The sequence below is a fragment of the Rhinatrema bivittatum genome, chromosome 11, assembly GCF_901001135.1.
Source record: "Rhinatrema bivittatum chromosome 11, aRhiBiv1.1, whole genome shotgun sequence".
Classification (NCBI taxonomy): Eukaryota; Metazoa; Chordata; class Amphibia; order Gymnophiona; family Rhinatrematidae; genus Rhinatrema; species Rhinatrema bivittatum.
In genome coordinates, this window is record NC_042625.1 from 78,876,294 (window position 1) to 79,020,472 (window position 144,179).

Consider the following 144,179-nt stretch of genomic DNA (forward strand, 5'->3'; position numbering starts at 1 on the left):
AGTGCGCAGTAATAGTTGGTGAGTTGGAGATGATTCTCCGTGTTTCATCAAAAAAAATGTCTTTCCTTCTCAATCTTCTTTCCTCTTCTCCCCCATTTCTTCCTTCTAAAAAGATCCCCTCTCTTGCCTTCTTCCCTCCTCCAGAATAAGCCATATTGTTCTGCTGAGTGCAGGGAAAGTGAAACTGCAATATATTTCCAAAGGCGCTTTTGTTGATTTGGGGAGTGCAAGGAACATCAATTTCTGCTCTTCTGACACTTCTATTGTGGCAGTGGCACTGCAGCTGAACGATAAGCGAGCCATTGAGGGGTCAGCTTTCCAATCAGCAGTAAGAGAGCTTGGGGGAAGGGACAGTTAAATGTGAAGTTTGCCTTTATATATATATAATCACATGCACCCAATCCTAAAAGTCAAAGAATGCATCAGCTTCTTTATACACAGCAAACACCATCACATATGCAAATCTTCCATAGATTATCCATAGACATTAGCACAATTATATGTGTAGCTTCTCTGCAAATAAGAACCCTTGTGTTGATGGGGGAATGTTTCTATATGCGCATATACACTTGCACAGTCATGTGTGTGCACACATTTAGATGTGGCTATGTTTTTGGTGGTGGTGGTGGTGGTGCGTGTATATGTGATAGAGAGGAAAGCAAGCAAGGCTGGTGCTTCCATTAGGTGAACTAGGCAGTCACTTAGAGAGCCATATGTTGGGGGGGGGGGGGTGGCAAAATTCAGCCAAAGAGCAAATAAATGCCAAGATGTGAGGCTGCCAGCAGAGCCAAGCCAGCCGGCGGCCAAAGAATGCAGAGCTGCAACCAGTAGGCAGGTTATGGGGAAGGGGAGGGAAGAATGTGTGCTATCTAGGATGCCAATATCTTGCACCTGTCCGGAGATCTCGGCACCCTTTCTTATCTGGAGCAAGTCACCGCACTTAAAGATCCCATCTCTGTTTACATCTTTCTGGTTATATCATTGCATCACAAGACAGCTAATTTTATGAGCATGTAAAGATGTTAAACAGAACAAAATGTATTCCTCTCTGTGGTAACTTTCCCATTCATGCAACATTCCTAAAAATTAAAAAAAAAACTGGTGTAGAAGATGGAAGATGTATACTTTCTAAATCATCATTAAAAATGCTTGAAAATAAAGCTTCAAACCGCGGCAGTTCTCCTTATGGTAGCTTTCTCTGCTTGCTGTCATTTTTTTTTTAATCAGAGTTTCTATAACACTGGAATACACATTTTTAAATGTTTTCTGCTTCAGCGATAAATTATGGCATTTATTATTGATATTGATGTGCTGAATTCAAATATGACAATTAAATCAGCGGATTGGCTACTGCTTCCATGCTATTTAAGTTTTTACATCTTTACGTCTATGTCTCAACCTTTTTTCTGTCAGGATGATGCTCACATGTGTGACACATTGACTGTCACGGGGCTGAATGTAAACATGCATCCACAGGACTCCCCTTTGACTCCCAACAATGGGTGCAGAGCAGAACTAGGGCATTACCCCCACAACTCACCATACAAAAAAGATATTCTGGATCTGGTATCATCTCAGTAACAGTAATGCAAACTCCCTCTACTACCGGGCGCATTGTAAAATACAAAACCTGAAAAACTAACCACTTAGCACATGTGTAGCAAACCTGTCCTACCACAGCAGCACTACCTGCAAGGACTCACATGGCAATAGCTTTACCTATGAATAAAGAGCAGTGCACCACCGATGTATGTCCTATTGAGAAAATACAACAAATAAGACCGATCCAAATCCCTACATGCTAGTAAAATCCCTCACCTCGTTCACACGCATGCACGCACACAGACACACACACACACACGACTTTCACAAATACAGACTACAAGATCACAAATGTGGAGACAAAAACTGGAATGGAAACCCCAAGAAAGCCCCTCTGCATGCAGTGCAAACCTGGAGAAATGGAAACAGAAATACATTTCCTCCTACTCTAAGCAAAGCGAGAAGAAGCACACATTCCCAAAACTGACATATTAAGGCTCTTGTACCCCGTCACTCCCCTTTCATGCCAGCACCACCCCTCTCTTCTCCCAATTACTCATTTTCCATCATCCCCTCACATTCCTGACTCCCCCCCATCCTCTCCCTGTGCTCCCTCTCTCCCCTGCTCGATTCTCCCTGCCTATGAAAAGACAGCACTGCAAGTATTACACCAGACCCTAAAATACTAATACACCTCATTAATAGGAAAACAGAACAAGCCAAGCTTCTATATATCCCTACACAGAAAAGTACAGTCACACATGCAGAACATAGACAGATCCTCACCAAATATAGAATAAAGAGACCACAAAAGCTAAATAGAAACTGGAAACCAAAGAAGCCAGATCCCATATGCAATGCAACAATGAAAAACAGAATAAAACATCAAACAACAAAATCAAGAAATATAAATCATCAATAACTGTAAAACTATACTAGAAATAAATAGAATAAATGTTTCAAAACTGCTGATGAATAGGCTAACAACCAATACTTAAAAATGCATAAAAATTATTTAAAAATCTCCAAACACCAATAATCTATTTCAAAACAGCAGATACATCACGTGGCAGTCAATCAAGAAAAATAACTTAGCCACTTTTACTTGCCCTCTCCAGTAACTCTTCAACTCCTCCCCCTTGCACACACCAGAAGCAGCAGTGGTCGCTGAAGCTCTGTCCTCATGGTCTTCTTCCTTAGGTCCTATATCAGGCCTTGTCCCTCGAACCTGAAGGGTGGGAACAGTTGAAAGTGACTACTATGGAGACCATGCATGCAAATTGATCTCATGCATATTCATTATGTCTATCCTGAAAACCTGACTGCCTGAGGGACCTCTAGGACAGGTTTGGAAACTACTGGTTTAGTCCTTATTCAGTGGCTCCTCGACTCTTCTTGGCTTGACTCTTGTATCTAGATGGATAGATCTCTACCCCACCCTGCGGTATATAAAAGCTTTTAAATAAATAATAAATAAATAAATGGAACATCTCTTGTCACTGTCCAGCAATAGTCTGCAAGCATTAATGTGCCCCATTTGCCCTGATACCGATTTTCCAATGTTGCAATGTCCTGGTGAAATCACTTGCCATGCTCATTGCTTACTGCTCCGCAGTTTGGTGGAAAACAATCTAGATGGCTGCAAAAAATGTATTTATGGTTATAGTGACTGTTGCATCCAAGGCTTTTGTGCACCTTTAGGAGGTTTTCCACCAGTTCCTTGAAGTTATCTGCCTCGTTGTTTCTGAGAAAATTTGTTACCACTAAGTAGAAGGCTTTCCATGGGGTCTTTTCCTTACAACACAATGCACGGATAAATACATCAGTCAAAGATATATATTAGCCATTTCTGGTTTAATTTGAGATCTTTCCCTTCTTAACTCACATATCCTTTGTAATTCCCAAGATAAAGGTCGTATATACTGACCCAGTAGCATATCTTGAAAACTAAAGCTAATCAACAGTTTTAAGCATCATTTCCATTCTCAGTGACCCAGATTTCGTAAAGTTTGACTACGTTTATTTCAAAAGTATTTTGGCTGTAGACAAGTATAATTGACTCTTGACAAGGTTTTGAAAAATAGTTTACTGTCGATATTAAGGCGTTAAACCAGAACTTGAAGGGAAGACAAGCTGTTAGTCATTATGCTTCTGTTTCATAGAAATTCTGAAAGAAATTGTTTATTGCAATGGGTTTTTTTTAGTCTATATTAAGAATTCTCTCTCACTGTCTGTTTCTCTCTATTTCTTTTTTTCATTCACACTTCTCTTTCCCTTAGAATTACCACTCCCATAGCAACAAGCTGCCCTGTCAAGGCAGAACCCCCCCCCCCCCCCCCAAAAAAAAACAACTAAAAAAAAAAACCCTTCCAGTCGATGCTAAATCTTCTAAAAGAAAGACTGTGATAACATACAAACAATCCTCGGTTTGCCAGAGGACAAAGTATTCCGGCTTCCAACCTTTTCTCCACAGAATTAGCTTTATTTACAATATAACAGAAAAAGCAGGCAGAAAAGGTTTGCTTACCTTAACAGTGTTAAATAAAAAGGTTACAGCAATAGGTCAGTCATAGTAGGAGCTGCCTTCTCCTCATCCCCGGGGCCTACTTTCTTAATCCCTTGCTTAGGGAAATGCCCTGGGACCAGAATTACCTTCTGGGTTGTCTTAAGGTGGACCAGGCTAAATGCCCGGTCCTGGTCTTTTAAGGGGGTCCTGATATATACTCCTTAACATACCCTCCTTCTCAGCTTGACTGTCTGCTCCTATCCAGTTTGCCACCCAGAGAGTGAATCGCCGTTCCTATTTTCCTTTCACGCCCAGTCCTGAGATTGTCCATTTCTTTTTCTAATGGAAAATAGGGTCGGGGTGCGGGTTCTCTAATCCAGAGAGTACCTTCCCCTCTAAAACCTGTAGTGCCCCTATCCAAACTTAAGCGAACCAACCTTAAGTGAGACTCGTATAACTTCTCCAGGCTTACCCTCCCCAACGCTTTCTGGGGGCCTAGTTAAGGGTCCTGTCCATTATTTCTCCTTCATATATTGCTCCCTCTGATCCATACCAGCATGCACCTTTCCAGTTAACCAGCCAACTTTTCCCCTTGTATTAGGAGAACAATAGCCTGTACAAGGATCAACATCTCATACAAATCACAGACTATATGAGTTCCAGTTCTTTCTCTTCACATTGAAGAGATGCTTGCTACTCTCAAGGGTCAACTTTTCCTTTTCCAGCAGAATAAATTCTGGACTTCCCCAAGGGTAAATCTCTAACAAAGTCACTTCTTCATAAGAACATAAGAATTTGCTATACTGGGTCAGACCAAGGGTCCATCAAGCCCAGCATCCTGTCTCCAACAGTGGCCCATCCAGGCTACAAGTACCTGGCAAGAACCCAAACATGAATTAGATCCCATGGTATTAATGCCAGTAATTGCAGTGGATATTCCCTAAGTCAACTTGATTAATAACGGTTTATGGACTTCACTTCCAGGAACTTGTCAAAACCTTTTTTAAACCCAGCTACACTAACTGCTCTAACCACATCCTCTGGCAACAAATTCATATAGAAACATAGAAACATAGAAATGACGGCAGAAGAAGACCAAACGGCCCATCCAGTCTGCCCAGCAAGCTTCACACATTTTTTTTCTCTCATACTTATCATTTTCACTTAACTCTTGGTTCTATTTCCCTTCCACCCCCACCATTAATGTAGAGAGCAGTGATGGAGCTGCATCCAAGTGAAATACCTAGCTTGATTAGTTAGGGGTAGTAGGGGTAGTAACTGCTGCAATAAGCAAGCTACACCCATGTTTATTCCCTTTACCCAGACTATGTCATACAGCCCCTATTGGTTGTTTTTCTTCTCTCCTGCCGTTGAAGCGGAGAGCCATGCTGGTTATGCATTGAAAGTGAAGTATCAGGCCCTTTTGGTTTAGGGTAGTAACCGCCGTAACAAGCCAGCTACTCCCTGCTTTGTGAGTGCGAATCCTTTTTTTTTTTTCTTCTCCCCTGCAGTTGAAGCTATTCTGGATATGCGTGAAGCCTCAGCTTTTCTTATTCCCCTGCTGTTGAAGCAGAGAGCTATGCTGGAAATGTTTGATGTATCAGCCTCTCCCATGCCATGAAGCAGAGAGCCATGCTGGATATGCATCGAAAGCGAAGTATCAGGCACATTTGGTTTGGGGTAGTAACCGCCGTAATAAGCCAGCTACTCCCCGCTTTGTGAGTGCGAACCCTCTTTACTTCTCCCCTGTCGTTGAAGCAGAGAACTATGCTGTATATGCTTGGAAAGTGAAGTATTAGGCTTATTTGGTTTGGGGTAGTAACCGCCGTAACAAGCCAGCTACTCCCCTCTTTGTGATAGCAAATCCTTTTTTCCACATTTCCTCTTGCCGTTGAAGCTTAGAGCGATGTTGGAGTCACAGTAAGCATCTGTATGTTTATTTAATAAGGGTATTGTCTCCGGGCAGTAGCCATCTTTCTGGTGAGCCACCCACTCTACATTGGCGGTCTCTTGACTTTATGGATCCACAGTGTTTATCCCACGCCCCTTTGAAGTCCCTCACAGTTCTGGTCTTCACCACTTCCTCCGGAAGGGCATTCCAGGCATCCACCACCCTCTCCGTGAAGAAATACTTCCTGACATTGGTTCTGAATCTTCCTCCCTGGAGCTTCAAATCGTGACCCCTGGTTCTGCTGATTTTCTTCCTACGGAAAAGGTTTGTCGTTGTCTTTGGATCATTAAAACCTTTCAAGTATCTGAAAGTCTGTATCATATCACCTCTGCTCCTCCTCTCCTCCAGGGTGTACATATTTAGATTCTTCAATCTCTCCTCGTACGTCATCCGATGAAGATCCTCCACCTTCCTGGTCGCCCTTCTCTGTACCGCTTCCATCTTGTCTTTGTCTTTTTGAAGATACGGTCTCCAGAACTGAACACAGTACTCCAGGTGAGGCCTCACCAAGGACCTGTACAGGGGAATAATCACTTCCCTTTTCTTACTCGATATTCCTCTCTCTATGCAGCCCAGCATTCTTCTGGCTTTTGCTATCGCCTTGTCGCATTGTTTCGCAGACTTCATATCATTAGATACTATCACCCCAAGGTCCCTCTCCTGCTCTGTGCACATCAGCCTTCCCCCCCCCATCGAATACATTTCATTCGGATTTCCACTCCCCATATGCATGACTTTGCATTTCTTTGCATTGAATCTCAGCTTCCAGAGCTTAATTGTGCATTGAGTAAAATAATTCTCTCCAATTTGTTTTAAATGTGCTACTTGCTAATTTCTGGAGTGCCCCCTAGTCCTTCTATTATCTAAAAGAATAAACAACTGATTCATATTTATCCATTGTTATGGTTAGAGGTGTTTGAGTGGATTCTCGGGGGACTGTGGAGATGACCATGCCCATGGGGAGGAGTCCTGTGGGGAGCCACAGTACCAGGCTAGATTCAGGATGCACAAACACAGAGATTTGTCTTTTATTAAACAGCTGATGAGTTCCACCGAAGGTGGCAGTAGTGAGGCAATCCAGAGGTAGCAGTCCAGGGATCCTCGGCAGAGGAGACCCGTCTCACTGAGATGATATAGGGAAGTCCGGTTGCAGGTTCCCAGAGCAGTAGAGCTGTAGATGAGACAGAATGACAGAGTTAGATTACTCACTAGATGGTAGCTGTGTGGTGGCGATTCCAGCAGGCAGAAGTAGTTGGTTACAGGCACTGAGGCAGGGAGAGCAGGCCCTCAAGGACCGAGTACCTGATCCCAGTAAGGCACCTGAAAGAAAGTAAAGGGCCCCCGAGGAGCGGGTACCCAGGTTAGAGAATTACCTTGCAGGGCAGAGAGAGCTTCCAGCGGCAGCACAGAAGCGGCAGAGTAGCTCAGACCGGAGGCAATCCAATCCTTGCTAACTCGATGAGCTAGCAAACAAGGGCAGGCTAAATACCCGGATGGCGTGATGTCACGTGCTCAAGAACACAGCAGAAAAAAAACCTCTCCACTTTTTCTTTTTTTTGGAACTGAAAAAATATCATAGCCTGTCCAGCAATGTCCTTCACTATCCGGGTGGAACTAGCCCCCTTGGCCCGCTGAATGTACTTTTAGGGCGGCTGCTACAGCCAGGCCCCAGGCCTCATTTTTGTGCCCCCAAACTCTCACCTTCCCCAACATTAACCCGTCTTGCAGCCTTCCAAGCATTCACCTCCTCTTTACCTTCCCCAGCATTTATCCCCTCTCCTACCACCACCCCTCCTGCACCACCAGCACACACCCTCTCTTCACCTCTCTCCCTTTCAGCATTTACCTCCTCTTCCTTCCCATAAATCACTCACAGCTCCCTGAATTATGCTCCGGGGTGCCTCTTTCCTCTTCTCCCACTCTGCCCTCAGTTGAATCCCCGGTCCTGGGATCACAGGTTTTATCTGTATCTGCTCCAGCCCCTCCCTTCCTGCTTTCTGCCTTGCTGCCTGTTGAAATAAGGGGATATTTATTTGTTTAAAAATTCTTATTGACCGCATCCCCAATACAAAGATCTCCCAAAGCGGTATGCAGAATAAAACATGCATAATCCAGAACATCAAATATCATGATGAAACATATTTCATAATAAAACAAGAGCTAAAGCTAAGCCAAGTTTGTGGGTTGGAAATTCCATTAACAAAATCAACTCAAAATCTTTCAAAAAAAGAAACAAAACCTTGAGCACAATTCCAAATTGCTTCATAATGGAGGTTAAAATCTCCAACCGCTAAGAAAACTTCGAAGCAATATATGAGATAAAATCCAGAAGGGAGCTCAGTTTAGCCTGATTAATACCTGGAGGCCAGTAAACGAATAATAGCCCAATCGTTAAACCTACATTTAATTGCAAAAGTAGACTATTACAATCATCAAGGGGCTCAATCTTAATTTGAGAAACAGCCCATTTAGATTTACAAATAAGAGTGACTCCTACCTCCTCTCTTCCCCACTCCTCTACCAGCATCCAGGTCTCAGTAAGAAACAAGAACACCATTCGTTCCTTCAAAATTAGATCATGCATTTCCATAGTCTTATTTTGCGCAGAACAAGCATTCAGCAAAAGCAAAAGAGAAAAGCAAATTCCTCACCCACAAACTGTTATCCAGTGGAATATCCACCAAATCTTGACTATGAGCCCCAGTGTAAGCCTTTATAGGGCCAGAAAAGTGAGCTGCATATCGGTCCTACCCCATTATCGACAAAATAACATCAGTCATGTAAAAAAAAGAGACCGACTTTTAAAATCTATTCCCCAGTCCTCTGCCCTCCTTGGCCTTACAAGAAGCCCACAATCAGGCCGATGCAATATCGGGTGCTCAGGCTAGTGCACAGGTTGATGCGCGCCTACAACCCTTGATGCAATAATGGGATCAGCGCATCCAAAACGCGCCTCCAAGTCAGTGCATAGCTAATAGCACTCATCACATGTAAATGCCACAGTACTAAGCAGGAGGAACCATAGAAAGCAGCAACATGGAAAAAAAAAAAGTCTTGATGGTGGTCAGGTTAGGAAAACGGATGCTCAATTTACGAGCGCCCGTTTTCCTAACCTGTGGCTGTGCACGAGTTAGGAAAATGGACACTTGTAAAATTCAGCATCTGTTTTACTAATCCAATCACAGCCATGTCTCCTGGGCACCCGATGCCATGGACGCCCTAGGGACGCACAATTTATCCCTAGCGCATCCTTTTTAGCGCGGAAGCTCATTTGCCTATTGCATTGGGCGCCCAAGAGAGGTGAATGTGTGCATGATAAAAAAAAATAACGAGCACCCAGTTTGGAAGCACATTTTTTAAGCGCACTTTATTGCATCAGCTTATAAGAGGTATGAGGCTTTGGCTCGAGTCTTAGGCAAGCCACCCACAGCAAACTGCCTAACAGAAGAAGAGGCAGAATTTGAGGACCGCGAGTGATGTCAGCAGTCAGGTCTGTAGGCGGGGTCTTCAACATCACTGCAAAGGGCAGATTTTGAGCATCTGGTTGCTGGTTCACTTCAGACGAACAGATTGTACTCGCCCAAAATGGCCGCCAAAGGTAAGGGCAGCCTCTTGTACTCCACAGCCTCCTCGGGTATAGCACAGCAGCAAACACTGGGAGGGAATGAGACAGTAGGAATCACCGTGAAACAGAAAACAATTGATCTGCTCCCTTCCCCAGCCCCTCCCCTCCTATTTCTCCTCTGCTGCTGACTGAGGTGACTGCTCTAGCCTTATCCCTTCCTTCCTGTGGGGACAGGAGGGGAGAGATGAGGCTGGCGCTGATTCTTCATAGAAGAAAACTTTGCTTCCTTCTCTGGCATCCTCCCCTCCTGTTCCCAGCAGGGGCTGGACTAATAAGCAGAACGGCTGTTTTCTCCTATGTGACATTCAGGGTACTGGCCAGTAGATTTGGGACACAAGACCTTTGTTCCCATGGCTAGAGATACCCTTGAGAGCCAGAACATTTCTCCTTTTCACTTGATTTAAATGGAAAATATCTGTGGAAAGCCTAATTTTACACCCCATAAAGCTTATTGTAATATTACAAAAGAGCAATCCTATTATCCATTCTTTATCTTTAACCAAAGAGTTATGCCACTTGAAACAGTCTCTAGTGATAATTCCAGCTCTTGGGTCAAACACAGTGACTACTCCTGATCAGAAGCCATCACTGAAGAAAGATGAAAGGCTATGGAAATTGGAGGTAAGGTTTCCTGAAATATCTGTGAGGGGTCCATAAAGTAGTTCTTGAAAAAATCCAATCCAGAAATAGCATGAACACTTGAAAAATTAGTAACACAAATGTTCCTAACACAAAGAGCATTTGTATTGATTCAAGTCTTCTGGTAGCAGTCAAGCAATCCATAGCCTTTGCAGCTTTGAATGACTGAAAATCTCCCAGTGGCTCCTGTAACTTAATAACAGTATGAGACATTATTTGAACAGAACTTTGATGGAAGCCTACTTTACCCACCAGGGCGTCCATTTTTCCCTTTACAACAGTAGTATCAGGCAGTAGGGCCTTTTTTTTTTTTTTAAATCAAGAATTGCATGCTACAGTGTCTCTAAAGTAATCTGTGTAGGTAATTCACCAGCGTTTTGAGCAGCAACTCCTATGGTGGTGTAGTCTTCTGGAGCCTGTCTTATCCTGAGTTTCATCCTCAGGGAAAGCTCCGCAGCTAGCCCCTTGGCACTGATCTTCCCCTTACTTGCCCTGTGCAACACAGATAGCAATGCCTGATAGCCAAAAAGTCTTTGGCAATGGGAAATGCTTCTGGATCCACCGAGCCCTAGAATTTCTTCATGGCTCCAGCTCCCCCAACATAGGTCTCCAAGGTTCTGACTCCTGTAGTGGTCTCAAGTAGTGCAAGTTGAAGTATTGTATCTCTCAACCACCAAGGCCCCAACCTTCTCATTGTGTCCCATAATCAAAGGCTCACTGCGAGCCTTCCCAGTTATAATCATGGGAGAGACAAAACTGTCCATTGGACACCCTTGGATGGCACCTTTAGAGGAAAAGGCCGGAAGTCCCTGCTTAAGCTTATTCATGCCATCCACAGCCAAATTCAAAGAAACTTCCAGAAAGGAAGCTTTTAAAATCTACCCCATAATATCCATTTTTTTGCGTGTACTAGAAAGTTGGCAAGGTACGCCCGTACTGCTGAAATGAAAGAAATGAACGTACAGCCCTACACAGGCCTGGTTTTCAGGATATCCACAGTGAATATGCTTGAGGTAGATTTGCTTGCACTGCCTCCACTGTATGCAAATCTATCTCATGCATATTCATTGTGGATATCCTGTTTGTGGCTCTCGAGGCCCGGAGTTGGCCACCCCTGCACAAGTAAATCCCAGTCGGGTGCATGTCCCCTAAAAGTGGAGGATAAGCTTGTAACCCCCACAAAGTCTCTTCTGAAAATCTCAAAGTATTGTCCCATGCCAGGTCACCTCAAATATAGCCACCAAGCACTGATAAGAGAAGCATTTTTATCCAAAAAATAATCAATGCAAGAAGTGAAAATGGTAGGAAAATACTTTGTGTTTGCATATCTGAATTGTATTTTATTTTTCCCTTTTTGTTTCTTACCTTGGGTGCTTTCCGTGGAAAGAAAAGTGGATTATAAATTTTACCCCTCCATGAGCGCCCGTTTTCACCACGTCGATATTGCATCGGTCTGATAGTCACTTGGTAAATTTGGATTAAAGTCCGAAAGCCTCCTTAAAAAGTCACGTCTTCATCTGCTTCTTGAAAGTAGTAAATCTTGGCTCCTTCCGAAGGAGCTCAGGTAATGCATTCCAGAGCTGGGGGTGGGGGGTGGCTACCACGAACGTTTTCTCATGGAAATCAGAAAGTCTGATTAAACACATAGAAGGAACATCGAGCAGGCATCGACCCACTGGCGTCAAGTTCCCTGGTCACTCTATAGCTGTTCAGAAGTGAGTCGATGCATGGTGGCGTGTCATGGCTAAGTGCCTCTTGAATCAAGGTTGAAATCCAAGATAGATTGAATCACACTAATCAAGTTTATATGTAGTTGCGAAATCATCCTAGAGTCTGACAAACTGAGATTAGGTTCTAGTTTGTGCAAAATTCTCGATTTAAAGAAGGCAGTTTTTACAACAGAATGTTTTAACTTAGGTCAACAATAATTTGCTCTGGATAGAGAGCATTTGCTGATAGTTAATGCCCTGTTTATGTTAAAGGCCCTCGGGTATTGCTTCCAGACAGGGCATTACAGCTACCAGTAAACATCCTTTTTCATGCGGGTAATTATGACTTAAGAACAAATACTAAGAGTAAACCATAGATTAGAAGGCAAATATTCAAGCTGGAGTCAGGGGACATTATAAGCTAAGCAGCTTGGTCATGTGCTGGTCATTTGCCTGAAGTATTTGATGTATGCATTGAAAAGAGAGAGTCACTGTCACCTGGTGCAGAGAGATTATCAACTGCTGTGCAGAGAAGCAAGGGACCCTTTCTCTCAATGAGTGCACGGGCTCCAGTTCTTCACTGAACTGGTTTTGCTATTTCAAGGTGTCTGCAGGCTTGGGTTGATTGGTTGTGGCCTTGTCAGTCTGTTGGTTAAATCTGGGCCTCGGAGATTTAGAGATGGAATTAATGGCATTACAACTAAGGATGCCTTTGCCAGAGGGTCAGGATTGCCAACTGTCTCCATGTTTTTGAGACAGGCTGATCCGGTCCTGGGTCTACCCCATACATGCATGGACTAAATTTGCTGCTTTTCTTAGGAAATTAGATCTGTTTTAGACTGCCCTGATTAGAGCCACCATGTGGTGGGAGCAGTCATTTTCAACAATTTTAATTCCAGAAAAGGAACTAAAAAAAAAAAGAAAGAAAACCAGTCTAAACTAAGTGATCAGTGATTATATGAAGTTTTATTTTATTCTTTTATTATTTTTTGACTGATGTATTTTATGTGGCTGTTTATTTGATTGTTTGATTGCTTTATCTTTGTTGTAAATTGCTTTGAAAGATTTGATCTGGAAAACAATTAATAAATTATCTTAAACAAATAAATATCACAAAATGAAAAAAAAACCCCTAGTAATAACATGAATGTAAATAAAAAAAGTTAATACAGTGCATGGGGAAATTAGACATTCAGCAGTAAAACATAATCCAGGCAGAGCAGAGCACACCATTCAGTGCCCACTAGCGAGTGAAGACATCTACTGAGCCGATAGACACAGCAACACAATGCTCTGCTTGGATATGGGAGGAAACCATTGCCCGGAACAAGGCTCTACTATTCCTAGGGGTCTCCCTGGTCCTATAGATGGCCATCTTTGCCAGGGTGGAATTTTGACGGGCTTGGGTCCAATGAGCAGGTCCAATTCTTTTTTTTTTTTTTAACTCTTTATTTCTTAGATTTTCCAGCACATACAAATACAGAAGGAAAAAAAGGTAGCAAATACAATACACATTGTAAAGACTGCAACACTGCTAATTAGACACACTTAGGCAGTAGAGCCTAACAGTGAGAGTACTAATAATCGAGTGGCAGAATTTTCAAGGTACAAAAGATAAGGACCCCAAATGATTTTATATTGAAATTGCTCATGGAGAAGCGCATCTCGAAGATTTTCCATCTTGTTTCTGCCAATGCTCAAAGCAAGGGCTTCTTTTCCAAAACATAGCCATGGAAAGTCTAGCCACTAAGAGCAGGTGACTCACCAGACGTCTGGATTTTCTGGGAACCAGAGACCTGTCCCATCTACCAAGGAGGGCCATAAGGGGTGCAAGGTAGATAGTAACTGCAATCACATCAGCAATGACACCCACCGCCTTATGCCAGCATTGTCTGACACCCTCCCAATGCCACCACATATGTATGTATATAGGAGCCCCTCTCCCCGCACCCCCACCAACAACAAGGACTGGCATCAGAGTAAATCTTGGAATAGCTGATTGGAGTTTTGTATGTTCGATGTAACAGATGGATCATTAATTCGACCCGTTGCTGACAGAGGGAGCTACGGTGCGCATCGGTCCAAACATCCTTCCATTGTGGCATAGTGAGGGAGGTACCCAGATCATCATTCCACTGGTGAATCAGGCTGCAGGGAGTGTCAGTACCAAATTTCCCTTAAAGTATCCCCCAATATATGAGAGTCGTACCCTTAGCAAAAGCTTCCGGGTCCGAGAAATAATGCTGCATGCCACTGGGCTCTGGGAGAGAGACCGAAAGGTCAAACAGCTAAGAAAGAGCAGTTCGCAATTGTAAATAATTAGCATTTGTGCGTGGGAAGATCAAACTCAGAACTCAAGGATGTAAAAGGTAAAAACCGCCCGCCCTCCCAAAGATGTGCTAAGCTCACCAGGCCACATTCTCACCATTCTTTCAATTCCGAGGCATAAGTAAGGCCCAAGATTGTAGAGTTACCATATATAGAGCCCATTAATAGTACCACTTCTCTAGTCAGCCATAAGTAACTCACATCATCTTGATCCCATACTTGCAGCGTATGGGCCAAGATGGGACTATTTCTAGTCACCCTCCTGAAATCGCTGGCTCAGTGTGCTGCGGCAGTCAAAAAAGCAAACAGAATGTTGGGAATTATTAGAAAAGGAATGGTGAATAAAATGGTAAATATCATAATGCCTCTGTATCGCTCCATGGTGAGACCACACCTTGAATACTGTGTACAATTCTGGTCGCCGCATCTCAAAAAAGATATAATTGAAATGGAGAAGGTACAGAGAAGGGCAACCAAAATGATAAAGGGGATGGAACAGCTCCCCTATGAGGAAAGGCTAAAGAGGTTAGGGCTGTTCAGCTTGGAGAAGAGAGGGCTGAGGGGGGATATGATAGAGGTCTTTAAAACCATGAGAAGTCTAGAACAGGTAAATGTGAATTGGTTATTTACTCTTTCAGATAATAGAAGGACTAGGGGGCACTCCATGTAGTTAGCATGTGGCACATTTAAAACTAATCAGAGAAAATTATTTTTCACTCAACACACAAACTCTGGAATTTGTTGCCAGGGGATGTGGTTAGTGCAGTTAGTGTAGCTGGGTTTAAAAAAGGTTTGGATAAGTTCTTGGAGGAGAAGTCCATTAACGGCTATTAATCAAGTTTACTTAGGGAATAGCCACTGCTATTAATTGTATCAGTAGCATGGGATCTTCTTAGTGTTTGGGTATTTGCCAGGTTCTTATGGCCTGGTTTGGCCTCTGTTGGAAACAGGATGCTGGGCTTGATGGACCCTTGGTCTGACCCAACATGGCAATTTCTTATGCTCTTATTCTATTAATCAAGTTGACTTATTTATTTATTTATTTGCTTTTATATACCGACATTTGTTGGGGGTACATCACATCGGTTCACATTATAACAGAGGAAATAGTGTGACTGGGGGGTCGTACTATTTATACATTGTAACATTATTTTTAAATTTAAACCTTGTAACATTTATACTTTATGCATAGAAACACTTTATACTTTATTTATACTTTATGCATAGAAACACATAAATACTTTATGCATAGACTTAGAAAATAGTCACTGCTATTACTAGCATCAGTAGCGTAGGATATACTTAGTTGTTGGGTCCTTGCAGCCTGGATTGGCCACTGTTAGAAACAGGATGCTGGGCTTGATGGACCCTTGGTCTGTCCGAGTATGGCAATTTCTTATGTTCTTAAGCGTCCACCTCCTCCGTTCCCTGAGGCAGCTTCATGGTTTCCTATAGCCTGTAGGACAGGACATGGCAAATAGTTCTGTCCTGAAGCCCAGGGCTATCACAGTGATGGGAGAGCAGACTTCCTCCAGGGTGTGCAAGTTTCCTATCAGGTAACTTGCCTCAGGTATATAGGATGGTATGTTGCATAGCACCATCCAAGTACCAAGGACCTCCCGAGGATTTATTGGTATGAAGACTCCCTCCACAAACATGCCACTCATAATTGCCACATGCACAGTGGCCAGCATACACAGGGAAAATACTATTTCTCCATATATCCTGATGGCTACTACAATGGCAACAGGAGCCACCATTTCACCCAGTGCCATTATGTGGGCCTTGACAGTTTCCCCTCCCATGGCTGAGCACCTGGTCCCATGCCTCCGGGTTAGTCTGTGGAAGGGGTAGGTCACAATACTTTATCCTGGCTGGTTCTGCTCTTCATTCCTCCCCAGCAGAGCCACTGACTGCTTGCACATGAGATCTTGCAGGTGGCTGTTTGACGGCAGCAGAAGTGGATGTGAGAACAGGGGAGAAACTGGGGCCCCGACGCTTATCTGTTCTGTGCCCTGCTGTGGCCTGTGGTGTATTGATTGTAATAGCAGCAGTAGGGTTACCGGTTGCTTCTCTGGCTGGTGATGCAGCCACCTCCGAGGTGGCAAAAGGGATTTTGCCAGCCTGAGTGGCTGCCTCGGCAGTGGATGGAGCTGAGACAGGAATGGTGTTTATAGTGGCTGGCGATGTAGTGCCAGCCATGGAAGAATCCCTCAAAAAAGGGGTTTCTGCCCCAGCAGTAGCAGTGGTGATTTTATTATGCCCCACTGCTGGGGTGAATACTGCACTTTTAGAGGGTGCAGTAATTGGGGGTGCCAGGGGGTAGCTTTAGCTGTTTTGTTGCTGCAGTTTTGGGGGTAACAGCCAGAAGTTGCAAGATGGTGCGTTTTGGGGCAACATTCCAGCTGGCACTTTTCTTCCCCCTCCAGCTTTGGTGGTGCTTGTCTGCTTCTTCCCCATTGCCCCAGCTGATGTTTTTTCCTCTGAAATGTCAGCAATGGGGAGTGAGATCAAAGATCCCTTATAAAATAAAAAAGGGGGGATGAGGTGGCTCTTTTAAGATGTGCAACCTAAAATATATATATATATATATATATATATATATATATATATATATATATATATATATATATATATATCTTATAACAACAGATAAATGCACAGAGTGTTAAAAAACTGAAAATGAAACTCACTTAAAGAATACACTTGGCTCGTTCGCTGTACTGGGAAGGGTTGTTGCAGGTGTCTTATTAGCTCAGCTGGGCTTCAGAGCTTGTGGCCCAGCTGAGTAAGGTCCCACCCACCCTGGAGCTCCAGTAGCCTCAGTACTCAAAGAAAATAAAAGGTAAGCGATTGCTCTCTTTTGTTTCAAAACTGAAATAAAATTTAATAAAGGCAATTATGGGGGAAGGGTGAAATGAAGTAACTAAATCAAACAAAGAATAGAGATAGAGTTCTGCCCTTCATCTCCTATGAGATACCGAAGAGCAAACCACATATAAATATGATCTCTAAAATAAACAAAAGGAAGAAAATGTGCCCTAAAACTGACCCTTCCTAAAAAAAAAAACCAAACAAAGAAAACAAAAAAACTTACCCTGAAATTAAAACCTGGAATATGATTATGATTAGAAATAATGTGAAAAAGTGCCTTAAAAAGCAACTGACCCTTCCTAAATAAACCTCACCTTGAAAACTAAAACCCTACAAATGTCTGTGTGTATAAATAGAAATAAAAAGTGAACTAACTAAATGTGGGGGAAGGGATACATAGGGGAAGGCAGAGCATGGCCTTCACCCAAACAAAATAAAAGTCAAAATAAATGAAATAAACTCTAAATAAAAGTGAGGACTGATGCCACAGAAGAAACTTAACTGAAATTATAAAGAAAAGTAAATAAAAAATGAGTGAAAAAAGGTGTTTAAATTACTGCTGCAGGCTTATTTTAGGTCGGTCACAAGCTGATGCCACCTGGTGGTGACATCAGCCCATTACATCCAATCTTGGGTCTTAAGAGGGGACTCAAGAAAAAGAGGTCGATGTAAACTAATATAAAAAGAAAACCAGTTAACGTGCCTGTAAATAAAAAATGGAGTACAATGCACAGGGAAAAATCAAATTTTTAGCTGCAAAACATAATGCAGGGGGACTGGGGGTGAGCAGAGCACATTATTTAGTGCCCATTGGCTGGCGAATGAGTTCACCAGGCGCAGGAGCGCACCAATGGCCAGAACCCAGGACCTCGCCGTCCATGGGAATCTCCCCGTCCAGTTGTTGCCTCCTGGTCTTGTAGATGGCCATTTTTGCAAGGGGCAGGAGGAGGTTGACGAGAAGGTCCCTTGCTCTATGAGCTGGGGTCCGGGACATGGTGCGTCCAAAAATAAACATGTGGGGGGAGAAATGAAGCCAGAACTGCAGAAGCAGGTTTTCTGGAAAATAAAAAGGGGTTGCAGTCTGGCACAAAAGAGAAAAATATGAAACAGGGAATCCGATATCCCAGAAAAGGGACAGGAAGGTGAGGAATCCATGAAACAGGCTAAAAACTCACCCGCGCTGAGAGCACCATGCAGGATCCTCCAGCGGGCCTTGGAATGTGCTGGGAATAGAAGGATGTCCATTGGGGGTTCTCGCCCTCAGATGATAGAAAAACAATCCTGCTAGATGGTGCTGAGCAAGTGCATGGTGTGCAGCACGAGCAGGAAGACCTTATGCCTCGGCCCAATGCAGAAACATTCCGGGATGAAGGCAGAAAACCTGGATGGGCTGTCTGGGTGGGGAGGCTGAGGGGGTTTGCGGGGCATGGGACTGATAAGCAGAACCGGATGCACGGGGCTCTGAGTCTGGTGGGGGCATCTAGTCTGCAGAACCCCCTTGAGGAAGGAGCGCTGCTTGAGTGTTGCGGTTAGGGGTGTGCATTCGTTTCCTACGTATTTGTAATCAGCAAAGTATAGGGCCATATTCGTTGTATTTATGGGGAAGCGAAATGTATTGCGATTCCCCACGAATACAATGAATCTTCGCCAAATTATTCAGCCATCTAAAGGAGCTAATTTAAACAAACCCTCCACCCTCCTGACCCCCCCAAGACTTACCAAAACTCCCTGGTGGTACAGTGGGGGGTCCGGGAGCCATCTCCTTCACTCACACCCTCGGCTGCCGGTATTCAAAATGGCGCCGATAGTCTTTGCCCTCACTGTGTCACAGGGGCTACCAGTGTCATTAGTCAGCCCCTGTTACATGGTAGGAGCACAAGATGGCACCGGCCATCCATTGCTCCTACCATGTGACAGGGGTTGATCAATGGCACTGGTAGCCCCTGTAACATAGAATGTCAAAGGCTATCGGCGCCATTTTGAATATCAGCAGCCGAGGGTGTGAGTGCAGGAGATGGCTCCCGGACCCCCAGCTGGACCACCAGGGAGTTTTGGTAAGTCTTGGGGGGGGGGGGGGTCAGGAGGGTGGGGGGTTGTACTTAATTCAATTTTAGCTAGGAAATGAATAAGAATTAATGCATGTATGTATCAGGGGCCCCCCTTGCCGAATGCAACGTATCTGCCCCCCAACGAATACGAATCCCAAATGCAATGTATGGCGTCCCTCTGCACAACCCTAGTTGCAGTGTTCCTGATCACCTGGAGCAGATGACTGGTGATACGAGGGGTTGCAAGACTCATGAGATGGGCTAGGATATCTGGGGTAACCCAATCATGTCTGTTGTAGTACAGGAGATCCCTAACCTTTATGATCCCAGCCACATTAGCCGACGGTGAACCAGGGGGGACTCGAGCATGCTCGCATCCAGGAAATGGTTTGAAGAGCAGAGGCTCGGCTAGAAATTCCATGCTCATGACCACTAGGGCTTCTCTGGTCATTGAGATCAAGTTCCAGGCTTTAATCAGGTCTTGATAGAAGACTGGCAGACCAAAGAGGGTCCTGCTGTATCCTCTCAGACAAGTACAAAAAAGCTACCGGTCATATTGTAGGTTGCACAACTGGTGAAGAGAGTAACAGGCCAGTGTGCACCACTGTGGAAGTGGTTCTGCGTAAAGGAGCCTCTGCAGGGTCTGGAAGCAGAAAGTTCGGACCTTGCTTTGGATATATACCTGGCCCTGACTGCCCTCTCCTAATGGGAGGCTCAGGACTCCTGCAGAGACCCAGTGCTTCCAGCAACCTCCTCTGGGTCTGGGCCAGGAACTCAGGGGTCAGACTCAGGGCAATCAGTAGGTGCCAGAACATGCTTGCTGCTAGCTGGTTTATCACCAAGGCCCTTCCCCTGAGGGATAGCAACTTGAGCAGACCCATCCATGAGGCTCTCCCTCTCCTTCTCAGCCGCCTGGGACTCAGAAGTCTGCGGGCTGGCTGGTGGTGGTTGGAGAGAGGGGCGAGAGGGGCGAGAGGTTTCCCGAACGATTCCGCCAGGAGGAGGATTTTCTGCCCTCCTGAGCCAAGATGGCGGAGGGGGGATCTCACCAAAGGAGATCTGCTTGGAGGTGTTCCGGGGATCAGACCTCTGATGATGTAACTGCTTGGGATCTGCTGTTTCAGGCCCCTGCTCCAGATCCTTGCTGATAGTTGGACCTGGATCTTCTGAGTCTGATCCCGAGTCCCCTGGCCCATAAGGGACCAGCATCCTCCTCCTGGCTTTGGGAGTAGGCTTTTCCTCTCCTGTGCACTTGCTCCAGTTCACCCCTGGCTCCTCCTTTTCTCCCTTTCCAGGATTGATTTCTCCTTCTCCCTCAGCAGGTATTGTGAAGGGGAGAGGTGACATGGGATTGACTCAGGTGTGGGCATTGACTGGAAGGCAGTTGTTCTCCCTCCTTATCCTGCTCCATTGCCTCATTGGCAGCAGCCGGATCTCCAGAGACTTTCACTTTCCCCACCATCTCTGCTGAAATGGGAGGGGGGCGGGGTTGTTGAGGTCTCTGCTGTTGGTGGCAGCATTGGGGTGGCAGCCACATTCTTATTAGATGCAGTCCCCTGAAAGATGGAATTCAAAGGGGTGGCTAACCACATTCCCATCAGTCCCCTGCAAGATGGATTTCGCAGGAGTTTCTGCCACAATCTCATAGGAGACAATCCCCTTTGAAGTGGATTTTGCAGGGGTGGTTGCCTCGTGCTTATTCAAGGCAGTGAGGTGTTATGTGCAGGGGTATCTGCCTCAGCGGTACTGGGGTGAGGGGCAATTCTCTTTGGGAAGGTGAATGGAGACACTGCATCCTCACCATCACTCTGGCATGCCCTGTTGGTTTTGTTTATTGCTTTCTTTGGCACACCAGATGAAATTGGCACTTTATTGCTAGGTTTGGAGGTAGGGGTTCTGTCAGTGATGTTCTTGGAGACCTCTGATATAGGAGAAAAGTTCTCCCCATTGAGGCCTGGTGTTCTCAGCAGTGGCTGTTATGTTGGGGTGGTAGGATCTGCAATTTTGGTGGTGGAGGGGGAGGTCCAAGTAATGTCAACTGGCTGGGTCCTAGCAGCAGTGGTAGGGACCTTGACCCCCAGAGGCACAGATGGAGTTTGGGGGAAGAGGACTTTGCATCTGCCAAGGTGTTGTAGCAGCTGAAGATGAGGAGGGTGGCAGACTTGTCTTTTTTTGCCTTGGGACGTACTTTGTGGATATGCCCCATCTCCCTGCACAAGGAAGCACCTCACCTCCTCTGTGCTGTAATAATGTGCAGGGCCCACTCATATGGGATAATATAAGATTTCTCCACCTCCTCCCTTCCCTGAGATAGCTTCATGGTCCCCTGCAGTCTATAGGACAGGATGTGGCAGAAGGTCCTGTTCCTGCACCCTAGAGGCATCACAGTGATGGGTGAGCGAACCTCCCCCAGGGTGTGCAGGTAACCCATTATTACTGCCACAGGTTTATAGGGTGGCACACGTGATAGTATCACCCTGGTTCTGGGGATCTCCAGAGGCTCAACTGGTACAAAGACCCCCTCCACCACTATGCCCATTACAATTGCCATATGTGTGGCTGCCAGCATATGGGGGAAAAATACTATTTTTCCATACAATAGCTGCGGGACCCACCATAATGGCCAGTGCCATAATGTGGTTTCAATAGTTGCCCCTCCATGGAAAGGGTAGGTTACATATCGTATTGGGTACGGGGTCCCTCTACTGCCTGATCTTGGCTGTTGTGCCCACCCTCTGTTCCCCCCTGGCAGAGTCACCAGCTGCTGTGTCTGGTAATATCGCCGCTTAGGTTCTTATTTGTGGCCGTTTAACTGCAGCAGAGGTGAATACGATGACAGAGGAGGAACCTGGGCCCTGATCTTAGCCCTTACTGTGCCCTGCTGCTGCCTGAGGTGTTTTATTAATATTTGCAGCAGCAGCAGGGACCCTGCTTATATCTCTGGCCAGTGATGCAGCCACCTCTGAGATGGAAGGAGGGGAGCCGCTGTTCAGAGTGGCTGCCTCAGCATTGGATGGAGCTGAGGCAGAAGTGGTGTTTCGCCAGCCACTAAAGGATCCCTAAAAAAAAAAGGGGGTCTCTGCCCCAGTGCCTGGACAGGGTTATTGTGTCCAGCAGCAGCAGAGATGTCATGTTTAGCTGTTGCTGGGTTAGGTGCTGCATTTTGGGGGGATGCAGTGATAGGAGGTGCTGGGGCAGGGGAGGCAGCTGGTGGTGTTTCTGCAGCTTTTGGGGTGACGGATGTTCTGCTTTGGCATTGACTCCCCCCCCAAGTTTCTTGGGACCTGCTTGAGACTGTATCTTCACCATTGCCCAGGAGATGAAGGGTTACTTAAAGAGTGATTTGTTTTTAATTAAATGTGTAAAAATAAGTGAAATGACTGTGAAGATTTATGAAAACAAGTGAACCTGTCTTCCAAAATTAAAAAGCGATTGCACAGGGGAGTGAGAAGTACAAAAAACTAGAAATGATACTTAGAAAATGAGGCTCCTTGGCTGCTCCGGGAAGGCCTGCAGCAGGTGTCTGATTAGAGCTCAGCCGGGCTTCAGAGCTTGTGGTCCAGCTGAGTAGCTGAGCCCTCCCCCTCCCAGAGCCTCAGTGATTAAACAAAGAAAATAAAAAGGTAAGAGCTTGTTGCTCTTTTAAATTATAAAACTAAAATAAAATCAAAAAAGGCAATTATGGGGGAAGGGTTAAAATTAAATAACTAAATCAAACAAAACAGTAGAAATAAAGCTTTCCCTTCAGCTCCAATGGAAGGCTAAAGGAAAGAGCTCAACAGAACTTAAAACTATAAAGCAAATAAGAAAGGAAATGTGCCTTGAAATTTTAACCCTGCCTAAAACAAAACTCACCCTAAAACTAAAGTCCTGGAAAATTGTCCCTACCTAAATAAAACTTCACCCTGAGATTAAGAAAAGTGTGTGTGAGTGAATGGGGGAAGGGGAGAGAGGCTGCAGTGGGAATTCAGGAGAAGGCAAATCAAACAAATCAAATAAAAATCTAAATAAATAAAAAAAACCTCTAACTAAAAGTGAGGACTGATGCCTCAACACAAACTTAACTAAAATATATCAGCATTAGAAGGCTAAATAAAGGAAATTATATGAAAAATAAAGGTTTATAATCTCTGCTTCAGGAGCACGATGTGCACACAGCCTCACCAAGCTGCAAGTCCCTACAAAAAGTGGGATAAAGCCAAGACTGGATCTGATCTACTCCTGAAAGAAAATGTCTGAACATTTCATGATGCCTAATTTTCTTCTTTTATGCAGAAATTTGCACATTTCTTATTGCAAATTTCTGTGTAATAAGATCTAGAGTTGTTTTTTCCTTATAGGAAAGTAGGCAAGAAATAGAGTGGTCATAAGCTTTAACTAATGCTAGAGCAGCTTTAGAAATGCTCTGTGTCAACCAATGGCAGGGCAGCTTTAAAAATGCTCAGTGACAGCACAACGTGCATTGACCTCTTTGAGATCAGAACTGAACTGTGCTGTTTCCCTATAGCAGGGGTAGGCAACTGTTGACCTGGTCTGGTTTTCAGGATATCTGCAGTGAATACGCACACCTTCATTTATATGCAAATATATGAGAAAGTCTTGTTTTAAATGTAGCTTCCTTATTAAGGAATGTGATACTCCTAGAAGCAAGATCAGAGAAAAGTTATTTAAAATTCATGAAGCTTGTGAAGACATGGCTTTTTACTCAGGTTTTTAGTTGATCTTATAAAGCTGATTTAATAGTTGGGGCATTTACAGGATGTAGGTTTGAATAGTTTATTTTCCCTTTTTTTGTTCTGGAGGGTGTTTTTTACGTTTTATATGTTGAATTTGTTGTAAGGTATTCTGACCTTCTGAACTTTGTTGTGTTAATGATTTGTAATGAACACCATTTTGATTTTATGGAAAAATGATAATCAGTCTATTAAATAAAATCATATTTTCCTCTGCTCTATGGGAAATAAAAGGAAGAGATAGGGAGGGCACAGGAAACGTGTGAGTTGAGGGTTACTGGGCAGTTCTACTGTATATACAACAGATGAGAATGAAATTGAATGAATGGCTCCAGAGGGTAGGAGACAGACAGACAAATTATTTTATAAGGCTAGATTCCCTGTAGAAAACGAGTATAAAAATAGTGCCACTTCTTAGCCCTACATGGAAATAGTTTAGCTTGTCCAGTTTTAATGATTTACGAATGCACACCAGGTCATATCATTAGTTCACAATCAGTGCACAAGCAACACAAAAAATAATACCATACCAAGACCTGCTCACCCTCCAAACACACCATTCCTCTTTATCCTGCCAGACCAGTAACCTGTGGTATTCTCCCTCCCACCAGCAGATGGGGGCAGAGTGCAAAAGCTTCCTCTCTGAGGTCACTACCATAAAGGCTGGCCCAGCAGAGGGGAATTCAATAGCCTCTGCCTCCAGCAGATGGGATGGAGCAGAGATGTTGCTGGTCCAGCAGTGTAAGAAGGGCCCTAGGGCAACGGCCTTCCCTAAGGTCTCCTTCCCTAGGAGCCTGAGCCAGGGTGGGGACTCTGCGGGGTGACAGCCTCCATAGGTCTGAGCTTCTCTCCCCAGGGTAACCAGCTGTTTTGGTCTTCTGGTTTCCTGATGAAATCACCTGCCTGTGTAAAAAAAAAAAAAAAAGGCAGAGAAGCAGCCCAGCCCGATCCATTGCTGCCTGCCCCAGATATGGACAAGGGGAAGGAAGTGTGCCAGGTGGTCCCTAGTATTGCTGGCTCTTTCTGCAGTAATTGTGACGGCGAAAAACAGACCCTGGTGGAGGAAGGGGGCAGGGCTGGGTCACTTGAACAGCGCAAGCCAGGGAGCAACATCCTTTCCTCCACCTCTGGAACAAGTTTCAGGGTGGTCAAGGCATCCGCAGCTTCGGAGGGTGGGGCAGCTCCAGGCAAGCAGCATCAGTGCCTAAAGCCCCCGGGGGAGGAGGAGTCCAGATGAAAAATAAGCAGAATAAGGCTGCTTCTTCAGGGGAAAAGCCCAAGTCACTTTCAGGCTGGGAAGATTGGTGAAGGAGGGCTCTTCCCAGGAAGAGACTTTAGGTGAGGAAGAACCGGAGGTTAGGGACTCAGCTGTGCATTTGTTTAGGGCAGATGAGCTGGGGGCCCTAATTACAAAAGTTTTGCAGGTCCTAAGTCTGAAAGAGGAAATGCTCAAAGTTAGAATGAAGGGAAACCCCATTCTGACAGGGATTAAGATCTTTCAGAGCCTTTCCTATCCATTCAGCGATCTGGGATATGCTGACAGCGGAGTGGGAAATCCCGGAGTCTAGGCTTAGAGGCCATGTCTAATAGGATGGGCTTCTAGATCTGCCTAGAGTAGATGCGGCTATCTCAGCAAGAACAAAGAAGACTACGCTACTATTAGAAAGTGGAACAGCCCCGAAAGACCTTCAGGCCAGGGAAGTGGGAACCTTACTAAAGAGAGGTTTGGAGCTTTCATCCCTGGCCCTCCAGGCAGTTATCTGTGGAGGGAGGAAACGAGGTTTGGTTTTGGGGTCTTGGAAGCAGCACTAAGGGATCCCTCCAGGGGCAAGTAGAGCTTAGGGACATCCCACGGGTCTGGCAGGAGGGAGAAGGAGGTTCCTTTAGGTCTTCCTTGAGTCCTAATTGAACCTTGCTCATATTGGCAGCTTGGTTGGCATTGCCCTTGTGTTTGTGACACCAAGGCTCCCCCCTCCCCTGCCCCCTGATCTGTACACCTTTTACTTGTGTTGGGAGCTGGCTTGCCTGGCACTACCCTGCTGCTCCCCTTCCCATACATCCTGGCTGGCGTTGGTAACTACCTGCCCGTGCTGCCTTTATGTTATACTGACATTAAGAGAGCGCGCAGACTCCTCCCACGGGGACCTGCTGTACCACGAGGGACATTCATTATCATGCAGGGGCTGGAATTCAGCAAACACCTGTCTTATTGGAATTATTCGTTAGGATGAGCCTTCTTTCTTTCCTCCCTCTCCTTTCCTTTTTCTCCTTCTTCTCAGCTTTCTCTCAAGTCTGCTATGCAGACTGAAAGAAGTTTTTGATCTTGAGCACAGAAGGATAACCACGTGTGGGGCGTGAATGCAGGTGCACACCCGGTTAACAAGGATCACAGCAAGACTAGAAAGGAGAAACATGAAAATGCTGGGGGGGGGGGGGGACCCCTTGAGGAAGTGGAACTGGTGAAAGATGGAGGTGTGCGTCACGAACGCATCAAATGTAATTGTACAGAAGGAAGGACTCTGGTTTTGAATTTAAGTGGAGAAAAGAAAACCGGATTTTAACTGGAGTCATCCATTTTTCTGCTATTTTGTTTATTCAGATGAAATGTAGCCCAGTGAAAAAATGATAGCTCAGTGGCATCCTTAGCATGGGAAGATAGAGAGTGTGAAACGGGTCCCTGCGACCTTGTGAGATATATTTCAAGGACAGAGTCTAGTGACAGGATTCAATAATGTCTGAGACCACAGAAAGCCATGCAGCGATGCAGGGACGGCGAGACAATGGCCCACCAACCCTTTATCAGAAGGCAACTAGCAGCTTATCATGAATGCCCACTCCTCCGTCTGCTCAGCAGGGGCATTAATATGTTTTTCACGAATAATCCATCACCTAATGCTGTTAAGGAGATACTCCATTCAGGCTGTTGTGGAAAGAAATAGCCAATGTGCTGTGATTGGAAAGAAGGGGAATACAGGACTCAGTGACAGGGAACAAGATTGGAGCAATTGATAGCACTTAACAGACACACGAAAGAAAATGGCCGCTAACTCCACAGTGGGAGAGAAGGGGCTTCCTTAGCTCCTTCGGTAGGCTTTCCAGGTGCCTGCGGGGGAAATGTTAAGTTTATTTGGATGAGAGAAAAAAAAATACAGTGCAATGTGATTTATGATTGCGGGTGCTAGGTGGCTTTTATTCTTTCATTTTATTGAGCAATTAAGAGGCCTCAGGCTTTTGTTCATATGCGAGGCCTTTGTTAACTTTTCAATAAATCCCTTCTTTAATGGCGTCTAATGTATTCTTCTGCATGCGCCGGAGGAAAGACAATGTGTTGGCACCTCAGAGCGAGAAGACGATTTTGTGTCAGCGCTTAGTGATCATGCAGTGAGTAGTGTACAGGTACATGTCTCATTTAAGTTTAATGCATTTCACGCTGATCTGGCACTCGTATCTCCTGAATAAGAGGTATTTGGTTTTCTGTCATCTTATCTCACCTTATTCCACATCTCTCTTCAACAGCACTAAAACTGTGTTGCAAGCATAGTAAAATAAATAATAATAATAATGCTAATACAGAGCGTAGCCAGGATGGCACCTTCTCAGGATTCTGTGCACAGAATGTAGACTGGTGCTAGGATTGTCACTTAGATCGGCCTCCGGAGACGCCGGGATCAATACTGATACTAGATTGGTTGGTACCTTGTTACCAGGTCTGATGGACACCTGATTGGATATGGCTGATAGACGCATGCCCTGCTTACATCAGGAGTTCATTATCACAAGTCCTTTATCACCTGGCTCTGAGAAGTCAAAGTTATTTTTATTTCTGATCTGCTTTTGTGCTTTAATGTTTGTTCAGACGTCTTCTCGTGATGGTTGACTCATGTATAAAAGTTTTGTCTGAGACCACTGTACGATCATAGACGCTTCAGCTCCTCTCTCCAGAGTTTCACACTTGTCTGCAAAAAGTATCTATGTAGGAAAATGATGTGCAGGAGACCAGTCAAGGCCTGAAACATCCGTAATCTGCTCAAAAGAAAAGGGGACGCTAACTCAGATTTATGAAAAACTGAGATACTTTTCATCCAATCATACCTTGTAAGATGGCTAGTCTTTGTTTCAAAAAGAAAAATATATGAACAATATAAGAAAATTAATTCTGTACGACCACTAGGTTTTCCTTATAGCTTCAAATCCATTGGAAAGGAAACTGTAGAACTAGTGGGAGAGTCACAATATGAGACTTCAGGGGGGTCGACTGAGAACCAACATCAGGAGATATTTCTTCATAGAGAGGGTGGTGGATGCCTGGAATGCCCTCCCAAAAGAGATGGTGAAGACAAGAACAGTACTGAAATTCAAAAGGGCATGGGATAAACACTGTGAATTCTTAGAGGAGAGGAATGAAGATTTAGTGTAAACTCTGTAAAGTTTAGGTGTAGCCCTTCTGCAGTGGGGGGTGCAGGGGGTAACATGCAAGGAGCAGCAGTTACTACCCTTAGCAGAAGGCACAGGGGTAACCTGCTCAAGTGGCAGTTACTACCATAAGCAACTTGCCAAGTGAATGGGATGGACCATTAGGGTCTTTATCTGCTGTCAATTACTTTTATTGTGTTAAAGTTCAGAACACCTCTCTCTCTCCACCCCCCCCCCCCCACCCCACATATCAGTTTTCATACTATGATTGGCCAAATTACTTGCCTTCTCTCCCTTACATAACATTTCCCTGGTTCTTTCCATCAGTGGAGGCTGTGTTTTCGAGACAGACTATTAAGAACATAAGAACATGCCATACTGGGTCAGACCCAAGGGTCCATCAAGCCCAGCATCCTGTTTCCAACAGTGGCCAATACAGGTTATAAGAACTGTTGTGTCCGTCGGTCCTAGATGGCTTCGCCCCGTTTGCCTCACCTTATTCACGGCTCCTCCCGCTTACCTGGGAAAGATGGCTACCGCCGCGTCTACAAGCCGACCTCTCTGGCGTCCCCGGCATGGCTATGGTGAGCCTTCCGCCATTGCTCCTCCCAGGTACCTACTAGGATGCACGCGTGCATGCAACCCACGTATTTGTACCACTCTTGGCGCGAACCTCAAGGGCGTTCCCTCATGCTGACGTCACGCCATCCGGGTATATTACCTTCACAGATTTTCTAGCTCATTGAGTTAGCAAGGATGCAAAACCGTTCCTATCTATGCTACTCTGCCGCTTCCGTGCTGCCGCAGGAAGCTCTCTCTCTATGCCCTTCGGGGTAACTACTAACCCGGGTACCCGCTTCTCGGGGGCCCTCTGCTTTATTTCAGGTGCCTTACAGGGAACAGGTACTCGCTCCTCGAGGGCCTGCTCTCCCTGCCTCTGTGCCTGTACCTTCTACAACAGACCTGGTGGAATCGCATACCAACAGCTAACACCTAGTGAGTAACTCTCAGTCTATCTCATCCACAGTATCTCCTCGCTGGGAGACCTGCTGTGGAACCTCCTGACGTCATCAAGGAGAGAAGGGCTCCTTCTGCCGAGGTCCCTGAGATTGCAACTACGGACTGCCTCACTACTGCCACCTCTGGTGGCTCTCTTCAAGCTGTTCAATAAAGAACTATTTGGTGTTTTCTGTAGTACGAGTCTAGCCCAGTGCTGTGGCTCTTCACGGGGTTCCTCCCCATGGGCGTGGTCATCTCCACAGCACCCAAGGATCCACAAAACACACGTAACCACAGCAAGAACCTGGCAAGTACCCAAACACAAAGTCTATCCCACGCTACTGATGCTAGTAATAGCAGTGGCTACTTTCTAAATCAACTTGATTATTAGCAGGTAATGGACTTCTCCTCCAAGAATTTATCCAAACCTTTTTTTAAACCCAGCTATACTAACTGCCTTAACTACATCCTCTGGCAACAGAGGGCCAAATGTGGTTTTCTTCAAAAAAGAAACAGTAAACATGTTGTGAAGGGACCAACCTATTTTCCCTTGATTATTATTCATTGCCAGCTTCAGACTTTATACCAGAGGTCTATGGACATAGGAATCGGTTGCAAACAATCCTGGGACTCTACCGTTGGTACTGGATTTCAGGTTGCGTACCTGTTATAGGTGGAAATGGTACTGGAGTAGTAGCTTGGGTCACTGTACATCAGGGGTTTCTGTTTTATAGCCCTGGGGCTATGGGGTTGGTAGTATTGCAGCTGATGGTTGGGTACATGGAGTCTCTGCATAATGGAGTCTGTCTGATATGCATTCCTGGGACTGTGGGGGGCTATTGCAGCTGCTGGTAGGGAACCTGACATCTTTGGGTAGAGGGTTTAGGTTATATGCATTGCTGGGACTCTGGGTTTGATAACAAATCTGGGAATCTGGAATTTCTTTCTTGGGCTCTCTGGGTACATGGTCTGGGTTATATGCAGTCCTGGGAATCTGGGGTTTGTACTTGGGGTCTCTGGGTACATGGTCTGGGTTATATGCAGTCCTGGGAATCTGGGGTTTGTACTTGGGCTCTCTGGGTACATGGTCTGGGTTATATGCAGTCCTGGGAATCTGGGGTTTGTACTTGGGGTCTCTGAATACAGAAGCTCTAGGTTACCTACAGTCCTGAGATTTGGTGATTTGTTACCTGGTATTCTGTCTGTGTAATATATGCAGGAGCTGTCATTTTTTGCTTTTCCCTGCAGATCTTTTCTAGGTGGTGATAGTGGAAAATGTTCAGTGAGCGTTAGTATCACTGCAGCTCCATTAAATCGCTGCTTCTCCAATCCAGTCCTCCCAGCCCCCAAGCGCAGCTCCCTGCATCAAACAGAAGAAATAGAAACCTGAGGGCTGTAACTATGAATGGAAAGTTGAAATTGAAAAGCCCAGATTCTGATTGGCTAGTTTTGACAACTCTTACCATAGACAGATCTAAACATAACCCTGGCTGGTTTCCCACCAATATAAGCTGAGACCTCCGACCTGGGTTACAGGTAGATGCCCCCTTAATAATTGTAAACAATGCTGCCAATCAAACACTGCATCCCTCCAAAATATTGAGAGCCACCGGAAGCAGACCAGAGGGATCCTGGACTACATTTCCCTCCGTGCCAACTAACAGCAGATTCTCTGCCCCCGGTATATAAATATTGCAGATGCCAGAGTCACTTGGCTTCGTTTAAGTAATAAAGCCAGGGCTTGGTCGGAAGACTTGATTGGGATGTTTGACGGGAACAGTGTTTCAGGTACTTTGTAACATTTTTGAAACTGTTATGTCTTGGTACACTGATGATTGGGAACAGCATTATTCAAGCCCTGCAGCTGCACCATCTCTCCAGAGCTGTCAGGGGCCCAGGCATGAGCTGCTGGAACATGAACATGGGAGAGGGAAGGACAGAGTGACATTCAGGGGACAAGGTCCTATGAAAGGAGAGAGATGATGGGGGGAGAGAGGCTTTGTGTATGTGGGGGCGGGACACAGAGATGGTGCATTTTTAGGGGTGGGAGCCGGAAAGGATGTACAAAAGTGGCTGATGCCACACGACTGCGAACTGATGACTCCGTAGCTCTTCGTGGCAGTGGCTGCGGGAGCCGGAGCCGTGCCACTGGGGTGTCGGAGAATGCAGCTACTGAGAAGCAGTGTCCATGCGTGTGCGAGAGGCACACGCAGTCAGAGCTGTGCCACGGTGGGGAGCGTGTGTCCGTGCCCGCCACCCTCAGCTCTGGAAACAGCGAACCAGCCCAATGCTGGAGGAGCCTTGGCCTGTGCTGGACTCGGGGGGGCGGGCGATCCATCCAATCCAGCAGGCTTTCGGATCGGAAGGGGGAGATATAAAATGTGGTACAAGCATGGCTTCTTAGAGCGCTTCGCCGCTGTGTGCACGCTGCCCCCCTCAGGAAGAAAAGCCCCGGGGGGAGGTCAGAGAAGGAGTGACGGCCGGCACCCCGCAGGAGGCAGCCAGATCAGGAGGCCGCAGCGGCTGCTGCTCTCATAGCCGACGGACGCTCCAGAGCAAGAAAGCGAGCACGAGCAGAGGGCTCTGAAGGGGGGGGGGGGGGTCTTCTCAGCCTGACAACTCTGCCCAAATAAGAGAGCCATCGTGCACTAGAACGGTGCAGAGGCTCCTTTTTTTTTTTCACTATCTTTATTTAAAATGAAATAAATAACCAACAAATAAAATGTTATAAATGAAGAAAAACAGAAAAGAAAAAAATAACCCTCCAGGGCCCCGCCTCCCCCCCCCTCCTCGGGACCCTCTTACCGTATTTTTCTTTTGCTTCAGGGGATGGGCGGGATCCCAGCTGGGTCCTCCCCCACTGGAGGTGCCTTGAGAAATGACGCCAGCCAGGAGAGAGTGCAGGGCCCAGTGGGACCCTGGAAGGCCCCCATGGATAGGATTTCTGTGGATATTTATTTCTTAAAAAAAAAAAAAGTATTCCCTCTGTAACCAACATTCATAGCGGGGTACAACAAAAAACAGACCTAATCTGAAAAACGCAGTGCAGCTACAGTTAGACCATATCAACAATAACCACAACCTGCGTTGTAAACAGCACCTGAAAAATGTGAGGTTCTCTATCCGTATCCTCCAGTTGGCTGTTGGCTGTGGCAGCTCAGGGTAGATTCTGTGGCAAGAGTTAAAAAAAATTCTGTGAGGTGAGGTTTTGCAGTTCTACAGCATATTTGCATACATATGAATAATTTTGCATATCAAATAATGGAATATGTTTTGCAAAATAAAAATAAAGTCATTTTTTGCAAACTTGCTCGAGTGTCTCTATAATTTATTTTGTTCTTTTGGGAATTTTATGATTAAGAAATCTTGGGTATTATTGATGTGAGGGAGGAGAGGAAAAGGAGGTCTTTGTGATAAAGAGAGGGGAGGAGAGGGCTGGGAAGAGGAAAGAGTAGCAGAATCAGGATGGGGAGGATAAGGAGGGAGAATTGGGGATGGCAAAAAGAGGAGGAGTGAAATGGTAATTGAGAAGAGGAAAGGCTCTGGGATCTTGGGAGGGGATAAGAAGGTATCCCTGCCCCACCTCTAGTTCAGTTTCTCTTCATGATCTAACCACTTTCTTCCCCCTTGCTACCCAAATCCCCCCCCCCCCCCCATTCTTCCACATTTCACCCCAGTCCTCTTTTTCTCTCACTTCCTCCCTTCTCCCTATCCCAGGTGCCTTCTCTTTCATCTCCCCCGGTGAAAATATATTCACAAATACTGCCCTGATCCCTCCCAGCCCCTCTTTTATACCACTCCTCTGCCGATCGCTCAAGCCCTTTGTTAGCCCTCTGATTCCCCCACTCACTCTCACCCTCCTGAGTAGAAAGAGGTGAGCTGTAATTTATGTATTTCAAATGTATAGACTGTCCATCTGAACTAGGCCGCTTACAATTTTACACTCACAAATGAAATGACACAATATATAAAACAATACAACAAAACACCACCATAAAATAAAACAATAAAACATAAATAGAAACTCCATATTTATGCCACAGAAACCATTTTTAAAGCCTCATAGGCTTTATACTGTCTTATATTTTCTCAGGACTCACTGAAGTTTTCTAGTCAGGCAAATCAAAAGCTTTTTTGAACAAAAATGCTTTTAATAGTTTCCTGAACTTCAATAGGGAGCTCTCTTCCTTTAAGCCTAGAGGGAGAGCATTCCACCATATTGGGCCTTGCACAAAGAAAGGTTGCTCCCAAGACTCCGCCAGCCTAATCTGTTTGAAAGAAGGGACATTAAGAAGTTCAAGTGAATCTGATCTTAAAGATCTAGTAGGTTGATAAAGCTTCAGTACAGCATTAAAATAAGGGGTCATCAATCCATGGACTCTTTTAAAGACCAATAGTAGGACTTTAAACTGTATAAAATAGGCAGTAGGGAGAGGTGAGCTGTAATTTAATTTAATAATTTCCTATCTACCTTTTCAATTCTCACAAACTCTTCAAAGTAGCATGCAATAAAAGATGCGGCAAAAACAAACAGAAAAACAGAAACAGTAGTACACTGGCTGGCCGCATCCTCTTCCTCTGCCATCTGGGATTCAACTCTGACATTGAACGGCACGGCAATATGGGTGTTCCACATGGTTCAAAACTGCAGTCGGGCCCCTTGATGCAAAGGCAAGGGATGTGTCCTAAGGCCCTGCTGCTTACCTCCTCCTACCGCTAGCTCAATCAGTGGCAGCAAGAAGGGCAATTGATCTACTATGTGGTCAGAGAGAGTTGCAAATATGTTCTCTAGCTAGCCGCTGCCTCCCCAAACCAGCTTGGCTCCTGGTCTCCATCCTTGATTTCAAGGAGACTGGCCAATCCTGTGGTAAGGGGTGGTCCCTTGCTGTCACTATGGAACTGCAGAAGAGATAGGGACCCTGTTCATAATATCACTACTGAATAGTGACTAGAAGATGCTAGCCAAGATCCTACTGAATTGCCTGACTGCAATGATGCCATCCCTCATGTGTTCGGAACAGGTCTGTGCCGTAAAAAGCAGGCAGATTGCCAACATCTTGGTCTGTGTCCAGGAGCTACTGGCACTGAGAAAGAGGAGAGGAATCCCCTTATACTTATACCTGCTGAGCCTGGATTAGGAAAAGGCCTTCAGCTAAGTTGAACAACATAGCTACCTTTTCTAGACTCTTAGCCATTTTGACATTCCTGGGCCATTTGTTAAATGGCTGACTTGTCTCTGCCTCTCTGCATATGGCGTCCCTGTCATTAACAGGTGGTGTAGAGAGGGTTTCAGCTCTAGGATTCAGTCAGGTGTCAGACAAGGATTCCCCTCTTTGTGCTCTGCTTCGTCTCTTTTTCATAGACCTTCTGTTATGATCCCTAAGATCTCCCTCCAGCCTCCACCCAAGAGGGAAGGCGTCATTAGGAGTCATTACGATGACGGCATATGGCGATGATTCTACCTACTTTGTTCCTGGCACCAGGTCAGAACAGTGGGCTGAGAGCCATGGGAGGCAGTGTTCAAATCCCACTGGTGTTCCTTGGGACCTTAGGCTCCATTGCCTCAGGTACAAACTTAAGGGCCTGATTTACTAAGGCTTTTCTCCCTTTCTGTGCCTATGGGGAAAATGCTTAGTAATGAGGACAGACTGTAAGCCCTCTGGGGCAGGGAAATGCCTACTGTGCTCCAGATATGCAACCCCTCGAGAACACTTTGCTCACCGCAAAGAGCGTTGCAGATAATAGCAAGCGTTCGCCGGGCCAGGCTTGCTGACACACGGGAATGCGCTTTCTCGGTGGCCGCGTCTGCAGTCTGCATCTCTTTCCCTCAGAGCGTGCAGAATCATTGAAAGGTCTGCTTACAACTTTTTTTTTGCTCAAGACGAACATTTGCCTAAGCGGAGTCTGATGGCAGATTGTTTGCAGCAGGCAGAATTTTGGTTCCGTATCCATTTCCTTCTTTTGCTTTCTTGTTTTAATGATGATGCACCATGCACTGAGTTATTGTGAGCCAGCTGGGGTCTAGGTATGAGAGGCATACAGATACAAATAAATAAATACTAGGAACATGTACTCACACGCTTTGTTCTGTTTGTTTTTTCATTTCATTTATTTTATTTGAAACAAAACAAACCGGACCTCCCTCCCCTTGCCAAAAAACCCCAATGTCTCAAACATTAAAAAATTCAAGTTCCCACCAGACCTCCCCAATGCCTCCTACTCCATCATTGGTCTTTATTCACTTTGAAGGAATATAGCAAACTGTAAAGCCTTCTGGGCAGGTCTTCATGAAACTAGGTTCCCAGTTAGAGATGGGATTCAGGTATCTTCAGAAATCCCTGAGTTAGTGGTCTATAGGAATTAGGAATCAAAAAATAGACAGAGGGGAACAGTAAGTATCTCAGTGGGAAAAAAAACCCTCAAATAATGTGTGTAAAAATCTGGATTAAGACATTTATTTTACCCTTTTGGGGGGCATTTTTGACCTCTGTGGCCCCAGAGCCAGGTGATGAGGTTGAATGGCCTGTTCTATGAAGTGCTCTGGGAATGCAAGATCCAAAGTGTTGGAAGAACACCAAAATAAGATTTCCCTGTACATCCCTAATATATATATCCATTTTAACCTAAATCAATGCTTTAGTTTTGGCTTGTATTATTAGTAATGTATCTTGTCCCTAATTCCAGGATAGTATCTGTGAGATTACAAGGCTACTGCCCACCTGATATCCAGAATCTGATAAGATATCTAACATTCTAGCACATCCTGGTGGACAACAAGATCTCACTATCCAGGAGAGAACTGTATGATGCCATTCTTAGAGCATCATTCTGCAATGACCTTGTTCAGCATTGGTTCCCTTTAGAAGATTATGCAGAAGTCACTCAGCAGTGCACGGTTCGGAGAAATGTATCCTTGAAGGATACTAATGAAACAGAAGAGTTAAGGCATCCCAACAGAGAGGTTCCATTAAAAGCAAACATAGTCCATGTGCCTATATGTAAAAAATCACCGAAGCTAATGATTTCCAAATTATCCCTAACAACTGAAAAGCAGGTTGTTAATACAAACAAAAAACACACTTTGAAATGTCTGTATGCCAATGCCAGAAGTCTAAGAAACAAGTTCAGAATAAGATTGGTGCAGGGTATTAGATGCACTAAGCAAAACATCAGTCATCATGTGCCCCACCCTACCCCCACATGCTGGAGGAAAAGTGCCAGAGCTGACTGCAACTGCTGATGCATTTTTTGTGAAGTAATAAATAAGTTCTGAGTCCACCAGGTAACACACTACACACACACCGTGGATCACCACACCTAGCAACTGTATACTAAAACCATCAACACTCAAAACATTACAACTCTGATACTCATCAGGTCATCACTGTCGCACACAACTACATAGGCAACACCCTCTTTGACATGCAACATACATTCACCAGCCTCACCACCACACTGTCTCACCACACATGTTCATCCTTCCCATTAGGCTATATCAATCATCAGCTGACACAACCCACGTCTCTCCTTCCAGCCTGTCTGCCATGCAAACATGCTGACTCACTGAGATAATTCTAACAGACTCATGCGGAAACAACGCACACCATCAGCAAATCAACTCCAAAAGACTACCAAACACTTCCCTCACACTCACCATCACCTTCACAGACGAACCAATCCCAAATAAATCTACAAGTCCTCCAAGTTTCACAAAAAAGCTCTTGCTCCTCTAGTTATGTTTTTATCATCTTTTCCACTAGTACTCAATCATATCACAATACAATAACGCTTTGAAAAACAAAACATATAACCCCCCCAGCAAACAGGGAATGCACACAAAACTTGACAGAAGGGCCAGGCAGTGACTCTGGAATATCACTTTTTTCCTTTGGCAGTAACAGTTCAATCATAGCATCTCTCTCTCCCCCAACCTTCATCTCTCTCTCTCTCTCCTGGCATCCAGATACATCCTTTTCCCCACTCCCCACCATAGTAGCATATCACCCGCTCTATTTCCAAACCTGAACTCCAGCAAACCCTCCCCCCCCCCACCCACTCTTCCCCTCCCCACTAGTACCAGCAGCCCCCTCCTTCTTAGTCGTTAGCCCTGGCCCAGCTCTCCTCACCAAAACACCCCAGCCCCCACCCCCCTTCATGGTCCAGTTCATAACCCTTGCCCTTATCCTATCCATGGGTGTCACTGAAGTCCAAATGGGGAAGGAGCAATCCCCAAACACTCTTGCCTCACCAGGCCCTACTTCAAAATGGAACCAGCTAGAGATACAACAAAATTGTGCCAGCCTCAGCGCTGGTAGATGCCATTTTGAAATAGGGACTGGGCAGGGCAGGAGCAACTGGGGATCACTCCTACCCCATTTGGACTTTGGTCACCCCCCCCCCCCCAGATGGATTAAGATGTCTCCAAGAGGGAAACAGGTATCCCTTTCACTCTGCTATCTTCCTTTTCTTAAGGTCCCAGGTGGCACTTGGAATGATGCAGCATGCTTACTGTTATCATCCTTTTGTACTGCCAACATCCAAAACTGTGCCTGTCTAGACAGTTGCTAGTTCACTTAGTGCCTGGGCCAGCCCTTGCTTACAAGGTAGGAAGAAAATTCCAATCAGGCAAGGTCAGAAACCAGCAATCAAGGTAAGCAAGGCACAGGCACAGAGTAGCACAGAAGCATTCAGGAGGCTGGCGCAGAGGTTCCAGAGCACGGGTGCTATCGCTAACGGTGACACAAAACAATGAAATCAGTGAGGAGCACAACCAGAGGCAGAGATGAAATCCTCCAGTCAATCTGGGCCAGCTCCTGCTCTGGCAGTCACTGAAAAGCATCCTAGGCAGAGCACACATGTTAACAAACAGTAGGGATGTGTAGCCCCAAAGGTTTGGGTGTTCCTTTCAATTTGGTTTGTTAAATACTTTTTCTGGTTCGGTTCAGTTCATTTGCCAAACTGAAAAAAAAAACAAAAAACATTAAACAAAAAAAAAAAGCCCCCTCATAAAAAAAACAAAACAAACAACCTAACTGATAGAAAAAAAAGGGACTCTGAAAATCCTGGCTGGCCTTCCTTGGACAAAAAACTGACACGAGCTCGGCCCAGTGCCAAGGACTTCTCCTGGCACTGAGGCCTAGCTCCAGTGCCAAGGCCTAGCCTCGGACCAGTCCTGGCGCCTACCCCAGACTGAGTAGCCCTGGCCAGGACCAGTGCCAAAACCTCGCCCATTAACTGATGCCCAGGCCCAGGGCTGTAGCCTGGGCTCCGGCCTAGGCCTAGCTACAGGGTCCACCCAGACCAGGCTGGGTCAGGTCCTTGAAAAGTGCAGTAGCTGGGAAGTTTCCCACCTTGACTCTTCTTACTCCATTCGGGCTCCAGAATTGGAGGCATAAGCAACTCCCAGGCACTCTTGCCCCTGTCCCGGAGCCTGAAAAACAGCATTATCTGCCTGGGGATAGCACTTCTGCTATATGTTCTATGTTTAAATCTATGCATGGACAACCTGTGCATTTTCACAATGGTCTGCTTTGAAAGACAGGGCTGTTATAAAATTACCTTCCCTATATATAAATTGGAAATGATGTAAATGCAGAAATATTCCGTTACATATCAATAATTTATAAATAACTCCCCCCCCCCCCCCCCCCCCACCATCCAAACCTAGTTCTGTCAGTGCACCTCAGTGCTGAGCTGACCCACAGCCAGCACACCCGTACTCTGGTATGGGGACACATGGACGCTGGTTGCACTAGCAACGCACCTTACTCCTGCCCTGAGCACCCCTTGCTTCTTTGGTTTCCTGCACGGCACATGATTACATTATCTTGCTTACATGATTAGTGTAAGCTGCTCAGGAAGAGCTGAAATCTCCCTCCTCATCAAAAATTAAAAGCCTACATTCTTTGCATACCTGAGGGTTATTAACAGGAGTGTATGTGTATGTTTATCTACTCTCTCTGTAAGGGCCCTATCTGTTTGCATTTGCTTGGACCTTGTACATATTTCTTTGTTTTCAGTAGTTGATTGCATCATATGCTTTGTGTAAACTGGCATCTCAAAGGAAGATAGTTATACAGACATGCATATAGAAGTGGTATTGACCTATACTCGTTGCATAGTTAAACTGATTTTGTTCTTCAGTCCAACCAGTGTCAGCCTAATAGAGAGAGAGCGAGAGTGTGTGTGTGTGTGTGAGTAAGTGAAAGAGAGAGAGAGAGAGAGAATGCCTCTGAACAGGTCATTGAGGCCTCACCTACAAGACCTTGATCAATTCTGAAGGCTGTTCCTCCAAACAGATACAGACAGACTGGGAACAGATCAGAGACGGGCAAGCAAAAATGGTATGGGGTCAGTACCAAATGCCTTATGAGATGAGACTCAAAAACCTAAGGTCCATATTCAGAAACATTTAGACAGATAACGCAGCAGTTATCCACTTAATGATTATTTGGGCACTTAGCTATATTTTAGCTGACTAATAAGTTAGCCAGCTAGAATTTAGTCAGCTAAGTTAGAGGCTTTCTGGGGGGCATAACTGGAAGGAGCTCAGTTATCTGGCTAACTCCAATATTCAGAGTTAGCTGGATAACTTAGCCAGCTAAATCTGGTTGTGCAAAAGAGCTTATCCAGCTAACTTTGCTATCTGGACAGTGACTGAATATGGACCTCTAACTATGTATGCCCTAGAGGAGAGAAGACAGAGAGGGAATATGATAGAGATAAAATTCATATAACTCCAAGGCATAAATAATGCACAAGATGCACAAATGTTTTTCAGAGGAACAAATGTTCTGGAAGAAGAGATCACAGTAGGCGGCTCCAGGGTGGGAGGGCTGAGAAGCAACATCAGAAAATATTTCTTCATCGAAAAGATGGTGCATCATGAATGGACTCTCAGAGAAGATGGTGGAGAGAAAAACTGTAACAAAATTCAAAAAAGCATGGGATAAGCACAGACAGACAATCCCTAGTGGCAAAGAGGTAAGGGGAGAATGAGAGCTCTGCTGGGATCTATGGCATTGTGCCAAAGGTAGAATTGGGTAGACTAGATGGGCAAATGGTCTTTATTTCCGGTCATATTCTATGATAATGGTAGAAACATGGTTGGGAGATTTCAATAATGGAAACAATCTATGTTTCACTCCCTCAGGAACAGAGGCAATGGTAGAGATCATAAGGACAAAATAAAGGGCAGAGAAAGGAAATCCAACCCAATGATTAGGTAGCTGGGTGGCTACCAGTAGGCTAAAGTTCACCAGAAATCAGTCAGGCTGGTGCTGGCAGGCTGATGGTGGCCAAGTATTGTTCAGTAAGTCCAGAGGGACCCAAGAGGCTAAATGTTAGGTAACAACCTTGCTAGTTCTGGTAAGATGTTGAGGGAGGGGGGGGGGGGGGGCTGAGTGTTGGGATAAGTAGGGGATCTTGTATGCCCCTATAACCAGGATGGTAGGAAAACATTTGGGGACCCTGCACTGAATGGTGGTTACAAACCTAACCAGTAGTAGTAAGACCTAATCCAGCTTCCAAGAAGGCACTGGCATGACCTGCACAGTGCAGTGGGTACAACCTTAACAGCAGTAATATGACTGCATTGGTCTTCCAAGTAGGCTGGGGTAACCTGCATGGAGTGGCATAAATGAGCATAAAGAGGCCAGATGTTTTGCACAACCCCCTCACTAACTTTGGTGTCTGGGTGGAATATTGCAAAACTTGATGGACATGGAAGAGAACCTGGGTATTGCTTAAGAATTATCCTGGTAAGAACTGGAGGAAGACGACAAGGCTTGAGCTGGCTTGCAAGTGTGGGTGGCAGAGGCCAGCACTGTGGCTGACTTTGGATAAGCTTGGGAGATGTGGAGGGCAGGGTTGAGTGTCTGAGTAGAAGGTGGGATGATAGAAGGGAAGCTGATGTTGGTTTGCATATGCAAATTTGTATGCTCATCTTCTAGGATAGTAAAAACCCAAAGAGAGATTCTCAACTGGGCAGATTGGATGGACCAATTTGTCGTTATTTGCCATCGTTTACTATGTTACTGTGTGTGTGTGTGTGTGTGTGTGTGAGTGTTTTCTCCCATTTTGTATCTATGGAAAAAAGGCTTAGTAATACCCTTAGTATTGTAGATGTACAGTACATTCTCTTTAAGGGTTTCCATTTCTAGAGACTCCAGAACATTCCCTGCTCTGATTTACCATCTCAGAATTCTTCTGGTGGCTCAGTGCCTGTATCTGGTCCTGTTGTGCCGATCATGTGTTATCCTCTCTCCCAGTCCCCTGCTGGCTCAGCATATCCTCCCTGTGTGCTCTGTGCCTGAGAGTTCACATCATGTATTTGTGCCCCTCCTGCTGAATACCCCAAGAGCTTCGGCAATCCTTTTCGAAGACAAGAACCTGTGACCATCCAGCAGAGATCTGGCTTCTGGGTGACAGTTCCCCCAGCCCTTCATCCCTCTGCAGTTCAGCTTGCCACCACCAGTAGTCAAAAAAAGGAAAGTCTTGTGGATTGAATCAGATGTGACTGGTGGCACAGAGGCAGGACAACTAAATGTCTCAGGAGCTATTTCAGCGGTTGTGACAGGTTCTCTTCTGTTGTGATAAGAGACTGAGGTCTCTGAATGAGTTGTCCGTGCACTAGAGACAGGCATTTGTTGATGAAAAGGAAACTCTAGAATAAAGGGTTGTGATCTCAGTGTGGAAGGGAGCCAACTCAGGAGGAATGTAAAGGAAAAATGTCTTTATGGAACAGGCGATTGATGCATGGGATCACCTCTCGGTAGAAATGATCAAAGCCAAAATTGTTCTTGGAATTTGACGCAGGCTAACAGTCACACAGCGTGGTTGAATCAGCGCAAATTGGAAAGTTGTGAGGAGCGGCGCCAGTCGGCAAGGTTTAAAGCCTGGCCATTCGGACATCTCTCTTAAACATAATCCAACTATCCTGCAAAGATACAAAAATATCTACAGAAAATAAAAGTAAATCTGATCAGAGCCAGAGGGATGCTGGGGTGCATGCAGAAAGGCAGAGCCAGTAGAAAAAAGGAGGTGCCAACGCCTCTGGACAGGTCATTGGTGAGGCCTCATCTAGAGCACTGTGTTCCGTTCTGGAGACCATTGGTCAGAAAGAGCAGAGAGGATAGAGGCAGTCCAGAAAAGAACAACCAAATGGTGTGTGTGTGTGGGGGGGGGGGGGGGGGGTCTGAAGCAAAAGCCACACAAGATGAGACTGAAGGATCTAAATATGTAAGCCTCAGAGGAGAGGAGAGGAAAGACATGGGGGATGTGATACAGACATTTCAATACCTGAAAGATATTAACGCACAAACAGACCTTTTCCAATGGAGAGGAAGCTGTGGAAACAGAGATCACAGTACAAGGCCACAAGGAGGTAGACTCAGGAACAATGTCAGGAAATATATATTTTTTATTTCATGGAAAGGGGGGTGGACGCCTAGATTGCCATGCCAGACGAGTTAGTGGAGATAAAAATGGTAACAATTCAAAAAAGTCATGGTATAAACACAGCAGGGAAAGGGCTGCATTTTGCTTCTATGAAAACACAGGAGTGACCTGCATAGGGTGGCCGTTACAACCCTAAACACCTTGCTGAGCAGACTGGATGGGCCGTTTCTATCTTTGTCTGCCATCCGTCCTTTACCATGTTACTAGGTTTCCTTCATTCATTCACCTCATGCTTGCATGAGAAAGGGCTGAGTGTGTGCCGGTACTCAAGAAAGCCTAGGGTAAGTGCAGGACCAGTATGGAAGTGTGGGGAAGGCCAGATATCAAAGCTAAAGGTGATGCTGCAGGTATGAAAAATGGGCAGACTGGATAGACCTTCCTGGTGGCCAACTGTAGGACAAAATCCCATGGGTATTTTTAACTCACAGACTTTGCAGCAACTTTCAACAAGAAAGTTTTCCCTTTGAAAGTTTCTGCAGGTATGAAGCAGCCTGTGGACTTTGCTCTTCCTTTCTGTGAGGGTGGATTTTTCAAAGAAAAATAACATCCATAGAGCTGAAAATACAATCTATGGAGCCAATGTATTAAATGCATGTTAACTGTGTTTAACATGCATACTAAGGGCTAAAGGTAATAACATGCAAATAAGGCAGACGGTAAAGCATGCACGTGCTCTACCTATGGATGTTATTGCAAAAACTTATCTACAGCTCCTGGTAGGTGTAGATAAGTTCTTTTGCATTAATGGACCCGCAAGCAATTGGCAAGCATATGCCTACTAGATAATGAGCTGTGTTGCATCTCATTATCTTATTTGGAGTAGTTTTTGTGTTAAAACTTTCCTAAGCTAATTTACATGCATCAAAAGTACTGCTAGTGCCTGATTTTAAAAAGCATTTACATGTTAAAATTGTGTTTTACACATGTAAGTGCACTTTACGCAAGTAAATGGCTTTTGAAAATTGCTACAATAGTATTACATTTACACGTGTAAATGCTTTTGAAAATTACCTCCCTTAGGGTGCGTCAACTTCGATTGCATGCACCAAGGGTGCTTCTAAGGCAAGATAGTGCTTGCAAAAACATTAGCGTGTTCCAGGTACATTCACTGTTTTTCCAAGCCTACCCTAAACTCTGGGACCGCCTCCCTGCAATCCAGTTGAAACACAACCTGCAAGGTATTTTTTAGATGTACTGAGGGAAGCAATCTTCTAACAGCTAATTTACCCACGCAAATCACTATTTACCCATCCAAACGGCTTTGAAAATGTTGCGCTCTCTGTTTTCGATTTATCTGTGCTACAAATGTCCCTGCTATTTACTGTGACAGTTTGCCTGTTGTGTTATTTTCTCTGCTTTGCTGCCACTCTGCTGTTCTCACGCCTCCAGTTGCCTGTGAGTTTCTTGGCTCTTGCAGATGATGCTGGCTCGCTCACAAAGCCCTGAAATGCTCTCCCCGTATCAGAAAACCTCCACCAACGTCTCTCTCCCCCCCCCTCCTCCACCCCCAATGTTCTTGGCGGGCTGGCCCTGAGGTTCTGGTGAGAAGAGGGAGATTCTCCCCAGGGAGGAGAGGAGGAGGAAGACGTGGCAGCTTTTCCAGTGGCAGGGAGTAAAAGTCGTCTAGGGGTTCAGGAGCTCTGCAAGACTTAGCTATGTTAGGAGAGAGGAAAGGACTGGTATTTGTAGCTCACTGGTGGATGCATTCTTCCATCCCATTCTCCCACTTTTTTTCTCTCTGACAGATTGGGGGCTTTTCCGAGAGCTGAGTTCAGAAGTAAAGCTCTGCACATACAAAAATATAAGGGGAAATCATTTTATTGGACGAAGGTGGAGGGCAGTAATGAAAGCCCTTTCTATGGATAAAATAGCATTTTAGCCGCAGAAAGCGGGGCTTTGATTATTGCCCTACCTGTGCCCACACTGTTGAACAGTGCAAATACTTTTACCCACGGAAAGCAGAGGCGGCTCCGGGGGTGAGGAGAGGGCAGGGCAGTGCATAATCAAAACCACACATGCCTTTCCAAGGGGGGAAATTAAGCACGGGGGCACGCAAGTGCAATCTCTGTGTGTAATTTTTTTCCCCAGGGCCAATGGTCAAAGCACAACCCTGTGTGAATTTTTGTTTTGATTGTGGCTGCAAATCTGGCAGATAAAAAAAAGTCCCCATGGAGTTTGTACCGGCGCGGGCAGTTCTGATTGTTTTCCTCCTTAGTACACTTCTTGAATAGCTTTCTGGAGTTAACTCTCCCTTCCCCAGCCAGAACAGAATAAGAAGAAAATTTATCTGAACCTTTATTTCCGTGCATCCACGTGGACAAACCCCGCACTCACACTGCTTTATCCAAGACCAGGCCAGTGAGATAATGTTGCATCCATCGGTTGCAGACGGCTGCGACCGCTCTGCCTTACCTCTTTTTCTCCCCTTTTTCTCTCTTTGGGCAAGATGGCTGCCTCCGGTGCCAAGGGTCTCGGCGTTTCCAGACCATCATGGGCGTTCCCATCTGCCATGCTCACTCCCGTGGCCTCCTAGGGTGCGAGCGCGCACATCTCCTATGTTCAAATACACGTCATGGCGGGAACCTCGGGGGTGGCCCCACCGCATGACGTCAGTACCTCCAGGTATATCTAGCCTCCAATTCTGCTACCACCTTGAGTTAGCAAGGACTTCGGATTAAGCTACTCTGACCGCTCTAAGCTGCTCGCTTAGGCACTGCTTCACTCCATGGGCCTCGCTCCAGTAGAAGCTCAAGATACCCGCTCCTTGGGGGTCTCTCACTTCCAACTACCCTTCGGGGTCTTCTCTAACTAGACAACCGCTCCTCAGGGGTCTTTCTCTCTCTTCTACATTTCAGGATATCGGACCATCGAGTACTCACTCCTCGAGGGCCTACCAGCCATTATATCCTGCACCACGGTCCTTCGGTTCCAACTTTCCACCATCAGGAAGACGCCATCATTCCTGTGAGTACCTCTACGATCCAGTGCTCCAGCTCCACCCACCAGCTGCGATGTTACCCGCACAGCAGGCTTCCGCCTATCATGAAACATCTGGGTGAGACTTCACATCTGAGCCTGTTGAACATATTGGCACTTCTTGGATCAGTGCCTTACCTTCCTGCATTACCATCTATCTACAGCAGTACACTAAAGCCTCCATCCATACTGTGTCTGATATCTGAGTTAAGCCTATCACAGTGGTTCCCCACGGGGCTCCTCCCCGTGGACGGAGTCATCTCCATTGCGACCAAGGGTCCACAATGCCACAAACACAACAGATAAAAGTGGTACAGAGAGAATAACAGTCAAGATTTCTCCCTTGGATTGGAGGTCGGTCACAGGCTGATTTCCTGTCTTTTGCTTCATTTTCATATCCTTCCTTCCTCCTTTCTCTTCCTCCCATCTCCTTCTCCTTCCTTCTATTTTTTTCCTTCTTGAGCACAGACCTGAATGCCTGGGAAGAGAAAAAAATGTCCCCAGCACTGTGTTCCTCCTCCTTATCTGTTTAATCCACCTGTAGGGCCACAATGAAAGCCACATTGTGTACAAACCCAACAAATGCCCCTTGATTCAGTTTGTAATTGGAGGAGATATAATGCAGTGTCAGATACAAACTGATGAAGTGGACTCTGTCCTTGAAAGCTCATGCCTCAATAAATTGGTCCGTCTTTAAGGTGCTACCCACTTCTTGTTATTTTTTGGGGTTGTAACTGGTGGCCTCTCTGTGCAGGTTACCCCAAAGCCTTCTTGGAACCACAAAGCAATCATTTCACTGCCTTTTATTTGCGTAACTGCCACTTTGTGCAGGTTACCCCAGTGCATCAATTACCATCATTAGCTCGTTTGGTCTTTGTTTGAGCTCTGGGTCTAGCTGTGACAGAAAACAACTGCAGAATTTTTCTGGGTTATGCATTTTTTGATACCTGCATAACTCAATACCTGCCTTACTCAATCTTGTACCATAGGGGATGCTAAGCAGAGGAAAGAAGATACATAGAAGAAAAGGAAGGGAGAAAGAGAATGATGGGGAAAGAAAGAGATGGAGAGAAGCTTTTAGCAGAAGGAGGAAGGAAAGGAGAGGCTGTTAGCCTGAGAATCGGAGCAATGGTATTCCAGAGAATGTGGGTCTGATTTATTAATGGGTTTTTTTCTCATTAATGTGGAGGTGAATGTGTGGCTGAACAGTCGAGCTTTCTGCTGTGGAACCTGCAATATCTGCTGTGTATTTTCAAAAAAATCAACTGTGCTTTTCTCATTCCTAATGTAAGACAGATACAGTATATCAATAATTTAGAAACACCAAGAGACTGGCGTGGGAAGGAAATAGAGATGCCATTTCTTTCTCCCCTGCACACAAGAAGAGCACAAACGTAGCCTCCTAATGAGATGCAGTATTCAAGGCTGACTGATGCTATGAGAGGAATGCCCGGCCATGATGATGGGGTGAGGGAGAGGGGAATTGATATGTTCACAATAATCAAACTTAGAACAACAATTTAAGAGAACATTTATTTCTCTTGGGTTCCAAACATCTCTCACCGATGCTCCATCTGGCCATGATCAAATCATTCACTTTTTGTGCCTGAGTTTAATTCAATCAAATTCAGTCCTCTTGACTATGATAATTATTAATGTTTTTGCTCTCTTTTCATAATTTTAAAAGACTTCAGATTCAGGAGTGACATGAGCCCAGGACCCGGTGATCTGCGAATGGCAGGGGCTCATGAGCTGAAGATTAGCAAGCAGCATTGTCTCAGGACCTGTGGCTTAGGGAGTGGCGGTGTTGGCTCATGAGTTGAGATCCCTTTTATGTCTTTTAATGGTTCTAGTGAGTTTTGCAGTTAAGTCTATAATAAAAGACCTTCCTAAATCTGTTTCTTTGTCTGAACTGTTTAGATAAGGAGATCTGCCTCCTTGATGTTCTTTCTCCTCAAGCAATGCTGTTGTTATGATTCTGCTTGTGGGACAAGCCCACGAGCAGCCTCTCACCTTTTGCCAGCCAGCTCCCCAATGCTGTCCGCTGTGCCTCGCGGTCTGGAAACCGCTCACATCCAGCTTCTGCACTGGAGCCTTCACCATAGCTTCTCTGCCTTGCGGCCTGGAGGCTGCTGCCGGGGTTTCCCTGTGGCCCGGAGGCCACCCACATTTGCCTTCTGCACGGTGGGTCTTGCCGTGCTACTATAGCCTGAGGCTGCCGCTTACCTTCTTTCACAGCCAGAAGGCCGTCACTGAAGCTACCATCCGTGGCAGATAGAGCCGCTGTCGTGGGACCTTCTTGTGGCAGGGAGTGTCGCCATCATTCCTTCTTTTCTTGTGGCCGGGAGGCCGCCCTGGAGCTCCTCTTCATGGCCTGGAGGCCGCCACCGGTGTTTCTTCAGCGGCTGGAGCCGCCCCCAGTCTCTCTTCATGGCAGGAGCCACCTCCGATGCCTCGGCCCTGCTGCCTTGCTTACAGCATGGCTGCTGTCCCTGGTCCTGCCTCCTTAGGCATGGGGCAGCGCCTCATCTCAGGATTTAAAGGGCCAGCCCTCCTGGCTCATCCTTTTGATGTCATCTTGGGTGTTCCTCTTCAGCCCTACAAAAGGGCTCAGCCTTCAGTTCTTCTTCGCCTTCGCAAGGAGTCAGTCATGGAGTCGGACTACTCCTAGATCCTCCGTTCCAGCTCTTCAGTCTAGGAGTTCCTGACGTCCAGCTCCGCTTCTTCAAGGCACTCTGTTCTTCTTGGGAATTCCTTTGTCTTCCTTTGTGGTTCCTGATCCTTTGTCTCATCTTCATTCCATGTTTGGTCTCTCGCCGGATCCTAAGTCCTTGTCTTCAGATGTCTTTGTCGTCCGACCTTCCTGATGTCTTCACCTTCTGATCTTCCTGAAGTCCTCATCTTCTGATGTCCTGTCTTTCCTGAAGTCAGTCACCCTGTTGTTCTGCCTCTTGGAGCAAAGGTCCAGATGTCTCAGATGTCTTGTTCTCCAGTTCACTTGACACCTCCATGATACTCTTGACTGAGTGTTCTGGGGGTTAAAGTCCAGGTGTCCTGATGTTCCAGATGTCTTTGTGTCAAGTTGTCTTTGTCTTCAGCTCTTTTTGATGTCTTTGTCTTCAGTCCTTTCACTGTCAAGGGTTCAGACCCTTTTGGCTCCTTCATCAAGGAAGCCTTCAGACTCTTTGGCTCCCTCGTCAGGGTAGCCTTCTTCTCATATATCCTGGGTCCGTATCTACCTCCTAGTGGACCGTTCTCTCTTCAACTTCGGGATGACCTTCAGATGCGTCTTCCACGCTGGGTTGGAAGTTTCGTCTTCCTTCAATTGACCTGTCAGGTATGTCGATCATGCTGGATCCCCGAAGCTCAGTCCAGGATGGATGCTGCTATGAGTCATGGCCAGATACCTTCATATTGAGGACCCATGTATTGTTAGTCTTTTTCTTCATAGCTGCCTCTTGTTATACCTCTCCCAGTTTAGCTTTCCCTGTTAAAATGTAATTTCAAACTTAAACTCGTTTATTGTAAACTGGTATGATGTCCATAACTAATGCCGGTATATAAAAATGTTTAAATAAATAAATATTGAGTTTTAACTCTTCTGTCATCTTTTCACTCAGCAAGTGTCTTCATCAGTGTCCCTGATGTTCTTCTCTTCAGCCTTGCCTTATCCTTATCCAGTGTCGTCTGACCTCATCTTCATGTATCGTCTGATCATCGTCTTCAGTCTTCAAATCTCGTCTTGTTCCAGTTTCATCATCTGCCCTCGACCTCTGTCCGTCCTGGCAAATTTGCCGTTCCCGTTTGGCAGGTCCGAAAGGGCTATCAAGTGGTCGGAGGGCTACCCCAGAGACCAGCATTCTGTTGTTGGGTCTCTATTGATGCATCAGTTTAGCAGAGGTCTGAGCCCCTGGTCTTCTGTCTGTCCACCTGTGCTTGGACACAGTGCGCTTCTACGGAGCTCCTCTCTGCAGTCGCATCGTGGTCCAAGGGCACACCACTCTCCCCAGAAGTGGGATCACTCCCTAGCGCTCCTGCAACAGCTGCCCATGGACTTCATCAGTAATTAGCCGAGGAGTTGAAGAGATGAAGGAGTGAGTTATTTCTCATTTATTTATTTAATACACTTTCTGAATCTCTTTCCAGACTGATTAAAAAATCACCCAAAGAGATGTACAAAAAATAATGTAGAACAAAACACAATGGGGCGGATTTTAAGAGCCCTGCTCGCGTAAATCCGGGCGGATTTACACGAGCAGGGCCTTGCGCGCCTATTTTCCATAGGCCTGCCGGCACGCACAGAGCCCCGGGACTCGCGTAAGTCCCAGGGTTTTTCGAGGGGGGCGTGTTGGGGGCGGGGCCGATCGGCGCGGCATTTTGGGGGCAGGATGCGGCATTTCAGGGGTGGGCCCGGGGGCGTGGTTTTGGCCCAGGGCGGTCCGGGGGCGTGGCCGCGCCCTCCGGAACCGCCCCCAGGTCGCGTCTCGGCGCGCTAGCGGCCTGCTGGCGCACGGGGATTTCCTTCTCCCTCCGGGAGGTGTAAATCCCCCGACAAAGGTAGGGGGGGGGTTTAGATAGGGCCGGGGGGGTGGGTTAGATAGAGGAAGGGAGGGGAAGGTGAGGGGAGGGCAAAAGCGAGTTCCCTCCGAGGCCGCTCCGATTTCGGAGCGGCCTTGGAGGGAACGGAGGCAAGCTGCGCGGCTCGGCGCTCGCTGGCTGCACAAAATCGGCAGCCTTGTGCGCGCCGATCCTGGATTTTAGCAGATACGCGCGGCTACGCGCGTATATACTAAAATCCAGCGTACTTTTGTTTGCGCCTGGTGCGCCAACAAAAGTACGCGAAGGTGCTCTTTTTTAAAATCTTCCCCAATAGTTCCATGACTGAGCAGTGGTGGGGAAAGGACAGCTAAGGTTGAGCACGGGTGGAGGCTGGGGATGGAGGATCACTGAGATAAGGAGCAGGAAGAGTGTTCATGTGTTCGTGCGTGTATTTGCATATTTGGGAGAGAGAGAGAGAGAGAGAGGTCACATCTTGCCCTGCCTCTGCCCATCTTCTGCAGGTCACACTCGGCCCTGACCCTGATCCTCCTCACTCCTCTCCCCTTACTTCCTTTACATCTACAAATTAAGCCCTAGTGACATTTATTATATTAGTGACATCTATAATTTTCATCCCAGTTTATGTATCCCCTGTTCGATGTAACGCATTTGTTTTATGCATCTACCGTTTCGCTGAAAACCGATATGATATGTACTTTTGCACATGAATGTCGGTATATAAAAGTTCCAAATAAATAAATAAATAAATCGATTAATTGTGACCATCAGGACAGCTCCAGACTTTACAGTTTTACAACTCTTTATAGATGTTCAATGCCAAATGTGAGCAGACTTGTAGACTGGCTTAACAATAGATATTACATTTAGTTTCAAAGGGACTCCAGAAAGGGTTGAATTAGCATAAACTTGAAACTGGTGCGCTATGGCACCAATTGACACAACTTCAGTCCTAGCTACTGTCCATTTGTACATCTTTTATAAGCACTCAAAAATGAATTACCTTAAAAAACTGACACTTTGCATTACTGCTCACAAGCTTCAAACTTGTGTTAATTCAACCCCTTTGTGTGTTTGTTACCCCGGGAGCAATACGTGCAAGTCACGTTACCCTCCGTTGCCTCAGGTACAAAATTAGATTGTAAGCTCTGTGGGGATAGGGAAATATCTACAGTACCTGAATGTAATCCGCTTTGAAGGGTCAAAAAGCGGAATATAAAAATCTAAAATAAATACAAATAAAATAAATATTTCTCATCCTTAAAAGGGGTGTGATATCATAGTTCACCTGGAATCAGTGACCCTTGATGATGATGTAAGTACCCATAAAGCGAGCAGTAAGTGGTATCTAAGATATAAGAAAAAGGGACACCAATCACAAAATTCCCTTTAACATTTGAGGCTTTTAACATGGGTCCTGCTCAAGATATTAAAACCCTACATGGTCTTGAAAGCTTATCAACAGCATCACCTTTGGATACATTCCACACTGGACTTATATAAGATCTAACCCAGAGTAACCCAAACACTTCGAGAAATTAGGTAACCATAACCATTATTTGCATTTATTTTTTAGGCTTCTAGACCGCCCTTGTGATTTAAAAAAAAAAAAAAAAAAAGTTGCACAATGTAGTTTACAAAGAATTTAAAATAATTCAATAAAGATTAATAATGAAAGAATACAGAAAAAAATTAGAATTTAGCTCCAGAAAGCAAATATCTAAATTACCATAACACAATATAGTTACATAAAATAAAACAAAGTGTAAATAGCAGCCTCAACATATAGGGATGAATATTCAAAGCCTTTGGAGGTGGTTGAGACAAGGATGGTATCTGAATTCAGAAAAGCATGGGACAGGCTCCGGGGATCTCTGACCAGAGTGGTAGGGATTATCGTAGAGCTGAGCAGTTTTGCATGGGCAGACTAGGTAGGCCGTATGCTCTTTTTCTGCTGTCCTATTTCTATGTTTCTATTTGCATGCATAAAACATGGATTTATTTGTGCAAATGGCTCCTTGGCTCTCAGTGAGTGTAAAAGTATGCACTCAACCTGATGGCGCACATTTTTTACATGCACTGAGGAGAGGCATTCGGGAGGGAGGCGGAGCTGTGACTTGTTCTTCTACTTTTTGATTTTAAGATGTTTGCATTCAAGGTGTACCCTCGATAGAGCAGGTGTGAGATTGCGTGCATGCCACGGCATTTACCTGGGAATTTGCAAAGTGAATTTATGCGCATAAGATTGCTTTGAAAATGAAAATGAGAGCAGAGTTTACATGCAGATTTTACGCTACCCAAACAGTTATAAAATTATCCTCCCTAAATCCAGGGATGGTGGCAATCATTTAAATAAAAAAACCTGTGTAGTATGCAAAATATGCAGGTAAGTCTACCTTCATAACTTCAAGTGGGTTTTCAGACACAAACTACTTGTGAGTAAGAGTCTGAGAGTAACTGTACTTGTGTGTACTTCCACCAGTTATTGGAGGAAAATCTACACACACATAATGCAGTTTTCTCCTCAACCTAATTACACCCTCAGAAATGCCTGTTCTTTAAGCAGATAAAAGTAAACATATTGTCAAATATGCACAAAACGTTTACTTGCTAAGTGAGGCTAAAGAGAAAGTTTGCTTACCGTAAACGGTGTTCTCCATAGACAGCAGGATGAATTAGCCATGACGTGTGGGTGACACTATCTGGTGGCACCAAACGGATCTCTCTCTCTCTCTCTCAGCTAGTACAGCTTTTGTTCTACTGAGCAAGTGTGGGAATTCTCATGCAGGTGTTGCCTTATGAGCTCTCTCAGTCAATTTTAGAGCTAATTCTAGCTAGGTAGTTGACTCTCCAGGTTGGCGGGTGGGTATTTAGCATGGCTAATTCATCCTGCTTCCTACGTGGTACACCATTTATGGTAAGCAAAACTTGTTTTCTGTGGACAAGCAAGGCTAAATTAGCCATGACATGTGGGGAATCCCAAATTGAGGGCTGCAGTGGAACTTTTACTGAATGAGTGCTCAGAAACAATGGAGAGTAGACTACTGGATGAATTGGCTGCACAAAACTGATTGTCTGAATCTACTGTCACTCTGTGAGAGATATTGTATACAGTTATAGGATATGTAGCTATTTACTGACAATCATGTTGCAGCTTTGCAGCTGTCTGAGAGCTACAGCTCATAAATGAGCCACTGATGTAACATGGCTCTAACTTGATGAGCCTTGATGGTGTCTATAACTTGTATGCTTGCTAGCGCATAGCAGTACACAATACAATCTGTTAGCCAGTTGGTCACTGCTAAACCCAGTCTGTTAGGATTGTAAGAGATGAATAGATGCAAAGTCTGACAATGTGGCTGAGTTCTTCTTTTGTAATACGCCGAGGTCCTTTTACAGTCTAAGGTATGAAGGGCTTCTCACCTTTGTGTGCGTATGACCTCAGGAAGAACATAGATAACAACTGTCGAACACCACACTATTGTAGAAGAAGAAGAACTGCATATAAGGAAGATAATGAATAAAAGCTTGAAATTCACTGGTTTTTCTGGCTGATGTGACTGCTACAAGGAATATTACTTTCCATGTTAGAAACCTGAGTGAAGCTGACTCCAAATGATTCCAATGGTGGCTTCATCAGTTGTGCCAGAACTATATTTAGGTCCCCTCGGAACAGATGGTTTGACAACTGGAGGTTTAGTATGCCCTAAGCCTTTCATAAACTTGGAAATTCATGGCTGAGTGGAGATTGACTTACCCTTAATTTCAAGCTCATTTTAAAACAAGCACATGTGCACCTACACATGCGCCTATCGGCGTGTGAGCAGAGATATGCTTGAATTTTAAATCATGCATGCACTTGCAAGCATATGATTTAAAATACACCTACTACCACACATAAGTATGTTCCTAAATGTAAAAGGTTACTCTAGCAAACCTACTCCGCATATCTCCCATAGGATTTTTCCAACTTTAACTCATGTAAGTAAGTGGATTTTAAAGCATGCTCATGCAAAGGACATTCCCAGCTTGTCTAATTAGTCCACCAGTTTTCCCAGTCAATCTCAAGTCATCCAGACCTCTCTGGTTCTTCATCCTCCATGCCCCCCAGTTGACCCAAACCTTTCACACTGTCATGTAAGCCAAAAAATGTGAGATCTGCAGACTTGCCCCTCATCAGGAGCAGCAGTAAAGTTACATGGCTAACAAGCCATTACGTGCTGCGACCTCCAGTTTTAAAATATGGAGTTACGTGCGTAACTGTTGTCTCTGCTCTGGAACATCCATGCTCCACCCCTTTTCTGCCCCTTTTTTTAAAACTCGTACAAACATATGTACACGTATAATTTCCGGCTTTTAAAATATGCGGCGCATGCACATGGCCCAGATACATATGTGGGCATTTTAGTATGAGCAACACTTTTAGAATTGACCCCTTCAAGCATAGTAAACTGCATTGAGATTTACTCTTACTTTTGAGGTGCTAAATCCTAAAGCAGAAATAGAGAGTGGAGTATATCTTTGCTCGTGTGCCCAATAAGCGCTTTCATGGGAGCACGCACGCTCCTTTTAAAATGTATCTGTTAGGCTCTTCTAGTTAATGGCTATCTGGCAGACACCATTATGTCCTCAACCTCCTTGGATAAGGACAATTCAATGATCTTTCAGTGTTCAACACCCAAACCATCAAGCTGAGAAAGGGAAGGTTTGGATGAATTGGACTTCCCTCTTCATGAGTTAATAAGGATGGATTTGACCTGACAAATATTAGAGGGCTGCTGGACAGCTGTACTAGATACATGAACTATTTCCTGAAATAAAAAAAAAATCACAAAAGTTTTGTTTATAGGAAAAAAGAATTGGTTTGTTTGAAATGAAAACAGGCTCATTTGTCAATGTTTTCATTTTCATTTCAAACCAATGCACATCCCTAGTACATAGATACTCTCATGCATCCAAGAGTGGCTGAAGGTTTGCGATTCTACTTTTCACCAGGCAGAAGAAAAAAGCTTCAATTTCTGTATGCAATTATATATGGATTGAACCTTGTCGAATTGGTGAGCAGTGATCTGCACATTAAGCATAGGGCTCTGGAACACCTTTTCAGCCAAATTGTCCCATATCCTGGGATTCTTCCCTGGTGGAATATTTGTGTATATTCTTGTTTTCTTTGCTCTTTTAAGAATTGATTCTGTCATGATTAATTGATGAAATAATTGCACTATCCCAAACCCTGAGGATTTTTGCACCCTCTATTTGAGATCTAGTTTCCTTGCAATTAGGGTACAGGAAATAACATTTTCCCAAATTCTTGTTTGCAATTCTTGCAGGATGTCATGGATCAGGATAGCTGCTGGCTGTGCCAGCATATCCAATATTTGGAAGAGACCAAAGACCTTTACGTGAAGATCTTTGTCCTTAAGCATATTAACTCAGTGTGCTTTTCTCAACTTGTCTAGAAACTTGGAGTAGGAAAAGTCTTTTAGTGGAGGTAGGATTTCTGGAGGCTCTGGAAGGAGGTTGGAAGGGATTCCCATTGATCCCTCTTCAGAACCAGGAGGTGAAGGAACACTAATCCAGGACACTAATGATGAAGAAGACAACTGAGAACAGTTTCTTGATCACCTTGGAGTGTATACTTCCGGTGCATATCCTCTGACTAGCTGGATCCACTGCAAGCAAATGCCATGGGCTAGAACCACTTCACAGGGGTTCTGATGGATTATCCGTAGGAACCAGGAGTACTGGGACTCCTTCTTGTGGGAGTAAATCTGATAGCCTGAAGAGGAAAGTTAGGAAGGTACCCTCCTTATCCTTACCCACCAAAGAGGTGAAGAAATCCTTCATCAGCTCTGCTACATGGACAAGGAGCTGACATGCCCCCTGTCCTGGCATGGGTGGTGGAACATCCTCTTTTGACACTAGAATGGAATCACATACATCTTTCAGGCTTTGTAAAACTTGGACTGGAGGCCAATTAGTTGTGCGAGTTACCGGAGAGCAAATAAGATCTGCAATCTCCAAATGCAGCCCTTGTTCCATTAATTGGTATAAGTGCCCCAGTAATTGGTGGAAGAAGGGGTACAATATCCCCTTTTTCCTCTGTTAATATTCTCAATTAGCCAGCCAATATACAGCTGCATGGGAAGCTCTGCAGCAAAATGTGTCAATGATGGAACAGGTTTAATGGGCAACAGTACTGAAGATTGATGTTCTACAGCTCAATGCATCAAGAGTGTTGAGGAATTTTGCATCAATGATGCCAGGAACTTATGCTTTGAAAGCGCCAGGGCCTTGTGCGTCGATGGCACTGATGTGCCATGCATTGATGGTGCTGATGCACCATGCATCGATGGTGCTGATGCATCCAAGACTCGGTGCTTCTTAGGCACCAGCTAGGCCAGCAGTTCTGCGGAGTGACTCCTTTTTTTCTTTGACGCTTCTGCTTACTTGACTCTGAGGACTTGGTCTGTTCCACTGATGGGAGAGTTATTTTTGAGGAACTCCTGCTCAACTCCATTCCTGGGGAGGCAGATGAGGCTGCACTTCAGAAAGAGGATGGACTGTGGATTTTTATGCAATTCCTTCATTTTCCAGGTCCTCGGTCTTTATGTACATGTGGACATCCAACCACAATCATAACAGTTGGCCTGGTCGTGATCTGATCCCGGGCGGTGGTAGCACAGGTCATGTCCATTGGTAATGGGCATTCTCCTACCAAAAATACAGTCCTTGAAATCACTCACTGTGGCCTTCTTCTTACTAGACATTTGTTTTCAGTGTTTCAGCACAGAAGGGAGAGAGAGAGAGATAAAGGTACACGTCCTTGCTGATGCTCGGATGAAAAAAGACTGAGGGGGCTCATGAGGCAATGTTCATGCAGGAATTCTTGCACATGTTCAGAACAGCAATAGCTCTACTAGCTGAGAGAGAGAGAGAGAGAGATCCATTTGGTGCCACCAAATAACATTACCCACATGACCTAGCTAATTCATCTCTGCTTGTCAATGGAAAATTTGAATTGGCTCCACCCATGTAACTTCTAAAATTATTTATTTATTTATTTTAACATTTTATATTCCTTGAATCCTCCTAGTCCAGTTATGTAACTCTTTTGAAAGTTGTCCCCCATATTTGCAGTTGGGGGAGCATCAGACCTATTAAAGATTCAGATTATGCAAACTTATACCTGCCTATGATGTTGTGAATATTGCATCCAGTTTCTTTAGATGTAGCACCTTTATTTTACTTACATAATATTATCTGGTTTAATTATTTGAGTAAAAAGGAGAAGGACTGGTGTGTGAAACACATCAATGGAGTCTGCTTACATTAGTTAATTTGAACTTAAGGAAGAAAGTTTGTATTCCATAAAGGTATCTTGCCCATATTTAAAAGGTTTTGGATTTCACTTGAAAGTATTGTCACCTTTTTTTCTTTTTCGACCCAATCGGTTTCCTCCTTACTTATTTATTTACTTATTTGAGACAATTTTATTTCCCACACCCTCCATTGTTCAGGGTGGGGTACATAAAATAACATATATAATAAAATGAAACATCAATAACATTAAAACATAAAAACATAGACAAACACTGCTTACAACAGAGTAGGTCATTGGAGAAATAAACAAATGCTGCTTTATAACAAAACGGGTCACCGAAAGACATCCTATCGCACAAATGTTGAAGATTATGTGACTTCTGGGAAAGCCATTCTAAATAAATTAGCTTTTAGGGCTTTTTTTGAACTCTTTAGGATCTTTTAACGAATGCATAGATGAAGAAAGAGAATTCCAAAAGATTGGACCTGCTATTGAAAGGTTCTCTTGCGAGTTACTGATAGATAATTATTTCAAAGAAATGGAACATCCGGGAGAATTTGATTGGAGGATCGCAGTGTCCTTTATACTAGAATACAAAGCTTTGGAGTGGAGTTGATCCAGGGTGAGGTAACATCATTGAAGAGGTTGTATTGTTATAGCTAGCTTATATTGAATACATTGTTGAATGGGCAATCAAGGAAGCAACTGAAGGATGGGGGAAATGTGATCATGAAAGTTTGTACAAGTGAGCAAGGCGGCTGCATTTTGACCTAATTGAGGAGGTTTAAATATATACTGTGGGAGTCCAATATAAAGTGAATTGCAATAATCAAGGCCAGAGTGAACCACTGATTGAAAACTGAAATCCATGGGATCTAACAGTGGCTTAAGATGGCGCAGGAGTCATAATTTGGCAAAAGAAGTCTGGACTACTACTTTGACTTGTGATTGCATGGACATGGAAGGATCAAAGATGACCTCAAAATTGTGTACTTTCTGTGTTATATGTAATGTGTAAATATTGAAGGTGTTCTGATGAAGAAAGAGCTAAAATTATTATTTCAGGTTTTATTTTAGATTCAAAGACAGTTTGTAATGGGAAAGCCAGCTTCTGATGGTAGATAAACATAATGCAACAACTGGGTGGTAGCAGACCAAGAAGCTTTTAACTGGAAAAAGAACTGAATGTCATCTGGATAAAACTTATATGAAAGCCCAAGGGTAAAAAGAAGATGACAGAGGGATGTAAGATAAATAATAAGGCTGCCAATAAGGCCAAGCCTTGAGGGACTCTGGCTGAGACAGGATACAAAGCAGAAGCTGAGTTAGCTATTTTGATTTGTTGTGTTCAGTTGCTGAGATACAATTTGAATCATGATAGTACTGAACCATTGATCCCAATGTCAGATAAATGGGTGAGGAAAATATTATGATTTAAAGCATGAAATGCAACTGTAATATCCAAGATTATTAGCATATATGATGTACAAGAGTTGAAACCAGGATATAAGGTATCAGTGTTAGACAAGAGTAATGTCTCAAAGCTATGATATTTTCTAAATCCAATTTGATATTGGTACAGGGTTGAATTTTTATCAAAAAACTGGAATAGCTGTTTCAGTATCACTGATTCTATTATTTTAGCTAGGAATAAATACATAAATAAATAAAGTCAATCAATACCAGTCTCTGTTGGACTGTGACACCACAAGCTTTCATGCCCCCCCCCCCCTCCCCCAATAAACACAAACACACACACAACTCAGCCCAGGTGGGACCACAAACTGCGGCACTTTCTGGAACCCAGCTAATGTAGACCCAGTCTGACCAGTAGATGTCACCACTGATTGATGGCTGAAACTCTCTCTCTCTTCCCCCCACCCCTTCCAGGGGCTGTGAATGCTGGCCCTGGTCCTCTGAGGATTAGGACCTGACCGGAAAATTGAACGGTCAGCCCTGAAAATATTATCACCTCTAAAATAATTAGCAACGCTTCTATAAGAGCTGGAGTGGAGAAATGTGGGAGACTAGGCCAGAGAATTAGGGAGAGAGCAGAGGGAAATAGAAACAAAGGGTAAAGTTACAGTGAAGGAGCAAATGGGGCTAATAGAAAGAAGAGAGGAGGAAGGAGGAAGGGAAGAAGACTCTGGAGGAGTCGGGGTAAGTGGGAAGGGAGAAGGACAAGCACAGACATAAACACATAGGAAGACAGGAGGGAATAATAGGTACCGACAAAGGACAGAGAAACAGATGTGTGTGTGAGTGTGTGTGTTGTGTGTGTGTGTGTGTGTGTGTGTGTGTGTGAGAGAGCGAGAGAGAGACATTACTGAGGACGGGGACTGGGAATCAGCTGAATAGGAATCACATTTCAGCCAGTCAGGTAAACTAAAATAATGTAGGATAGCTTGGAATTCTGTGTAATCTATCTGTAAAAGCCAAGGGAATATACAGCCTAAGAAGGGCTGGATCCCCTCTTACAGAAAGAAACTGAATTTATCTGAGCTCCCGAATCCAGTGTTGCCTTCCATGTTTGTGGAATAAAAATGAAAGCCTCCTGAAAGGGGAGTGCGCGTCTGTTGACACCACTTGGACGCATTAAGAATTCCTGCCTGGAATGAGAACAGAGCGCGCTGGGGCACAGCCCTGCCCTGTCCAATCACTCCTTCGGTTATTTTGCTAGCGCCACCGCTGGAGCATGAAAGCCTTGTCTTTTTATAATAGGGCTCTGCAGAAAAGTCTAAATTTTTTATAAGTCTCACGGTCTCTGGCGACTCAGGGCTACGTGGCACCTCTCCAAAATCCATTCCCGTCCTCAATAATTCCTTTCTGATTAGTCAATGCTTACCAAGTGGTTTCATTTCATTGTCTTTTTTCGCTCGGAACTTATACTGTTGCAAGCTCTTTGCTGCAGAGTTGACCCGACCTAGAAGCAACAATTAGCAGTTCCTGCAGATGGGACCCCCATGGAAGTGAATGAGCATCAGTTTCGGTGTCAGGAAATGGTTTGGGCATGACAGTTTGTACATATCTTGCTAAAATAATACCTAAAGCGGTGACGTTTCAAAGCCACCTTCATGCAGAAAACCTGGTTTTATGCGCTTAACTGGCTTTTATAATCTGACTCAGAGGGCTTGGAAGCGTGTGAGTTGCCCAGTTCCGCGCGTGCTGGGGACAGGCGCTCAGGGAGGTGGAGTTGGAGTAATTTTGGAAGTGCGTGCAGGGATAAGGTCTGCATGCAATTTTTACGGCTGCGTGCAGACTTTACACTTCATTTTCAAAGGTAGGTGTCCTTCACTGCTCACTGAATAACCCCAACAAAGCTATACCTGCTCTTTGCAGGGCGTAACTTGAGTGCGTTAAATTATGGCTTTCGAAAATAGAAAAGTAAACACGGAAGCCCAAACTCCACCCCCCGTCCTTCCCGGACCGTCTATGGCCAGTGTGCCCAAAATCAGGAACTGGGCATACTTTGGGTATACTTTCTGAGCCCTGGGCTATGTTGTATAACAGCTATTGATGCGGGTAAATAGTTTGAAAGTGCCCTCCAGAGAGATTATCTTTTGTCATCAAAGGACATCTGGCATCATCTGGCTGTAATTAAGTCTGAAATGTGCAGGGAGACCTGCCTTTTCCTTGGGCTGCATGAACCTGTGGAGCCGGTTTGCCCAAACTTTTAATCATAAGGGTCACATGGAGCATTTCAATTCCCCTCTTCCTCCCTCCCCATTCCCCCTTCTCCCTCCCACAATGTCCTCTTTCTCGTTCTCTCTACCCTCTCATCTCCCTTTTGCTCATAGCATCTCTCCTCCTCCCCCCCCCACCTCAGGCTAAGCCCCTCGCCCTCCCCGTCCCCATTTCTCATAAGTCACAGCAGTCCTTGTTCCTTTAAGGCTTCCGTCTTTCACCACTGGAGTCTCAGGACAAATCTCCTTCCTTTTTCTGCTACTGTCCGGCTGCCCCTTTGCATCTTCCTTGTCTCTTTTGTCTGTTGTCTCATTTTAGAGGAAGGGGAAAGAGCATGGCAGCAAAGAAGATATTATAGACGCCAACTACAAGGGAGTATGAAAAACGGCTCATTTAACTTTCAGAGCGAGGGCCCTTGTCAGTCATCACGGTGAAGGAGTGCCAGATTCTGCCCCCTGTCTGCAGCAGTAACCTCAGCTAGTCTGAGTGCCCTCCACCAGACCCTGCCCCTGCTGTGAGGAGAGGGTAGTGCGGGGTGGGTTAAGGAAGAGTCCCAGGCCCCATTGGGAGGGGTTGTGAAGCGGTATAAAAGCTCCGGCACCCGTATGACGCGGGGAGCAGCTGTGGTGCCAGCGGGCCTCACCCCTCCACAGGGAGAGTGCACAGAGGAAGTGGCTGGGACCTAGGGCAGAGAGAGTGCCCTGGCGGGCAGAAAGCCTGCGATTCCCAGGTGCGCTGAGAGAAACCTTCCTGTGGGAGTTCTGAATCTGAGGAGCCCCGAGAAGAAGGGGTTTCTTCAGAGACAAAGTGGGAGAGGATTGTCCAGGGAAAGTCCTAAGGCCTTGCTGACTGATTAAACTCATCAGCCAGAGACTCCATTGAAGATATACAGAGAGAGAGAGAGAAAATAACTTGCTCTCCCAGATAGATACTGGCAGTGTGCAGAGAGGAAGGAAACCTATCCAAAAGAGCTCTTTGTGGAATTATGTGGGGGGCATGGAACCAGACTGAGTTTTATTTTCTGTGAACTGTTTTTTTTTTTTTAACGTTTTTTACCTGGTGGTTTTTGCTGGAGTAACTGGGTGGAAAGTAGAAGGGACCCAGAGTGGGGAAAACCCTAACAGCCATGAAAAGAAAATCACCTTCCCACCAACTCCCTCCTGTTATGGGTTCAGATCAACAGACGTGAACAAAGGCCAGACTACAAATCTAAAAATCACTGCAGACAACAACCCATACTAGAGATCTTACCTGGGGGTTACCTGTGACTATAACAGGACTCACCCAACACGCTTTTTCTCTAACCTAGCAGTTTATCCCTTATAGGAGCTCACTGCAGCCTCCCTGCTCAGAGTGCTCTGCAGTTTATCCCTTATAGGAGGAGCTCACTGCAGCCTCCCTGCTCAGAGTGCTCTGCAGTTTATCCCTTATAGGAGGAGCTCACTGCAGCCTCCCTGCTCAGAGTGCTCTGCAGTTTATCCCTTATAGGAGGAGCTCACTGCAGCCTTCCTGCTCAGAGTGCTCTGCAGTTTATCCCTTATAGGAGGAGCTCACTGCAGCCTCCCTGCTCAGAGTGCTCTGCAGTTTATCCCTTATAGGAGGAGCTCACTGCAGCCTCCCTGCTCAGAGTGCTCTGCAGTTTATCCCTTATAGGAGGAGCTCACTGCAGCCTCCCTGCTCAGAGTGCTCTGCAGTTTATCCCTTATAGGAGGAGCTCACTGCAGCCTCCCTGCTCAGAGTGCTCTGCAGTTTATCCCTTATAGGAGGAGCTCACTGCAGCCTTCCTGCTCAGAGTGCTCTGCAGTTTATCCCTTATAGGAGATTACTGCAGCCTTCCTGCTCAGAGTGCTCTGCAGTTTATCCCTTATAGGAGGAGCTCACTGCAGCCTCCCTGCTCAGAGTGCTCTGCAGTTTATCCCTTATAGGAGGAGCTCACTGCAACCTTCCTGCTCAGACTGCTCTGCAGTTTATCCCTTATAGGAGGAGCTCACTGCAGCCTCCCTGCTCAGAGTGCTCTGCAGTTTATCCCTTATAGGAGGAGCTCACTGCAGCCTCCTGCTCAGAGTGCTCTGCAGTTTATCCCTTATAGGAGGAGCTCACTGCAACCTTCCTGCTCAGACTGCTCTGCAGTTTATCCCTTAAAGGAGCTCACTGAAATTCACACCCACTGCAGATCCAGAAGTTGCAACACACAATGATACAATTCGATTCCAGGTGAAAATAGCAGCAGATTTATTATGAGCTCATAGAATAATTAGACAATGGGAGTTGCTGCAAATAACATTCAATTGTTAATTGCAATAATCAGACAAAGAGAACAATCAGAATAATGAATACAGCCGAATACGAAGCAAAGCTTACTTTTCCTTAGGATGTTCAATTAGCGCCCAAGGAATTGGTTGGCTCTGCTACTTCAGGAGGTCTGTGCTTGAAGAGATCTGATCTCTGACAGTTCTGGCCACTTTTGTACAGTTCTGTGATTGTACCCAAAATAGCTGCAGCTCAGGAGCCGGAGAGGCGCCCTCTTCTCTCAGCCTAATCATAACTGTCAGGTTTCACCTTTTTATTATTTCTGTAAATATTAGCAAATAGATTTCATGGCTCTGTTTCACAGGACTGATCATTAGTCTGAGGGTGGCCAATACTTAGACTACCCAATTAAAACCCCCATCCCCGCCCCTTGCAGGAACCCTGGAAGGACATGGGGCCTTGAGGGGTCCGTGACCTCCTTGTATGCCCCCCCCCCGTGCCCAATTGCTGATGCACATAATATTATACAATTAAAAATTGTGCAAGAAATGTAATAGTTTAATACTGCAAAGTGTTACATTTTAGAATAACTATCAAAAATAAAAATACACATTTTTTCCACATTTGTTGTCAGAGCATTTTTTCATCAGAAGCTTTGCAGTCGTTTCTCTTGTCTATCTTCTGAGTCCTTTTCCTGGTTTTCTTTCTATTTTACTTTTTCTTTTGTGTTCTCCGTTTTCCATCTGTCTTATCAATGTTTATCTTTTACCTTATTTCTCATTTTGCTCTCCTCCTCCTGTATCTTTCTGCTGTAAAGCACCTCCCTGTCTCACCTGTCTTTCTTCTTTGACTCACACCCTTCCACCTCCCCTCTCAATCTCTAAGCTCCATCCACCCCGTCCTACTTCCTTCTCTCCCCCCACCTCGCTTTCTCTCACTCTTGACCTCTTGCTTGCCTTTCCTGTCTTTCCCTATTTCTCCCCCTCTCTGGCTCTCTAAAGCCTCTAATTTTGCCTCTGATTCTGAACTTTTCATCTTCCCCTTTCAGTCCCTTCCCACCTTCCCCCGCCTCTGTTTCCCCTTCTGAGTCCCTCTTCATCTCTTTCCCTCAGTGCCAGCCCTAGCTTTAACCTCCCTCCTTCAGTGCTCTCCCCCCAACCTCAGCCTCCCTCTCTTAGTGCTCCCTTCCAGTCCCCCCCCCAGCCTTATTCATTCCCCACCAGAAGTGTCATTTTCTTAAAAAAAGAACAGAAAAGAAAGGTACCAGGTTGGGGCCAGTGATGGACTCACCTTCCACTTCTGTTGCAATAGAGAAAAGGTGTGTAATTCACCTTGAGCTACTAAGGGAAAGGAGTGAGCTAAATCTAACCAAATAAATAACAGGAAGCAAGTTCAAAATGGTTTGAGGTCCGTGATCTGGCAAAAAAATCACCACTTCCCCTTGGTGTCTCCCCAGTCTAAAACATCCTCCCCTTAGTGCCCCCTCCAGCCTTACGTATCTTTCCCCTGAGAGTGCCCCCACAAGCCTCCCTCCCTCACCCTCCTTCAGTGCCCTTGGCCGGAGTCATCTCCTCATAGCTGCTAGCAGCAAAATTCAGCTGACAGTATCCACCGTGATGACTTTGAACGAGCACGAGTGCCACTGGCTCACCATCCCTAAGGTGGTTCTGCAGTCTGCCAGCTCTGCTTGCAGAGCCTGTGCTGCCTCATAGATGAGATACCCGTGCACATGGCCTCATTCAGTGTCCCCTGGGTAGATACTGTCAGCCTAGCTCAGCCCCAGATTCTTTTGTCACAGTCCTGGTGGGCCGGCTATGTGGACCCTAATTTGAGAAGCTCTAGAGTAGAATGTTAAAACAAAAATGCCTTTTCCTTTGGCTGTATGTATAGATGGAGTGGTGCAGGAGACATGATTTTCCCTCAAGTTGTAGGCTTGGATAAAGGGTTTTTTTATGCCCTACTTTGCTTACTGAGCAACAAACAGTTCTGTCCACCGCACACACGAGCAAAGCGCAAGGGTAAAGCTGGCTTCATTGTATTCAAATACCTAATATCACCACAAACACAGGTGTAACCCTAAAAACAATGGGGCAGATTTTAAAAGCCCTGCGCATGTAAATCCGGCTGGATTTACACGCGCAGTGGGGTTATGCGTGCCGAGCCTATTTTGCATTGGCCCAGTGATGTGCGCAAGCCCCGTGATGCGCGTATGTCCAGGGGCTTTGAAAAAGGGGTGGGAAGGGGGCGGGAGAAGGGGCAGGGCACCGGTCTGGGGGCAGTCCGAGGCGGGACCGTGGCCTCCGGCACAGCGGCCATGCCGGGGGATCGCGCGCTGGCAGTCGGCCGGTGCGCGTAAATAGCAAAATAAAAGTGGGGGGGATTTAGGTAGGGCTGGGGGGTGGGTTGTATAGGGGAAGGGAGTGGAAGGAAAGTTCCCTCCAAGGCTGCTCCGATGGCTTTCCCCGTTTCCTTGGAGGGAACGGGGAAAGCCATCGGGGTTCCCCAAGGGCTCGGCACGCGCAAGATGCACAAGTGTGCACCCCCTTGCGCGCGCTGACCCCAGATTTTATAATATGCGTGCGGCTGCACGTGTATGTTATAAAATTGGGCACTGATTTTTGCGCGCCGGGTTGCACACACAAATCTACGCCCGCACGTAGCTATTAAAATCCAGCCTACAATGTGCAAATATTATACCTGAAAATTCATGCATTAAAAATGGACATAAACTTTTTAAACAAAAAAATGCTCTCCACATTGACTCTAAAAAAAATATTTTTCCATATTTCCAAATTAGGAGCTACCACCTAAGAAAGAGATCTAGGCATCATAGTGGATAACACATTGAAATCGTCAGTTCAGTGTGCTGCGGCAGTCAAAAAAGCAAAGAGAATGTTGGGAATTATTAGAAAGGGAATAGTGAATAAAACGGAAAATGTCATAATGCCTCTGTATCACTCCATGGTGAGACTGCACCTTGAATACTGTGTACAATTCTGGTCTCCGCATCTCAAAAAAAGATATAGTTGTGATGGAGAAGGTACAGAGAAGGGCAACCAAAATGATAAAGGGAATGGAACAGCTCCTCTATGAGGAAAGACTAAAGAGGTTAGGACTTTTCAGCTTGGAGAAAAGACGGCTGAGGGGGATATGATAGAGGTGTTTAAAATCATGAGATGTCTAGAATGGGTAAATGTGAATCGGTTATTTACTCTTTTGGATAATAGAAGGACTAGGGGTGCACTCGAGCCCTATCCTACTGAGAACGGCAGTGCCCACCAACTAATTACCTAATGACAATAATAATACCGGTCAAATGTACATTATTTATACCAGTCAAATGTAAATATATTTGGTACTATACTGTATTATCTTGCAACCGCTATCTTTCATATTATATCCTATTACTTATGCACTAAACAAATATAGTCTACTTAGTTGCGTTTTTAATATGTTAAACTGTTACTTCATTGGTTACACTGTAAAGCTCTGTTGCTGAACCCTTGTTATCTGTAAACCAAAATGATGTCTAAAAACGAATGTCGATATAGAAAAACCTTAAATAAATAAATAAATAAATAAATAAATGAAGTTAGCATGTGGCACATTTAAAACTAATCGGAGAAATTTCTTTTTCACTCAACGCACAATTATACTGTGAAACATGTTGCCAGGGGATGTGGTTAGTGCAGTTAGTGTAGCTGTGTTTAAAAAAGGATTGGCTAAGTTCTTGGAGGAAAATTCCATTACCTGCTATTAATTAAGCTGATGTAGAAAATAGCCACTGCTATTACTAGCAACAGTAACTGGATAACTGACAAGCCCATTTTAAAGGAACGTGCTTGATGACTGTGGAAACGTAAAAAATTATTCTTATCTGTGGGTTTACGATACACTGTAGTTCTAAATTGACCCTCTTGAAAAGACATCAATACATACAAAAATGAAATAGATTGTTTTGACCAGTGTGCAGTGAATTGTAAATTATTATCCAATAGATTAATCCATGTACAAAATGCTTTAAGTTGTTCTTTGGACAATGTCCATAATAAGAAAATGTCATCTGTATCTGTCAAACCAACAAAAATTCTAAAGAACACATGTGTTTCTTGTAGTATTACAGCTAAACAAAAATACGTTTCAAATACAATTACAGAACATATTAGAAAAAAGGACCTTCATAATAAGCATTACCTGCTATCCAAGCCTTCATTGCTTTATTTTTAATCATCGGTCCCGAATTGCAAAGCTCAAAGGAATTTTTGTAATTTTCTTATGCAAGTAAAATCACTTATCTTTATAAATCTGTTTTCTTCATATTCCTTTAAGTAACACAAGGTATCTGGCATGGCAGCTCACATCAATCCTGCCTTGTGAACTTTGCAATTCAGGACCGATGATTAAAAACAAAGCAATGAAGGCTTGGATAGCCAGAAGTGTTTATTACGAAGGTCCTTTCTAATATGTTCTGTAATTGTATTTGAAACATATATATATATACCGTATTTTTCGCTCCATAAGACGCACCTGACCATAAGACGCACCTAGGATTCAGAGGGGGAAAATTAAAAAAAAAAAAAATTGTGCTAAACCGGCTCTGCGTCTGGGCGTCTTATGGAGCAAATTAGGGGAGTGCATAGCTTTTTTTTTTTTCTCCCCATTTTGTTTTCGGGTCTGGGGAGGGCCATTTCGGTCCACTCCCCAGATCAGAAAACTTTTTTCTCTGGGAACCCCTCCCCCCCCCCAAAAAAAAAAACCCCATCCCACACTTTAAATTAACAACCCCCACCCTCCTGACTCCCCCAAGACCTGCCGACTTAATTTACCGCAACCCCCCACCCTCCTGACCCCCCCCAAGACCTGCCGACTTAATTTACCGCAACCCCCTACCCTCCTGACCCCCCCAAGACCTGCCGACTTAATTTACCGCAACCCCCCCCCCTCCTGACCCCCCCAAGACCTGCCGACTTAATTTACCGCAACCCCCCACCCTCCTGACCCCCCCAAGACCTGCCGACTTAATTTACCGCAACTCCCCACCCTCCTGACCCCCCCAAGACCTGCCAAACGTCCCTGGTGGTCCAGCGGGGGTCCAGGAGCAGTCCGGGAACGATCTCCTGGGCGTGGGCTGTCGGCTGCCAGTAATCAAAATGGCGCCGACGGCCCTTTGCCCTTACTATGTCACTGAGACCGATCAATAGCAGCGGTCGGTCCCAGTGACATAGTGAGAGCAAAGGGCCGTCGGCGCCATTTTGATTACTGGCAGCCGACGGCCCACGCCGAGGAGATCGTTCCTGGACCGCTCCTGGACCCCCGCTGGACCACCAGAGACGTTTGGCAGGTCTTGGGGGGATCAGGAGGGTGGGGGGTTGCGGTAAATTAAGTCGGCAGGTCTTGGGGGGGGGTCAGGAGGGGGGGGTTGTTAGATTTTTGTTTGTTTTTTTTATATTCGCTCCATAAGACGCACATACATTTTCCCCCCACTTTTGGGGGGAAAAAAGTGCGTCTTATGGAGCGAAAAATACGGTATATATATAATATATATGCATTTCCTCAAAAGTTGTTACATTCAAATTAGTTATCCAGTTTTTTAGAATTAGAAGAATTTGTTCTGATATGGAGGAATTTGAACATCAAGCTGATATTGTAGCCTGAGGAAGCCCTCACAAAGCCATTAGCAAAGCTTACAAATGAGCCAGGTGTGCAGACAGACAATCCTTGTTACAGTATCAAACGGTGAAAGAACATTCCCGGTCGGTCTGTGTGTTGAAACAAACCACAATGGTATCTGTCATCACTACATCAATTAGGAAACATTGGCGTGTTTTAAAGTTACATGAAATTTTTCAGGAACCCCCTTTGATAGCAGCATCCTGGGGTTCAAATATTAGGGACAAGGTGGTGCATTTCCATCTAATAGAAAATACCACAATGGAAGGGACCGAAGGACATTTTAAGTGTGGCGCGTGTAATTTTTGTGCTAATACAGTTGAAGGCATAGTATGGCAAGATCCTGTTACAGGATATAGGAGTAAAAGAAGGGCACATACTGATTGTTGTTTGAGAATGTCATCTAGGCCATAACCTGCTCTTGCCCTAAAGTGTATATAGGACGTACATTGCTTTCAATTAAAGTACGGCTAACAGAACACAAGTCTTGTCTAAAAACACACAAACTAAAGGCCCCAATGGTACAACTGTTTCGATTCCTCCTGTAGTTGTGCCACAGGAGGCCTCTCACCTTTTCTCTGGAGGCCGCACTGAAGCCGGGGCCTTGCCTGGATAGTCTATCCTGGTTTTGCTCCGTGGCCTGGGAGGCCTTCCTTGCCATTTGGGCCTGCCTAAGGCCTGCTCTGCTTCCTCCTGGACACTCTGGTTTGAGCCTCGCCCCTTCTTCCTAAGGGGCTGGCCCACAGCTCTTCTCTTTAGTTATAGGGCCAGCCGGGTTTGGCCCATCTAAACTCCTCCCAGGGAGTTGCCTGCTTCCTGCTCTATAAAATGACTTCTCTTTCAATTCTGCTTTGCCTTGCATTGGAGTTACATGCTCCTGGATGTCTCGCCTTCCAGCGCTCCGTCAGGCCTTCGTTCTTCGTTGGAGCTCCATGTCTCGTCTTGATGTCCGTCGCCTGTTCCTGATGTCCTGTACCCCAGGTTCCTCGTCTCCTCCTTTCCTGACATGCCATGTTGTGGTCCATGACCATGGGTAGTGGCTGTGTAGGGCGCTCATGGTAAAAGGCCATCTTCACCTGTGCAAGTACAAGCCTCCAGAAGACTTCTGCTTCAGTCCTGAGTTGTCTTTGAATCCTTGCTTGCTTCCGTCCCAGTCTTTGGAGTTCCTTGCACTGCGTCCGTCCATGCCTAAGACTCTGACTGAACCTGTGCCATTCCAGCATGGTCCGCGACCAGCCTAGGATGGGCTGTGTAAGGCACGCCTTGGTACAGGTTTCTACCGAATCTTCGCCATGTTCCAGCTTCATTTATTCCACACCTCGTCTAGAGCCTGCTTTGCATGCAAGCGTGGTCCGCGACCAGCCCATGGGTAGTGGCTGTGTAGGGCGCGCTGCATCACAGTCTCACCCAGTACTTGTTCTGCTTCTGAATACCTTTGCCTGCAGTACCTTGTTTCTGAACCTTCGTCCAAAGTCCTTGCACAAGTCTTTGTCCAAAGTCCTTGCACGAGTCTTCATCTGTACCTCCAAGTTCCTCATCTACGTCTAGAGTCTTTATGTTCCAGAGCCTTTGTCCGCCCTCATCCGTAGTCCGGCCTGCTGCTTCTTGTCATTTCTTGTGGCAGGTCCGAAAGGGCTGGGAACGGTTGGAGGACTGTTCAATACCAACACCATTGTGTTGGCTCCAGAAGCATGCAGGTCCAGCAGAGGGTCAGACCGTCCATCTTCACCCATGCTGGGACACGCCTCGCCTACCCTCTGTGCTGCCTTGGAGTTCTCTGGGGTCGTGCCGAGGCCCAAGGGCACACAATCCCCTCAAGATGGGATCGCTCTCCTAGCACTCCCCTTCTGTAACAACAACATTGTGTTGAATTAGAACATACTTTCTTGATGTTACAGTGAACTATTATTTAACAAATATTGCATACCACCAAGGGCAGGAAAATAGCTCTGAGATTAAATTATCGTGAGTCCTATTGGATTTATGCATTGAACATGGTGGGGTAGATTTTAAAAGGAGTGCGTGCGGCGTACATGTACGCGTGCTACCCTGTGTGCACACATGTACGCCCGATTTTATAACATGCAGGCGCGTGCATGTTATAAAATCGGGGGTCGGCGCACGCAAGGGGGTGCACAATTGTGCACCTTGTGCATGCCGAGCTGCGCTGCCTTCCCCCCACCCCACTTTCCCTTCCCCTACCTCCCCTGCCCTTTTCCCCCCACCTTTTTTTTTCTCCTTTTTTTTATTACTAAACTTACTTCAGATTTGGGGCTGAAGTAAGTTGCACGCACCGGCCAACTGTCACCTCGTGATCCCTGGCACAGCGGCAAATGGCCGCTGTGCCTGGAGCCTCTGACCTTACCCCGCCCCTGGACCACCCCGCCTACGCCCCCGGACTGCCCCTTTAGTAAAGCCCCGGGACTTACACACGTCCTGGGGCTTTATGTGCATCACCGGGCCTTTTGAAAATAGGCCCGGAGTGCGTAACCTTTTGAAAATCCGGCCCGGTATGTCCCTGTGGGTGTGAATGAAGAATTGAATTGAACATCTCTGATATAATTAGTTCATGTTCAATGTGTTTGAATATTCATATTCAATGGTGATTAGTCCTTCAGTATCTCAGTCCCGTGTTTTGATTGGTGAATGAAGCAGAGAAGATGTCAATTGGTCTTCTCCATATCAGATGATGCATAAATAAGAAATGAACACCATTTAATGCTTACCATTGCATGCTTTTGTGGTGGAGATGTCTACATCGGTTAATATATCGACACAATGACAGAAAAGAAATATCCCCTGAGGAAGGACATTGTTCGAAATGCGGCCTCATTGGGAGGACAGTAAGAAATTGAATTCATCATAGATGCCAAAGATTTTTCTGTAAGTGTTTTCCTTCACCCAGCATATTTTCATGCACATGCATAAGGAGTGCAATATGAAGAAAGTTTTGAAAGTATATTTCTAAACTTTTTTTAAAAATGTATATAATTGTGATTTAAAAAGTTTTCTTTAAATAAAATATAAAAATTATTTGAGGATAGGTTGGAAGGAGGTTGGTAGTTAATGATTATAATTTACATCCTAGCGCAGATTATCTGGGCAGATAGTTGCTATTTTTATATGAAACTATCAACTCATTCCTTACTAATATTTTAGACTCTCTCTGGAGAGCATTTTTTTTGTTTAAAAAGTTTGTTTTGTGCATTTCTAATACATGAATTTTCAGGTGTAATATCCACACATATTCATTTTATTCAACACGTGGGTGCAGTCTGAATTCTCCTTGAAAACCAATAAACTGAGGTCGAAACTAGAAGGAACACAAGAAAGTGATTTTGCTGTCACTGGGAACCTTGAAACTGCAGCTGAATCCTGTGTCCCAAGTAGTTAATTTACATTTAATGAGACAGTTATCACACGCTAATTAAATATCTGCTGATGATTAACAAGGTTTACTGAGGTTGAAAGTCTGGAAAACTGCAGTTAGTTGCTGTGTAATTAACTCCAAATTACATAAAGGACTAATCCTGGAGTCCCTCCCTGTGCACAGTTCAAGTGGCCTCCAGGGACTGCATTTCCCAGGACAGCTTGAGTAGGCCATGATCAGCAACCCTCTTTCCCTTTCTAAAGATGGAGGTTTTAGACTTGTGTATCGTGCAGAGCAAAGGGCCCATGCTTGATTTTACTGTACTGGACCTTGTACACTGCAGGAGCCCTGGGGTTAGTGCCCCCTTTCCAGCAGGTGACCCTGGCAGTGGGTGAGGCTTTAAAGCGCTTTCAGACCCAGTCTGTAGGGAATGGTGCAAGGGCTATGGTGAAAACTCACAAGCTCCTTGAGTCCCGGCTTCTCTCAGCAGACGGCACTGCAGGCAACAGTGAAGGAGGGATAGCTGAGGGGAGCTCACTGCTCCTGCAGTTCCACTGCCATCTGTTGCGGTAAATAACAGCTCAGGAACACTGAGGCATGTTAATGTGGTTCACAGCTTGAAATAGCACAATGTATAACTTGCTAATTTCTAGTAACTAATTTAATGCGGGTTGGGACTCCGTTGTTTGGTTGATGCGTAAGACATGACTGAGCCTTCAATAACTAAGGGACAAGGGCATAGCAGCAGCAAAGAATCCTTGCATGCGTGGAAAGGACATCCAGCTGTGCCAGTCCACTCCATAAATAGAGCAAAAACCAATGCTCCCGACACGAGGCAAGACTGGGCATTTCCATGAGGAAAACAAACCTGGCAACCAGAAAAAGATCAAAATGGGCTGACTCTTGCCTTATGCACTAGACAGATTGCTCTTGCTGTCCATAGCTTCCAAGCTTCAAGGGATGCAAAAGCTAGTTGGCCCAAAGAGTTAAAGACCAACTACAAATGCACAGGGCTTAGGGGACGGTGGGATGTTGTAGCTTGCCAGGCTGTCTGCTACCAAGAGAGTCAGAGAGAGAGATATTATGGGGACAATGAGACAGTTTGGTAATGTGAGGGTCAGGTGGACTGCGTGGTGCCTTCAGGGGCAGTGGGACCCTATGGTAGTCAGAACATGCAGTGACATAAAGCAGGCTTTCACCATACACTGGACAGCACAATGGTGAGTCCTGAGAACATCTTAAGCCTTTGTCTGGCCATGTCTCTTCATTACCTATAATTTGCATTCAATGAGGCTACTAATAGATTCTCGTGAAAAGATGTTTGCTGTATCCGGACCTATCTTATGGAACCGCTTACTGGATACTCTCCAAAGAGAGTCTTGCTTTGAGCTTTAAAATGCATTTGAAAACCTTTTTGCCTGGGAGGGCATTATCTTAGAGGAGCTTGCAAACAGAGTTGCTTCTGCTTCAACCACACATAGGCTTGCTAGGGTTTTTAGACGCTGGTTTGTATTAGGGATGTGAATCGTTTTTCAACGATTAAAATTATCGTCCGATAATGTTTATATCGTCTTAAATCGTTATAGAACACGATACAATAGAAATTCTAACGATTTATCGTTAAAAATCGTTAAATCGTGTTAGTGCGCACTAACTCGAGTTAGTGCGCACTAACTCCCCGTTAGTGCGCACTAACTCGATTTAGTGCGCACTAACTGAAAATGATACAAATAAACACTTTCCAGGTCACTGAAGGTCAGTTAGGAATGAATATGTGTTCCTATTGGCTGGCTGCCCTCTTATCTATTGATATTACCAAGGTTACCACTGAGGTGATGGTTGGGGGGATGGGAAATGGAACTGGAAACTAACGAACACCAACAGAAAATGAAACAAAGTGTTCACACTTCCCAGGTCAGTAAAGGTCACTTAGGAATGAATATGTATGTATGTATTCCTATTGGCTGGCTGTGCTCTTATCTATTGATGTTACCAATATGGTTGGGGGGATGTGAAATGGAAACAGTTGGAAGCTTGACAAAAAAAGTAATGTAATGATCAGCACTCACGTGACTAGAACTTGTTTGTTTATTATTTTTGTTAGCAGGCACCTGAAATGCTAGTGCATGTTGAATTTGCCAATCACTGTGCATTTTAGAAAGGTGGTCCTGGCTGGAACTGTACACAGTTCAAATATATGTAATTGATTGTTGGTAAGTGTATTTTTTAAGTAGCCACACTGGCACCAGTATGTTTACTTTTCCTCCTACTTAACTCACTAGCTCAGCTTTGTAAGAAGGGCTTCTCTGCTTGTGCGTTGTTTTTGTTTGGTGTGAGGAGAGCAGAAACATCAGATCTTTATTCAATCTACTACAGTCATCTCTTACAGTGCCCTATCCCTATTAATACCAGGAGTGTTGTGATCTTCCTGCACACAGTGCCCTAACCCTGATACCAGTCTGAGACAGCTCCCTCCCTGCATTACTAGTGAGAGGCTGGCTTCACAGACAGGGGGAGCTGCCTGACCCTCACTCCTGACTTCCCCCATGTCCCAGCTAGTGAATGGTGTGTGGGTGAGGGGGGGGGGGGGAGGATGGTGAAGTCTGAGACAGCTCCCTCCCTGCATTACTAGTGAGAGGCTGGCTTCACAGACAGGGGGGAGCTGCCTGACCCTCACTCCTGACTTCCCCCATGTCCCAGCTAGTGAATGGTGTGTGGGTGAGGGGGGGGGGGGGGGGGGGGAGGATGGTGAAGTCTGAGACAGCTCCCTCCCTGCATTACTAGTGAGAGGCTGGCTTCACAGACAGGGGGGAGCTGCCTGACCCTCACTCCTGACTTCCCCCATGTCCCAGCTAGTGAATGGTGTGTGGGGGGGGGGGGGGGGGAGGATGGTGAAGTCTGAGACAGCTCCCTCCCTGCATTACTAGTGAGAGGCTGGCTTCACAGACAGGGGGGAGCTGCCTGACCCTCACTCCTGACTTCCCCCATGTCCCAGCTAGTGAATGGTGTGTGGGTGAGGGGGGGGGGGGGGAGGATGGTGAAGTCTGAGACAGCTCCCTCCCTGCATTACTAGTGAGAGGCTGGCTTCACAGACAGGGGGGAGCTGCCTGACCCTCACTCCTGACTTCCCCCATGTCCCAGCTAGTGAATGGTGTGTGGGTGAGGGGGGGGGGGGGAGGATGGTGAAGTCTGAGACAGCTCCCTCCCTGCATTACTAGTGAGAGGCTGGCTTCCACAGACAGGGGGGAGCTGCCTGACCCTCCCTCCTGACTTCCCCCATGTCCCAGCTAGTGAATGGTGTGTGGGTGAGGGGGGGGGGGAGGATGGTGAAGTCTGAGACAGCTCCCTCCCTGCATTACTAGTGAGAGGCTGGCTTCGCAGACAGGGGGGAGCTGCCTGACCCTCACTCCTGACTTCCCCCATGTCCCAGCTAGTGAATGGTGTGTGGGTGAGGGGGGGGGGGAGGATGGTGAAGTCTGAGACAGCTCCCTCCCTGCATTACTAGTGAGAGGCTGGCTTCACAGACAGGGGGGAGCTGCCTGACCCTCACTCCTGACTTCCCCCATGTCCCAGCTAGTGAATGGTGTGTGGGTGAGGGGGGGGGGGATGGTGAAGTCTGAGACAGCTCCCTCCCTGCATTACTAGTGAGAGGCTGGCTTCACAGACAGGGGGGAGCTGCCTGTCCCTCACTCCTGACTTCCCCCATGTCCCAGCTAGTGAATGGTATGTGGGTGAGGGGGGGGGGGGGTGGATGGTGAAGTCTGAGACAGCTCCCTCCCTGCATTACTAGTGAGAGGCTGGCTTCACAGACAGGGGGGAGCTGCCTGACCCTCACTCCTGACTTCCCCCATGTCCCAGCTAGTGAATGGTGTGTGGGTAAGGGGGGGGGGGAGGATGGTGAAGTCTGAGACAGCTCCCTCCCTGCATTACTAGTGAGAGGCTGGCTTCACAGACAGGGGGGAGCTGCCTGACCCTCACTCCTCCGGGGTATTGTGATCTTCCTGCACACAGTGCCCTATCCCTGATACCAGGGGTGTTGTGATCTTCCTGCATGCAGTGCCCTATCCCTATTAATACCAGGAGTGTTGTGATCTTCCTGCATGCAGTGCCCTATCCCTATTAATACCAGGAGTGTTGTGATCCTCCTGCATGCAGTGCCCTATCCCTGATATCGGGATGTGTGCAAGAAGATCACAACACCCCCGGTATCAGGAATAGGGCACTGTGTGCAGGAAGATCACAACACCCCCAGTATCAGGAATAGGGCACTGTGTGCAGGAAGATCACAACACCCCTGGTATTAGGGATAGGGCACTGTGTGCAGGAAGATCACAACACTCCTGGTATTAATAGGGATAGGGCACTGTGTGCAGGAAGATCACAATACCCCTGGTATCAGGGTTAGGGCACAAGTTCTAGTCACATTGACTGATCACATTACTTGTTTTGTCAAGCTACCAACTGTTTCCATTTCCCATCCCCCATATACTGTCAGTAGGAAACTTTGTAACATGAATAAATAAGAGGGCAGCCAATAGGAATACATATTCATTCCTAAACTGACCTTAACTGACCTGAAAAGTGTCAAATTGTATCATTTTCAGTTAGTGCGCACTAACTCCCAGTTAGTGCGCACTAACTCCCGTTAGTGCGCACTAACTCGAGTTAGTGCGCACTAATCGGAAAAAAACGATTTTTAACGATTTTTTAACTAAAAAATCGTGCCTAAGACGATTTTCTTGCCCTGCCACACGATTTCTATCGTTAAGACGATATGGAAAACGATTCACATCCCTAGTTTGTATTGTGGGCAGAGTTGCCATATGTTGATGTACTTGTTTTCTTTGGTTACATTTTGCGTATGTTTATTTTGTAAGCCACTTAGAACTTTAGATAATGCGGGATATACATGTTTTAATGAATAAATAAGTAGATAATGCTTTGCATGGCAGTGCTTTAAAAAAACTTCTCAACTTACCCAAAATGTGTGATAATGGAAACTTACAGGCCGATGCAATAAGACACACGTTAAAACAGGCACTCGTGTTGAGCGCCCATTTTGCTAACAAGCGCACAGCCACATCCCACGGGCGCCCAACGCAGTATATAAATGAGGGCTTGCATAAAAAAGGCATGTGCTAGGGGAGAATTGGGCATCCCTATTGCTGAACTGCATCGGGCGCCCACAATTGCAACGACGTTCAATATGAGCGTCCATTTTTATCCCCCTTCTGGCCAATTTTGCTGAGGTAGCTGGACGCCCATAGCTAAGCTCCTCTTGCTGTTGTGCGTCCAGAATTTTTTTTATTAAATCAAGCCCATATTCCTTTATTTTTAAACACTGCAAGCAGTAAATGTAAGTGTCACAAGGTTACTAACTAGGAGGAACCTCAGAGGACCGTATTTTTAAATTTCTCCTCAGCCCTTGACTTAATGCCACCTTCGGGGCTGGAGTTAAATTTCCCACATTAATAAGTGTGCATTGGGTGCCCACACATTTTTTTTTTTTTTGCATCAGGGATAATAGCTAATAGCCTTATCTACATGGAATTTACATGTGATGAGTGCTATCAGCTATGCATTTGTTTGGGCGCATGTTTTGGATGCATTAATCTCCTTATTGCATCGGGTGCTAGTTTAGCACGTCAGCCTGTCCACTCGGCTGCTCGCACTTTATTGCATCGGCCCCCGAGTCTGTAAAAGCCCTTGAGATCAGTAGGGGTGAATATATTATAGGAAGAATGTACTGAATCATCCCTTGATAGACAGAGAGCCTAGTGGTCAGAGCAGCAGGCTATGAGCTATGAAAGCCAGGGTTCAAATCCCACAGCTGCTCCTGGTGACCTTGGGCAAGTCCCTTCTTCCTCCATTGCTTCAGTTACAAGGGCCTAATTTACTGAAGGCTTTTTTTTCCCCCCATTATGTGTCTGATTGTAAATCCTCTGCAGATAGAGAAATACCTAAAGTACCTGAATGTAATCTGCTTTGAAATGCTGAAAGATGGAAAATAAATTGAATTTAATAAAATAAAATAAATAAGTTATTTATTTATTTATTATAAATAATAAATTTAGGATTTCCTTCAAAGTTCTCATGATGATCCACAAAGACATCCATGACATCTCTCCCCTCAAGCTAAGCACCCAACTTCGTCCGCACACTTCAGACAGACCTGTCAGAAGAGCTTACAAAGGTTCACTTTATGCCCCCCCCCCCCCCCCCAGCTAAAACCGCCTTACGAAAGCGAGCCTTATCCACAGCAGGTCCCACCCTATGGAATATGCTTCCCCCGGATCTCCGTGAAGAACTCTGCCCTCAGACATTCAAGAAAAAACTCAAAACTTGGCTCTTCAGTCAAGCTTTTTCCGGAGACATAAGCACTCTCTGAAGCCTCTACACGGACTCTGACAGGGGCCCCCAGACAAAGGCACGTCACTCTCTCAACTTGTCATCCTATGCAGTATCTGGGGCCCTCTTTCCTTCATTCTTACCTTCTCTGCCCCTATGCTCAGCCTCTCCCCCTCAGTTATCTTTAGTTACACCTTAGATCTTCGGACCTAAGCACTAGCTTACCTAACCTAGTAATCTGTATTATGCACTCGGCTTTCTTCCATATCTATTTGCCACATGTATCCGGCACATCATCACTTTCTGACTTGTATCCAATCTCTGTTTTTTGCTCTGTTGGTTGTAATTGTTCCTTATTTCAATGTACAAATGTTTCATTGTTTCAAATGTTCCTTGTATCACACCCATGCGACTGTTCTGTTGTACTGTAAACCGGTGTGATTTGTATTCTATACAGGAATGTTGGTATATAAGAATCTTAAATTAAATAAATAAACAAATAAATAAATAATGATCAGTGCGTTGTACATTTTTGGAGTGAGGAGTAAAGGATGAGGGCAAGGGTATGCAACTTGGCAGACAAGCAACTGAAATCTTGTGAGTGGCTGAGGATCAAGGGGTCATTCAGGAACGGATGTTTGGTACTGGGAATGCAACGGAATATGGAAGAGACCCAGGTCCTTCTGCTTGATAGTGAAAGAGAAGGCTGCTCCAAGGTCCCTTTACCCAGTACATGGCTGATTAGGAGAAACCAAGAGTGAATATGTCAAGCTGAATCCTGGGTTGAGGGTTTTACATTTTGGTATGTACAATCTACTCCCTGGCACAAAAGAAGTCTGAGAGTTTTGGCATCCTTGGAATACCCCTATGAAGAACTCATGACATGATTAAGTAACTTCTGGTGTAATGTGAGTTATAATTCTCAAGTGCTATCATTTCAGGTGTCATCCACCACCTCTGTGCTAGGAGTGGGGCCTCATTGTGTCTCACACGGTCTGGAAAACAGCTCATGCAATTTGGTGTAGGACAGTTCCGCAGTGCTGTGAGACTAAGGGAAGTCAGTTCTGCACCGCCAGCAACCTGCTTTACAATTCCCAGCTCATGGTATCCCCTCTGTAAGATGTCAGCTCTAAAGATAGTGACTGTTCCTTGTATTTATTATTAGAATTCTCTCTGTGTGTATACGTCGAGGCGAGGGACTGCGTAGGGAGCTGTGGATTCCTAGGGTGGCAAATGCTGCAGTCCTGGTTTTGAGCTGCTTAAGCAAGAGAAATAGACGAGACGAGAGAGCATGAGATCATTAGGGGGAAATAATTAGCAGGAGTTGGTTACATTCCAGAGCCTACTCTCCGCATACGTCTTCCTTCAAAAATGTTCAAGGGATCGGGATCCGCTCTGTGGGTGAAGGAAAAGCGCAGAGCAGATTGGAGTGGGGCGAATGTATTAGGCGTTCTCCTCCTGGAAGGGCAGTGCACATGCACAGTGGCTGCGTTTTCTAATGTGAAGGCGGTTTAATGCCACACTCTGTTGCTTAATATAAGAACTGTACGAGACCTGTCACCTAGATTGCATCATTCGGGTATCCGCCGAGACCGACAGTGGGTTGTGTGGGAACTGAAGGCTGAAGCAGGGGTAATTCACAGAGACAGTCCAATTAACTGCTGATAAGGAAGATTATACGCCGAGAGCAAGCCACCGGCATGGGGGGAAGGAGCTGGGTAGGGAAACGGAGAATGTGATTACAAGTTAGGAGAAGAGGCAGCAGGTGGGGGGGGGGGGGGGGGGGGGTATCAGCTGCTAGAAGGGAAAGAGCCAGGAAACCTTGCCCCTGTCCCCCCTTCCCACAACTGGGGAGGGGTGCTGTATCTCTCAGTCTAGAAACGTGGGGCTACGTTCTTGTTTACTAGACACAGATCTATAATGCATGAGAGCGTGCACTGGTATGAAGGCTTTCTGTTAATATCACATGATCTCCAGGCATTGAATGGCATGGGTCCAGATTAGCTGCATGGCTGTGTTAACAGATGTACTCTGGCCACAGCCCTCCACTCAGCCACTGAGCCTCGCCTTTGTATCCTAGGAGTGTGAAGCCACAAAAAAAAAAAATGTTTTGGGAGGGAGGAGGGGGGTCTTTTTTTTTCCATGTCATTTATTATGTTTTGTTTCACTCTCACTTTTTATGTGAATTGGGGAAAGACATTCTTGGGGGCAGAACTAGGGTCTAGTTGGAATGTATGTGCATACTTTGTGGTTTTAAGGGCATGTTTGAGATATTCGGTGCATGTAACAGGCCAATTGTTTGTGGATTTTCAAAGCAAATTTGTGTGCATAAGTTTGCTTTGAACATTCAGGGTAAAGTTTGTGTGTAAAAACTATGTGCAAACCTTACCTAACCACAGACAGTTATAAAATTACTCTCCCTATTTTAAAATTTCTATTTATTTGATTTTATTCCTAGATTGCACATGCTGTATTTGTTTTTATATATTTAGGATATTATTAAGATATTATTTTTTGTGTTTGATTTTTTTCCTTATATTATAATAGCCTAAGAAAAATAATCCTGTTGGTGTTTTATTTTGTCTTTTGATCTGTTTTATGTTATTTTTAGCTGGCTTGTTGTATGTTTTAGAATTGTAGTCTGTTTGAGCATGTTATTTGGAAAAGCAGTTAAGAAATATAAATAAATGAATAAGTTCGGGAAACATTCTCCTATTAGGCTGAGCCTTTCTCCTCACACAGCATCAATATTTCCTAGGACTGTGCACACACATTTTTTTCATTTTTGTATTTTTTCATTTTCTATCTTTTTTCATTTTCTATCTTTTTTTTTCCGTTTTGCTTTTGTTTCATTTAAGTTATTTGAAATAAAAAAAACAATAAAATAAAATAAAAAAAGAAATGAAAACCAAAATAAAACAAAACAATTGTTGGGTCTCCACCACTGCCAGAAGAAAAATAAAAAAAATCACAAATGCCCTCCTGGGGCTCCCTCAATCCCCCTCCCTTCCAACCTTCCTGACTCTTTCTACCCCAAGTCTTCTTTCTTCACTGGGCAGAAGTGATCCCTGGTCACTCTTACCCCACCAGTATTACAATTGTAATTGGCACTGGCAAACTGAGTCTGGCACAAGAAAGGAGGGAAACATAGTAAACCTGAAAAAAAACTTGGCCTTCCACAGAAACTCCTTCATTTTACACTATTACTGCAAGGTGTTAGCAAGTCTGTCAGTGGGTTCTGTAATCCCAGCCAACTCCGTCATTCACCTTGAGACAAAACCTAGATTCTGAACATTTTTTAATGTGAATGCATATTCAAAAAATGATTATTTTTGTGTATATAGATCAATGTAATTTTTACAAGGGGGTGGAGGTGGGTGAATGGGGTTTAGGGATGGGTAAGGGGTGAGGACCTTGAGGCCAGTCTTTGATCTTTAAGGGAATGAGGGTTTAGGGACCAGAGCCTGAAGGGGGAGGTGCTCCCAATAACTCCCCCCCCCCCCCAGCAATTTTCCTTATGACCAGTCAATGCAGAGAGAGTTGCCTTGTCCAATGTGACAGCATTAATGTGGATGCACTCTCTTTATTGCCACCTATGACATCACAATGTCTTAGTACATTAGGCATTAAACCCAGTGCACTGCCTGCACTAGAGTTGGCAGGTAAAGCACATTAACAGGGCCATCCCTAGGACTGCCCCACATCTCACCCATTGGAGGCCCTGCATTTCAATGCTCTTCAGCAGAATCCTCTCCTCCTCCCCCCATCCCCTCACCTCTGCTCTAATGTCTCCCCATCTGGTGCCACCCTTTCTGCCCTGCCAGCAGAAGAGCGGTGCTTCTTACCTAATCGGACTTCTCCTCTGCTGGCTTCAATCTGAAGTCTGAATGTGTGGCCCAATGGATCCTGTGAGACTGCCGTTCATTGTGTGGTTAAGGAGAAATTCCATAAACCCTAGACCTAGGAAATTTCAACATTACTCCCTCAGATCAAGTATGGGACCTAGGGATACAGATCGATGAGAACTTTTCAATGAAAAAGCATATAAGCAAATTAATTAAAACAGGATACACTAAGTTGAGAATACTACATCAGCTGAAACCATTACTAACTATACAAGACTTCCACACTGTTCTACAAACACTAATATTTTCCAACATAGATTACTGCAATTCCCTATTTCTAGGCCTACCTTCTGGACTCATAAAACCATTACACCTACTACAAAATACCTCAGCCAGACTGCTACTAGGGACAAGGGAATTTGACCACATCACCCCCTCACTGATAGCACTGCCCTGGCTTCCTGTACAATACAGAATTCATTATAAAGTAATAACTCTAATTTGTAATATCATCAACAACATGAGCCCATGATTAATAAGAGTGACACTTCAACCATACACACCGCAGAGAGCCCTAAGATCGCAAGACAAAGGACTTCTAATGGTGCCTACAACATGGATCACACATCTAATGCAAATAAGAGATCTCATGTTTTCCATAGCGGGCCCCAAGTTATGGAACTCTCTCCCAGAGTCACTACATCTGATAACAGAAAGAAAGAGTTTCAAACGGGAATGGCTCTTTAGAAAAGCCTATAATGTAACATAAAGGCCAATAAACTGACAACGTCACAATTAGAACCTTAGATAATGTTAGTAGATTGAGCTATAAGCATTAAGCGATGTAAAGTGTATCAATACAACATGCTGATACTAACACGAAGGATAATGAAATAGATATTATTGGCTACTATCCTCCTTCATAGCATCCAAGTGAACTTGTACTTGATATTGTTGTGTTGACTGAGAATATGTATTTACTATTGCGATGAACAAGATTAGTTAAGCATAAGACATAAAATATGTATTTGCTGATATATTGACCTAAAATATGAATTTTGACCCAGAATTTGAATGCTGATTTTGTAAACCGTTGTGATCTTATATTGGAACAGCGGTATATAAAACACCTAAATAAACAAACAAACTAATTAAATCTCCCTATCCGGTGCCATCCTTTCTGCCCTTCCTCCTGCCAGCAGCGCTTTTTACCCTAATGTGACTTCTCTTCTGCTCCTCTCAAGTCTGAATGGGTGGCCCAATAGATCCTGTGAGATGATCGTTCATGGTGCATTCAGGATTCTTCAGACTGAAGTTGGCAGATGAGGGGGCAGATGCAGGGAAGAAGCAAAGAAGCCTTGCTGTCCTCCTACCGTCTGGGAGTGAGGAGAATCACACCGAGTGTGTGCTTGTGGGGGGGGGGGGGGAATGCTCAAGTTTGTGTTTGTGTGGGGAGGGGCCCTCTACAGGCTTAATTGTACAAGGCCCTGTCCTCTCCCCTCCCAGGATCAGCCTTGTACATTAACCTGCCAGTTTTAATGATGGGTCAGTAGATGGACCCCATGGAGACATACACACAGCAAAGACCTACACAAAAAGCCCACCAAAATCTACCTGTCTAGATACCAAGGCCCCAGACTGGTCCTGAGAAACCACTTTTGTTAATGTAAAAAAATGTACATTCTTACAATGAGCTGGTGCGCAAAATCTGTATTTAATCTCCGTTTGCCCCTTGAGTGGTGATTGATGGCTGCATGCAGTTTAGAGCGGAGGATGTGCAGTGGAGAGAGGCAGAGTCCTCTGAGTGAGGCAGTCATGCTGGTGTGTGTGAGTGAGGGGGGGGGGGTCACTGACAGCTGTGGTGGGGCTGCTCTCACATGCAGGACTAGTCAGAGAATTCTTCAGTGATGGATGTCATGAAGGTGATAAATCGAGAAAGGTTAAATATTTGCAATCCATATTTTGGCTATGCAACATTAACTTCAGAAATAGAGGACATTTTTACAAAATTTGTTGGAAAAATGAACCCCCTTAGCATACTTCATTAGTACTCTAAAAAGGTCATTTCACTCAGGCAACTGGAGACTGTTCAAGCATTTTATTTCCTCTGTTGCTGCTTGTCTTCTACATTAAGGGGCATCAATAGGATGTGACATCAAAGAGCCTTCCACCTTTTATACTATTATTATTACTGCTATTAACAATAATATGTATTTCTATAGTATCTTGAGCTGAAGAGAATACCAAAGTGCTTTATAGACATAGTTCATTAAGTAGATCCTAGCATCAGCCAGTTAGATGATTTTCTTCGCTTCCATGTGAAACCATCTTATTTCTGTAACAGGATTTTATAGAAGTCAGTGATGTCAAAATGAAACTATTAAAAGTAGTAAAGACTATAATTCCTTGTGCTTTGTGAAAGGGGACTCATGGCATCCACACTTCAAAAAATGGACTCAAAACCACATATGATAAGAGCATATATGGAGCCTTACGAAGACTCTACAACATAGAACCTTGTTTGTATACAGAATTCCAGTGCAACCTAGAATCTGGGGCTATCAAGTTATAGTTTGAGAAATTATGGTATGATATGAGTTGTTATAATATTAATTGATTCCTGTTTGTTCTGTCATTGTAGAACTGGGACGTGAATATACCATGGAAAAGCTGGCCTTATACTTGTTGATGCTTGGCACACTGGTGAAGGCCCAACACTGTCCTGGTCGCTGCATTTGCCAGAACATCTCCCCCACACTAACTATGCTCTGTGCCAAAACTGGACTTCTGTTTGTGCCAATGGCCATTGACAGACGGACAGTGGAGCTTCGACTCACAGACAACTTCATCACCATCATCAGGAGAAAGGACTTTGTCAACATGACTAACCTCGTCCACCTCACGTTGTCCAGAAACACCATCAGCCAGATCATGCCCCTGGCCTTTGCTGACTTGCGTGCCTTACGTGCCCTGCACATGAACAACAACCGGTTGGCATTCCTCCGACATGAACATTTTAAAGGATTGTCAAATCTTCGCCACTTAATAATGAGCAACAACCAAATCAGCTCCATTGAATCGTCTTCCTTTGATGAATTCCTGGCCACCGTGGAGGATCTTGACTTATCTTACAACAACCTGGACAGTCTCCCCTGGGAAGCCATTGGACAGATGATCAATCTGAACACTCTTACTTTGGACCACAACCTCATTGATCACATTGCGGAAGGCACATTTTCTTTGCTTCATAAATTAGTTCGCCTAGACATGACGTCCAATCGGCTACACAAACTTCCCCCAGACAATCTCTTTCTAAGGGCTCAAGTGCTGGCTAATGCCCGGGCTTCTCACCCATCTTCTTTAGCCATCAGTTTTGGTGGAAACCCTCTGCACTGTAACTGTGAACTCCTTTGGCTTCGGCGCTTGACCCGGGAAGATGATCTGGAGACCTGTGCTTCACCTGAACAGCTGATGGATAAATATTTTTGGTCCATCCAGGAAGAAGAGTTCATTTGTGACCCACCCCTGATCACACGGCATTATTCCTCTAAGCCTTTCATCATGGAGGGCCAGGCAGTGAGTCTTAAGTGTAAAGCTGTGGGAGACCCTGATCCCTCCATCCATTGGATAGCGCCAGATGGGAAATTGATCCATTCTACCACCAGGGCCATTGTTTATGAAAACGGAACTTTGGACATCTTGATCACCACACTTAAGGACAATGGGGTCTTCACCTGCATTGCCTCAAATGCAGCTGGAGAAGCCATGGCTCCTGTGGAGGTCAACATTGTTCCCCTCCCACTTTTAGTGAACAACACAAACCATATGAAGGAGCCAGACCCAGGTTCATCTGATATCACCACCTCCACCAAGTCTGGCTCCAATGACACAAAGAACCATTTGGATAAGAAAATTGTGGCTGCAGACTTGACCAGCACATCTGTGGTCATTCACTGGCCCTCTGAGCGACACATCCCTGGGATTCGTATGTATCAGATACAGTACAACAGCTCTCTGGATGACTCGCTGGTTTACAGGTAAACTTAGGGAGGGGAATCTACTTCAGTTTCTTTCCATTTTTAATGAATAGTGGCAGGATGCAAACTCTGATCAGCCCTGTGCTGTGATATTGTGAGGTCTTCAATAACAGTGCCAGAAAAGTGTAGCCTTTTTGGGGGTTGTGTTGTGATAATAGAAAAGTTTTTCTCTCTCTCTCTCTCACTCACAAACAAACACACACACTATATTGCACGGAGTATATGATTGCCATAATTAATTTAGAGGTCCATATTCAAAAGCATTTAACTGACTAACTCAGAAGTTAAAACATATGTAAACACCACTATGAACAGCAATCCTTTCACTTCATAAACCCATCAAGAACAATATTATTGCTCTGTCGCTGTAAAGACTATTTTTATTACGCTTAATTCATATATCCAATTTAAACAAAAAATTATTCGATGTTGAAATATACAAATTCAATACCTATACTCAAAAATAGGTCTAGATGATTTTATTCTGAATTTTGATTGTTCAATTAACAACATTTATCTAAGAAATATTTTTTAGGAAGAGAAGAAGGTTTCATGTAGAGTGTAGGTGTCCCTGCACCAGTTTTATATTGGTTATAATCATTAACCTCCTGCCATATGGAGGTGGCAGGAGGTTAATGATTATAACCAATATAACACTGGTGCAGGGACACCTACACTCTACATGAAACCTTCTTCTCTTCCTAAAAAATATTTCTTAGATAAATGTTGTTAATTGAACAATCAAATTCCAGAGTAAAATCATCTAGATCTATTTTTGAGTATAGGTATTGAATTTGTATATTTCAACATCGAATAATTTTTTGTTTAAATTGGATATATGAATTACGTGTAATAAAAATAGTCTTTACGGTACAGAGCAATAATATAACTCAGAAGTTAGCCAGCTAAATGAATATTTGGGCGGCTAGTAAATTAGGTGGCTAGAATTTAACCTGATAAGTTAGGGGTTAGCTGGCTAAGCTAAGCTGGCTAAGTTAGGGGTTAGCTGGCTAAGTTAAGCAGCTAACTCTGCTAAGCCGGCTTTAGTTAGCTAGCTAACTTTAAGATAGCCGGCAATATTCTATAGTGTGGCTGTGCTATTGAATATAGCTCCAAAGTTAGCCAGATAAGTTAATCTGACTAACTTTGCTATCCAGACTCTATCTGAATATGGACCTCTTATTTTTTTGTGGCATTAACCTTTTGTTGCTCATGGTAGCGAACTTAATATTCTTACAAAGGATAGTGAGTGAAATCAATGCCAGAGCCAGCCAACAGATGGGGGTTGGACCCTATAAAGACGTAAAAAAAAATCCAGTGTCCATCTTTATTCCAGGTTTAGGAATGACCACTTTTGCCATTATGGCTTGACAGCTCAGATATACTCAGTTAGAGGTGCAGGGACTAACTAGGGGGACCTCGGAGCTATAGTCCATTCTACTCCCTTAGCTTATAAGTGTGCCACCCAGCTGTACTCTATCCTACAACATCCAGGATCTTCCTGTGGCTCAGAGCACAAAACATTCCAGAATGAATGGGTCTGCTGCCATCTAGAGTTGATCAGAGAACCAGCAAACTTGCTTCACCCATGGCCAGTCACCATTTCCAGAACTCATTCAATCAGAATTGATTACGGTCAGTACTCGCATCGGCCTCATGAACGCTCCCTTTCCCACCAGTGCAAAGCTCCTGTTATTAATTCGTTAAGTCACATTCCAAGACCTTTGAAAAATATCCTTCAGCCCGAAATTAAAACTGGTTCCATTCTGCCTCTCATGTCCGATTAATTATCTGTCACATGGAGGGGTCTTTATTAGCCTTTCTTTAATAAAGGGAAACTGATTGAGTGCTTCCGAAAATAGTACATGTTGTCCATGAAGCCTTAGGATGTGAAATCAGCAGTCGGGTCTTTGCAACAGCACAGAAGGCAAGGGCCACACTAGCGGAAGAGACTGGGTGATTACATTTATTTCTTACGTTTGTAAATGGTGGGATTCTCAGATGTCAGGGAGGCTTGGGATTCACGTCACCCATGGATATGCCTCCAGTACATAGAGGATCTGAGATGTGTCCCATTGGACCCCGTAGGTGACAGAACCCTGTTATTGACCTTGATGGCTCCCTTAAAAGCTTCCCCTCAGTGCAACCTCACCCTATTGGAGAAGCGGTAGATGCTGTTCCTCCCATGTCTTTGTCAAGCTCCAGCTAATGCTGATCCAATCTCTCTAAGCAAGCACTTCCCCTTCCTCCACTAGCAGGCACAGAAGCCGCATGACTTGCACCCTGCCCGCTTACTGCAGCTCCGCGGGAAATATTCAGCCATTAATCATGCCATTTTTACATAGCATTTAATTTATTTGTATACCGTTCAACCGTTTATTCTTTCCTATCTCTTCCTTCTTATCCAAGTTCTGCTACCCTTGTTATTTGTAACTGCTCCTTCGATCACCACAGTTCTAGTTGATGTATTTAATGCACTCCCGTTTCATGTAAACCAGCAAGATATGTGCTCATGATTGCCGGTATATAAAAACCTTAAATAAATAAATAAAATAAAAATAAATCTCTCAGTCAGGGTCCCCTGCTCACTTGATCATTTGCTCTGCTGTGCTGAGTTTATTGGTGCCACCTTCCTACAGAAATCTGTTAGCCCTACATCTATTGACCCTGTGTCTATGTGTCTGTCGACCTCCCGTATTACCTTTCACTTATGCATTATCCCACTTTATCATTAGATCTGTAGAAATGTGAGCCGCTCCATATTGGAGGGGGAGCGGAACAGACCTGCTGATGCAGAGTAGAGCTCCTTTAGACACCCAGCACGGACGATCATATTTACTAGGCAGCAAGATTAGTTACCATTTCAGGGACCAGATTTCATTTTTTTTTTCTTTATCTTGAAAATTACAAAATCTGCCTTGTTAGTGACTCAGCAGGCTGGATGGTGCTCAGGGAGTGGGTGAGGGAAGAGAGAAGCGTGACAGAGACTGAGCTGCAGCCACTCTTGCTGGGATCTTGGGGGAATTTAATCTGACTCGTCTTGCTTATGTGGTGCTCACTCAGCTTAGCCCTTGCCATTTCCGCATAATATTCGGCAGGTGCCCATGGCGCATGGGAGAGAGAACCAAGATGGTGTCCTTTTCCTGTAGAGAAAGGACCATCTCCTTCCACCAGGTTTGGGAGTAGGATCCTTTCTAGCCACTTACTGTTTAGCTGGCTGCCACACCAAGGGGGCAGGGCTGGCAGAAACACGAGGCAAGCTAGGCCTAAGGTGCCGACCATTAGGGGGCGCGAGCGGCAGCAGCCAAGAGGAGTGGAAATTCGAATCCCCACTCCTCTTTGCTGCCACTGCTTCTGAGAGGTAGGAGCCAGGGCTGCGACTGGGGGCAGGGGGTGGCACAAGGGAGAAGGTGCCTAGGGCATCTAATCCCCTTGCATCGGCCCTGCATGGGGGCTCTAGTTTATCTCAGCTTCGGCAGGGATATTCTGCAGGCAGAATGTCCGGGAAGGGTCGCAACAGAAAGGCCAATCTCAGTGCACTCATTCAACTGAAACAACGGAAGGGACTGGAAAGAGAAACCAAGAGGGGTCATTTAGTGATACTTAAGGGGAGGAAGAGGGGGAGAAGAGAGAGGAAACGTCTACTCATTTTCACTTCTCCATCTCCTTTTTGGCTACAATCAAATGCAAGATCTGGTGAGACCTCATTTGGGGTATTGTGTGCACAACCCTAGAGACTGCCCCTTCAATATGATGCAAACCAAGAGACGGTCCAGACGGCAGCTACTAAAATGGTCAAGGTTTTCATCGTACAGGATATGAGGACAGTCTTAAAGATCTAAACCTGTGTACCCTGGAGGAAAGGGGAGAGACATTTAAATGGTTAAATGGTTTCTACTCTTGTAATATGTTGTTTCAAATGTAAACCGGAGTAAAGGCCTCTAGCTAAACTTCGGTATATAAAAACGTACAGATAAATAAAATAAATGAATAAATAAATACCTCCAAGAGGCAGGTAACTTTCAATAGAAAGGAGGCCATAGAATGAGAGTGAAGTGGGTTAAATGAGGCATAATCTAAGGAACTATTTATTTACAGAAAGGGTAGTGGATGCATGGAGAAGGAGACAGCATGAGAGTTCTTCAAAATAGCACAGAGGATCTCTGAGGAGAGGAAGGTGAGGATGGGCAGACTGGCTGGCCCCTAGAGGCTTTGTCTGCTATTTTATTCCATGTTTCTCTCAGTCATGAGCTGAGGACGGTGTCTTCTTGGCCATTTTGATTGAGAGTGAGAATCTGTAGTGGACCCTGGCTAAACAGGAAGTTTTAAATCTCCTGTAAAACAAACAACACAGTCTCTTCCTTTTACCGTATCCTGGTTTGCCCCATCTCATTCTCTCCCTTCCTTCTAGTGTCCTATCTCCATCTATCTCCCCTTCCCTCATCTCTCTTATGTCTTCCACTCTCCCCTTCCAGACAAATTTGGTGGTTTTGTACTGCCTGGTGCATTATGCATTCCTGACTCTCCTAACCTATAATAGCCTTCAGTTTCTTCTTTAGAAATGTAATACTGCAGCACTTCAGTTTAGCTTTATTTTCCCCTCATTCTCCAGAGGGTTTTGCAATCTCTCTCTCTCTCTCTCTCTTTTCCTCGTGACTGCTGGAGCTATTTTCAATTTGAAAATATATTTTCCAGGTTGGCTTTGGAAGTGCAGTGAGAGACTGAGATGTCCTTTAAAATCAGGTGCATGCAGAGACATTTTCATTTTGCTCCGGCACCATTGTTCATTTTTTTCTGTACAAAATGACCTGGGCCGGCACTGTTTTGGACGGAAGAAATTACCAACGGCGCCAGCCAGAGTTGGCCGGTGCCATTTCTAAGCGTTCCATCGGCAGGGCAGGAGCAGCTGGGTGGCATTCTTACCAAGGAAGAAGAAAAATGCGAAAGGAAAACTTTGGGGAGGGGCAGCCTGCAAGGGTTTTTTTTTTCCTGTTTTTAAATGATAGCGGCATTTTTAAACAAATTAAAAAAAAATTAACAAAATAATTAGTTTTTCTTTATTTCATTTTAAAAATGAATTGAAACAGAATGGGAATTTGTATTAAGAATAGGGAATGCACATCCCTGTTTAAAGTAATATGTGCTGGAAAAATATAAAGACCCAAAATAATTCATCACGATGAACCAGGGGGCTTAAGGCATGGCACCAGGAGCTCAAGGGAGACTTTGTCGCGCTAGCCAATAGATCTCAGTCATGCAATACCAGTGACATCGGAGCACCAGGGGACGGATCAGGCCCCATTCCATGATTTGCAAAACAGGGCTTTAAGGCCTTGGAGAGGGGGTTTCTGCACTATCCCTGCCTTTTCCTCCAGAGACTTGAGTCTGCACGGCTCAGTCTCACTCTCCCAAGATTTCCCTCTGATCAGCTCACGTTAGGAAGACTCGAGCAGCCTCTCCTAAATCTGGAATGGTCCACAGTGGTTCTCTAGCACTACAGACAGACCATTTTGTTTAAGATATCCAGTTTGAATAATATTGTCAAGTTATATTTGCATAGAATGTGCCTAATTTAAATAAGAATAGGCCTAATTTACTAATCCTTCAGAGCAGGCCTGTTTGTAATCTTCCGTCACTCGAGTCCATCATCTCTGCCCCCCCAGCTCCTCTGTCTAGGCCCCGCCAACCCATCCGTGATACCACCCAGGTGTCTTTCCCAGAAGAGCCAATGAAAGCAGGCGTACCAAGGGAGGTAGGTGACAAAAGGTGATAGAAAACCTATTTCCATAGCATTAGCACTCTGCAGTAGTCTGTGCTCCTGCAGCTGATTCACCAGATGCTCCCATCCTGGCACTGTGTGTACAGGTTTTTAGGTGTTATGTTCAATGACTTATCCAAAGATCTGTTAGGAGCAATATTCTTCATCCTGACACGCTGCTCTGCTTTCCCTGACTCGCATGCAAATTAGAAGGGAAGAGAGAAAAATGAATGCGTACAGAGGGAGAGGAGCAGAGGAGGAGGCGAATGTGACCAGAGAGAGAGAGAGAGACTCTGCATACATAGAGGGGGGAAAGAAAAGAGCAGAGACAAAGACAGGCAGATTTAATAGAAACAAGCGAGGGAGCTAGGAAGAAGAGACTCATTCATGATTAGGAACTGAAGCTGGGGTCCTGAGATCACCTGCTGGGAACACCTGGTTTGGTTTTGGTCTTGCTATTGTTATAGGACGAATGGCCCTGGCTGCTGAAAGCAGTTTCATAGCTCAAGCAGACTTCCATTTTACCATTTTTGTGGTGCGCTTACGGCGTGCCTTCACTTGCAAAGTGTGCCAGTTAATTTCACGAAATTTAAGAACTACGAAGTAAATTTTCAAAGGGGTGCTAGGCACCCAATTACCTGGCTAGCTTTTAACTGGCTAAATCAAGCTCATTTTCGGCTGCTCCCACCTGGACAGCTAGGCTGCAGGTGAAAATAATTGTATTTCTCTATCATACTTGGTAAGGTACCCATTGGTCCAAAGACACTCCAGGTGAGGTACAATGTAAAAGAAGAAAAATAAGCTGCAATAAAAGAAATACATATGCTGAAGGATAATAAGACACAACATAAAACAGAAAATGCAATACATTATATTCTGCATCAGATAAACTAAACTAAAAGGCCCAAAAACCAGAATCCAAAGAAGAGCAAATAATGGTAAAAGCAAGCTTACGAAAAAGGCTTCAGAACAAAAAGAATGTTTTAACTACTTTTCTGAATTTTGAATAATCAAGAGCTGTCAAGTTGTTCCAAGCACAAGGGACAATGGAGGAAAAACCGCAGAGGCCAAATGAAATGTCTCAAAGGAAGGTTCTTCTAACAGAGCAGCCTGAGAGGAGCGGGGAGTATAAGATGTGCAGTGACTTTGTAGAAAAGTGTCACTCACAACCTGTAAAGCACAGAGCATAAAACACCTGTGTGTGTGCAATAGATATTTTTGTGATTTATTTTTTTGTTTCATTTCTTTTCTTTAAAACAAACAAACAAAAAAATGAAAACAAAGCCTGCCTGGACCCATAACCAGATAGGCAGTATATACATTGAATGAATAAATAAAACACATAAACAAACAAAACAAACACAACTTTCAAGTCCAGACTGCTCCCTCTGTGGCCAAAATGGAAAATGAAAGACCCATCCAGGCTTGGTGACAGCTCTCCTGGGCTCCACCATGCCCTGGATGAGTATGGTGGAGCCCTCTTACCCCATCTATGGATTTAAATGGGGCAGGAGCAATCCTCAGTCACTCCTGTCTCACTGCTGCTGTTTTTTCAAAATGGCACGGTTGACCTGATCTGGCACCATTTTGAAAACTAGCAGCAGCAGAGCTGGAGCTACTGGGGATTGCCCCTGCCCCATTTAAATCTGAAGATAGGGTGGGGAACCAGAGGAGACGGTGGGGCTATTTTTTTGGTCTGTAATTGACTTTTTTTTTTTGCATGGGGTGGGGGAGGGGGAAGAGATGAGAAGGCTCTGGGGCTGGCAATGTTTTTTTTTTTGTTGTTTTTTTTTTTTAAAACAAAACAGGACATTTTGTAACTGGCTACCACTTCGAACAAAAATTATTGCTAAAGATGCAGAATATAAATTATTGTAAATAAATAAATAGATAAACTTGGCAAGAACCAGTGATATATATTCCCTATAACTGCAACCACACACATAAGTTTAGGATAGCTATTTGTATGTTAGGGGTTAGATGCCTAAACTTAGTATAGGACTGAAAATCAGCATTAACCAGTGAAGTCCTCTCCTGATCCTGGGAACACCTCTGTGGCTGTCCACTTTTTTGCCTGGCTAGATCTAGATGCCTGATGGAACGTGACAGTTAAATTCAGTTGCGGTGGCCTTCTTAACCCTCAGGACCTAGTTGGCAAATTCCTTAGTTGACAAGATCCTGCTGCCCCCTTCTTAGGTTCTAATGTTTAGTGTTCTGGTTGGTTCTGATACTTTGTGGACCAACTTAAAATAATGAAAAGATGTGGTAGTACATGAGTTTATGTGTCCCGTCCTCAGATAATAAATAGATAAAACATCTGAAGTTGGGACCTATGTGGCCTCGAGAGTTAACGTACGTGTTTTGATTTTCCTTTTGCCGGCCTGCAAAGGTTCCAGGGTTTCTCCAGAACCAACACGAGCACTAGAGATCTGAGTTTAGAGATCCATATTCAAAGTGGTTTGTCCAGATAGCTTTTGATTTACCTGGAGAAGACCCCAAGATTTTGAATTCCCACTTCCTCTAAGCAGATAAATTTTTCCCCAGTAAGTCCTAACCTAAGTAAAACTTATCCGGATAAAAGGGGGGTGTACCGGGTGGTGGTGGTGGTGGGGGGGGGGGATTTCTGGGCAGGCCAGAGTTATACGCAGATATTCAAAGTTACTTGGGTAGCCTGAGGCAGTCCTAAACTTTACCAAGATAACTCTGGGTTTGTCCAATACATTAGCAGCGCGTGTAAGTTACCTGCGTAAGTTTATGTGGGTAACTGACCCGGATAGCCCGCAGCTCAATACGGACCTTTTAATGTTTAAAAAGGATGCTCCATGAGTATGCTGATGAATTCCCATTGGGTTACTCCCAGGTTTTCTAATTTCCCATTTCCACTTCAAAACAATGAAAATGGCATGCTTCAACCAAAAACAGGCAAACAAGCCACATGCCAATAAGGCGTTATGCAAGAGGGTAGCAATAAATAAGGTGAATTTTACAGCATCAAAACAATACAAATTCACCTTATTTATTGACTCCCTCTCGTACATTCAACCAAAATATGAGGTTATTCACATTAGTTTATATCCCATAATTGGTTTGATATTACCTCAAAATATGAGGTTATTCACATTAGTTTATATCCCAAAATTGGTTTGATATTACACAGTTATTATCATTTAAGATGAAAATAAAATGTCAAGTCTGTTCTGCAGGAAGGTTAGAGGAGGTTACATGAATGGAAATCTTGATTCAGAGAATAAATAAAACAGAATAGTTCTCTGAGGTTGAAAACGCAAAATGAAAAGCTGTAAGAAAGTGTTCTTTAAATGTTAGAAAAATGTTACAGAAGCATATGACAACTATGTAGATTGATGATAGCAGTCTTTCAATGAGCAAAGTCTGGGCCTTTCTTTGTGAAATATTGCTGCTTTACTGAGGACTTAGTCTCTTGAGGGAAAGAAACATGTGACCGTTTCTTTGCATGGATAGATATGAACATCTGTGGAAGCTGTAGGCATGTAACAGATTGATTGTTTTTATCTTTCAGGATGATCCCTTCCACCAATAAGACTTTCCGTGTGAATGACCTGGCAGCAGGCCGTGAGTACGACCTTTGTGTCCTAGCTGTCTACGATGATGGGATCACCTCCTTGACTGCCACCAGGGTCGTGGGGTGCGTGCAATTCACCACGGAGGGTGAGAGCACTCACTGCCAGTCCATCCACACACAGTTCCTCGGGGGCACCATGATCATAATCATCGGTGGCATCATTGTGGCCTCGGTCCTGGTCTTCATCATCATCTTAATGATCAGGTACAAGGTCTACAACAGCCACGATGAGCAACAGAAGGCAAAAGTTAGCAACGTCTACTCACAGACCAATGGCAACCAGTCTGGATCCCAGTCTCAGTCTACCTTCAAGTTGGGAGAAGACAAGTATGAGAACCTCCAGCAATCTGCAAACATTTCAGCCAAAGAGCCACCTGCTGAGGCTCTGAGTTCTGAGCCCAAAAGGGCCGATTCCTCCCAGGAAACTCAAATTGCTTCTGAGATTATGTTGATTGAGTTGGATAAGAGGAAAACAAGAACAACTAATGACTTACAGACAGTTGCCTTGTTGTCCTCTGAGGAAGGCCAGACTGAGACCAGCGTAGCTGGTTCCACCATGTCCTTGTGCTTGATAGACTCCAGCCGTGAGGTTCTGTCCAACCGGGGCAAGTTAAGCAAACTAAGCAATACGGACCTTCTGCCCAGGGAGATATCAAGAACTCACCACCACAGGTTCTCCTTTGATGGGGACTACTCTTTGTTTCAGAGCCACAGTTACCCTAGGCGGGCACGGACAAAGAGGCACATGTCCACTTCCCAACTAAACTCAGAGGAGTCCTCCCTCAGTAACAGGAGGGTCACTTTTAGCAGCACAGAGTGGATGTTGGAAAGCACAGTTTGAGGATTCAAGGAGGATTCAGCACAGCGGTTTTCTGAACCTTCCCAGGCAATGAGGAAAGGTGGGAGGATAACTCCGCTCCTTCTCAGGAGGACCGACCAACCTGATGACCATCATAGTTCCAAGCATCACTGACCCTTGCAGCAGTGCCTTAAACCTGCAAAGAGGAGGGAGGAAGAAACATAAGTCTGATTGCTGCTGCTAAGCGGAAGAGGGAGGCAGAGATTAAATTTACACTGAAGGAAAGGGAGGAGGGTGGCTGGAGAGGTGGAGCTTCTTGTCACTTATATTACTGTAAACAGAGAGGAGTTCCCAGGGTTGTGGGATCACTCAGACAGTGCCGAGGAGAGGTACAATTAGGACATATGCACATAAGACACGAAAATTAAGATAATTCTGTTAAATAAATCTTTATGCACAACTGTAAAAAAATAATTTAAAAAAATTATATTTAAAAGAAAAAACTGGAGAGAGAAAAAAAGGGACTGCCCAGTTGCAGACTCTCCCAGTGAATATTTAATGTATCTGGCTGGTCTAGATAATGTTTGGTGTTCTGTGTATTCAGTATCAAAAAAAGTCATCTTCCTCATCATGACTTTTAATGGACCGAAAAAGTCGAGTGCTGAACACAAGTTTTTACATTAAAAACCTGTGCCCATTGCATTCTCCCTAGTCTTTCCTATTCCATGCATTGCTCATCAAAGCAGGTTATTAAAAAATCCTTTCTGTGTGAACTGTAGGAGCTGTGGGACCCTTTCTTTATGGCAGGGGACTTGGTTTAATAATGTGGAGAGTTGCTGGGAGCAAGAGGGAAGGAGGGGTGGGCATTCAGCCATGTGCAAAGGATGGGTGGGAATATTTTTTTTTATTTGCAGAGAAGAGAGGATGGTTGGAGGTTATTTATTTTATTTAAAAGTATTTATATACCGCTTTTAAAAATAAGACCACATTTATGATGCTTTACTATTCAAATAAAATTAACAATTATATTTGTTGGCCAGGAAAGCCAAATGCCTTGTTTTCAACTTGACCCTGTAGGCACAGGGAGATAACTTGACTTAGCCATAAATTCCCAGAAAGATCATCCATTCAAGATCAGAAAATAATGTCCCAAATATTCTCATAGCTCCTGCAGTCCCAGCTTCTCCCAGCAGAAGGTGCTATAGGGAATGGTTTAAGAGCATTGCCTGTGGGCCAGCTCGCAAATCCTGCAGTCCTTCCAGCAGAAGGCCCTGGCAGGAATGCTGTAGGAGCACTGGAAGTGGAGGGAGCTCCCAGCTCGTGCAGTCCCAGTTGCTCTCTGCAGGAGGTGCTGTATGGAATGGTGCAAGAGCCTGGCTGTGGTAGGCAGTTCATAGCTCCTACAGTCCCAGCCTTTGCCTGCAGGAGGCACTGCAGGGAATAATGCATGCTCATGAACCCTGCTACCATCTGGCTCTCTTTCTGCATTTGCATATTTTAATACAGAATGGACTGTGTCAGCGAAGGCAGCTCTTGTTGTTTGAAACAGCAGAATTTTTAGAGAAGCTTCACTTTGGAATGCAGCTGACGAGAAGCCCTAGAATCCCCCCCCTCCCCACCCCCACTTAATTAATTTTAACGCCCCTGACAATGGAGATCAGTCACGGAATACAGATGCCGCTCTGGCGCTTTGCCGAAATGGAGCTGCTGTTCTTCTTTTTCTTCCTAAACCAAATTAAAGGAGAATAAACCTGCAGACATGAGAAAATGCCTCTTTGTGAATACCTGCACTGGGCCTAGGGGGTGGGGGAAGTCGAGCTGGTCTGTCCTCCAGTTCTCTTGCATGGCCGGTTTCTCTTCTACCATTCGGTTCGGTGAAGGCGGTAATCAGTCCCGAGGAACCCTTGCCATGACTCAAGGTAAAAGACAGAACTAGCAGGAAGGAGGTGAGTAGTAGATCATGAAGAAAGAGCCAATGTTCACTGCCTAATTGGGGACCTCTGTACTAAAGGTTCTTGCTTTTTTGTGTCTATGGTTAAAATGCTTTGTATGTGGAAGAACTGTGCAGTGGAGGGGGGGGGGGGGGGTGAGGGAAGGAAAGGAGGGGGTTTGTTTTATTTTAATTTAAATTTGATTTCATTTTCCCCAATTTAGTACATATTAAAAACTATTTAACATGTTCTAAAATGGAAAAATGAAATGAATGTTTTGCTTGTTTTTCCTTCATTTCATTTTGAAAATGACACGAGATGAAACAGCTTTGGTTGTTGTCTGTGTCGTTTTCAAATGAAAACCCATCCCTAGTACGCAGGGACCTCCACACGAAAGAGGTGACCACTGTCTCCAGATGCTCTTGCTCTTTTCTTTACAGTGTTAGCATTTGTTTTTCAGATTGTTGGATGGCAGGTCTGCCGGAAAGGATTTGTGGAAGAAGAACTTTCATTTTCATGTTTTGGTTTGTTTGCTGAACAAAAATAACCATAATTTTTTTTTTTTTAAGAAAACAGAAATAACCCCCAAGCAGCTGCACTACTGCCTTCCATGGGTTCTCTGATGAAGAAAGGGGCTGGCGTGATCCCCAACTGCTCCTGCCCCATGACTCTGGAAGAAAAATGGCACTGACTGGCCCCGAGATGGGCACCAAGCTGTTTTACGGTCGTATAACAAAATGACTGAAAAGAAACACAGCTGTAAAACAACTTGGTGCCAATCTGAGGCCTGGCTGGGGACATTTTTCAAGTGAAGCTGGCATGACAGGAGTGGTCAGGTATCGTACCTACCCCTTTCTTTAGCAGAGAACCCACAGAAGGGGGTAAAAGGGGCTGGGGAAGGGGGCTCAGCTGAGTTTCATTTTTATCTATGTAGGCAAATTTTGCTTACAATTTGCTAATTGCATGCACTATTTGCCAAACTGAAAATATCCAAACATTTTTCAGATCTTTTCTGATGATTCAAAGTTTCAGTTCAGTTGCAACAAACTGAACTGAAAATTGACTCATTCGTTGCATTTTACCCATTTGGATAAAACGAATGCACTTCGCTAGCTGCCACACCCCTTACTAGCAAACAGCTGCTAATATAAGTTAAAGGGATGAGAATTAAGTGACTTGTACAAAGGCTGGTGGTGTTAGGGTGTGCAGATATTTCAGGACAACACATTGCTAACAGCACTAAGGACTGAGGCTGTCTCACACAATGGCTGGGGCACAGATAAGCACTGCCCTTGCTGACATGCTTAACCAATGAGGAAATCACTCAGGCCGGGATTCCAATCTGAATAACATTAGGAGGTGCTTTTTTTTTTTTTTTTCCTTGGTGTTTTAATAAAAAGTTGATAAAATATTCATGGCAGCTGTAGTCCCTGCAGGCGCTATTCCTCGTCTTCTGTCTTGTGATGGTTATAGGGATCAGAGTAAAGTTCTCAGGCTCCCCCTTGTACTTGATGGAATATGAGGGTGGATTTTAATGCTTCTCCCCCAGCTTCTACACCTGGGATGTATCTCTGACTTTTTACATCCTAGCTGTGGGCACTCTGCTCACCCACTCTTGTAGTTGAATATTTCTCATCCCTTTTCACCACGTCTAGGGCTGATCCTCAGAGAGAAGGGACTGCACCTCAGCATCTCAATTTCAACAAGGTCTGTGTGCGAGAATAATGGAGCCCCAGAGGCAAGTGAGCCTCACCTCCCATCTTTATTAGATGTTCTTTCTCTATCTCCCTTTTTTCAGCTCTGATATTTACCAGAGAGGAAGGAAAGACATCCACCATGAGACTCTCCTCTCAACCAGCTGTACAGAGACCATCTAAGGAAATGCTGTAATTGAAAGCATTGGCACATAGAGTGCAAAGTTACTGAAAAACAGAGCTGAGACAGAGGATGGGGAGGAAGAAGAGATGTGAGTTCCTTAAAAAAAAAGGGTGGCATAAGGATGGATGCTAGGCATTAGGGTGTGCATGGGAAACATTTTGGTTCATGTCATCATTTCAATTTGGTTGCCACTTTTTATTCGTTTTGTTTATTTCAGTTCCCAAGTTCATTCGTTATGTCAATTCATTTGTTTCCATTAAAGTCTATGGGGGAAGCCATGCCTCCTATATGGAATTCTAACATTGGGGTTTTCTATCCAAGTTCAATGAGACTTGCAGGCATACATCAGCAGCAGATGGAGCAGCACTCCAAGAAAAGAGTGGGGAAAAGTAACACCAGCAGTGGGATGAATAAACCAAAGCACTGTGAGGGGGCAAAGCAGAACAACCCAATGCACCATGAGAGGGGCAAAGGGCACTGAAAACAGTGGCATGAACAACCCCAAGATACCAAAAAAAAGGGCAAAGAGCACCAACAGTGGCATGAACACACCAATACACTGAGAGAGGAGCAAAGCAGCACAAATAGTGGCATGAGCACCTTAAGGCCTAGAGAGAATGGTATGGCAGCAACAAGCATAGTGGCATCAACACCCCAAGGCATGGAGTGAAGAGACAGCAAGAGGAAAGGCATCAACACAGCATGGCACTGAATCAAGAGAGAGAGCAGACTGGGCAGCTGCAGTGGCCCAACCACATAGCACAGTGCTGAGCCAGGGCACAAGGAGCAGGCTGGGCGGCAGAGAGCAGCAGCAGCAGCAAGGCTCCAAGATCCCAAGACATCCAGAAAGGGGCAGGGGAGAAGAAGATTTTTCTTTAATTAATGTTTCTTTTGGGTGCCAGTGAACCCCAATGTAACCAGAAGGGAGAGAGAACAGGAGGAGCAAGTCAGGCAGCAGCAATGGACCAACAACACAGGGAGATGCTGAACCAGAAGAGAGGTAAGGTATGAGGAGCAGACCGGACAGCGGCAGCAAAATTGGTAACTGGTAGCAACACAGCAAAAGCGCTGAGGCCAAAAGGCGTGGGCACTGGTTCAGCTTAACTGTGCACTCGGTCCTCCTGCCCCTTGCATGGAAATTCACTAAAACTTAGAGGGATGTGCAAGGGAAAATGTTTCATTTTGTTTGGGTTTTTTTTATCTGGGTTTTGGTTGATTTAATGTTTAGTTTCATTGATTTCATTTGCTGAACGAAAATAAACATTAAATACAAACTAAAAAAAGAATAAAAGTGAGGCATCCCTGAGCCCCTCTCCTCCCCTACATCTCCTGCCAATAAGTGGGCCTTCCCTGCCTGGGCACCCCCATCCCTCTCCCCCCCATCCCCCCACAAATACGTCAAAGCCGGGGCTTCTCTGGCTCCCACTTACACCTTCCATGGGGAAGAAGTGATCCCTGATCACTCCTTTCCTGCTGGCTCCGGCTCCACAGTGGTGCTGGCCAGCCCCGAGACCAGGGCCAATGGTTGACGTACAATGAAACAAAATGGCGATGGTCTCAGCTGGCTGGCACGATTATGGAGCCAGAACTGGCGGAGCAGGGTAAGTAGGGGCCTTGGAAGACCCAGTCATAGTTTATCTGTGTGTGTGTGGGGGGGGGGGGGGGCATCTGGAGAGGCCCTGGGTTGGCTTGGCTCAGTCCTGTCCAGGGAGCCTCTGATCCCAGCTTATTGATGGGGGATGGGGTGAGAGGCGGGACTAGGAAAGGCTCTGGGCATAGGTGGAGGTGGAAGGTCCTTTTTATTTTTTTCAAAGTAAATTGAAATGGACTTTTTCCATTACAAAAAAACTCATTCATTCTAAACAAATGTGCATCCTTAAAAATCCAGCAGAGAGAGAGAGATTTTTCTTGAAGAAGCTTGTGGGAGTGAAAATTTAAAATTTTTTTTAATATATAATACTCGACCCGTATTGTATTTTTAAATGTTTCTTGTGGCATCAGAGGGCAATTTGGTTTTGATAACTTCACTGGCCAGACGCAGTCCCTATATTTCATCATTTGCTGCTTCTTATTATGTACACATTTTTACACTTGCACATAAAATATTGATTGTCAGTCCTAATCCAAATGATTAAAAAAAAACAAACACAATTTAGTTTCATGAAACAGTGAACTCTTCCTGACATTAATGTTTTGAAATCTGCTTCAGGGGACCTGTAGAAAGCCTGACATAGAGTCAGCGCATTGAGCTCATGTCCAATGAATGCCAGCATTATTTTAATCAATCACACTGCAGCTTAAAAAATTACATGATCTCTGAATCGTCCAATACCAATGTTAATTTATTCATTTTTGTTAAATTTTGTTGTTGATTTTGTTAAGATATTCCATCAAGGTGCAAATAAAAACGATCATTGATGTTCACATACCCAACCAGTCTATCTCTGTATTTAATCCATAAGGTGTTACTGTATTTAATCTATACATCCATTGTTGCTCTAAATGGATTAACTCCTTTATATTAGTTTATCTTAAAGAAGACCAACTTTTCCACCAGCTCTGCTGCTAGGCATGAATGATATGGACTCGGGATGTCCTCCACTATTGAGAGCACCCATTCGCTAGGCAAGCAGGTTGCTGGGCAGGAAAGAAAGTGCAGGGCGCGTCTTGGCAGGGTCTGGCCAGAACATGGCTTTGTGTAGCCGATGGCCAATGAATCCATGTCTATGATCTCGATGGGATCCCCAAGGTACCGTGAGGCTGCAGTTTGTGCGGGGGTGTCCTTTGCTGGGGGAGGGTTACTGGTCTCCGTTGCCCACTGCTGAAGCAGTGGCCTACAGCAGAAGAACTTGCTGTGCGGTGACCACAAGGCGTGGCGGGTAAAGGAGAGGAAGTGGTAGCTTTCAGGGTGCTGCTGATACGGACAGTGCTGCATGGGGAGCATGCTCTTTACTCCTCTGCATTCCCCACTTCCCCTCTGTCTCTGACACTGCTATTCTTGCGTTCTAGCCCCCAGCGTCTCCTTCCAGTAAGTCAGATTCCTGGTCTGAAACGCAATACTCCCTTTCACCCATGGGCCATAGAGAATGGCCAGCATGGAAGGATCTAGGTGGATGAGAGATCTGATATGATTTTGCATTTGCAGCTGCAAGGAGTCCACTGGCACCAACACCTCTGGTGCCAAACCCTGTTTGCGGGGAAACTCTGTTAACTTCTCCTCTAGGATACTGATTATGGGATGATCTCACTCAAGGTAGCTGTTGCTGAACTCAGATCCTTTATGGTGTCCCTGAAGGGCTTCAGGACATGCGCCACATGCGTCATGTGTAACCAGTCCCAATGCCCCAGAAAGCAATTCACACCGTTCTTGGCAAGTGTGCAAAGCACTGGATCCCTTGGCAGCCCCCATCACTCCACTATCTATAACCCTAACACTGGAATGATCATATGTTTCCGACCTAGCTACCAGCTCTCCGTCATCCCCCTTATTGCTGCTAAGATATGGTTCATCACCTGGGTGTACAGCACAGCCCACTGGTGCCACACTAGAACAGCTGCCTGACCCTGCCTTGTCCAGCTGTCACCAGTGAGATGTCAGGGAGAGGTAGGCATGCATAGCATTGTGACTGGTCCAGATGTCATTTACGAAATGGATGCTGCTACTTCCCTTTGCCTTGGCCAGCCGTGCCTGTAACTAGGCATAGCACTGAGTGTACAGGATGGGAACTACCTGCCTATTAAATGTTGTTCTGTCTAAGATATGCAGCATCCACTTAAATTCAAAGTTCTCAGCTATCTGCAAGAGCTGGTCATCCCGGGCAATCGTTCCCTTGATGGCTTGTTGTCACTACCTTCAATGCTGCCTGCCTGTTGCCCTGGGACAGTGATGCAGAATGCCACCCCATCTGATCTATGGTGCTTACCGCTGAAATGGAGGTGAAGGTTGCTGTGACTCACTGGGGGAAGGACTTGGGGGAGGGTCAGCTAGGGAGGTGGATGTTCCCTTTGCTGTGGATTTCCTTCTCTTGCTGCTGCTACTGTTGCTGTTAGTGCTGGCCTTCCCTGGAACTGACACTAATAGATGCTGCTTTTCTAAATGATGGAGCATCCTGTTAGAACGATGGCCCAGTACCTTCCCTCTTCTGATGGCCTTTTGACAGTGAATGCATTCTGCAAAATGCTGAGTCTCCATAACTCTAAAGTGCCTCCGCATCTTTGATGTCTTGCAGGATTCCCTCTCTGGATCTTGGGTCCTGCTGCTGGGGGCTGAGTTTGATGGCAGACCGGGAGTAAAAGGCCAGGGGTGTCTCGTATTCTTGATGTCCTGCTCTTCCTGGGGCTGATCTTGGCCCCGGAAGATTCTCTTCCTGCATGTAGCTGCTCACCCCATACCATGCTAGTAACTAGAGTCTCCAAACCTTCCTCAGTTACTAGACTTTCAATATACCATTCCTCTAATTCTCCAGACCCCTCAGATGATTCATCGGCATCAATAGGTTCTGCAAGGATCTGCTACAGATGCTGATCAGAATGGAGCAGGGAGCATTGTGCTGGTTGTGGCTGATGCCCTCCTCCTAGCGCGCCCCCGGTACTGCTGCAGCCCTCCACTAATTCTACCGCTCTCTGCCCTTGTACGATACTAAGTGTGTATGGGAGTAGGTGGCTGTTGTTCCACCTTCTTAGCCAACCCTGCCCCTCTCGCTGGTTATTTTCCTCTTAATAACATAAAATCCCTTCCGAGCTTGGTAGGAGGGCTCCTGGTCCTCATCCTATGCCTCTTACCACCACCAATGCTACCTGTGCTGCCCCCAGGTGTTTGTGCAGGAAGATCCTTCCTCTCTTCCTATCCTATAGCCATGTTTTCCTCTCCATGCCAGCGATGAAATAGAATTTATCAAAATAGATCACTAATAGATAAGGGCTTTTGGTGTCACAATGTTTATCCACCTTCGTGTGGTAGCAAAGCACTCAGTCACTTTTGTCACAAACTGTACCTTCTCTACCTCAATATGGTGCCAGCCTCAGGGCCCATCTGTGCCATTTTTACAAAGCAGCCTGGTGAGTCAGGAGTGACAAAGGATTGCTTCTGTCCCGTTTGGACATCGAGACCCCCACGGACAAGTTGAGATGGGTCTGGAGGGGCAGAGTGGGATAGGCGAAGGCTGGAAGGAGGGGACTTCAGTTTTTAAATTTTGATGGTGCCAGTGCTGGTGTTTTTCAGCAGGGGGAAGGGGAGATCCTGGCCCCTTCCATTTATTCCCCCCCCCCCCCCCATTTTTGTTTATTTATTTTGTTTCAAATAAATGAAGTTAGGTAAATCACAAATGAAACAGAAAAAAAAATAAAGCAAAATGAAATGGAAAAAAAATGTAAGTGCACACCCCTAGACTCCGCCCTTTCCAGATGTTTGGATTACACAGTGGACAGAGGTATCTGTGTTTCTAAAAGGGCCAATACATCTGGGTCCTGGGTACCTGCTGGAAGTGTTTAATACTAATAAGTACTCAAATGCAGCAGCTGCTTGTTGACAGCAAACCCTCCCACCCTTTTCCCTGCACTTGAAATGTCTGTTCAGTTGCAAATTGGTTTCTTGTGTGTGGAAGCAGCTGCTGAGCCGTTCCCACTGGGGAAAGCAAACTCGGTGTGTGCATTCAGCGGTGAATCCTAAATAGAAACATTACATCTGCTGATCGATTCTGCCAATAGTGCAGCGGCTTGGCAGACCCAGACAGAGAAAAAGGAAAAAACGTCAGCTCCAGGCTCTTCTTCTGTCAGCCACTGCCGCGCCTCCTTTTTTGCCACCCCTCCTCCTCACTGTTTCCCCTTGCTCCTTCTCTACCTCCCTATCCAGTTCTCCGTCACTCAGATCAGATTCAGATTACTTTATTGGCAGGCCAGCTTTTCATACGCTGCCAAAGCAATACACAGAATGATTCAAGCATTTCCTCTTATTCTCTTCTTTCCCTGGGTAGCTTGGAAAATATTCTCCTCTCTGGCCGGGCCTCTTATTTTAACTTTCAGGTGTAAACATTTCTGCATGAGGGTAACTTGCACGGAGCCGCAATAACTTTCATAAACAACTTGCTGGGCAGACTGGATGGACCATTTGTGTTTTTCTGCCTTCATTACTGTGTTACCTACGTCGGCACAGTCAAGCCGCTCTTCTAAGCTTCCAGGTTTCCCCAACTCTAGAACCTGCTGACCCAGGCTTGGCTGATTTCTTTGGGGGGGGGGGGGGGGGTCTATGCCCTGACTGCATCCTGTGGAGCGGAATGGAACAGAAAAGCCATGAAGAAAGGAGACCACAACTGAAGGAGCACGCGGGGGTTCTTCTCTCTCTGGGGCTGCTTGGGCTAGCAGGAAGAGGAAGGCAAGTAAGTAGCGTCCAATGACTTCATCCAACACTGGGTCCTGAAAGCAGAATACCCTCCTTTCATGCCTTAGTATGGGACAGCTTCACAGATACAAACGCAGAAATACCACAAGCATGAGTCACATTTACTACGGAAAGATTCTTTGATGCGAAAGCTAGTTTTCTAAGATGTATGGGCACCCGCGCCCCCACCCACACACAGCTGGTCTGAGATATGTGAAGAATTAAAGAGCACATGACTTTATCCATACCTCTTCCTCATTCATTTTTATGCATATTGCGTATGAGGTACAAGAACACGTTAGTTAAGGGGAGACCGCGGCAGGAGCATAGCCAGACCTACATTTATTTGGGGAGGCAGACGGGTGGGCACTGTGGCCAGCCCCCTGCCCTGTCCACATCCCATGTGGGTCTTCGCGGCAGTAGCTACAAAATCCTTATCATTTCTGGAAACATTCTGTATCTCCTGCCTCTTCACCTTTTCCCAGCCCTGCTACAAAATCCTTATCATTTCTGGAAACATTCTGTATCTCCTGCCTCTTCACCTTTTCCCAGCTCTGTTTCTGATGTTTCCCACTCTCCCTCTGTGGCTTATTCAGCTACTTTATACAAGGGTTATTAAAGTCTCAGGGTGCTGAAAAGCAATTATGTAAATAGGCTGCCACTCAGTCCAGGCATTCCTGAACTTTTAAGGGCCTGAGAGGAGGACACATAATTACCTGCCAAAAGTAAATAAAAAGACTTTGATGGCCTCAAACTTTTACAAGTCTAGCCCAAAGGCAGTTATGTTGTTTAATTTGTCCCCCTGAAAGGTGCAGGGGATCTTGGCCTAGGGCAAGCAGTGAGGCCTAGGCCCAGACCAGCTCCCAGCCCCGAGGCCTGGTTCCAGTGCCAATGCCTAGGCTCTGAGACTGGTCATGTACATCCACTCGGGAGGAAGGTGCTGAAGTGATGTCTTCCTCCAGAAGAACAATATCAATTTTCAAGTGTCAGGACATGGAGAAGATGGCTGGAGGCCCAGGCCTAGGTCTTAGTGCCGGAATCAGACCAGAAGGCTGGGACCCAATACCGGGCCTAAACTCAGCACTGGGACTAAACCCTCAGGGCCTGGCCCTGGAACAGGCCTTGGTGCCGAGACCAGTCCTGGTTCTGCCAAAGGCCTATTTTTTTAATGCAATGAATTTAAAAAATACTCCCATGTTTTTGAGTATTTTTGTAGGAATGAACTAAAAGTGCCCTAATTTGTTGTACGGTATTTTATGCATTTGTTAAAAACAAATGCACATTCCTAATATCTAATAAAATGATCAATGGTCTTTGTGGTAAAGCTTATGGGGACAGACTTAAAGCTCTAAACACGCAGACCCGGCACAACTGGGTGTGCATACTGTGCAATTGCATGGGGCGGCACACCCGGGGAGGCGGCGACCTGGTAGCAGCAGGAGAGGGCGCAGGGCCACAAGCAGCCAAAGAAGGAGAGAGGCTGAAAGTGCCGATGCTCAAGCCACCGGCAGCAGACGGGGAGGCCTGTGTTCAGTTTGCATGTGCTCGTGCGCCCAGCTTTCACTTTTCCCCCCCCCCCAATTAGAAAGGCCAGTGGGATGTGGTGGAGCTCATCCCACCATGGCCCGAAGACAACAGGAGGCCATGTGTGTGAGTGACTGAGAGTATGTGTGTGTCTGAGAGCCGGTGTGTTTGTGCATGTGTGTGTGTCTATGAGAGAGCTTATGTATCTGTATGTGCGTGTCTTTGTGAAAGCCTGTGGGCCTCTGAATGTGTCTGTGTGAGAGCCTGTGTGTATGTTTGTGTGCCTATTAGAGCCCATATGTCACATATAGGCTCTCACAGGCGCGCGCGCACACACACACACACACACACATACATAATATATCTGTGAGGGAGAAGGAGAGAGGGAGGGTAGGAGACAATTAATGTGTTATTGTGCTTGTGAGTATGAGAGAGAAGATAAAATGTGGGCAGCCCTACTCCCCCCAATCCATGATAATCTCAGGGTGACTGGAAATCAGAAGATCACAGGTATGGAGAGCAGGAGATTTGTTTTATCCTTATTAGTTTTAATTATTGGGTATAATTTGATAATTCTGCTCTTTCAAAATAATTATTTTTTTTGGGGGGGGGGGGGGTGGAATAGAACATTTTTTAATTATTGGATTTTTTTATTCATCAGATGTTTTGAAATATTTTATTGGTGTTTGGAAAATTTTGTATATTCTATTCATTAACTGTTTGAAATATTTATTCTTTTTATGAATATGACTTTACTATTTTGATTGTTTTATATTTCTTGATTTTATTATTTAATGTTTTATGAAGAATGGTACTGTTTCTGTTTTTCCATTGTTGCTCTGCATGTAGAGGCTGGCTTGTTGTGGGTTGCAGTTCAGTTCTTCTCGGCACGTTTCTGTTTATACTTTCTGATCTCTTTATTCTGTATTTGGTGAGGGTTTGTCTGTGTTCTGCATGTGTGACCGAGGTGAGGTATTTTGTTGGCATGTAATTTCTGTGAAGGGATCTATAGCAACCTGGTTTCCTAATAAGAGTTTTATTGGTGTTCTAGGGCCTTGTGTAATGTGTGCAGTGTTGCCTTTTCATAGATAAGGTTGTTAGGGTTGTTTTAGTATGGAAGGTTTACTATATTGTAACGGTAATTCTGTTTGTTCATGGCTTTCTGAGGGCCAAGCTCACACCCAATATGCATTACAAAAAGGTCTAATTCCATAGGAGTTCCAAGTGTTTTTTTTGCAGAGTTTTCTGGTTGGCACCACAGAAGTGCATGTAAATATAATAAGCATGTAGTAAATGTTATTTTTGCCTGAGCAGACTGTACTTTTGAATGTTCTTTTTCATGTAAAATGTATTATAACTGCATAATTTAATTGTGTTGTGTCTGTAAAGGATGTGGGGGAGGGGGGGTAGCGTGTGTGCAAGGCTGTAAGGTTTGCCTAGCGTACCTAATATTCTTCCCTATCCATGGGTTCTGGGGTGGGGCGTGACAGTTTTTAAAAATATAGATTACAGGACGGAGCTGGGCATACTGTTTCAATGGCAAAAAAAAAATTATAAAGTCTGTGTCCTCCTTTCTCATTTCCAGAAAGTATGATACTAAAGATTTTTCTGATGTTCTGATTTGAATGCAGTCCTAATGCTCAAATATTCTCACTCACTTTTCACGAGCAGTTTTGGCCTCTTGCAGGAGAGGACGCGGTGAAAGAGGGATCTTGTTTGCAGTTAGTGAAACCTTTCAGACAATATGTCCTACTTTTCTTTCAATGTTTAAATTCTTTGCAGTTGCCACATCTGTAGGGTCTGGTTACTGAGGTCTGAGGACTACACTTACACCAGCTCCCTAGTGTATGGCGAAAAATCTGTGCAGCCCCTGACAATCCGTATCTTATGGACTCTTAGCCACAGCTCCAGATTCCCTCAGAATAGGGATGTGAATCGTGTCCTCGATCGTCTTAACGATCGATTTCGGCTGGGAGGGGGAGGGAATCGTATTGTTGCCGTTTGGGGGGGTAAATATCGTGAAAAATCGTGAAAAATCGAAAAATCGCAAAACCGGCACATTAAAACCCCCTAAAACCCACCCCCGACCCTTTAAATTAAATCCCCCACCCTCCCGAACCCCCCCCAAATGACTTAAATAACCTGCGGGTCCAGCGGCGGTCCGGAACGGCAGCGGTCCGGAACGGGCTCCTGCTCCTCAATCTTGTTGTCTTCAGCCGGCGCCATTTTCCAAAATGGCGGCGAAAAATGGCGGCGGCCATAGACGAACACGATTGGACGGCAGGAGGTCCTTCCGGACCCCCGCTGGACTTTTGGCAAGTCTCGTGGGGGTCAGGAGGCCCCCCACAAGCTAGCCAAAAGTTCCTGGAGGTCCAGCGGGGGTCAGGGAGCGATTTCCCGCCGCGAATCGTTTTCGTACGGAAAATGGCGCCGGCAGGAGATCGACTGCAGGAGGTCGTTCAGCGAGGGTTCCGGCGCCTCGCTGAACGACCTCCTGCAGTCGATCTCCTGCCGGCGCCATTTTCCGTACGAAAACGATTCGCGGCGGGAAATCGCTCCCTGACCCCCGCTGGACCTCCAGGAACTTTTGGCCAGCTTGTGGGGGGCCTCCTGACCCCCACGAGACTTGCCAAAAGTCCAGCGGGGGTCCGGAAGGACCTCCTGCCGTCCAATCGTGTTCATCTATGGCCGCCGCCATTTTTCGCCGCCATTTTGGAAAATGGCGCCGGCTGAAGACAACAAGATTGAGGAGCAGGAGCCCGTTCCGGACCGCTGCCGTTCCGGACCGCCGCTGGACCCGCAGGTTATTTAACTCATTTGGGGGGGGGTTCGGGAGGGTGGGGGATTTAATTTAAAGGGTCGGGGGTGGGTTTTAGGGGGTTTTAGTGTGCCGGCTCACGATTCTAACGATTTATAACGATAAATCGTTAGAATCTCTATTGTATTGTGTTCCATAACGGTTTAAGACGATATTAAAATTATCGGACGATAATTTTAATCGTCCTAAAACGATTCACATCCCTACCTCAGAACACTGATCTGGGGAAGGTAGATGATGCAAGTCTGGAAGAAGAGAGTCTAAGCATATATATATGGGTAATGGGGTGAACACAAAACAAATAATACTTCAAAAAGCAAGAAGGCTGTGAGGGAGTCAGCTGGAGCATTAGATTACCAGGGGGTAAAAAAGCTGTTGAGGGAGACCAAGGGCACAGCAGAAAAACTAAATGACTTCTTTGAAACTAAATGAATTCTTTGAAAGTGATCATTCAGAAGAACTGAAACAAATAATGGTGAAACTGGAAGATATATTAGAGCAAACTGATAAGCCAAATAGTAACAAATCACCAGGCCATGATGGCATTCTTCCCAGAGTTCTGAAAGAACTAAAAAATGAAATTGCATCTCTTCTATTGTTAATCTATAGCTTGTCATAAAAATATTCCACCGGACATGAGGACTGGAAGGTAGATTTGGTTGCTGGATTCCAACTCTGTAATTTTGAACTGAAACTCTGCTCCCTCCCAACCTTCCCCCACCTTCTCTCAAACCCAAGTGCTGGGTAAAAGGAAGTGTAGTGGAGTCATTCTGATCATGAAAAGTAAGCTGGTGTCCTGTCAGATAGTGGTTAATCAACCACAATGCTAAGAATATTTGCTAGTAAAGATTATGAGATTACTGAGTGTCTTATGACCTTATACCTTCCTTAAGAGATCTTAGCCAGTTGATCATGAATGTTTATGTAGACTATCTCCTAACCTAATTGCATTGGGTGATTTTAATAGGGAGCTTTCAGGGCCCACTTTGAATTTTATGCCAGTAATGCCATCTCAGGGCTTCACCCAAGTGATTATAATTCCTACACATATTAGGGTTATACTAGATTTGAGTGCTGAGGGATTTCAAATAAACTAGCTGGGATGGTGAGACCATCACCTACTCTTCTTTGTATTAGATGGCACTGGCTATGAAGCCCCTCTTAATCAAAATTAGTTGCCTTGCAAATAAGATGAGGATTTAACTGCTCCAAAGTTTTTAGAGGCAACCACCTTAATAGATACTGCTGAGTCTGTCCACCAATTTGTAGACAAGTGGAATGCAGGATTGTCTCATACTTTGCATTCATTTTGCCACTATTAAAGAGAGAGTGTGTATTAGGAAGAAGTTCTCCCCTTGGTATTCTGTGAGCTACATGACATGAAGCAGGGTGGGGGGAGGGGGAGAGACATTCAGAATGCCTATAGTATAGATCCTTAGATTTAGATGATAAAATTAAACATAATAGTCATCTGAAAAAAAAATAATATGGCAATTAAGGAAGTCAAGAAGAGGTACAAGTCACATAAGATTGCTCAAGCTAAGCACTACCCTAGAGCCTTATTTGATTTAGTTAGGAATTGTGATGAATTTTTCTCTCGTTTTAGAAAGAAAATTGCTGAAATCTGGAATCTAAGATTTTCAATCCAATTGACTTGATCTTCAGTTTGTCAATCTGAGACTAAAACTGTAGCCTTTGACACTGTTATGTGATGAAGTTAAGGAATTTTTAGTGATAGTTAAGCCTAGGAGCTATCACCCAGGGAAAGGACCATGGAGTCCTCGGTGGTGGCCAGAAAAGTAAATAGATTGTTAAGAATGATCCAAAAAGGAATGGAGAATAACATGGAGAATATCATATTGCCTCTGTATTGATCCATGGTGTGACTGCACCTTGAGTATTGTGTGCAGTTCTGGTCATCTCCATCTCAAAAAAGAAATAGCAGAACTAGAAAAGGTGCAGAGAAGGGCAACACAAATGATAAAGGAGATGAAACGGCTCCACTATGAAGAAAGGCTAAACAGGTTAGTACTCTTCAGCTTAGAAAATATAAGAACATAAGATTTACCATACTGGATCAGACCAAAGATCCATCAAGTATCCTGTTTCCAACTGGCCAGTCCTGGTCATAATTACCTGGCAGGATTGCAAAAGGTCAATAGATTACATGTTGCTTATCCCAGGGACAAGCAGTGGATTTCCCCAAGTCCACCTTAATAATTGTTTATGGAATTTTCTTCCAGGAACTTGTCTAAACCTTTTTTAAACCCAGTTACTAACATCTTTCACCACATTCTCCGGCAATGAATTCCAGAATTTAATTATGTATTGAGTAAAAAAATATTTTTTCCTATTTGTATTAATGTATTACCTAGTAACTTCATTTAATATCATTTTTGAAAGAGTAAATAACTGATTTGCATTTACCCATTCAACTCCACTCATTATTTTATAGACCTCTATTATATCTCCCCTCAGCCATCTCTTCTCCAAACTGAAGAGCCCTAACTGTTATGGTTTAGCAGTGTTTGGGTGGATTCTTGGGTACTGTGGCAGATGACCACACCCATGGGGAGGAGCTCCGTGGGGAGCCACAGTACTGGGCTAGACTCAGGACACACAAACACAGAGTTAGATCTTTTATTGTACAGCTGATGTATACCACCAGAGGTGGCAGTAGGTAGGTGATCCAGAGGTAGCAGTCCAGGGACCCTGGGCAGAGGGAGCCCGTTTCACCAAGTTGGTATAGGGAGCTCCAGGTGTAGGTTTCCCAGCACGGCAAAGCTGTAGATGAGACAGACTGAGAATGAGATTACTCACTAGATGGTAGCTGTAAGGTTGGCGATTCCACCAGGCTGAAGTAGATGGTTGCAGGCACCAAGGCAGGGAGAGCAGGCCCTTGAGGAGCGAGTACCTGATCCCAGTAAGGCACCTGAAAGGAAAGCAGAGCGCCCCCGAGGAGTGGGTACTCAGGTTAGAGAATACCCCAAAGGGCAGAGAGAGAGCTTCCGGCAGCAGCGTGGAAGTGGCCGAGTAGCTTAGACCGGACAAATCAATCCTTGCTAACTCAATGAGCTAGCAAACAAGCGTAGGCTAAATACCCGGATGGCGTGATGACACTTGAGGGGGACACCCCCGAGGTTCATGCCATAGCTGGAATAAAGACGTGGGTAGTGCGCGGGCGCACCCTAGGAGACCCTTGGGAGGAACATGGCGGGAGGCAATGCCATAGCCGTTCCGGGGATGCCGGAGAGAGCGGCTTGCAGAAGCGGCAGTGGCTATCTTCCCAATTATTAAATACACTGTTGTAAACCGTTTTGATCGATACCTGTATTGGTAAACGGTATATAAATACGCTAAATAAATAAATAAGGCTAGCGGGGAGAGCAGAGAAAAAGGTGAAGCACAAGGGTCGAAGCCGTCTGAGAACGACGGACGCAACACTATCTTCTTTAGCCTTTTCTCGTAGGCAAATCATTCCATCCCCTTTATCATTTTGGTTGCCCTTCTCTGTACCTTTTCTAATTCTATGTCTTTTTTGAGAAGCGGTGATCAGAACTGCACACAGTACTCAAGATGAGGTCGCACTATGGAACAATACAGAGGACTAAAGTGGAGATGTGATAGACATTTATAAAATCATGAGTGGGGTTGCATGGGTAAATAGCAGATGGTTGTTTACTCTTTCAAATAATAATAGTACAAAGGGACGCTCCATGAAACTAACAACCATCAGATTTTAAAACAAATCGTAGATAGTACTTTTTCATTCAACGTACAATCAAATAGTGAAATCTGTTACAAGAGGATGTGGTCAAGGTGATTAGCATAGTGGGGTTTAACAGAGGTTTGGACATGTAGATTGTAGATAACTAACTATTATTATCCCTGGGTGTCAGCAACAAGAAACAGATCTACTTTTTGGGATCTGCTGGGTATTTGTGAGCCAGACTGGCCATTGTCGTAGACAGGATGCTGGGCTCGTTGGACCTTGAGCTGATCCAGCATGGCACTTCTTGAGTTTACAGATGGAAAGGAGGTGGACTACTGTTTATCGTCTGAGTGCAGACAGGAGCAAAGGTTCAGGCTTGTTGCTAGTATGCTGACCATGAGAGCAGCTTAGCTCTGCAGGGATGGCAATGTACTAGGATTTTAGTCTGATGTCGCCTGGGTCCCTTTTCAGCCTCATCCTGGGGCCAGCTCTGAAATCTGCCTTTACTCTCCAGAATAAGCTGCACTTCTGGGCCAAGTATCAAGCTGATACCTTTAGCACAACTGGGTGACATGAGGGAGGCAAGGCAGCTGGAAAAAGATAGGCTAGCAGCCAGTCGCACAGCACCTCCTGCTGGGAGAGGCTAGGAGTACACGAGTTTTGAGATTCCTCTTCCCTCTTTTGACTCCCTCCCCCCCCTGCCTCCCAACCAGCCAATGCACCTGAATCATCCTCTTCAAAGCCTCCTGTTGGGAGAGTTGGGAATTGCAAGAGCTATGAGCTGTCCCCACACTGTCGTCTGCTGGGGAGAGACCAGGACCTCATCAAAACCCTTGTAAAATCAACTGTGTCCCTGAACAGTACTCTCCTATCTATAGCTTGTTTAAGTACATTTATTTTTATTTATTTATTTATTTATTTATTTATTTATTTTTGCTCCACTCTCTATCAGTGTTGTTCTGTTAACTGAGTGTATCTTTTCTCTGATGCAACCGTAAGATCTCCCTCCCCTCAAATAATCTCAAACAACAGCAGACACTGTTTTGGGTAAAAGAGGCTAGAACAATATAAACGACTGACACGTATACAATAATCTATACAGAATAGCAAATAATAATACCCGGTTGTACTACTTTGCGTGGCCATTTGCATGCCAGCCCTGCACAATCCACCGGGTGGCCTTTGGGGAAGCAAGCGCGTCCTCTGGCCATCTGGCCTAGCCAGCGATTTAGGGGAGAGAAGGATGAGTGATTCTTCTCCTCGGCCCTAACCCCCAGCCTCCTTGTAAGTTCTGGCATCCCTGTAGGCACCTGTCATTCAGGTTGGGAGCCTGAGCTGTCATGAGGCATCACAAGAAAACATGCAGGAGGAGGGCTGTAATCACCATCCATGCAAATGGTGCAGGAGCTATAATTTCTATTTTCAGTCCTTCTCAACTCATATGTACACATTATATTAGATGTGTGTATGTACGTATGTGTATATGTCTACATAAAGTGTGCATGTGTTTATCTATCTGTCTAGAGAATACACAGGCTATGCTCAAACGCACACAATCTGCAAGCCATTAGACACATGGCATTGTTCTGCGCATGGAGAGTTTTTCTACATGATGCTGCATTATCGTTCCCTTTTCACCGCTGATCTCTTCCCATTGGTATTCTGCACTCAGTCTCCCTTTGATTCAAGCAGCTAGTGAAGAGATATTGCTGAAAAAGCTTTGAGTCACAAAGGACCCGGGGCTGTGATCTATTGCTCAGTGTCTCCGTGGCTACATTCCGCTTTATTAAATCTTGTAAATCCTGCCTTTCCTCAGCCTCCCCGGGCAGTCCCGTGTTCCAGAGGTACGGAGGACTGAAAGCCAGGGGCCAGGCACATCTCTGATGGCTGAATGGAGGAAAACAGATCAGGGTCACACCAGGGCCCAATTCGTAAAAGGAATTAGGCAGCCACAGAAAGGGTGTGCTTGGCATGCACGCCAAGGAGCCATCTGCAGGAGACTCATTAGGATTTCTGCCAGCATGGTATTCTAAAGTCTGAGAACATCCTCAGAGGAGACCCGGATTCTGGAAGCAGCTCGTTTCTCATGCCTTGCAGTGAAGGAAGAAGAGTGAATGAAATGGGCCATGGATGGTGGAATGCACCTGCATCTTCTTCCTTCCCTCCCCTTCCCTTGCCCAAACCTCTAGTCTGCAAGCTTCCCCGTGCGTGTGTGTGTGTGTGCGCATGTGTGTGTGTGTGTGTGTGTGTATGTGTGAGGGGGTGAAGAATCTTGGCCAAACTTGACTGAGATGTTCTGTGGTAAGGTTCCCCACAGGGATAGTGGGCTGCATAGAGTTGGGTCAATGGCAAGCGGGCCCATGGTGAGAGGCCAAGAGGAAAATAGAGAAAATGAACTGATAAAAATAACTGTGCATTATCAACCTGCTGTAAATCACAGCTCAGTCCCACCCATGATACAATATGTGGTTCCAGGGTGTGCTGATTTTTTGGCTTCTGAATATGCTGGTAATGTGAGCATTAGACAGCACACATCTGGCCCTTTTCCACATGTGCCGCCACCCACTGAGTTCCTGATGAATGACATCTTTTGGAAGGTATAGTAGCCACAGCAGCAATAGTTGGGTATAGGAGAGGGTGATGTTATTGAAGTCAATGGATGCGAATGGTGCGATGAAAAAGGGTGACTGTCCTCTCAGGAAAAGTGTCCATCGTTCACAGTGAGGAGGAACTGAAGGGTTAAGGTTCCCTGGGGGGGGGGGGGCGGTGAGGGTAATACCATGACTATTTCACGGACTTGTTACTGTGTCATTTCTATAAGTCAGTGGTTCTCATATCCGGTTTTTGGGATTCACAAGCAAGTCTGGTTTTTGGGATATCTACTATGAATATGTAAGCGATATATTTTCATACAAGCATATTCGTTGTGGCTATCTTGAAAACCCTACCGGCTTGAGAACCACTGCTCTAAGTCACTCTGGAAAACTGGATTCTGCCTGGGTCTGCAGATAGCTGCTGAGAGCCCTGTAACATGCAGATTAACTGCCTCTTAACTTTTATTTAAATGTAAGCCAAGTAACATTTAGGATAATGACTGTAATATCTAGGTTACAGAGAATGTGACTCCTCAGCGGGAGAGCTTTTAAGAGACACCAGTGCCCATTAACAGCCACATCTGTACATCTGTGTTCTGCTTCTAACTCCCCCCAATCTCCAGTCATTCACTAACTGCTGGCAGGTTGTCACCAGCTGTGCCAGTGGTCAGGAGGACATGTGAGCAGTGCCCCACAAAGCCCCCACCTGAACTACTGTGCTCCATTTACATTTTAATCAAATTAGGATTCAGAAATCCATTAATATTTAGGACTAAATGACATTTCTGACAACCTCCTTTTCTTTAAAATGCCTCATTATGCTGGCTTGTCATTGTATAATCAAAGCACTCAGGTGCAGCGGTGTGCCCATCCCAGCAGCTGGAGGAAAGCTGAGCCCATAATGGACTGCAGGTGGAGTGGATGCAGGACTTAGCAATCCTTAGAATGGACTGGGCACTGCCTGAGGAGCACTGGAGTTCAAGTCCCAGGTCAGCTCTTCTGGTGCTGGGTGTCCCAGTCATCCCTCAGTGGTGACAGCTGGTGGCCAGACTCTGGGCACATGCTGATTCTGGAGGGAACTGTAGTCTGGGGCCCCTGGCCAAGGATCACCACTGCAGCAGCTGCTGGGTTTTAAAATAGGGGAACTGTGAATGAAATTTCATTGTGCCCTGTTCTAAAAGAGGCAGGTTCATTTTGAACTCGAAGCCCAAAGGAAGCAGCAGGAAGAAACTGCTGAGCCAGTGTGTGGCGTGTCATGTGCTATCATTAGGAGCTGACCTCAGCCCCAATAAGGAGATGTGCAAATGTGTGTCTGTGTGCACTTGCAGAACAGAACTAGTCTATGGAGGCTAAGAGGGTGGATCTGATGTCAGCTGAAGGCTGAGGGGGCTAGGCGCAGTTTGTAGGAGTGGGGACTCGTTCCTGCTTGCCTCCACCTCCCTCTCTGTTGTTCCCTGCCCTTTCAGTGCACAGATTCTGCAGAAGGAGTTTCCTGACCTTCTGCATCTTTCTTACCTGTAATGAAGCAAAGTGAATGCTATTAACACAGCCCATTGTTTCAATCAAGCCCCCCCCCCCCACCCCACCACCAATAAATATTTGATGAGCTTTGATCTATGCACATCAGACTTGGGATGCAGACCACAGTTATGAGCAAGGAAGTGAATCAAGCCGTTTTTGATGTTTATGAGAGGTGAAGGGGTAGCAGGGGAGAGCATCTGCTGCAGAGCAATTAAAAGAAAACCCATGTTTGTCCCTGAGAAGACATCCAAAATTGTATTTTATCTCCCTACAAACCTTAGCTCCTGGCCTGAAGCGAGGAGCATCCTGTGCATTCTGGCAACTCTCACGTTCACCTTGAGGCCCCTATTGAATTTTGAATTTTAAAGTTTTCTGAACCGCCTCACTGCCCGAAGTGGTACACAAAGAATTAGAAAATTAGAGAAGCAGCTTAAAAATTCACATAAAACAGACTAAATAAAGAAAAACATTAAGTACCAAAAAACCCTCCCAAACAAACCCCTTAAAAACGTCAGCTAGGAGACTCCAGTTGGAGGTAAATAAAAACTTCAGCGCACCCAAGGCCACATCCTCCTCCTCCCAAGCACAGGGACGGGTGAGGGGGGGAGGGGCAGATGCCTTGGGCGCAAAGCCCGAACGAGTGTAGCTCTCCTCCTGCCATCTGGGGTGGGGAAAGAGAGGCGCGGAAGTCAGGGTTGGGAGCAGAGTGCACCTGCCTGCCCTCGGTGCCACAATGCCTCCTCGCTACTGCCCTGCTGCTCATCTTCCTCCTCTTCCAGACGAAGGGTGGCAGCCAGCCAGTTCTCTCTCCCTGCTCAGCTTTCCTCCCGGTTTCTTTCCTTCCCTCCTTTCCAGATCTTGACCGTGTTCTGTCGCCATCTCCCCCAGACTGCTCTCTGCTTTCCCTTGGCTGCTCGTACGTGAATTAAATGATTCAGTCCGAGAGCAAGGAAAAGCACGGGAACGGAGGACCGGTGGGTGTGCGGAAGAGTGAGCAAGAGCCATCTGAAGAACAGAAGGGAACATGCAGGGAAATATCGATTGGCTCGGGAAGAAAATTAGAGTGGAGCCACCAGGCCTTACTGACGATCAAATGTAAGTGTGCGAGCCTCAGTGCCACAAGCAGAGCCCATGCAGTGAGGCAAGCAGGACCGTGCTAGGCCTGGAAAACTAAATGTAAGTGTGCGAGCCTTAGTGGCACAAGCAGAGCCCATGCAGTGAGGCAAGCAGGACCGTGCTAGGCCTGGAAAACTAAATGTAAGTGTGCGAGCCTCAGTGCCACAAGCAGAGCCCATGCAGTGAGGCAAGCAGGACCGTGCTAGGCCTGGAAAACTAAATGTAAGTGTGCGAGCCTTAGTGCCACAAGCAGAGCCCATGCAGTGAGGCAAGCAGGACCGTGCTAGGCCTGGAAAACTAAATGTAAGTGTGCGAGCCTTAGTGGCACAAGCAGAGCCCGCGCAGTGAGGCAAGCAGGACCGTGCTAGGCCTGGAAAACTAAATGTAAGTGTGCGAGCCTTAGTGGCACAAGCAGAGCCCGCGCAGTGAGGCAAGCAGGACCGTGCTAGGCCTGGAAAACTAAATGTAAGTGTGCGAGCCTTAGTGCCACAAGCAGAGCCCGCGCAGTGAGGCAAGCAGGACCGTGCTAGGCCTGGAAAACTAAATGTAAGTGTGCGAGCCTTAGTGGCACAAGCAGAGCCCGCGCAGTGAGGCAAGCAGGACCGTGCTAGGCCTGGAAAACTAAATGTAAGTGTGCGAGCCTTAGTGGCACAAGCAGAGCCCGCGCAGTGAGGCAAGCAGGACCGTGCTAGGCCTGGAAAACTAAATGTAAGTGTGCGAGCCTTAGTGCCACAAGCAGAGCCCGCGCAGTGAGGCAAGCAGGACCGTGCTAGGCCTGGAAAACTAAATGTAAGTGTGCGAGCCTTAGTGCCACAAGCAGAGCCCATGCAGTGAGGCAAGCAGGACCGTGCTAGGCCTGGAAAACTAAATGTAAGTGTGCGAGCCTTAGTGGCACAAGCAGAGCCCGCGCAGTGAGGCAAGCAGGACCGTGCTAGGCCTGGAAAACTAAATGTAAGTGTGCGAGCCTCAGTGCCACAAGCAGAGCCCATGCAGTGAGGCAAGCAGGACCGTGCTAGGCCTGGAAAATTAAAGGGGCCCCTGACCTATTTAGGATTTTGCCGCCCCCCCCCATGCACCGTTAGCCCTGTCATCCTTTCCCCTCGCCACGGTCCAGGAACAGGGAGGAAGAGGTCTAAGGTAAAACCCCAAAGGTTCCTGCAGCAGCTCAAGGAAAACCTTTGGTGCAAAAATGTGAAAATTCTGAAGCACACAGACAAGCATTGCTAGCCTTTAGTTTACATTATAAAAATAAATACAATTTTCAAGCTTACTTGTGCTTGCATAATTTGTTTTTTCTTTTTATTGAGTGAGGGAAAATGAATCTTCAGCACAAGGGTTTCAGAGCCCCCTCTCCTCTGCCTGCTCTTCCCGTCTCCGAGGAGGGTCTGGAATAGGGACAGAGTAGTTCTTCTTTGCTCTGCTCTGTCTGCTCCAGGTTCACTCCTCCCTCTCCTGTGAGGAGAGAGGCTGCATCATGAGATAGAAGGCAGAAGGATGTCCCCTCTGCTGAGTGAGATCCAGCACAGCTGAATGACTTATCCAGGGCTGAAGGAGGCCGCAGAGTTACAGAAGGGACCGCCAGCTGGACAGGCTTTAGGTAATAGAGCTGGACAAGAGACAGACAGGTGTCACAGGGAAGAGAGGGACAGATTTTAGGGACATCCTGTAGGATCCGACTAAGGCTAGAGCAAAGCTGGAAAGAGAGAAAGAGAAATGATTAGGCTGTTTGCTGGTTTAGGTGAGCCGGTGTCTGCTCCCAGAACTTAAATCCATTTTTAGCTGGAAAGGGGTGGGGAGTGCACAACCGCTAATTAAAACCATAAGCAGCCTAAGCTGTGGGCGGAGCGGGTTCAACCTGCTGCAATCAGCTGCAAACGTGGATTTGCTTTGCCGGTCTCTTGCAGGGGTGCAAGTCTAGAGCCAAGGAGCCCGAGAGCCAGTACCATCGCCCTTCTGTGCCAGCTCTTCCCCAGGGTCCTGGCTGCCCCTCTCCCCCTTCTCTGAATAAATAGAAGCTGCTGGTGCTCAGCAATTCATTCCCATTCCCTTCAGCCGAGCCGTCTCCTTCTCTCTCTAACCCTCCCTCTCTGCTTTCTTCATTTCTCCACCTCCTTACCTTCACACTCTCTCCCTCCTCCCCTTCTCAATTTCCTTTTGACTGGCAGAGGAGCAAAGTGAGAATTGGAATCCACTCCTGTTGGGCGGGGGTAACAATTCCTCCAAGGTTTCCAGGGGAAAGGCTGCAAATAGGACCAAGGAGTTGTGGGGCAGGCCGGCCGAGCGCATTTTCATTGATCCAAGAGCCAGGGCTCTCGCCTCCCGGCTGCTCTGTCCAAGCTGCAGGAGGAAGCTTGGCACGCACGAGACACGCACAGAGCTCAGGCTGACGCTGCCGAGGCGGGAGAAAACCTTCTCCTTATTTCTGACTCCCCCCCCCACCCCCCCTGTACTGTGCCCGCTTGCCCCCCGGGCCAGCCTCACTCTGACAGGCGCCCTGGGGCTCAGATGCCCTGGAGCTCTGCTTCAGCGATATCACTCAGCTGCCGGTGGGGCCGCGGGCAATCGCCTTTCTTTCCCCCACTCTCAGGCTGAGCTGCCTCAATTCATTCTCCAATCTCCATAGCTTTGCTTTTGCACCACTCCCCCCCCCCCCCCCAGTCTTGGGTTACTCTACTCCCCTCTCTTCCCCAGCCTTGCCCGGTCCCATCTTTTTCCTGCAGCTGGACGTCCCAGTCTACTTCCCTCCCCTAGCACTACAGGACTATCCCCCCATGTCATGCTGCCTAATAGAGGGAGGCACAGAGACATATTTGTGCTTTTCTTGGTTTCATTTCATTTATTTAAAAAAACAAAACTTGAAACAAACATTTGGTAGGGGAGAAATTAAGGAAGGCACTGGCCTCAGTCTGCCTGAGCTTTAAAGATGAACTTTAGAAGCCCAGCACACTCCGAAATCGGGAGATACCGTGCCCAAGTGGGACCGGCGCGTGGATTTTAAAAGCCGCGCGGGTCTCCCGCTGCGCACACAAATGAAAGGTTCCAACAAAGGGTGGGGAGTGGGCCTGGCCTGGGCAGCGCGTGGGCACTCCTAGGAGCACGGGTGCATGCTGGGGTCCCCTGCCACCTCACTTTACTTCTGCTGAGGGGTAAATAAAGAGGGTTGGGGCTAATAGGGGAGAAAAGAGGCTATTAAACTAGGGGGGTTCGAAAGTCCTATCCCTTACCTGGGCAAACTGGGAATGAACTGGGAAAACTGGTAATGGCGTCAGCATACGTCTTTCAAAATCCCCCCATTTACACAGTAGAAGCGGCATTTGCGCACATAGGCCTATGTCCACTTAAAATTGCGCACACGTGCATGCATTCAGGCTATTTTATTACATATGTGCATATACTCACTTAGGGGTAGATTTTAAGAACTTGCGCACGGGCATCCATGTGCACATGCTACCCGGCATGCACACATGGACACCCGATTTTATAACATGCGCACGCAGGTGCGCGCATGTTATAAAATCGGGGGTCAGTACACGCATCGGGGTGCACACGAGTGCATCTTGTGCACGCCGATGCCCGTGGCCTTCATCCGTTCTCTCCCAGGTCGCTCCAATTTAGGAGCAGCCTGTGAGGGAACTTCCCTTCCCCCTACTCTATCCTTCCTACCCCTTCCCCTAACCTCCCCCCCCCCCCCCATTCCTTTAACTTACCATTTGCGCCTGCCTTGGGGGCAAATGGCTGCTGTGCCGGAGACCTCTAGCTCTGCCCTGCCCCCACCCCGCCCCTTTTTTCAAAGCCCCGGGACATACGTGCATCCCGGGGCTTTACGTGCATCGCTGAGCCTTTTTAAAATAGGCCCGGCGCACGTAGGCATTTTAAAATCTACCCCTTAGTTATAAAATGGCCTTATACCTGGGTGCAGGCCAACAAACGCGAGCCCATGTGTGTCCACGCGCCTGTTTAAAAGTTGCCATCCCTATGCAACTCCGGCAGAGCAGAAGCAACCAGGAATCACTCCTTCCCCATGAAGAAAAAGAAAACTATGGTAAAAGAGTTTAGGGAATGAGAGGGGAGGTTAGCAGTGATGGCATTTTACAATTGTGTTCATTTTCTTTTGTTTCATTTATTTATTTGTTTAAAACTTTTATATACCACCTTTCTGGGTATCAATCATGACAGTTTATGATAAATTAAACATAAATAATTCAAAATAAATCAAATTACTATAAAAACTTACAATCTAGATAATAGGCAGAAAATAATAATTAAAATAACTATGAATAAAATATTAAAGCCAGCTAAAGATATTACAAATACAACTAAAACATTATAAAATAAAAAACATTATAAAATAACATCAAATTTTAAAATATATCCTTGCCACAATATGAGAAACCTTAGCCATTATTAAGTCTCAGTTCCAAATGCTTTCGTAAAGAGCCATATTTTTAAACCCTTTCTAAAAGCCAAGTGATCTGTCTGAATTCTTAACTCGAGAGGTATCAAATTCCACAGTTTCGGTCCTGCTAAAGAGATAGCTCTTTCGCTGACTTCACTGAGGTGTGCGGTACGTATAGTTCTTTGTTTGTTTGTTTGGTTTTGTTTTTTTTCCATTTCATTTTAAAAACAAATTGAAACAAAATGGGAAGTTTTGTTAAAATTTTCTATTTCATTTTACACAAATGCACGTCTCTACTGCCTGACAGACCCCAGTTTGCGCAGGATTTAAGTATGGAGCAGTGAGGTTTTCCTGGTGCGTCCCTGGTGCAGCTGCACAGAGCTGGCTGCCAAGGAAGTTTCACAGCAGATAAATTGGGTGAATCAGAACTCAATTAACTCTATTACCAATTTTCTTTTAAAGCACGGTGGGAGGTAATGATGGGACTTGGATTCTAACGCTTTAATTTCTGTTCCATTCAGAAAAAGAAAAGGCAGCAAAAGGTAGTAATTTGCTCCGTGCTTGGTGACTAAGACATGGAGGGAGGACCAGGGGCCAGGCTGGGCCGGTCGGGTCAAGGTGGAGGGTCTGGAGGAGGGAGTCGGATTGCACTCCCTTGAAATTTTCTGACCTGGGGGAAAGGGGTGCTCACAGCTTGCTTCTCTTCTTCAGTGCAGGGGGTTTCTGCAGAGTTTATTTAACACAATGCACGTTTGCCTGTCCCCACCCGGGTGGGTGACAGCACTAAAAGGAGAGCCCCCATTGGCTACTTTTTCTCTCATTTCTCATCAGAAATGGCTACTCTCAGTGCCAGGGCCCAAGGATACTGACAGATTGCAGAATGTGGAGATAACTTTTGGTATTCTTCTTGTTTGGCACACATGGGTGTCCTCCTCTGTCTGTGCCAGTGATGCGAGGGACCTTTCCCCCTTATTTCGGAGCTCTGGAGTAGAAACAGTACAGTAGAGATGCCCAAGCAGCTCTCCCTTGAGTGACTGTGTCCTTCCCCTTGCAGCCCCTTCCCTAATGGTGCAATGTGTTAAAGGTATGTGTTGTGCGGAGTGGAGCAGAAGCCCAGGGCAGTGGTTCTCAATCTGTTTTCTGTCACGACATACCCAATGAGTAATGCTCACGTGCGTGACACACCGCACACCTTATGTTACGCTTGGGCTGAGTTCAGGGGTAGTGAACACCACCCAAAAGGGTGGCTCCAGGTGGAGAGAGACAGGGATGGATGGAAACCGTGTCTGGGGCCCGGCTGGGTCAGGGCAGACAGCAAGTAGCAGTGTCTGGGTCTAGGCTGGGTCAGGGCAGGCGGCAGTTAGCAGGGTCTGGGTCCAGGCTGGGTCAGGGCAGGAGGCAGTTAGCAGGGTCTGGGTCCAGGCTGGGTCAGGGCAGGAGGCAGATAGCAGTGTCTAGGTTCAGGCTGGGTCAGGGCAGGCGGCAGATAGCAGTGTCTAGGTTCAGGCTGGATCAGGGCAGGCGGCAGATAGCAGTGTCTAGGTTCAGGCTGGGTCAGGGCAGGAGGCAGAGCAAGGCAGGTCAGAAGGCCCGTAGGCCACACACACACAGAAGGCCCGTAGGCCAGACACCGTAAGCGGGGCAAGGCAGGTCAGAAGGCCCGTAGGCCACACACCGCAAGCGGGGCAAGGCAGGTCAGAAGGCCCGTAGGCCACACACACACAGAAGGCCTGTAGGCCACACACCGCAAGCGGGGCAAGGCAGGTCAGAAGGCCCGTAGGCCACACACACACAGAAGGCCCGTAGGCCACACACCGTAAGCGGGGCAAGGCAGGTCAGAAAGCCCGTAGGCCACACACACACAGAAGGCCCGTAGGCCACACACCGCAAGCGGGGCAAGGCAGGCCAGAAGGCCCGCAGGCCACACACGCACAGAAGGCCCGTAGGCCACACACCGTAAGCGGGGAAAGGCAGGTCAGAAGGCCCGTAGGCCACACCCAGACAGAAGGCCCGTAGGCCACACACAGTAAGCAGGGCAGAGAGCCCGTAGGCCAAACACACACAGACAGTAGGGCAGAGGGCCCGTAGGACTGCACGCACAGTAAGTAAGGCAGGGCAGGGCAGAAGGTCCGAAGACCATACACAGCACAAGGTAGAAGGCCCGAAGGCCGCGCAAGGCAAGGCAAGACAAGGTAGAAGGCCCGAAGGCCGCGCAAGGCAAGGCAAGGCAAGACAGAAGGCCCGAAGGCCGCGCAAGGCAAGGCAAGGCAAGGCAAGACAGAAGGCCCGAAGGCCGCGCAAGGCAAGGCAAGACAGAAGGCCCGAAGGCCGCGCAAGGCAAGGCAAGGCAAGGCAAGACAAGACAGAAGGCCCGAAGGCCACGCAAGGCAAGGCAAGACAAGACAGAAGGCCCGAAGGCCACGCAAGGCAAGGCAAGGCAAGACAAGACAGAAGGCCCGAAGGCCACGCAAGGCAAGGCAAGGCAAGACAAGGTAGAAGGCCCGAAGGCCATGCAAGGCAAGGCAAGGCAAGGCAAGACAAGGTAGAAGGCCCAAAGGCCACGCAAGGCAAGGCAAGGCAAGACAAGACAGAAGGCCCGAAGGCCACGCAAGGCAAGGCAAGGCAAGGCAAGACAAGGTAGAAGGCCCAAAGGCCACGCAAGGCAAGGCAAGACAAGACAGAAGGCCCGAAGGCCACGCAAGGCAAGGCAGAAGGCCCGAAGGCAAGGCAAGACAGAAGGCCCCAAGGCAAGGCAAGGCAAGGCTAGGCTAGGCTAGGCTAGGCTAGGCTAGGCAAGGTCAAAGGACCACACGCACAGCAAGCAAGGAAGGCTAGAGCAGGGAGCCCAGGCGAGCTCGATGCCGAAGCACTGAGGGAACTGTCAGGCAGGGTTATAAGGGAAAGCCCAGAACATAGAGAGGAGAAGGGAGATAGACTGGGCCTGTCAGGAGAGCCAGCTCTAGAGGGACCCCTGGTGGTGAGGCGGTTGCACAGCAGCCATAGCCGTAACACCTTAATCTGCAGCTCTACTAAAAAAAAAAAAAAAAGCCTAAATATTACTTTTACTATTGTTAAAAATGACACGAGAGAAAGATAAAGTATTCTTAACAGCATTTTTTACAAGCAGTTATAAAGATAGGTTATTAGATTTTATTTTTTTTTCACAAAGTTCTAATCTTCACTTATTTAATTGGCTATCAAAGATATTATAAGAAAAAGTCCCCAGGCTCTTCTGTGCAAAGAAACCTCTGGGTCAATTTCAACTACTCAGTAAAGCTACCATTAAAATTATTTGATAGCATCATTTGGCCAGTTTTTTTTTTTATATGGGAGTGAAGTCTCGCGTTTATACAGAGTACAGCTAGGACATTGCCCCTTACAATTACCATCAGAAAATATATTCAGATTCTGGTGTCATCTCATTAACAGCAAGATGAGTGAAACTCGAGGAATGATGTAAAGTCTGACAGCTAAGATTAAATGCTTAAAAAAATGCAGAGTAATGTGTTTAGGGTGCAAAACCCCAAGGGAAAGGTTATAGTATTGGAGATGAAATTCTTCTAAGCACAAAGGAAGAATGGGATCTGGGGCTGATTGTATCTGATGATCTTAAGGTGGGCAAACAGGTGGATAAAGCGACGGTAAAAGCCAGAAAGATGCTTGGCTGCACAGGGAGAGGAATGATCAGCAGGAAAAGGGAGGTGATATTGCCCCTGTGTAGGTCCCTGGTGAGACCTCACTTGGAATCCTGTGTACAGTTCTGGAGACCCCACCTTCAAAAGGATATAGACAGGATGGAGTCTGTCCAGAGGGCGGCTACTAAAATGGTCAGTGGTCTTTGTTCTAAAGCATATGGAGATAAAGATCTAAACATGTATGCCCTAGAGAGGATCGGTGAGAGAAGGGAGATATTATAGAGATATTTGAATATCTCAAAGGTTTCCATGCACAGGAGGCTAGTCCCTTTCAACAGAAAGGAGGCTCTAGTCTAGAACAAGGGTCATGGGATGAATTCGGTGTAGACTCAGGAATAATCTTAGGAAATATTTCTTTACAGAGAGGGTGGTGGATGTGTGGAACGGCCTCCCAGTGGAAGTGGTGGAGACAAAAACAGTATCTGAATTCAAGAAAGCATGGGATAAATACAGGGGATCTCTAAGGAAGTGATCAGAATTATAATGCTAAATTAATTGGATGGATGGGCATTCCAGATACTGTCTTTTTCTGCCATCATGTTTCTATGTTTCTAAGACAAACTCCCTCTACTTCCAGGCACGTTATGAAATACAAAACACTGGAAAAAATCATTCAGCGTATACTTAGCAATCCTGCCATACCAAACAGCACTAACTCCCAGGATTCACACATCAACAGCCCTACCTGTGAAAAGGCAGCAGTGAAAATAATACACCAGGCCCAGAATACCAATACAACTCCTATGAGGCAACAGAACAAGCAAGTCTGCTATACATCCCTACACAGAAACTACAGGCTAGCAGAAACCCTCTCCTCTGTCACACACAAAGGTCACAGACGGAAACTCACTAAATGCAGAATAATTAACCACCTCATTCTCTCTCCCCCCCCCCCCCCCCCCCCCCCCCCACTCCAGCATCTCCCCTTTCTCTCCTCTCACACCAGCCCAGCATCTCCCAATACTATCTCCTCCACTTCCAGGACCAGCATCTCCCCATCCCCATTATCTTCTTATCATCCCAGGTCCTCGACCCTCAATTGACAGAAGGCTCACTTGATCCCAGAGGATCCCGAGACTACAGGGGGAGAAGGGGGTGGGAGTCAAACTGCGCTTGCAGAAAAGCCACGGTGCAGCATAAGAAACACTCACAAAAAATGAAGTATGCGCGGGGTCTATCTGCAGCCAGTGATGCTCAGACCCTGAAGCATTTCTGCCCCTCCTGCTGCACGAGTTTTCCGTTATTTTGGAATATCATGCGAGAGTTGGGGTCTCTTTAGGGCCTGAGCGCAGTTGACTACAGATAGGCCCCGTGTTTTCTTTATATATATATATATTTTTTTTTTGTGTTTCTCGGCTTTTCTGCAAGCGCAGTTTGAATCCCGTCCCTTTCCCCTGTAAATCCCAGAACTGTTGGGGGGAAAAGAGGGAGGTGGAAACGAGGTGGCGACACCACATTGGAGAAGGAGTCGGGCCATGTCCTGCCAGGCCCCGGTGGAGCAAGAGAAGACGCATGCGGTGTCCCTGCTGGGCCCGGCAGAGGATGGCGACGCAGCAACGTGCTCTTCGCGACGCCCAGGTGGGTCCGTGGCACACACATGTGGAGGACCGCTGGCCTGGAGGCGAGAGCAGCAGGCTGATAGCCAGGGTTCGTGCCGGCTGCTGCTCCTTGTGACCATGGGCAAGTCACTTCACTCTCCGTTGCCTCAGGAACGTTGTAAGCCCTCTGGGAACAGGAAAGTACCTACGGTGCTTGAATGTCCCTTGCTTTGAACTGCATATGAACAGGCATGGGTTAAATACAAATAAATGAGCAGGCACACGGCAGCCTGTGCAGCTGCCCTGCAGGCATTCATTATCCCTCCTATCCTTCCAGGGTCCCTGGGCCGAGCTCGTCAAGCCCTCTGCTGTTCACAAACTGAGAAGCAGCGGGCTGGACACATGCCTCCAACATCTCTCTGCACACACGGACCCCCCATCTCCTGGCCTGCATCTCTTTCCCTAACCCCATTACTCTCCCTTTCTCTGTCTCTCTAGAGCATTTATTTCTCTCTGCACAGCATAGAAGCTTTGAAAAAGATAGAGAGGCTGAATAACGAAAAGCAGGGAGAGATAAAGTGACAGGCTAAAGCATGGGTGCCTGAGGGGTGAGCATGGGGCTGGGCGTGCCTTCTGTCCATTGGATTTCAATGATTAATTGATTTTCGAATTATTTTTATTATTTTGCTTTATATCTATCTATATCTAAGAACATAAGAACATGCCATACTGGGTCAGATCAAGCCCAGCATCCTGTTTCCAACAGTGGCCAATCCAGGACATAAGAACCTGGCAAGTACCCAAAACCTAAGTCTATTCCATGTAACCATTGCTAATGGCAGTGGCTATTCTCTAAGTGAACTTAATAGCAGGTAATGGACTTCTCCTCCAAGAACTTATCCAATCCTTTTTTAAACACAGCTACACTAACTGCACTAACCACATTCTCCGGCAACAAATTCCAGAGTCTAATTGTGCGTTGAGCAAAAAAGAACTTTCTCCGATTAGTTTTAAATGTGCCCCATGCTAACTTCATGGAGTGCCCCCTAGTCTTTCTACTATCTGAAAGAGTAAATAACCGATTCACATCTACCCGTTCTAGACCTCTCATGATTTTAAACACCTCTATCATATCCCCCCTCAGTCGTCTCTTCTCCAAGCTGAAAAGTCCTAACCTCTTCAGTCTTTCCTCATAGGAGAGTTGTTCCATTCCCCTTATCATCACTATATATACATATATAGATATAGATAGATGTGTGTGTATATATATATATATATATATATATATATATATATATATACCACAAGCAAAGGGGCAATGTAATGTTGCCTGAAGTGCACAAGATAATACTAAGGGAGTAAGCTCTAACCAAGGAAAAGAAGAGCATTAATGTTAGGTGTTCTTACAGAAAAACAAAATTTATTATCAAATTCAAACAGTAGAATGGGTGAGCAGCTTCTAAAACACTTCGAACAAATTATTTTGTAGCTGTACAATGATCTCTACTGATGTACACATTATTTCAACTATAAATGTCAAGGAGCTGATTGCATATATCAGTTACTTATAGTACTCATTAGATATGCCAGTCCTTATTTCATGGCTCTTTTTTTTTTTTTAACAGTTATGATTCCCTTTATAATGTACACTAATACACTCACTCATTCACTGATTCCTTCATAACCACTCCCACCCATATCTTCATAGCTAGCACTTCTCACATTATTAAGCAGTACAAAAGAACATATGTAACTTAATGTTTTGTTTACACATTAAACATAATTATTTGTCTATAACATTGGATCCACTCAAAGCATTGTTTTAAGACTTATAGATTGTTGTATAATGTTTCCTGAATCTGATGTGAAAATCCCCACAGTGTTTTCTGGGTCTGAAGTATAAATTTCCCACAAGGCACGTGTTTCGCCGAAACGGCTTCCTGGCACAGAGAATACTGTAAGATCTATAAACCAAACAAAGACAAAATAATGTGAATGAACTACTCAACAGTGAGAACGGGTCATTCGAGCCGGGAGTAGCCTTTGAGAAGGCAGATTGTAAGTTTTCTTGTTCTCTATGAGTTTTATCACCTCATGTCATCGTGCCCCAGTGATTCTGGAGGCCATCTCTCAAAAAGACAGTGAGAGGATAAAAACGGCCCAGAGAAAAGCAGGCAAAATGGTGTGGGAGGTCTGGAGCAGAAGCCACAAGAGATGAGACTGATGGACCTAGAGGAGAGGAGAGACAGGGGTGGAGGATATGATGCAGGCATTTAAATACCTGAAAAGTTATAACACACAGGTTTCAAACCTTTTCCAGTCCTGCATAAGAGACTTCTCAGTAGCATCTCTTGCTTCCTTCCTTCAGCTGTCGTTTTGTCTCTTTGTTGCTGAAAGAAATGCTACTGTAAAAAAAGGACTAAATAGTAATAATAATTTTCATCATCATCTAGTGGCTTTGTCCACTGAGCAGTGACCCTGTGTTTAATGCTAGGTCAGAAGCTGTGAGGAGGAGCCCCTTGCTGAGTGGCAGGTACCTGGGAGAACCACACTGGGACCTATGTAATAAGCCACGCTGAGCCTACTGCACATTTTTTACTTTGCTTTTAGCACAGGTTTTATTACATCTTCCCCACTTTTAGGTAGCTGGGGTGCCACAATCCCTTCCCCCCCCCCCCCATTAACAGTCAGGACCTCAGGGTATATTACCACTGCCCCCCTTGCTCTGCTGGTTTTACTTTCTCCATGTATTTCCTGGATTCAGAGAGCCCCTCTACAGAGGTGTCATGAGGAATAATTCCTCTCAGACACTGTAAATATTATAGTTTGCACAGGAACCAGACTGACACACAGCTCCTTTCATCCGGCAGTATGGTGCAGTGGTAGGTACTTCAAAGCAGACTGACCAATTCAGTTTTGGTAACCTGTTCTGGAGGCAAGGTTTCAGATGTGAGAAAGAAGGAACAGTTCTGGACAGGGAGAGGTACAGGAATAAGATATATCCCAGGTGGCAGACAGCCAGGAGCGCAACTGGCACACAGAGAGAAAAGAGACTTGCACCAGTTTGCCCAGAGTCAGGTTAATACTGCTGCTGCTACCGCTATTTATCATTTTCTAAAGCACCAAGCGCTGGGATTAGAGCTCAGTCCTCCTCTCTGAGTCCTCCTGACTCATAGGGACATGCGTGGAGCATTTGATCGGATTTTATCTCTGGTTTTCCCTTAGTGTCTACTCTCTGCTAGCCTGATACATTTCCTGAGTGAGTGCGTGAGAGCAGGAACTCCATCCAGCTGCAGTTGCACAGTACTGAGTGCGCTACCTATCAAAATATGGTGTCCATCTGCGTTGGTCCCCAATCTGGTACTAGAGGATCCTCAAGCCACCCTGATTTTCGGGATGTCCGCCATGATAATAGATGAGCTAGATCTGCATGGAATGGAGGTAGTGCTTGCAAATCTAGCTCATGAATATCCCCCTGAAAGCCAGACTGGCTAGGGGCTCCACTAGGACCAGGCAGGGGACTAGTGGGGCTGGATTGCTTTGCTAGGAGAAATCCTTGATTTATGGCAGTTCGCCGGTATAATGAAGCAAGACAGACCTGTGCTACGGTAACAGAATCAATTATGCGATTGATCTAGTGATCATACTTGTAGCTTTACCACGGGGTTAATTTCTGCTCGATAAAGTCGTTATGCCATTTACAGAAATGGAAGAATAAGCGAGTGGATTAAAAGAGGCACAGGGAAGTATATTAGTCACATCACTGCTGGACGTGGACATGTGGATAGGGGCAGCATGAAGGGGGTGCTTACATTTTAGCACTAAAAACAGTCATTTCTCTTTTGTGTCATTTCAGATGGGAATTGACGCAAATTAAGAGGATAAATATTGTTAAAGTTTCCCTATTATTTTGAAACGAGAGCCCATCCCTACATTTCAGTGTTTGTGCCATCCAGTATGCAAGTGAAGAGAGGGGGAAAAAAGGGGAGAAGGGAGGGCAGAGACAGGCAGAGCCACGGAGGGGCTGAGGTTCACAGCACCAGAGGTGATAGGGAAAACCAGATGTTTGCAATGAAAGACAGCGCGTTCATTCTGAGCAGCGAGTGCTACCATCTCCCTCCCGTCCGCATTTTCTCTCCTCACCTCTTTTTCCTGCATGGCTTTTCATTCATTCATTCCCCTTAATTATCCGCTTTGTCATGAAACCCCCAAAGCGGATTAAAAGAAAACGCACGACGTCATCAATCAAATATAAGTATCATAAAAAAAACCCAGACTCCATAAAAACAACTCAATCATCCCACTCACCAACAATCTCCCAATAAAATCACAAATTATAATAACATCAAACCATCATCACCCAACCCGAATTCTCAACAGCTGATATATCAGCCTATACCATACCTATTACCAATCTTGGGCTAGGTGATGTGCTTGCTCAAACAGCAAGCTTTTATTTTTTTTTTTCCCAAAATGACAACTAATCAAGCTCTGAACAAATTTCAAGAGGAAACATATTCCATCATACTGGGTCAAAGCATGAAAAATCTCGCGTCATCGTGGCAGAGAGTTGCACCACAGGAAACATGGGAACGCTCAATAATGGCCGCTGCCAGGATCTCAAAGCCCTCCGGGGACATATTGATGCAGTGGCTGACCAATGCTGGGAGATGCCTCCATCAAGGCGCTTAAACAATATTTAAAAAACAAAACATTTTACATTGTAATTTTTGTGGCACAGGAAACCAATGTAACCCTTGCGAAATAGAGGTAACGTTCCAAGCTTTTATTATTCCTTCGGTTAAATAAGCAGCTGTATTCTGGAGCAAAGTTAACCTCTTCAAAGTAATATCAGGAAGCCCCTGATAAAGCAGTTTGACATCAGGCTCTCCTGTTTCACTCTGGCCTCCTGTTCTTAACTTTTGTTGCTCCTTCCATTTACCACCTCACTGACTATGAAATGCTGGACTTAGAAGAGCTGATTTTTTATTCAGTCAGATCATCTCCCCTGAGGAACTGCAAAGCTTTCCTCTGCACTGACGGCTTATCCCTGAGCAGTAACGCCTTCTAAGCAGAAAACACTGGCTGTAAGGAATTTCTACCGGGGCCTTTTTTTTTTTTTTTTTTAATTCCAGTCTTAAGCTGCAGGAAGCGCTGTAGAGAATGCGGCAGGAGAAATCACCATGAGGAGCTCACGGTTCCTGCAGTCTCAGCCTCTCCCAGTAGGAGGAGCTGTAAGGAATGGTGCAGAAGCTGGTTGTGGGGAAACCCCTGGGTCCTGCAGTCCCAGCCTCTCCCAGCAATAAGTGCTGTAGGGAATGGTGGAGGAATTTTGACTCTAGGCAGCTCCAGCCCTTTATTTTCCTAGATAGTCCTGCAGAGCATAAGCACGGGAACATGGCAGAAAGCTTGAGACCTTTCCTATTTTTCTCCTGTCTGCATGCCATAGCTGAGGAGTTCCTGCTGTAGGTCATGGTCCGGGTCTCAGAGCATCTGTTGGCAATTAATTTGATGTAGACTGGTTCTAGACAGATATGATTGCAGCTCTGTGGTTCTTGGCATTTATTTATTTATAGTCTTTTTTTAACTGCCTATAAAGAGCACCTCCTGCTAAATGGTGTATGATAACACATAGCACAAAATACACACAGAACATAAAACAATTCAAAATTCATAATTCAAGTAAATAAAATAAAATTCAAAATAACATTAAAACAAAAGGGCTTTTAGCTATTTACGAATGGTGGGAGAAGGCCTTGTACTGAGCAGCCAAAGTTGATTGATGGATCCCTACATAGAAGGCTTCAGAGCATGGGATATGATGGGGGAAACAGAACAGGTTAAGGCCCATCCTCAAATCCCTTTCAAATTCACTGCATTTCACAGGAGTTCCCATCAGGAATCTCAAGCAGTTATTGTTGAAAGGTTCTTAAACTCCAGGAAGATTAAGCTCATCATCCCTGAAGACCTGAGTGCAACTCTTGAGGCCCAAACAAGTGCATGCAGTGTGCGTTCTTATTTCCCACTCTCCAGTATCTGCAGCCAACGTGAACCAGTCACCTCCTGACCACCAGAGCAATCAGACATATCTTTGTGCTCCAGGAGACAAATATCTGGGGTACTTTGTCCTGATTGCTCCAGGATGGATGGTGAATAAACCTGCTTTTAACCTGCTATGAACTTGTCTTTCTTCTGGTAGAAACATGATGCATGCCACATGGAAACCAGCTTAGGATGCCACTTTCTAAGGTTTCTCATACTCTGATCTTCTATCTTCTAGAACTGATACTGCTTAATCTGTGGATCTGTGCCCCTCTCTTATAAGAACATAAGGTTGGCCATACTGGGTCAGATTGAAAGGGCTATCAAGCCTAGTATCCTGTTATCAATAGTGGCCAATCCAGGTGACAAATACTTGGAAGGATCACAAAAGGTCGATAGATTCCATGCTGCTTATCCCAGGGACAAGCAGTGGAAAAACCCAAATCTTCTCTTAGTCTGGGCAGGCATCTCTAGCTGGCTCCTCTCTCAGTCCAGACTGGAGGCTACTGTGGCCGGCTCCTCACTTTGTTTGGGGTGTAGGGTCTGTGGTCGACTCCTCTTAGCCCGAGCTGGTGGCTCTGTGACCAGTTCCTCTCTCTGCCTATTGATTGTGAGAAATTAATTGCTTCTTGATCTTGACCCTCTAATAGAGTTTCTGCTACTGTTTGCGATAAGCTCTTCTTCAAGCTCTCCATAAATCATAGCCAGGCTCAGCTTGACATTTTATAATAGTGTCATTACATATGCTGTTTATCTAGGGCTGAAAGTACAACCGTGAAGAAATAACGAAGAATAAGCTGGGGATTGTTAGCTCGTTAAACTTTAACTATGTTATAGAGAAAAATGTATTTTCTATGGTACAGAATACAAACGGGGAGCACTGCTGGGTTGGAAACTCCTGTTCTTTGCCAATAGATACTTATATAATGACCAGTCTGTCATATAAAACTCAGGACTCTCATATAATGCAGCATTTCCCCCTCATATAAGAATTTATTTTATTTTAAAACTTTTTTATACCGACATTCGTTTGCATATCACATCGATTTACATAAAACGGGGATAAGAACAAAAAATTGGAAAATGAAAAACAAGTTACATTAAACAGGGAGGCGAAGGAACAAGGTGGGAATGCAGAGAAAGAATGAAGGGTCCAACTAGAGAGTTGGGTAGGCTGATAGAATGAAAGAAAAATCGTAGAATAAAATGAAATGAGAAAAAAGGAGTAACTAATTACAGGTTTCTGTGTTGAGGATATATGTACTGATATATGTTGAGAATATATGTACTGACAGGTAATCAGATGGTGACTGGAGGTTTCCACTGCTAGATCACACCAAGAAACCTTTAGTGCAGGAGCCTCTCCAGTAGATAATCTCTGTTACATGCCAGGACTTCAGGATGAAAATCACAGAACTGTGGTGTTACAAGGATATGAGCTTTAAAAAAACAGGCTGGCACAAAGATCTCATTCAGGTGCGATCTGATGTTCATTTGGCCACACAGAGAGAAGCCTGGGTGTGTGTCAGGTTAAAGAGCAGAGGAGCAAGCAGGATGTCTCGCAGAGAAAGCTGTCATATGCTGCTTGGGGCCTGGTGGGTGAAGTGTCCACCGCCCATGACTAATGCAGATCCTGACAAGGGCCATGTCCTTGCTGCGATTTTTAGTGAATTAACCCCGCCACAGCCCCGTGTACCAATTCATCTGGAAGAGTTTATCTTGAGTGAGGTTTGCCAGTGCTGGCATCTATTGAGTTCTGATAACTGGCTTACAGGCTCTGAGAGGCCCTGCAGTACATCCCCCCTACCCGTCCAGCAGATGTGCAGGTGAGCTGGCTGGGAGGAAAGGGGATACTGCTGGATTTAACTGGTGGGAAGCAGCAGCAGCCGTTGGGGGGGGGGGGTTGAAAGATTTCTGAGCATACACCAGACGTAAAGCGCCAGCAGTTCTCAGAACAACCTAGCCCGTTAACTAAAGGAGTTAACCAGCTAGATCAAACATTTTGAAAATCATGCCCCTCCTGAGCAAATAAATCTAGTCCCCTAGTTTCACTAGGCAACTGTAATTAACTGCTGAAAAAGGGGGAATGTCTAGAGGCATGGGGAGGTAATATGTGCACATGCATTACACTTTCAAATATAAATGCATCATTTCCAGTGCGTGGTCCATCCTCAGATATAGCAGGTGCAAGATACTTGGCAATTTTTGTACCTGCCTACCCTTTAGCAAATTTTCAAAGAGAAAGCACTTGGCTAGCCGGCTTACCAAAAACTGCCCCCCCTTAATGCATTTCTTCAGCTGTAAGGCTGGAATGGATAACATTCTCTCTCTTTGTTTCTTTGATTGCAAGGCCAGAGGTAGATTGGCCGGTGACACGGTTTAGATTTCATATAAAGACAAGACAGCGTTCCAGATCACTTAACCCTGTTTGTGGCGCTTTTTCAATGCTTGTGAAGTTTTGTCTCTCCCAGGGGCATCGCTCATACATAGAAAATTCAGCACATTAAAATTGTCAATATAGAAAAACAATAAGCACATTATTAATTAATTTAGTTGTAAGTAGGCACCCTGAGATGTCTCTTAATAATCAGTAATCTCTAGGGGTCATCTTAGCGAATCTTGTCCACCAATTAAGCAAATTGTTGAGGCTTCTCATGATAGACCAAGACAGGTTGTTTATTCCATACATGGCACAAATGAGACATGGAATGGGAATTATATATTTGATAGTATATGATAGGGCACACTCTAGGGCAAACTTTAAAAGTCTTATCTGGCATCAGTCGGGGGATGCGTAAACACGATGGGCTCGTGCGCGCCGAGTGGATTTAAAAAGCCGCCAAGATGCGCGCACATCTTGGACGTTTTCAGAAAGGGGTGGGGCATGGGCGTGGCCTGAGCACGGGTGATTCGAGGTGTGAACCTGAGATGTGCGCGTAAATGATTACGCAATCCGGCATAGTCCGAGGCCCCCTGTCGGGTAACTTTACTTCTGCTATGGATGCTGTGTAAGTTATAAAATAAAGATAACTAAGGCAGGTCTGCGGGCTTTTAAGGGTCGGGGGTAACTGGGGAGAGTGAAGCCTATTAAACTAGGTGGGGTTTGGAGGACCTATCTCTTAAGTGGGCGACCTGGGGACAAACTGGTAAAACTGGGAATAGCGTCAGTGCACACCTTTTTTAAAATCCCCCAATTGACATGGTAGAAGCGGGATTTGCACGCTCAAGTGTGCCCACTTAAAATCTGGTGCACATGTGCGCACAGCCGGACTTATTTTATAACATGCGTGTATATACATGCGCATGTTATAAAATGGCTGCATCCCTCGGCGCTGTCTGATGCTTGTGTACCCATGCTCTGGTTTGAAAATTACCATCATATTATAAATGGCAATTAACGACATGAAGTACACTATCTGGGTAATTTTCAAAGGGACTTTGACAAAAGTGGCCATTTACAAAACTGCTGGTGATCTCAGGTGTGTATATCTTTTTTACACATTACGTTTACCCATACTGAGCAGAGGCATTCCTTGGGGGTGGAGTCAGGATAAAATGTGACCATCCATGTGTCTAAATTTTCAGGAAAATTCTGTGCACACCACATACCAAGCATAAATTGGGAGGGTAGATTTGGTGGGGTAATATTCAAAACTGACTCATTTGTGCAAGTTTGCTTTAAAAACTGGTGTAATTTATATGCGTATTTTTTACATAAGTGTTGCGGGATATTTGAAAATTACGCTCCCTATAATTGACAGTGTTGGGGGGGGGGGGGGTTTTCCACATACTTTTTTTTTCATTTCATTTTTTGTTTTGTTTTTGTTCTCTTTTATGTTTTTGAAACAAAATAAATAAAAATGTGAAACAAAAGAACCCAAAACAAAAGGTGGATTGTCACTGGAATTTGCTCATGGCCCCTTTGAACTTGAGAGGGTGATTGTGATTATTTAATTTTAATTTTATCCATATGTTACAATGTTCCTTATATTAATTGTTTAATCAACTGTTATCTTGTTACAATGTAAAAATAGGGCAGTTCCGGCTCTATTCAACCTGTTATCTGGAAACCGATGTGATATCTCGATCGAATGTCGGTATACAAAAGAAATAAATAATAATAATTGTATAGCTCCCCACATAGCAGTAAAGTCTGCGATAACATGGAACATGCAGACTTCATCAAGAATTTTCAAAGTGAATTACCTCGTCATCTGTTTTGTATTTTGTTTGTTGGTTATGTTTTTAGATTATGTATATGAACATATTACCCTCCCCTTAGAATGGCAAATAGTTTGGGATCTAAGGGGGCAATATTCATAAGAACATAAGAAATTGCCATACTGGGTCAGACCAAGGGTCCATCAAGCCCAGCATCCTGTTTCCAACAGAGGCCAAAACCAGGCCACAAGAACCTGGCAATTACCCAAACACTAAGAAGTACCCATGCTACTGATGCAATTAATAGCAGTGGCTATTCCCTAAGTATAATTGATTAATAGCCATTAATGGACTTCTCCTCCCTGAACTCATCCAAACCTTTTTTAAACACAGCTATACTAACTGCACTAACCACATCCCCTGGCAACTAATTCCAGAGTTTAACTGTGCGTTGAGTGAAAAAGAACTTTCTCCGATTAGTTTTAAATGTGCCACATGCTAACTTCATGGAGTGCCCCCTAGTCTTTTCTATTATCCGAAAGCGTAAATAACTGATTCACACATCTACCCGTTCTAGACCTCTCATGATTTTAAACATCTCTATCATATCCCCCCTCAGCCGTCTTTTCTCCAAGCTGAACAGCCCTAATCTCTTCAGCCTTTCCTCATAGGGAAGCTGTTCCATCCCCTTTATCATTTCTGTCGCCCTTCTCTGTACCTTCTCTATCGCAACTATATCTTTTTTGAGAAGTCCATTAACTGCTATTAATCAAGTGGACTTAGGCAATGGCCTCTGCTATTACTGGCATCAGTAGCATGGAATAGACTTAGTTTTGGAGTAATTGCCAGGCACTTGTAGTTTGAATTGGCCACTGTTGGAAACAGGATACTGGGCTTGATGGATCTTTGGTCTGACCCAGTATGGCAGGTTCTTATGTTCCTCAGCTAATTGGCTGAGTATGCACACAAATATCCTTGCGTAAAATTTCACCTCCTCTTTAGAGAGCGTAGCTCATGTATGTACACTTACATTCATTCTATTTACAATGAAAAAGTATGCAGGTACATTCCAACTCTGCTCCCCTCACCCCAGAATGCCTCTGCTGTTCACACGCACAACAGGGATACACAAACACTTTTATGCACACAGTGGCCCAGGCTACTTTAGTACAGCCATGAATGTGCATCAAACAGGATTTTCTTCTCATCCATGGGTTTGAAATGCAAGCTCTTAAAGACCAACGATTGGCTAAGAGGCATCTGGGGGATGGGAGAAGGCAATGGGGGGGGGGGGGGGGGACCTTGACTTTATTTTAATTTTGCAGCTGGACAAGCAGCAGTGACGGGACCTCGACCAGGACTGGGGACTGCTTAGTAAGGAAAATGAAACAAAACGAAAAATGTGCTACAGTTTGTTCATTTTTGCTTTTGTTTCATTTCCTTTTTTTAATTTGAATTTTACAAATTATTACAAGGGTTATATCCTGAATCAAAATCAGCAATTAACAAAAATCTTCACAAGCTATAACTTACATGTGGAAAATGAAACAAAATGAATCATCTGCAGTCAGTCCACAAAATTTAGAAAGATTCAATTCAGCATTATCCACAAGCAAAAGAAAACATAATATCACACAAAAACAATAAGAATCGACAAAACAGTGAGCAAGCAATCTATTATTAATGTGCATCTTCCTCAACCAACTGCTGTTTTAGTGAGACAGAGAGAGAGAGAAAGTGTCCTGAAAAGGATCATAAAAAACAAATCTAACACTTTGATAATTAGTTATCCGTTTGCAAGGGTATTTCAAATAAAAAGAACCCCCCTAGCTGTAATATCTTAGAACTATATAAAAGGAAAGATTGTGTTCTCTTCTGGGTCACTTTTGCTACATCGGGGAAGGCCCTATACTGAAGAAAGAGCTTAAACACCATTTCTGTATCTGATTCCAAAGCTAAATTAACTATTGATGTTGAATATGAAATTGCCTGCTCCTTACATCCAAACTATCAAAAGACAATCCAGACAGCTGAGCATCCTTTGCCCCTGACACTGTCTTGCAACAGGGTGGCAAATAATAAATCCTATAAATAGGAGGCGATTCAAGAGCAGTAAGACAAAATTTCATTCTTATGCCAACAAAAAATCATTATTGCAGACAGAGAAGTTATTTAGGAAAGTTTTTTGCAAAGCTCATCTCCGAACATCATTTTCCAAGTTTTCCGCTTTCATGTATAGGACCAGATTCTCCTTCATGGAGCACTCTCAGGCTCTTCTAACTTCTAATACGTTTGCTCCACATTGGCAACCTGAGTTCCATGTCCTTTAAATCCCACCTTGCAACCTTCCCCTCTTAACTTAATATCTTGCAACAATCCAGTTTAAAAATCTTTTCTGCGGCAGACTTTGCTAGGCCTGAAATAGCCTCCCACATCTCACATCAAGTATGACGACTGATGGTTTTCCAAGTTCATAAATGTCTCCCAAGGCACCGATGCCATTATTATGTGCTAAAAGTTGTAGCATACCTGGGGGTAACATCGCTAAATTCTCCCCTATATTCAGCCTCCATTCTGATCTGTGAGTCAGTTCCAACTCCATAGCTGATTTCCTCTGCTGCATCTGCTTGCTGATTTTCGCCTCTGTCCTCCTCCTTTAAGCATCACAAGGCTTGCAATACCAGCTAACATGTTTGCTGCCCTGGGCAGCCCTCCCCATGCACAAACACAATGAGGAAAATCAAAAAGGTACAGTAAGTGCCTTGAGGGCTCCAACAGTGATGCCTCACCACCCTGACACCATCTTGGATCCCCCTTGTTTCAGGGTATGCTTGGCATATTTGATAATATACTGTATGTCATAGGCTACCTTCCTTATTTGATGTACATGGCATGGCATGAATAAGTTATACATGCAATAACCTATGGCAGCTGCAATAATACACAATGGAGATTGCATAATGCATGCAGCAGGATGTGCATTAACAGCAATAACACTTGACAAGGTGTGCACTGAGCAGCGGCAGATTCCCGATGAAGACCGGCCCAGGGATTCGCCGCCCAGGCCAGCCTAGGAGATACCACGTGGTCTGCCGAGCGCGGCTCTGTCACGGCCGCACTCGGCAGACCACATGACTAGTGCAACCGGCCCACCAGGGGATGCCTGATCCCCCAATAGGCCAATCCACCCCTGGCACTGAGAGGTAAATTTTAAGACCCATGCGCGGGTGCACATGTGAACGCATTTGCCAATGCGCACACTCATGGACACGATAATTTTATAACATATGTACAGATCTGTGCATATACGCATGCATGTTATAAAATCAGCTATATGTGTGCACAGTTTTATATTGATGCACATATGTACACACATGCTGCCTCGCGCACGTAAGTGGTGGAAAAGTTTAGGAGCTACGCACACTGACGTGATAGCCCTTTTTCCCAGTTCACTCCCAGTTCGCTCCAGTAAAGAAGAGGACTTCCTAATCCACCAGCTAACTAGCCTCCTTTTTACCCTATTATCCCCAACCTTTACAACTCTGCTGACTAGTGTATTTTTTTTTTTGTTACATGACTTACGCACCATCCATAGCAGAAGTAAAGTTACGCAGTAGTGGGGACCCCGGTGTGCCCTTGTGTGAGTAAATATTTACAGGCTGGATTCATACTCCAGACTCAGCCTGCCCATGTCCCACCTGACCATGCCAACGCCCCGCCCCTTTTTGGCAAAAAGCTTTGTATGTGCATAACGGGAGAAACATATGTTGCTGTGGGTCTTTTAAAATCTGTGTGACACGTGTGGGCCTGAGACACGTGTGTATCTCCTGGTT

The 144,179-nt window shown here is 45.3% G+C and overlaps 1 protein-coding gene across 1 annotated transcript; it reads left to right on the plus strand.

Moving 5' to 3' along the window:
• Positions 1 to 17,032: 17,032 nt before the first annotated feature.
• On the plus strand, positions 17,033 to 97,808 carry LRFN1 (leucine rich repeat and fibronectin type III domain containing 1). The gene is made up of 3 exons (XM_029572034.1): positions 17,033 to 17,145; positions 85,491 to 86,886; positions 96,183 to 97,808. The coding sequence occupies exons 2-3, from the start codon at positions 85,511 to 85,513 to the stop codon at positions 97,084 to 97,086; spliced, it is 2,280 nt and encodes a 759-aa protein (XP_029427894.1). The 5' UTR covers positions 17,033 to 17,145; positions 85,491 to 85,510; the 3' UTR covers positions 97,087 to 97,808.
• Positions 97,809 to 144,179: the final 46,371 nt, after the last annotated feature.

Excerpts from the sequence above, each read along its gene's own strand:
- LRFN1 (XM_029572034.1), top strand. The coding sequence starts at position 85,511 with ATGGAAAAGCTGGCCTTATACTTGTTGATGCTTGGCACACTGGTGAAG. Across the intron at positions 86,887-96,182 it reads GATGACTCGCTGGTTTACAG|GATGATCCCTTCCACCAATA; the intron begins GTAAACTTAGGG and ends TTTATCTTTCAG.